General features: G+C 41.2%; 3 protein-coding genes across 4 annotated transcripts; 1 reads left to right on the forward strand and 2 right to left on the reverse strand.

Moving 5' to 3' along the window:
• Positions 1 to 552: 552 nt before the first annotated feature.
• On the reverse strand, positions 553 to 2262 carry LOC137590981 (carbohydrate sulfotransferase 12-like). The gene is made up of 4 exons (XM_068308838.1): positions 2149 to 2262; positions 1375 to 1518; positions 932 to 1230; positions 553 to 793 (listed from the first exon to the last, which is right to left on the reverse strand). The coding sequence occupies exons 1-4, from the start codon at positions 2260 to 2262 to the stop codon at positions 553 to 555; spliced, it is 798 nt and encodes a 265-aa protein (XP_068164939.1).
• A 17894-nt stretch (positions 2263 to 20156) lies between these two features.
• LOC137590884 (carbohydrate sulfotransferase 12-like) lies at positions 20157 to 25912 on the forward strand. Of its 2 annotated transcripts, XM_068308717.1 has the most exons (6): positions 20157 to 20208; positions 22610 to 22744; positions 23100 to 23272; positions 23753 to 23836; positions 24000 to 24301; positions 25345 to 25912. In XM_068308717.1, the coding sequence occupies exons 2-6, from the start codon at positions 22648 to 22650 to the stop codon at positions 25577 to 25579; spliced, it is 891 nt and encodes a 296-aa protein (XP_068164818.1). In that variant the 5' UTR covers positions 20157 to 20208; positions 22610 to 22647; the 3' UTR covers positions 25580 to 25912. The 2 variants fall into 2 exon arrangements, with proteins under 2 accessions (XP_068164818.1, XP_068164819.1); XM_068308718.1 differs by lacking the exon at positions 22610 to 22744 and having other exon boundaries at positions 20175 to 20208.
• A 4249-nt stretch (positions 25913 to 30161) lies between these two features.
• Positions 30162 to 86613, reverse strand: sema4f (sema domain, immunoglobulin domain (Ig), transmembrane domain (TM) and short cytoplasmic domain, (semaphorin) 4F). The gene is made up of 15 exons (XM_068307936.1): positions 86381 to 86613; positions 43403 to 43551; positions 41750 to 41809; positions 37470 to 37568; positions 37076 to 37187; positions 36557 to 36676; positions 36310 to 36464; positions 36046 to 36227; positions 35741 to 35879; positions 33860 to 34073; positions 33671 to 33780; positions 33379 to 33530; positions 32317 to 32372; positions 31981 to 32171; positions 30162 to 31760 (listed from the first exon to the last, which is right to left on the reverse strand). Exons 1-15 carry the CDS (start codon positions 86472 to 86474, stop codon positions 31062 to 31064), a joined length of 2532 nt encoding a protein of 843 aa, XP_068164037.1. The 5' UTR covers positions 86475 to 86613; the 3' UTR covers positions 30162 to 31061.
• Between the last annotated feature and the right edge of the window lie 57566 nt (positions 86614 to 144179).

Consider the following 144179-nt stretch of genomic DNA (forward strand, 5'->3'; position numbering starts at 1 on the left):
ATAAATTCTACAGTCAATTCATTACAGTGCGGGTCTCAACCGATCCGTTGTGGAAGTCAGAGGTTTGATTCGCATGTTTGATTTGGCAAAAGTTTTACGTCAGATGCCCTTCCTGACTCAACCCTCTGTATTTATCAGGGCTTGGGACCGGCACAATAAGATACTGGTTTGTGCCCTCTTGCTGATTTTCAGTTGAAGGACTGATAGGCTTAATATATCCATCACTTTCTGTCAGCCTAGTTGCAGTGCTGAGCAGAAACCCTGTTTAAATGGCAAAATGTTTTACAGTTAGGACCTACATATAAATAAACAGGAAACAAGAGACAATCAAAAATTATATTTAAAAAATAGGTTTCATTTTAATTTAATTTTCATTTGAACAAAAACATATGAAATAAATGCACACTAACTGACCACGAAGAGCAGACAGTTAAACAAGGTAAAAAGAAATAGTTGATAAGATAAAGTAATCTTTTATTCATCCCATAGTGGTTAAAGTTGTGAGGGAGTCAGGGTGATTTAATGGGGAGCAGTACATAGGGAGCAGTCACTTCAATCACCAAGTAATTCAATAGGCTTTGGGTAGCCAAAAAGCTTGAAGTCCATCTTATAGATCTCGTACAATTTTCTCCTCTCTTTTAGGGACACTGTTTTGAACCAATCAGGCACAAAATTACTGGTAGTCACATTTGGATAGGCAGAAGGGAACTTGATGTCATTCTCCAGGTTCAACATTTTCAAGAGTTGTTCACTATCCTCATGGAGAGTCTCTTGATGGCCAGTAAAATCATACCTGAGAAGTAAAATATATCAAAATCAGACTAAGGGATGTTTTATTTTGATTGACTTCCAAGTCTCTGTCCTGACTGTCATGGTTGAGAAGTGTCTTTCAGCAACATAGCATTTACAGCCATGACTTTATTGGACTTACTGTATGGTGCAGGGGTGGCATATTCTGTGCATCTGCCTCCAGTGGTAATCCAAGGATTTTGTCCCTGGGTCTATCACATATTTTATAAAGCTATGGAATGAAGGGTGCACACCAGATGCAATCATCTCTTCTTTTGTCCTTGGTGGATTAGGCATGTTGCCATACTTGCGCAGAATTAGCTTGCCATAGGTTTCATAGTACCACTTCTGGTATCGCTGCAACTTGTCTCGATAAGCAGAGATGAGACGGACAAATGGGTCCCGGACAAACAGGAACTTTCTGTATTCCTTCAGCTTTTTCTGTATAGAAAAAATTAATGTAAATCAACAATCATCACACAATCAAGACTGGCTGAGTCCTACAACTATGTTATTGTTGCTCAAAGAAACAAAAGTGAGCGTGCTTCTTCACTTGTAGCTTGAAGTGTCATTGATAGAGCTTACCTTAACCTCTGTTCTTGGGAAAGTTTTTAGGTGAGTAAGCAGGCTACCAAAATGGACCATATCAAAATCATACGACATGAGGTCTTGATATGGTTTACCATGTTTTAGGACAATCATAAATCGCTTCCAGTTTGTACATGCTACCTATAAATCAGAAGACCAAGAATGTAAGGGAGGTATATTCCAACATTTTAACACAATGTACAATGTAGGGTAAGTACAAAACTCAAGGTATACTTATGAATACTCAGAGTGAGTATAGAGAAGACTGTAGCCTAAATTGCTCACAGGTGCTATCTAGTGGTGGTTGGTGGACACAGCATCTACTACTTGTATAACAATCCCCTCTCTGTCACCACCACTATGCTCCCATTTTACAGAAGCACTACTAATGCAGCAAGGGGAGCGAAAGAAAGTAGATTAATTTAAAGAAAATAAAGATTTTTATGGTGAAAACTGGAACAATGAAAATTAGTGTATTAATAAATATAGCTATCATAATTTGTGAACTGTAGGTCAAAAGACGGTCCAAATGAAATGACTGAAGTGGTGATTGAAATCTCAGTTTGAGAAAAGTTACAAAGCTCTCTCTCAACAGATCTTCAGTGAGACACATTATTTACAAAAAGAGAAGACTTGGAACAATACTGAACCTTTCCAGAAGTGACCAACAATAAAAAACAAGTTCTATAGCAGTTTTGACAGGCATGTCCTGAATGACCTTTCAATACACTGTTGTGAAGGGCATGTGTTGTGTCAGTATATCTTTATCACCTTAGGAATGAAGCAATAAATGACCTGGTGCTCATCATCCACAAGGAAGTTTTGTAGGTCCTTGTCACTCAGATCATCTATAGTATGGTTCCACTCAGGAGAATGACCTTTCATTTTCTCACAAATTTCTCTTAGATGCAGGTTTCTTAGTTCCTGCTGTTGAGGTATGCTGTCTGTTATGACAAGAAGATGTATGTTAAACCTAGAATAATTTCTGATATTCTTTTTCAAAGAGTTACTCAAGAAGTGCCCATTAAAGTTACATAAAACAGAAAAGATGTCTATTTTTTAAGATAAAACTGTACATAAAGTCTAGTTTTTAAAAGCCTTATATATAAAATTCATGATTTTAACAAGTTTTGATTCCTTTCTGTGCCGAGTTTGTATGGAATAATGGATATATACAGTGTGTGTGTGTGTGTGTGTGTGTGTGTGTGTGTGTGTGTGTGTGTGTGTGTGTGTGTGTGTGTGTGTGTGTGTGTAGTAAGATAGTGGATATATATATATATATATATATATATATATATATATATATATATATATATATATGTGTGTGTGTGTGTGTGTGTATGTATGAATGATGAATGTGTGTGTTATGTAAATAAAGGAGAGAGATAGACAGAGAGCAAAGAGAGAGAGGGAGAGAGATACAGACAGACAGACAGACAGACAGACAGACAGACAGACAGACAGACAGACAGACAGACAGACAGACAGACAGACAGACAGACAGAGAGATCTAATTTACCTGTTTTTAGTTGCATTATGTCCAGTTCAAAAAAAAACATGATGAGAGGCATGAATCCCACCAATCCAAGGATTAGCATGAATCCTTTCCATGATGTCATAATAGCTGAATTTATAAAAAGTATCCTTTTATGTTCTTCAAAAAAATCACTTTATCAATATGTCAAATGAAATCTAGTTGAGAACAACGAGCACAAGCATTAATTTCAGATATAACAATACAATAGCTATAAAGTAACGTAAATATCACTCACATGAGTTGCAGCATTACTTATCATTTATTGCAATCTGATTCTGAAAAAAAAACACTAATCAGTAGCTGAGATTATGATGTAAAGAAATCCTCATGGTCCGTGGTCATCCATATCTTTACACTTATTGGATGAGCTTTGTAGCTTGTTGTTGAATTGGTGATTGTATATTGTAAATTGTAAGTTGTTAATATGTACATCATGTGTCAACATGTATATCATATGTTAATATGTACATTATATGTTACATATGTTAATATGTATGTATTTCTGGATGTGCTACGTACGTATGACCCCCACCCCCACCCATACCCCACCCCCACCACCCGCTGCTGCAATCACATAAATTTCCGCACTGTGGGACTAATAAAGTTTTATCTTATCATATCTTAAAACTACCAATGTAATATCAGTCATATCTAGTCAGTCCGAAAACAGACCTAGTAGAAATGGTGGCTAAAATCTTTATGAAAGTTTTCCTCTGCAGTAGAATGCAACAAAGTTAACTTATTCTTAAAATACAAGTGCATAACTTTTAAACTTGACAGACCACAATCATATCAACTTCTACCTTTGTAAAATGTGTGCAAAGGTTACAATGCAAATTAAATATTCTGTAGTTGATAATGACAATTCATTATTTCACTATTATTCCAATTTTCAATGTGGGGATCTGCTATTTGTGTTCTTAGTAACAGTCTGTATTTATCAAAACTTGAAAACACAGGTATATTTCTGAAATCACGCTGAAAGAGTTACACGGTTGCACATGAATACAAGCAAGTGTCGGTTGAAACTATTCAGTAATCTCATGATCTACTCAAGTTTCCACAATTAGTAGACAGTGGTCAATAAAAATCTGTTTTATTTTACTCCAGTTTTACTGACATTGACACTACCTGCCCATTGATTATAGGATTTATTCTAAGATTTTATTTATTAGTTTTAAAAGCCATGAGAGTTAATTAACTCAAGAAACAGCGAGCAGCCAATGATCCTCAAAAATAACTTGCATTTTGTGTTTTTAGGTTTATTTTGATTCTTAACAAGACTACAACATATCTTACTTCAGATGCTGTAAAGCACTGCGATGTTGGTATTGTAAAAATGAACTTTTAAAAATTTTTAACAAACACTGCCACTCCCTCTCTTTTTAAAGCTCAAACTGGCTCAACCAGCAGTCAGTTTCTCTCTCTCTGTCTCTCTCTTTCTCTCTCTCTCTCTCTCTCTCCCTCTGTCCCTCGCTCTCTGACTTCCATTTAAACAAATATAAACATCCAAAAGCATTTCCAAAAAAAAAAATCAATATTTTCCACATTATCAATTAATATCACAGTTAAATAATAAGATTTCTATATTGAAAATTATTTATAGTTAGATTTACATGATAAAGCATTACAAAAGTGTAATTATCCACAGAATATCAGCTGTAAATGTTCATGTTTCATAAACAAAAGTGAAATTACATGTAACTCTACATATTTAATAAAGCCATCTAGTTATTTATTATTTTTAAAAAAAATAAATCCTACATCTGGTAAATATTCAAATATTGATTTACTAAGGTGTTTTTTATCTTTGGCAATCAGAGTTCCTCACCTGTTTTTCTCTGAGTCCCTCTGTTCTTCCCCAAGTTTCTATGGGCATATTCTTTTTTGAGAGAACAAACGTCATCGAGCTGTCGTCCTAATTCATACTGTCACTGACGTCACTGTAACCCTAAATCCATCCATCTATCCATCCATCCTTTTTCTTCAGCCACTTTTCCGCGGTGGGCGGGATGCTCCCCGCTTGCGTGTCGCGACAAACAAGACAAACAACCACTCACGCACGCACCACACCTGCGGTCCATCTGCGACGGTCAGTTCACTGGTGGAGGGGCGTGCGCGCTCCGTGGAGTGAGCGGTTGGGTGGCTGATCACGGGGCCTGCTTGGAGCGACAGCAGTACTCACTGCTACTCACCATGTATATGTTAGACATATACATATTTAGCCTCAGGAGGATTGAAATGTTTGACTGCATTCTCAGAATAGAATAGAATAGAATAGAATAGAATAGAATAGAATAGAATAGAATAGAAAGGAATAGAAAGGAATAGAATAGATAGAACCCCCACCTATATATTGGAATAAGTTCACTTGAAAGTCTCAGACGCCCCACCAATCACGGCGCCCAACCAATCAAGGAATCACGTGAACAATATGGTGTAAGGCATCTGCTATGTTAGGAGAAGAAATAACTATACATGGACTTCCCAGTTACATAATTTTAGAGTGTCATAACTGTTCCAACAATTTTCATGTTTTTGAGCAGTCCAAACAGCAGGAATGAGACCGAAAAATGGCAACGAATTCTGAGTGAAACTAGCTGGCTAGCCCAAACAGTCTGTCCAGCTATGGTTTCTATATGGAATGGGACAATCGATCAAGTATCCAAAATGCTCCTCTGGCATCTGACAAAAATGTTCTTTAAGTAACTACATACCAGTGACGTGCGGTCAGGGGAGACAGGGGAGGCACGGCCTCTCCTGCCGTCACGAAAGAAAAAAATGAAAAGTGGAATAAATTAATTAAATAGTTATATTCATCCTGTGATGTGTATTATAAAGTTATTTTCCGTTTAATGTCACCAATTTTAGGTTATCTTTACTCAAAATCGCTGAATTTTCACATTTACTGCTGAAATACTGAGCAGACACCTGTGGTGAGGCACCAGCCAGCCGAGCCTCACCATGGGTTGCGCAATGGCTTGGCTAGCTGTGCTGCCATGCTATACAGTGAGACAGTAAGCTGACAGTTGAGCACCGTCGGTGATGGTAGCCACTCCATACGCTCCACAGCATAGTCTTTTATTTTGCATGTTTTTTGTAAGTTTTTACTTTTTTTTCTACTTTTACTACTTTAAACATACTATATCACATGGATATGACAGCCTTACAACCGAGAACCATCCCTCTCACTCATTTTAGAGAGGAGTTACTGGCTCCTAGAAACACGAAACATGGACAGAGACATGACATACTGGCTGAACTGAAGAGACGTTACCATGGCTGCAAGGCTGGGGCAAAGCTAAAGGCTAGGCAGGCAGACAACTGAAGGCGATTCAAACCATCGCTTCCCTCCATGATCATGGGCAACGTCAACACACTGCCGAACAAGATGGACGAGCTGGCCGCTCTAGAGAGTCAGCGTATCTACCGTGAGTGCAGCATGTTCATGCTAACGGAGACATGGCTGATCAACGCTATACCGGATGCTAACGTAGAACTGTGAGGTTTCACTGTGGTTAGAGTGGACAGAGACACAAAGGCATGTGGGAAAAGCAAAGGTGGGGGACTCATCATCTACACCAACAACCGCTGGTGTAATCCCGGTCATGTTTCAGTGAAGGCAGTTGTATGTTGCCCTAATCTGGAGCTGCTAGCCGTTATCATACAGCCATACTATTGACCCCGGGAGCTCAGACACGTGATCTCCCTCTGTGTTTGCAACCAAACATCCTGAAGCCTTCATGGTTATTTCTGGAGACTTTAATCATGTCACCCTGGACAATGGCCTGGCTGCTTTCCACCAGGTTGTCAACTGCCACACAAGGAAGAACAGAAAGATCAACCTACTGTAGACCAATGTTAAAGAGGTATACAAAGTCACCGCCCTGCCTCCAAGAGGCAAGTCAGACCACAACCTGGTGTACATCCAGACCCAGTACACCCCCCTGGTCCAAAGACAGGCAGTCTCTACACGCACCATCAGGAGTTGGACTTCTGAAACAGAGGAGGCTCTCAGAGACTGCTACAGCACCACGGACAGGGACGTACTGCTGGGTGGACATGGCGAGGACATTGATGGAAAGACCTACTGTTTCAGGGACTATGTCACCAAGACAGTTTGGTGCTATCCAAATAACAAGCCGTGGATAACATAGAACGTCAAGGATGTCCTCAACAGGAAAAAGAAGGCTTTCAGGACGAAGGATGAGGAGGAGATGAGAGAAGCACAGAGAGAGGTCAGATGCTGCATAAAGGAGGCCAAAGACTCTTAGGCTCCGTCCACACGATGCCGGAACTTTTTTAAAACGCAACTTTTTTGGTGCGTTTACGCCTTCCGTCCACACATCAACAGATATCCGGAACGAAAACACAACTTTTCGAAAACGCTGGCCTAGGTGGATTTTTTTTAAAACACTGGGTCTGCGTTGTTGTGTGGACGGTGTATCCGCAACTTTTTAAAAATGCTGATGTCTTGCCTGCGACGAAAACCTCTGTGACGTCATATTTATGGGCCCGTGTGTTGTGACAACAAAACACTATTGGATAAAATTTGACTCAATACTGCCATCACATGGTTTGGCATGCTTATAGTTGTCTTTGAAAATACACTGGTGCGTTTACATGTGGATGGAGATTTTTTTTGAAAACGCTGTCGTGTGGACGCGAATCGTTTTCGATGCATTTTTAAAAAGTTGCGTTTTCAAAAAAATCCGTCATCGTGTGGACGGGGCCTTACAGGAGGAAGGTGGAGCATGAACTGAGCACCAACAGCATGAGGGACATCTGGGAAGGTGTGAGAAACATCACTGGGCAAAAAGCCAGGACCAGAACAGAGTTGGGAGGGGTGCAGAGAGCCAACGACCTGAACGACTTCTTCAATAGGTTCAACCAGGCCCCCCTGCAGCACCCCCTATCACCCTCCACCCTCACGACCTCAGCAGCAACTCACCAGCCTCACCCCTGTCCCATAGCGTCCTTCCCATCTCCACAGCAGCAAAGTGGCCACTCTCTATGGCCCCTCTCTATGTGCTGGTGCTTTCTGTGTGCTCTGTCTGTGTTTTGTGTACTCACCGTGCTGTGTGCGAGAAATTAATTTCCCTGATGGAACCTCCTTAAGGGATAAGTAAAGTTATACTCCACTCTAATGCTATCTCTCTATATGTCGCTATTAAAATGTTCAAACACGTTTGCACTATGGAGTAAATTCCCATAATTTAGCTAATTGTCATGATCACTCCATTCCTGCAGTCTGCTCCACAGTTTCCACTATCCCACCTCCCAGCCTGACCACACCTCCCGCTGATCACCCACACCTACAGCCCATCAGCAATCAGTCCGGTATTTAAACCCACGTCTCACACTCAGTCTCTGCCAGATTGTAACCCCAGAGAGAGCGGATATATGGGGCGGATGTGGGACCAATGGATGCTTCAAAACCCACAATCAAGGCTAACAAAGAAACAGCTGTTAGCCCAGTGTTCCAACATTCGTAACCGAAAACTGCTGTCACAACTAGAGATCGATGAAATACTACAACAATGCTACGGCAAGGGGGAGCCAGGCGAGAAGTCAGCCAGCTAGCCGAGCTACAGAAGGGGAACATGGTGAATAAAGGGGCACCCAGGAAATACAGCAAGCTCTCCATACCTGAAGCACTCGAAACTGCCAAACAGAGACTAACGGCTCTGGCTACCCGACTGAAGCGATACACCAAGGAGATTGAGGCCAGGAGAATAAACAAGACCTTCTCCACTCAACCAGCAAAGGTGTACTCTCAGTGGCAGGGAAATAGCATCCGGCCAGACCCACCAAGAGCTGAGGTGGAGAAATACTGGAAGGGCATATGGGAAAGAAAAGCATCACACAACACCGATGCCCAGTGGCTAGTGGACCTGAGGATTGACCACAGCTGCCTCCCAGAACAAGAACCAGTAACCATCTCAATGGCAGACATCCAAGAAAGAGTGTCAAAGATGAAGAGTTGGTCAGCACCGGGCCCGGATATGATCCATACATACTGGCTAAAGAAGCTGACAGCACTCCACGAGCGTCTAGCAGCACAGATGAACCAGCTGCTAAGGGATGGGACGCACCCAGAATGGTTGACTGAAGGCAGGACAGTCCTGATCATGAAAGACCCACAGAAGGGATCCACCCCATCCAACTACCGGCCAATAACCTGTCTCAGTACAACATGGAAGCTCCTGTCAGGCATCATGGCAGCTAAGATGAGTAGGCACATGGATCAATATATGAGCGGGACACAGAAAAGAGTTGGTAGTAACACCAGGGGAGCCAAGCACCAGCTACTGGTGGAAAGAGCAGTACACAGAGACTGTAAGAATAGGCAGACCAACTTGTGCACCGCCTGGATTGACTACCAGAAAGCCTATGACTCAATGCCACACACGTGGATACTGGAATGTCTGGAACTGTACAAGATCAACAGGACACTAAGAGCCTTCATCAAGAACTCAATGGGGAAGTGGAAGACAACCCTGGAGACTAACTCGAAGCCAATTGCCCAAGTTAACATCAAGTGCGGCATATACCATGGGGATGCACTATCACCACTGCTGTTCTGCATAGGCCTGAACCCCCTCAGTCACATCATCACAAAGAGTGGCTACGGATACCAATTCCAAAGCGGGACAACAATCAGCCATCTCCTCTACATGGATGACATCAAGCTGTATGCCAGGAAAGAGCGAGAAATTGACTCACTGATCCACACCACCAGGATCTACAGCGACGACATAGGGATGTCATTCGGATTAGACAAATGTGGCCGGATGGTATCAAGAAGAGGCAAGATGATCAGAACTGAAGGGGTCAACCTACCAGGGGGCAGGATAGGAGACATCAAGGACAGCTACAAATACCTTGGAATCCCACAGGCTAATGGCAACCATGAGGAGGCCGCAAGGAAGTCATCCAAAGCTAAATACCTCCAGAGAGTAAGGCAAGTCCTGAGAAGTCAGCTGAATGGCAAGAACAAGATCTGAGCCATCAACATGTATGCACTGCCTGTCATCAGATACCCCGCTGGGATCATAAGCTGGCCAAAGGAGGAGACAGAAGCCACAGACATCAAGACGAGAAAGCTCCTCACCATGCATGGAGGGTTTCACCCCAAGTCCAGCACCCTGAGGCTGTACACTAAGCGGAAAGAGGGAGGCCGAGGACTAGTGAGCATCAGGGCCACTGTTCAGAATGAGACATCAAAAATCCAAGAGTACATCAGGAAGATGGCCCCAACAGATGAACTGCTCAGTGAATGCCTTAGACAGCAGAAGCCTGAGGAGGAAGAGGAGGAGGAGGAGACGACATGGAGGGACAAGCCCCTACACGGCATGTACCACCGTCAGATAGAGGAAGTGGCTGATATCAAGAAGACCTACCAATGGCTGAATAAAGCTGGACTGACAGACAGCACAGAGGCACTGATCATGGCAGCACAAGAACAGGCCCTAAGTACAAGAGCAATAGAGGCCAATATCTACCCAGTAGATCTGACCCAAGGTGCAGGCTATGTAAAGAAGCCCCAGAGTCAGTCCACCATGTGGTAGCAGGGTGTAAGATGCTCGCCAGCTCAGCATACATGGAAAGGCACTACCAAGTAGCTGTGATAGTGTACAGGAACATCTGTACCCGGTATGGACTAGAAGTACCCAAATCCCAATGGGACATACCACCGAAGGTGGTTGAGAACGGCAAGGCTAAGATCCTGTGGGACTTCAGCTTCCAGACCGACAAACAGCTACTGGCTAACAAACCGGACATAGTGGTGATGGACAAAGAGCAGAAGAGAGCAGTGGTGATAGATGTGGCGATTCCAGCTGATGCCAACATCAGGAAGAAGGAACACAAAAAGATTGAGAAATATCAAGGGTTGAAAGAACAGCTGGAACAGATGTGGAAGGTTAAGGTTAATGTGGTCCCCGTGGTAGTAGGAGCACTTGGGGCAGTGACCCCCAAACTGGAAGAGTGGCTCCAGCAGATTCCTGGAACAACACCTGAAGTCTCAGTTCAGAAGAGCGCAGTCCTAGGAACAGCTAAGATACTGCGCAGAACCCTCAGACTCGCAGGCCTCTGGTAGAGGACCCGAGCTTGAGGATGACACACAGATACCACCCTGAAAGGGTGAGAGGGACCTTTATTTTTAAAAAAAAAAAAAAAATATATATATATATATATATATATATATATATATATATATATATATATTTGTAGTTTAAGCACAATTGCTTAAACCACAAACGTGCTCTGTTGACCGCTAAAGCTGCCTATTTCTCCAGATTAATAAGTAAAAATAAACACAATCCTCGATTTCTGTTTAATACCGTAGCCAGATTGACCCAGAAACAGCCAACGGCAAGCAGCTTGTTATTTGCGGCTAATGGGGTGCTTCGGGAGTATGGGGTACCGGACCCCTTGATAAGGGCTGTTCGGTCCCTGTACGACCAATGTCAGAGTTTGGTCCGCATTGCCGGCAGTAAGTCGGATTCATTTCCAGTGAGGGTTGGACTCCGCCAAGGCTGCCCTTTGTCACCAATTCTGTTCATAACTTTTATGGACAGAATTTGTAGGCGCAGCCAAGGCGTTGAGGGTGTCCGGTTTGGTGGCCTCAGTATCGCGTCTCTGCTTTTTGCAGACGACGTGGTGCTGTTGGCTTCATCAAGCCGTGATCTCCAACTCTCACTGGAACGGTTCGCAGCCGAGTGTGAAGCGGTTGGGATGAGAATCAGCACCTCCAAATCTGAGACCATGGTCCTCAGTCGGAAAAGGGTGGAGTGCCCTCTCCAGGTTGGGGATGAGATCCTGCCCCAAGTGGAGGAGTTCAAGTATCTTGGGGTCTCGTTCACGAGTGAGGGTACAATGGAACGGGAGATCGACAGGTGGATCGGTGCAGCGTCTGCAGTGATGCGGACTCTGTATTGGTCCGTCGTGGTGAAGAAGGAGCTGACCGGTCGATCTACGTTCCTGCCCTCACCTATGGTCACGAGCCATGGGTCGTGACCGAAAGAACGAGATCCCGGATAGAAGCGGCCGAAATGAGTTTCCTCCGCAGGGTGTCCGGGCTCTCCCTTAGAGATAGGGTGAGAAGTTTGGTCATCCGGGAGGGACTCAGAGTCGAGCCGCTGCTCCTCCGCATCGAGAGGAGCCAGATGAGGTGGCTCGGGCATCTGGTTAGGATGCCTCCTGGACGCCTCCCTGGTGAGGTGTTCCAGGCACGTCCTACCGGGAGGAGGCCCCGGGGACGACCCAGGACACGCTGGAGAGACTATGTCTCCCGGCTGGCCTGGGAACGCCTTGGGATTCTCCCGGAGGAGCTGGACAAAGTGGCTAGTGAGAGGGAAGTCTGGGTTTCCCTGCTTAAGCTGCTGCCCCCGCAACCCGACCCCGGATAAGCGGAAGAGAATGGATGGATGGATGGATGGATGGATTTTCAAGATTTTTTTATGCTGTAAAATTGATAACATTAGACATAAAATTACTTCTTCAGCTTCACCTGGATCAAAATATGATGTGGTTCCTTTTCTGGGTGTTAAAACCCAACTTCTCTCTTTAACACACTTTGAGACTGTCTCTCTGGAAGAATTATCGAAGTTGGTCTCAATCTCTAAACATACTACATGCCTCTTAGACACTCTCCCTGCTAAACTAGTTAAAGAATTATGGCCATTGCTGGGCCCTACTATGTTTAATGTAGTTAATCTTTCTCTTGCAACTGGTGTTGTTCCCATTAGCTTTAAAGCGGCTGTAGTTAAACCTCTGCTTAAAAAGCCACATCTTGACCAAGAGTCTTTAAATAATTATAGACCAGTTTCTAACCTTCCATTCTTATCTAAAGTACTAGAAAGGGTAGTATCTCAACAGCTCTTAGATTATTTATCATTAAGCGGTCTTTTCAAACCATTCCAATCAGCTTTTCGGGCCCGCCATTCCACTGAAACAGCACTTACCAAAGTTGTGAATGATCTCCTATTAAATATGGACTCTAATTCCACTTCTGTTCTCCTACTTTTGGATCTTAGTGCAGCGTTTGATACTATAGATCACTGTATACTCCTTGACCGACTGGAAAGACAGTTTGGTGTCTGTGAGTTAACTCTTGCTGGTTAAAATCTTATCTATCTGTTAGGACACAATGTGTCTCCCACAATAATAAAACTTCTGCCTTCTCCGACATCAAATATGGCGTACCTCAGGGGTCTGTCCTTGGTCCTCTGTTATTCTCCCAGTATGTTGCACCTCTTGGTCAAATTATACGCAGCTTTGGAATAAGTTTCCATTGTTATGCTGATGACACACAACTTTACATGCCCATAAAAGCAGATGATCGATCTGAATTCATTAAACTAGAGGCCTGTCTTTCTGCCGTGAATAGTTGGATGTCCAGTAATTTCTTGCTCCTAAACCCAGACAAAACGGAGATGTTAATCATTGGCCCTGCGTGACATAGAAACCAATTTCAACAACTTACAATATCTGTAGATAACTGTCTTATAACCCATAGGTCAACAGTCAAGAACCTTGGAGTAATGTTAGATTCAACTCTTGCCTTTGACAAGCATATTAAAGAGGTGACAAAGATCGCCTTCTTTCATCTACGTAATATTTCCAAAATTAGGTCCTCTCTACCCATGGCTGATGCAGAAATTTTGATTCATGCCTTTGTGTCCTCTAGACTTGATTACTGTAATGTTCTGTTATCAGGGTTGCCTCGGTCTAGTACTAGGGGCCTTCAAATGGTTCAGAACACAGCAGCAAGAATTTTAACTAATACTAGGAAATTTGACCATATCACCCCAGTATTAGCAGCATTACATTGGCTCCCAGTTCATGTTAGATCCGATTTTAAGGTACTCTTATTGACATACAAAAGCATTAATAGGCTTGCTCCAACCTATCTGTCTGATCTTGTTAAACCTTACACGCCAATTAGGGCTCTCCGCTCTCAGAATACAGGTCTCTTGTGTGTTCCTAGAGTTAAAAAGAAGTCAGCTGGCCAGAGGTCCTTCTCCTATCGTGCCCATTTCTTGTGGAATAACCTCCCTATAGGTATTAGACAGTCTGAATCCGTAGATGTCTTTGAATCTAGACTCAAAACATATCTGTTCGACCTAACATATAAGTAATATCGGGGGTGGCAGTCTCAATGTTTAGGTTTAGCCTAGTCCTGCCGACGAGCCATAGGATTGCTTCGTTAGGCCCCTGCCTCCCATTAATCCTCTGCTATTCTGGTCCCTCTAGCACCACTCTCGCCCCTGCTCTCTCTGTCTCTCTCCCTCCTTCTCCTGTTCTCTCTCACAGGCCCTTGTGTGGTGGATCATCGGCAATCGGCTACCTCTGTCTGCTTCCGTGGCTGGCGATAGCACAAGCTGCACAGTGGTCCTGTTTCACCATCCACTAGGGCAGTGCTGGTTCTGCCTCATTTGGTTCTGCTGTGATTTTTGGGTTTTGACAGAGTAATCTTAAACTATAACTTTTTTGAGATCAATGACTTAGGCACTGTTTGGTCTGTCCTCAGAGTGGTGGACCCTAGGCAATCGGTGACCTCTGTGTGCTTCATCGGTTGGTGGTGACTCGCTCTACTGGATGGATCAGCGTGCCTTTGTCATACATTTATTATTGTTATTGTTATTATTATTGTGTTGTTAATCTGTACGTGCGATATCTATTTCTTCGTCTGTCCACTCCTGGAAGAGGGGTCCCTCCTCTGTAGTCTTCCTGAGGTTTCTCCCATCCATTTTTTCCCCTGTTAAAAGGGTTTTGGGGGGAGTTGTTCCTTATCCAATGTGAGGGTCGTACTGCTCGCAGTGCACAAAGGTCAGAGGGATATCGTCCATGTGCAGATTGTAAAGCCCTTTGAGACATTGTTTGTGAATCTGGGCTATATAAAAATAAATAAACTTGAAACTTGAAATTTGAATAGCAGTCCAGCCAAACTGACACTTGGCCGGGTTCACAATAAGTCCATGTTCACTTAACCGAGCAAACAGCAAACAAAGATGTGACAGGTGCTCGTCAACCAAAGCACTGGCCACCAGGATGTCATCCAGGTAAACGAGAATAAAGGACTGACTCTCTCCACACTATAACTCGCTCCAGAATATATCTAACACTATCTAAATTCCTAACTGTCTCCACACTATCTAACCACAACTCTCCACCATACAACCACATTCTGAATGGAGTGCGATGGCTTTATATCGGTGTTGGAGCACGTGTCGCGAGCCGAATCAGTCACGTGGTATCGGCCGAGTAGCTGGGTATTCCTGTGATGGAAGCATCGATACGGAACAACACGCCCGAAGCCTCGCTGCCGGGGATGCTTCGGACATCATCATTTACAGCTCCTCCCATCGATGAAGCAAGCCTCGATACGCGTTTCGAGGGTACGCCCCTCTCCTGCTCGGCACATGCTTCAGAGCTTCGATCCCCAACGTCACATCACTAATAATACCATTACATTTGTTTTCATATGTTTGGTATGAAGTCTGATATAATTGTTTTATCATGGTTCCCACTACTGGAATAGAATAGAGTAGAATAGAATAGAATAGAATAGAATAGAATAGAATAGAATAGAATAGAATAGAATAGAATAGAAGGGAAAATGTCTTACAAATGAAGCTGCGCACCGCGGTTGTGACTCATTCTGTTTCTATCTTTGTCTTTTTTTAGTTTTTTTTACTATTGTTAGACTGTCTTAGGTGAAAATTGGGAAATATAATTGTTCACGTAGTGGAACGTATGCACGCGTGCGTGATTGGTGTTCTACTATATGAACTGTGGCTGCATTTACACTAGCATGAGAGACGTATCCACCCTGTTCCCGTACACAGCAGAGAATCGGTTTCAAGGAGTCCAGAGGCACCAGCGAGAAAACTCATCAAATGTTCTCACAAACCTGAGGTAAATTGACAACAAATGAACAAGATCTAGGCTTTACACAAGATACTGTTAAGACTTTAGGGAAACAGTAGAAGAATTCAACTTGATTGATAGGGTAAATTATTTTTCCATTCTATTTTTAGTTATTTTTTATTGTTAATCACACGTGTGTGTGTGTGTGTGTGTGTGTGTGTGTGTGTGTGTGTGTGTGTGTGTGTGTGTGTGTGTGTGTGTGTGTGTGTGTGTGTGTGTGTGTGTGTGTGTGTGTGTGTGTGTGTGTGTGTGTGTGTGTGAGGCCTTCTCCACTCCCCTTTCCAGCTCACACTGAAAATTTCAATCTAATGGGCCTTGAACCAGCCACCCACCGTTCCCAACTGGACTTCGAAATTGAGGGTTTCACCCTGGTGGGTTAATGTTTTATAAATGTGGGAGAAGCAAATAGAGCAGGCATCAACAAATGGCGGACCGCGGTCCGGATGGTTCTGTCTGTGTCCATTCCGTGATAAATTCACGAGAGTAGATTTCTTTGGAGCATTTTTTCTGACGGTCCCGGCTACAGACGGTGGGCGCTGCTCCTCCAGTTAATACGGTAGCAGCGCCTCTCAGTTCAGCCAATCAGATCGTTTCTTTACCCTGCGCTGTCAGCGCACCTGGAAGTGAGACAGCTCGCTGCGGCTATCGCTCTGAGTTTACCGCTACAGCGGAGCTTAGAGGAAGGGAGACAGTGAAGACAGCACAGCTCCAAACGAAGGGAGGTTAATGAGGAAAATCGCTGGTTAGTAATGAGTGGACGGAGAAATGTATTTCTATTCTTCTGTCAGGCAGTTCAAAACCATTTTACCTCATATGGTCTGAACACGTAGCATTGATTAAAAATTGTAAAGTGAAGCGCCACTACGAGACAAAATCAAGAGCTTTTGAGTAAAATTATCCCCTGAAGTCCGAGCTGAGGGAAAAATTATGGAGAAAAATGCAAACGAATGTTCACTAAAGGCATTGTGGATTTTGGGGCAACATAAAAATCTTTTAGTGATAGGACAGTTGTGAAGGAGTGCTTGACATTTGAGGGAAAACAGAAAAATGAGATGTGTGAAGAAATCAAACAGATCCTGATGTCAACAGGCATCAGAAAATCAGAAATATCAACAGCTTGATGCATTATTCAGAGAGCACCATGCATATCTTTAGCCACTGATGAGTCTACAGATGTTACTGGTAATGTCCAGTTTTCTGTATGTCAGGTTCCTTCACAAAGACAAGGAGCTCTTTGCTGGGTGTAACACCACTAACACACACAAGGGGAGGGGACAAGTATGCAGCAATAAAAGAGATGCTGACAAAGAGGGACATAGATTTGAAGCGGCTGTCATCACAGACCACCACCGTCTTTTTCCACCACCTTGTCACCTTCCACCACCTTCCCTTGGTGGGAAAATAGAGGGGGGCTGTGCCTAACAGTGGGAGCTTTCCTCTGTGCACACCTTGTGCACAAGTAACCTTGTGCACAAGTAAATTACTGGCAGCCACATGCCCTTTTCTCTCGTGAGGAAAGTTCTGTTTGCATTTTTTACCTGAAAGAGACAGTTTTTATTTATGCTTTCTGAAGATGTTAATGTTTTTTTACTTGAAGTTTAGGCCTTCAGGTCTTTGGGCCAGGACGTCTTTAACTTATGAGAAAAAGGATTATTCAGTTCTTTATGCGCTTTATTTTTAATTCTGAGGTTTGTGTATTCTTCAATCTAGCACAAAGGCTTGAAATTTATTAGCCTGGGTCTACTTTTATTTATGGTGAAGTAAAAGAGCTAGTGCACACTCAGTTAAACATATCCTGCATTGAAAATTGATAAATGGTAATGGCCTCAGACCTTTTACTAAGAGGAAATTTTTATAACTGGACCCCGTGACTTTTAATTGAATACCCCTGATATAAAGTATTAGCCAACTCAGATCATAATGGGGTTCATGTCGTACCAAAAAAATTAAGGTGCAGTAAACTAGACAAATAAAATAATCAGTTTGGCCATCTGACAGCACAGAAAACCAAAAGCATGTTTGGATTGCCCTGTGTGGGAGGAATTTCATCATGGTACTATTGATGAACAGTAACAACAGACTTCAGACTTCTATGTACAGTCAGCAATACCAACTAAGGAAATATAAATTTAACCAAATAAAGAGATGCATCTGAGTAAGAAGGCCTTCAAGAACAGTGGCACAATAGAATTAAAGCATATAGAAAAAGATATAAAAGAGAGACTAGAGGAGGCAAAGAGGGCACATGAGCTAAAATTAGAAAAGACTCAATTACAGTTCCAGTTTCCGTACAAGAAAATTGTTGCTCAGAGGATGCAGTTGTATCATTAGCAGGGGCAATCCATCTTCCCGAGCCTCAGCAGGTAGCAATGCTGGGAGAGGATCATGCACCTTGAGATCAGCCAAGCCTAAAACAAGTCTGACATGCCAGGTCATAGTCACCACAAGAGAATGAGGAGCGTGGGATGGTATGGCCCACACCCTAATTATACAACACTGACATGCCACAAAATGTTATTTTATCTAATCCTTTGGAATAAATGAAGTATCCGTCCGTCCGTCCGTCCGTCTGTCTGTCTCTGTCTGTTTGTCTGTCTGTCTGTCTCTGTGTCTGTCTATAGTATTTATGCGGAAAAACTGACATTCTGTAAATAGTTGCAGGAAAGTAGAAAACCTCTGGTTACAGTAACATCGTAATTTTAGATCATTATTCATTTTCAAAAACTGGCTAAAGGATCAAGATATTCTGAAATACATTTGGAGCATAAACATCTGTGAAGTATGAGATTTAAATGTTTCTTTTAAAAGCCAGATTATGAAATCTTGTCAAATAAAATGAATGCTGAAAAGATTTTGTCCTGCAAACAGAAAATTACAGTCAATTCAAATAGATAATAGAGTAATAATCCTGACCCAAAAGAATTAAGTAGACAATACATCACCAAAACAATACACACATTTTAGATGTGTATTAAATGCAATGGACAGAAACATTTTCAGTTTCACTGTATGTGGCAATGCCCACCAGGGCTTTGAACCAGTTCATAGAATGAAATTTTGCCAGGAGTGAAAACAAAACCAAAAACTTAATATTTTTTAATGTTCTGGAACAGAATCAGTTCACTCACCAGTTCGCTCTCTGGTGAGCTCTGACACATACAAACTTTGTTGCATCATACAAATTGTCTTCCTCTGATTCTCCATCCTGTGTTCCGTAACTGGATCAGTGCTGTTGTCCTCTTTACTGTAGTGACATATCCACAGTATGTAAACTACCTGCCTTAATTATAAATTTAAAAGTGGTAAAGCTACCTACCTATTTATATTTACAAGGAACGTTATTAACCGGTTCGGGAACTATATATTTTTGTTCTAACCGGGTCTTGGAATGTCAATTCACGGGTGGCACGTAAAACGTAAATGTTATAATACTGTTTCTATTCGCAACAAACCAATTGGCAAAAAATTCTGGTTCAAAGGCCTGGTGCCTACTTTAATAAAGTCATTCTGGAAAAAACATATGATGTAAATCTAGCCAGATAAACAATGCTAAAGTAATCACAAATACATATTTTGAATATTTATTATTTATTAACGACTTCGTTAAGGCAACCATTTGAGATCTCTGCTCAAACTTTGCATTTTCGAAGCTAAACAATATACTGCAGCGGCTCCACATGCTGGAGACACATCCTGGCAACAGAAAAAAACTATTCCTGTGCTCAGAGATTCAAGTTGGTGAGTGGGGAATACTGTGGAAAAACATGTGCATGACCAGTCTAGAAAGTTCTCATTGCCTGCATCTATCCATAATCACATGACAAACACTTCCAGCACCATCCCAGGGAACCCAAGCAAGATAGCAACAAAAAGCAAAATGTACATCGACTGCTGTACATCAACTTAATCAAGTTGCACTCGAGCGGAGCTGTTTCATTTTCGTCCGGCTTACAGCCCTCCTATATTTTTACAAGGAAGCTCATTGAGAAAGTCATTGCTGGAAGCCTGGAGGAGAGAGGAAAATGTTTAATTTCTTCCAATATTGGTCTTGCTCAAAACATTGTATTATTAAACTAATTTTCTATGTCCTGCATTTTGACAATCACAATATATAGCAGTCTCTTCTCCTCCCTTTTCTGCTTTATTATGTTATTCTCTTTTTAAATTTTCTATCAAAGCCTCAATTAAATGTTGTATTAAAAAAAATGAAAATAATTTTCATTGTGGGAGAAAAAAAAACGTCACTCACAGATGAAGTGGGTTGGATCAGACCTGTCATTCTGAGCAGTATTCCGTTGTCAGATGGCATTCCAGTCCTTACTATAACAACTTCTGACTGGTGGACGACGGTGAGCGAGGTGAGTAGCAATGATATCCAACTTTTAAAAACCTATGGGAAGACAGTGCAGGACTGTACTTCCTCACTTGCAGTAATACAACTATCGCATTTATTATCAGTATTCATAAAAACAATTAGTGTTACATCAAATTTGTAAGAATTTTTAGTGGTTATTTTTTAAATGGTCGAACATTTGTTCATTTGTGCAATAATATTGTCCAAAACTATATTGGTATTAAATTACCTGCACTGAAAATGAAGCGTGAAAAACCATTCGGAGTTAGTTGTGTGTAAGACACGCAGGGTTTGATGAGGTGACTAACTGTTCATCACATGGTTTAGATGGTATCTCTGCCAGGTGAACTTCAAAAATCCGACCAACCCTGTCAAACTCGTTTTACTGAAAGTCTCTATACAAAATCCTGCACAAGCAGTTGTTTTAGCACAACTAAGCAACAAAAGAGGTTCTAGGTGAAGGGTCAACAAAGCGCTGTTAAAAAGATGCATGATGGCCAGTTCTCTAACTCATGAATGTACCCAGCATAGAAGGACACCAGGTCTGGCTTTGGAGCCAGACCTGGGGAAAGGGCCCACCAGGAAGAACCTTCAACCATGGGGCCTGGGTGGGCTCATACCAAAATACAGACATGGGTATATCCTCCTGTGGGCCTACAACCCACAGGAAGAGAAGCAGGGATGTGGCATCAATGTAGCCATCTTCGGAAGGGCAAAAGGACCCTTTGTTTACACCATTTATGGGACAGATGGGGGGCTTCCTGACCTCAACTGGGGTAGTCAGATGGTGGAAGGAAACAGAGCTGGAGGTGTTGGCGGTGGAACCACTCATCACTGGAGCAAAGGTTGCCGCAACTGATAAACAGCTCCATAGTGGCATGGCTTCAGGGGTGGATGAGATCTGCCTCGAGCATCTCAAGACTCTGGATATTGTAGGGCAATTATGGCTGCCATGTCTCTGTAACATTGCATGGATGACAGGTACAGTGGGGCAGTTTCACATTTTAAGACAGGTGACCAGAGAGTGTTTTCCATCTAGAGGAGGTTATACTGCTCAGCCTCCCCTCAAAAGCATACCTCAGGGTACTAGAGGGGAAAGACTGGCCATTAATTGAAGATCAAATCCCTTGGGGAACAATACAGTTTTTGCACTTTTCATGGAACACAAGACAAGCTCTACGACCATTTCCCCAAAGCATCTTGTGGAGAGTGCTTCGGAAGTAAATGGTCGATGGCTCATTACAACAGGCAGTCCAGTCTGTGCTCCAGTTGTGGTTGGAAACAAGTTGCCTCTTGAGTTGCCTCTAGTCACAAAAGCTTTCACAGTGGCGAAGAGTGTCAGGCTCAGTGGACTCAGGCTTCCATCTCTGCTTTTTGCATATGATGTGGTCCTACTGGCCTTGAAGAACAGTGACCTCTAGCTCACATTGGAGTGGTTTGCAGCCGAGTGTGAAGCAGCCATAATGAGACCATGGTTCTTAGCCATGGTCTCATGGCTGTGGATGGTGAAATGCCCAGTCCGATTACAAGGAGAGTACCTCCCTCAAGTGCAGGAGTTCAAGTATCTCGGGGTCTTGGTCACAAGTGAAGTAAAAAGGAAACAGTAAAATGGGCGGTTCAGAGTAGCATCCACAGTGATGCGGTCGCTCTACAAGTCCTTGGTGGTGAGGAGGAGTCTCAATGTGAAGCTCTCCAATTACCACCTTGTCTACATTCCAACTCTCAACAGTGGTCATGAGCTCTGGGCAATGAACGAAAGGATAACATTGTGAGTATCAGCAGCTGAAATCAGTTTTCTCTGTAGGGTAGCTGGGCTCAGCCTTAGAGAAAAGGTGAGAAGCTTAGACATCTGGGAGAGGCTCAAGGTAGACCCATCGCTCCTCCGTATCAAGCAGAGGCAGCTGAAATGGTTCAGGTATCTGATCAAGATGCTCCCTGGACGCCTTCCAAAGGAGGTGTTTGGTGCATGTTCATCTGGGAGGAGACCTTGAGGCAAAACCAGTTCTCCCTGGAGAGATTATCCATCTCAGTTGGCCTGGGAGTGCATTGGCATCCCCCAAAGGAGTTAGTGGAAATGGTTGTGGACTAGAGTGTCTGGGCTTCCCTGCTTGAACTGATGTTCCTGCCTTTCAGATCCAGATAAGCGGTTAAAAACTAAACAAAACAAAAAGGTATCCACCTGTACCTGGAATGGCACCAATATTTAATGGGGGGGGGGTTCAACTTGCATTCCATCCAAGTTTTTTAGAAATCAGTTCTGTATTTAGAGAATACCTGCTAAGAATCAATGATAGACACAGGTGAAAACCTAACCAGTTCATCCAGACCTGCAGGTTTAGGTGTCTTCAGATAAGACATTTATAAATTATTTGATGAATTTATAAATGTCACATTTACATTCCTAGGACAAAATCCAGCCTGGAATCCAGTCCAGAACATCACTATGAAAGCATGTGCGAGGTTCCAATTGCTATTTGGATTTCTGGGATTAATATTTCTCGTGAAGTTGTTCTATAACCAACACATGTCAGAAAAGGAAGGTATGCGTATTTTTCGTGTGTGTGTGTGTGTGTGTGTGTGTGTGTGTGTGTGTGTGTGTGTGTGTGTGTGTGTGTGTGTGTGTGTGTGTGTGTGTGTGTGTGTGTGTGTGTGTGTGCGTGTGTGTGTGTATTTTCTGCTCCTGGTATAAATCTTAAAATCATGCTCTGTATGCATTTTTGCTCTACTGCAGGTATAAACTTGAGACTTCACTTCTGTGTACTTCCAGATTTAATGTTAACGTTCATGTTACGACTGGGGCTTTGAAAGAGCAAAAGTCTGACCTTGCGTTTTTGGTAGACAAACCTATCTAAATTATTTTGAGTCAAAACACACCTCTTATTTTTATCACATCAGTGAAGTTCAATCGTCTGAGGAACCTGAGGCAGCTGCTGCTAAGAGAAATGTGCAACAGTGACAAAGAGGCTTTTTCTGAGGGGAAGGGCAGTGTGGAAGACATGACAAGCAACGATCTGGGCCGCTTCACTGTGGATGATGAACACCGCTTCATCTACTGCCACATTCCCATGGTGATAAAGTATACAGAGAATTGTACACACACTGCTGACACACAGGACCATCATTCACACCAGTAGTTCCCATGTTATGCCAGGTCCAATGTTATGCAAAGTACTCTTTCTTTTTAACTGTCCGTGGCCTCCAGATACCCCAGGCATAAGAAAAACACCCTTTTGGTTATCACAAACTACTTCCTGTGGACCAACAGTCAGGTTTGAGGCCAGCTATAACAACTATGATCATTTTGCACCCCATCCACTAAATGTTCAAAGCTCAAGACCAACCTACATCTACAAGTCTAAATTCTTTATCTGCACGGTACTTCCCCCACAAAGGTGTGGGAAATGCATGCTAACACCTTAAGGGAAACTAGTCACACGGCTCATCATTATACTTTTCAACAACAGCATCTTAGAGTTGTTATTATGAGCATGTTAGCATCTGTCAAACTAGAGAAACACCCACAAATGAGCTTGTGTTCTGTTCTACAGGTGGTGAATACTGACTGGATTAGCTTGCTCCACAAGAACAGCAACCTGAGATTGCTAAACAGCTTACCGAGAGTACAAATGCTGGTCAGTTCTTACAATGTTAACAGAATTGTTCTTAGGCTATGAATAGAAAGTGCACCTTTGTTTCTGGATAGAACTAACAGACTTATTTAATATTACTTGTAAACAATTCTATCTGAACATATTTTGTGTAACAAATGGTTGAAATTTTGTTTGTTGACTGCAGGAAAAGCTGAAGCAATACACCAAGATCCTGTTTGTTGGGGACCCATTTGTCCGTCTCATCTCAGTTTATCAAGAGAAGTTCCAGAAGCATGATGCCTACTATTATCAAAACTACGGCCAGCACATTTTGCGTCTGTATGACAACCAGTCTAGTCCACCACAGACAGTGGAAGAAGCATCAGCAGCTGGGGTACTCCCCTCGTTTTACAACTTCATACAATACCTGATAGATCCACAAACAAAGAAGCCATTTGATACCCAGTGGAGGCAGATGTACCAACTGTGCCACCCCTGCCTCATACAGTAAGAGAAGGAATGACATTATTAAGACACATATGAAGCTGAAGTAACAACTAATATTATGTTATAACTGAAAGACTTGTTTTTCTTTTGTGACATAATATCAGTTAGTATAGCCAACAATCATAATTTGTCTCAAGATGTGTGCATAAAATGTTCAGAATATAACGCTCTCCATTCTTAGACCCTCAATTCATCAGGAAAAACAACCCAAACAAAATGAAAGAATGGGAAAAAAGAAACTGCCAGAGGAACAATCCCTCCCTACTGACTCCAAATGATAAATATATGTAGACTGTATAACAAATGAATCAAAAAATATGCAGCATTTTGTTGTAGCCACACCAGTATGGAGACCTTGTCTGTCATCCAGGTGAAGGTAAATCAAGAAGAGAAAGACACAATCACCTGGATTTGCGTTAGGTTAGTTGAAGAACTGAGGAAGCCTCTTCGACGAGAGGAGAAATGTCCTCAAACAACCTTAAGAAAATTCCTGGTGATTGTTTTTTTTTGTTTGTTTTTTTTTCTTGGATTGTTGTATGATACCGCGGTGCACTGGCATCGTGCCCATAGTGTCCCCCACCTCATGCCCTATGTCAGCTGGGATAGGCTCCAGCTCCCCGTGACCCGCGACGGTGGATACAGCGGCGGTAAATGAAAATGAATGAATGAATGAATGTTGTATGATATGTATGACTTAGGTGCCAGTTATGACCACTTTAATTGTACTGGAATTGGACTGCTGTACAGATTTGAGTTGGGAAAGTGCAGACCCCACAAACAAAACATAGAGGAGAGAACAGCTTTTACACAAATAGGAGAAATGAATATGCATGGGAGAGAGTATCCGAGAGCAAAACTAATATAACAGAGGTAGAAATATCCCATTTTTTAGTCTCTAGAATGAGAGGAACACCAAAACAAAAGGCTAACAACAAGGCTTCAAAACACACTTGACTATAGAATAGTATTTTCTAATGAATGTTGTTTCAAATAGGCACTTTTATTTCACCTGTACATTAAAATGTGTTGGTTTTACTTTTCAGGTATGATTTTATTGGTCATCTGGAAACTATTCAAGAGGATATGGATCATCTGCTGAGGCTGTTAAAGCTGTACAACAACATTGAGTTCCCTGCCGATGGTGACATGACGTCTGAGTATGTGTCAGACTGGTTTAAACTGGTGCCTACAGAAGAGAAGAGGAAGCTCTACAACCTTTACAAGAAAGACTTTAAACTCTTTGGCTTTCTAAAGCCTCTCGACTTGATTAATTATTGAGCTAAGTCAGGATTTGCACAACTCCAGTCCTCCCAATCCAGTGGTGGTGAATCCGCTATAACTACATACCTCTAGATTTATTTTCATAACAAAGAAATTATTCTAAGCATGGTGACTATATAAAACACTATGTTCTAATAAAGCCCATAGACAAAGTCAAGTAAATCCGCTGATAATTTTTTTATGTGGCACTTTATCTTTTAGTATTTGTTTGCCATTGTGTTTTTTCATACAAGTTGATGATGCACAAACTTGTATTTAAAAACCGACAAGTCCGACATCTAAGATTCTACCTCTCCAAATTCTACATTTCCTGTAGAATTTCCTGTTGAGTTAATATATGGCTTTGGAGTTGGATAACATTTGTTTTCCATCAGTATTGCAAATAGAAAAAGCCATGCAAAAAAATTCCATGACTCGAGTCAAAATATATGGTCAAATATTTCTCCAATACAAGATTATATATTAAAAAATTACTTGAGTAAAATCACTGGGGTTCTTGCTTTTAGAATTGTTAAAATGTTCTATAGTGCATTTCTCTTTGAATGTTGATGTATTGAGAGCAACAGCCTGATGTTGCTCAAGCTGCTTTGTTTATGTGAAAACGTCAAAATATACATTTTTGAATGGGCCTTCATTCACATACATTGATCATTGTCATAAACTATAGCAGTGTAATCCAATATGCTAATCTGAAGGAGATAATATTAATGAAAGCCAAGTGTATTGCACCATTGGATAAAAGATTATGGACAAATTCAGGCAAATCCTGAAATCTAATACGGTACTTTCCATGGGTTCAGGCAAATCCTGAAATCTCATACGGTACTTTCCATGGGTTTGGTCTATGTTGATGTCTTCCTGGTTTGTTTTGTAGATTTATTGTCTGGGGTCTGTTGTCATCCCTGTTTACTGTTTCCTGTTTTTATTTTGAAAATCATTTTTTCTGTGTTATGTCTTTATTATTTCTATAGTGATCTGTTTACCTGTTCTCACTTTAAGTCCTTTCAGTTGTGGTTTATTCCCTCTTCTTCTATGCTCATGTGTTCTATTTACAGTAAATACACTTCTGTCTAAACCCTCATGGTCAGTTCCTAAAACTGAAATCCTCGTAGTGCTCTTTGGAGGTTCGCTATACATTTCAGGCTCCGCTCATTTATGCCACTCCAAGTGCTCTGTTTTTTATTATTTATTTACAGTACTTACTTATTTATTGAGAAGCAAAGGCAGTGGAAACTTTTCCATCTTGCTCCATGAACAACAGTTGAGGTCTCATGTGGGGTTACTCTTCAAATTCCTCTTTGCAACTGTAAATGAAAGTCTGTAGTTTTGTTCACATTGACACACTTTAAATGCTCATGCAAATCAGAGTTCCTGGTGTGTAATGCCTGACATGAGTTTGATAAATCATCCAAAAGAAATAGCTCACCAGTCTCCTCCAGTAAATATCCATGATTTGGCTGCATGTGGTTGAACCATTCAGAATACGTAATTACCACCAGATTTATCCCCTTGCTGTTGTACACCCCCTGAAGGTCTCTTCTTTTCCTTTCGGCTTTTCCTTTCAGGGGTCGCCACAGCGAATCAATTGCCTCCATCTGACCCTGTCTTCTGCATCCTCTTCTCTCACACCAACTACCTTCATGTCCTCTTTCACTACGTCCATAAACCTCTTCTTTGGTCTTCCTCTAGGCCTCCTGCCTGGCAGTTCAAAACTCAGCATTCTTCTACCAATATAGTCACTATCTGTAGAATATGGACAGGGTTCAATTAGGGATGCGGACACTAAGGATAGATTCCAGCCAGAGAATCCTTTTATCAGCTTTATTCTGAGCAACAGGTAAATATGTGTGTGTGTGTGTGTGTGTGTGTGTGTGTGTGTGTGTGTGTGTGTGTGTGTGTGTGTGTGTGTGTGTGTGTGTGTGTGTGTGTGTGTGTGTGTGTGTGTGTGTGTGTGTGTGTGTGTGTGTGTGTGTGTGTGTGTGGTCTAAACGGAAACAGAAAGAGAAAAAGAGATAATACAATGAGTATAACAGTCATATAAAACTAACAGTAACACCTGTAATAAAGATGTAAAACAATGCAGTACTCTGGACATGTCCAAACCATCTCAGTCTGGCTTCTCTGACTTTATTTCCAAAACCTCTAACATGTGCTGTCCCTCTGATGTACTCATTCCTGATCCTATCCTTCCTGGTCACTCCCAGAGAGAACCTCAGCATCTTCATCTCTGCTACCTCCAGCTCTGTCTCCTGTCTTTTCTTCAGTGACACTGTCTCTAGGCCAAACAACATCGCTGGTCTCACCACAGTTTTGTACACCTTTCCTTTCATTTTAGCTGAAACTCTTCTATCACACATCACACCTGACACTTTCCTCCAACCGTTCCATCCTGCCTGTACACACTTCTTCACCTCTTTTCCACACTCTCCATTGCTCTGGACTGCTGACCCCAAGTACTTAAAATCCTCCACCTTCTTGATCTCTTCTCTCCTATACTCTTGGCACTCCTCTTCTCTCTCTTCCTACGAACACGCTTTCCTCCTCTCCTTCTTCGATCAACAATAGTCCAATTTCCACCGGCACCCTGTAGGTCAACAGTGTTGTTAACCCGGGCCTCGACCGATCCGGTATGGAAGTCATAGGTTTGATTCGCATGTTTGATTTGGCAAAAGTTCTACGGCGGATGCCCTTCCTGACGCAACCCTCTGCATTTATCAGGGCTTGGGACCGGCACAATAAGACACTGGCTTGTGTCTTCTTATGGCTACATTACGCCACTTGAAGGTCCATAATTGGAAATTGAAAAGCGCTTCTGTATGACACAGCTTTCTATCCAAAGGCTTCGCTAATTTTCCTGATAATAGAGCCTCAAGTGATGTCTGTTTTACTTGATATGGTAATTGCTCTCATCAGGGCCACATTTCAAGACACTACAATAAACAATAATATAAAATATGCCATGGCATGTCACATTTTTTATTAAGTGTCTTTACATGCTCTCCAACTGGTGTTCTATTTAAGGTCCAGGCATTTCCGATCCCTCCCTCCGCCTGTCAGTGCTGCTGCTGCTCCACATACACTTGCAGCTGCACTTTCATCGCAGCAACCAACACAGCATCCGCCTGTAGGATTCTGTAAGAGGGCTGAAGTGTTTTTTCTCATCACTCCTCAATATAACTTTTGACTGCAGTGCAAAGAACAACCAAAAGACGGACGTCAGTTGTCAATGCATGAGATAACACTTTCGCTGAAAAGAAACTTTGACATGATATACAATAATACAACATGCCGTTTCCTCTACATTGATAGAAATAGATCTATTATGAACGAGCAGTGATGTATGTGGAGATCTGTATATTTATACTGCAGTTTCCTTGTCATTCTTGTGCACAGTGAACTCTGTATTACAGACCCTGGGAGGTGGAATGACATCCTCTGCTGCAGATCTGTAGAATCTGATCTGCAGTGCTGCTGAATTCAACTGCTGCAGTGAAAGCCGTGGTCTTAACATGTATGCATCATTTATCCAGAAATATTTTTATTTCAAAATGTACATCATAGAATTTTCAACATTTTTTTTTTCATCAAAAGATACAGTATATGAGTAAATAATAACAAAATCTGACTTATTGTTACACCATTGTAAAACATTGTTCTTCATTATTATTGAATTTGTTTTCTCTATGTATGGATTATTTGCGTTGTTGTCAGCATATAGTTCAAGGTTTATAGCAATAATACCTTTAGAAATATGCAATAATAGGGCGACACGGTGGCGCAGTGGGTAGCGCTGTCACCGCACAACACGGCAGTTCCGGGTTCGAGTCCCGTTCTGTGCGGAGTTTGCATGTTCTCCCCACGTCTGCGTGGGTTCTCTGGCTTCCTCCAACCTACAAAGGCCAGTGCTTCAGGTTAATTGGCTGGTCCCAAATTGCCTGTAGGAGTGTGTTTGTGCGTGCGTGACTGTCTGTCTTTGTGTGTGGCTCCGCGATGCACTGGCCTCACGCCCTATGCCTGATAGGCTCCAGATCCACATGACTCCGTTTGGCAGACACAGCAGAAGAAAAAGGATGGATATGCAATTATGAAACTTGTGTGTTTGAGAAACATAAGTCGGTGAGAGGATTGAGTGTGTAATATCAGTGTCTTTGTGTCTATATTTTTTTATGATACCTAAAGCATGAAACTTGAACTTTACATGAACAGTACATGCTATGACTATTGAGTTCTCTAACAAAAACATCCTGAATGTCCTGAGTGTCACATGCAACCCAAAACCATTACTTATGTTTCCTGGTTATGTCATGATTGATTCATTTTAGTGTGAGAGACTGAGAAACCAATAGAACCTAATGGCTTCAGATTTCCATAGATACTGGTCAGGTTTTCTAACTGATAATGCAAAGATATCACACTTCAAGAGGTATCCCAGTATTTTGTATCTTTTTGTGTCATGAATCTTTGTGTCCAGTTTAACAGTTGATGTTTGGGGATTTTCTTCTTTTCCCTGGAGCCTGCTGAGAAACAGCAAGTAGGAGAGTTCATAGAGTTCAGGCGGTACAGAAAGACTGAAGCCAGGTTAACGCAATTTTTTTAAGCTTTATTACAAAACATGAACAAATAACACACATGTATGTTGAAATCCACATTCAAAAAACAAGGTGATTGTGGCATCCTGCCAGGTCCATTCTCTCTGACTGATATACATCTTGCAGCCTTTGGAAAACCACTTGCCTTCAGTCATATTGCCTGAATGGTGACAGATCAGCTGTCAGTTACTTCCATCTTCGGTCCATGTTGAGCTTTATGCGGACACAAATCTGATAGGTGACATTTGACCCTACTATCCTCTCAGGCTCGGGCAGGGACAGCCCAGTCACAGCCACAGCAGCCAATCAGAAAATCCTAGAGCATCCATGGTGTTATAGGCCTTGTCTGTGGCAGAACCAGTCTATCTGGACGATCTATGGCTCAGGAGTCCTTTGCTGCCTTTGGACCCATTAAAGTGTGGGATACAAGTGGTGTCAAAGAGATGAACAGAAATCGAGAAGCAGAGAACCCCTGGACACGAAAAGTGCACTTGACATTTGCAGTGCCATCAGGAGAAGAGAATAGAACATAAATTATATAGACAATATGGCTTTTCTATGTCTACACATGTAGACATTTCATCTTTGAATCTCTGCAACACTCAAGTTGCGAGATCACACTCATACCGCAAATATTTACATTTCATATTTATGTCCGATACAGTTTTGTCATCCTGAGTGACTCGACTCTGGGACATGTGTCATCTCACGGTCCTTTCTCTTACATGCTTAGGCATAAGCTTAAATATTACTCACATCTTTGCAGTCTCTCTTCATGCCAAAGCTACAACTCAGAGGCATTTGGCCCTCCCCATTTAACATTTATCCCACTGGCATTCAGGGTTTTTTTTCTTTTGGAGGATGAAAAATGTTACAGTCAATACACCTTTTCATATTGAACTTTCTTCACACTTAGCCAGTGGTGCTGGTGCTTTAAACATAGGAAAGCTTGACATCTCCTCCTCTAGTCCTTTCATTACTTCCCCTATGCCATCCCCCAGGCCATCATCCATTTCATTCTTCTCCACGCCTTTAGAACTCCTTCTCTCTTCCGTCCTTCCATCAAGCATGTCTGCAGCTAAAATTTCAGAGCTGAACTTCAGACCACTGCTACTTGTGTTACGGTTGACATACAGGGAATTCCCATGACCATTGCTGGGATTGCTGTGGACTGTGTTGCCACCATAGGTATTGCCACCACCATTACCCTGGTTTCCAAGAAGTGCTCCAGACATATTTGAAGTTGCCGTCCCATTGCGTTTTTCTGTCAGTCTGAATCCCTCCGACAAAAGGCTGGCACTGCTAGGTGACTGTGGTGTAGCTGAGGAGCCCAACAACTCTCTCCCCTTCTCAGACGACAGTGAATTATCTGGAAGGTGGTGCCCCTGGTGGCCAATGCTGCGCCGACGGCTCAAGAAATAGAGGAGTAATACACCAAACACTATACCGGCGCAGAAGAAAAGGATGTAGATGGCCAGGACGTGGCGACCACTTGCTGTTGATGATCCTCCAACAGTTGGGCCCTGTAGTGTCAGCTGATAGGCTGCTCTGCGGCAGGGGGTGGGGTCCCTGATACCCGGACCAGCCTCCTGGTGTACAATGAATTGACAAAGAAATGTGACTTTGGTCTGTCTCAGATGATCTTGGTCTTCTCTTAATTTGATTTGAAAGAAATTGTGTACATGTATTTCACAAGTGAGCTAAAAATATTTTTAGAAATACAGTAATTAAATATTTTTAAAAATTGGAATACTGTAAAACAAAAATTATCTGAGCTTCGATGAGTTTGGATATGTTCAGCTTGCATACCTGGCAAGTGCAGATGTATAATCCCAGGCTGTCTTCCATTACAGTGACTTCCAGGTCAGAGTGATGTTGTCTGGTGAGTCTGTGGGGAGGATACTCCCAGCTGCAGGGCCTGGGAGAGAGCTGGACACACGGCAAAAGGAGGCGCAGGCCAACAGGGACTTGAAGCTCCCTGGTTGTAGGGGTACAGCGTCCTATAAGAGACAAAAATAATTACGGAGATGCAAAAAAGATTAAATATGAAGATAAAACAAAAAACAAAAATAATTATTTGTTTATGGTTATTATACATGAAATAAAATGGAATTGTCAAAATTTTTTAAAGAATAAAACATGAACCTTCTGCTATGTCACACATCCGCAAGGCTTCATCAATCATATCACCCGGGGGAGGCCTGGGAAAACAGATAAAATGCATTCTCCTAAATCAGTTTCAGAGCAAGTATAGATCTTTCATTGGTGGTGTTTCATCTGATAAATTCCCTGTTAACTGTACTCAATTGAAGTAAGGTTGTATTTATCATCAGTTTTATTTTGCTGTTGATTACACTACATTATTATAGCATTGGGGGCAGCAGTGGCTCAGCGGTAGAGCAGACATCTTGAGACGAGTCATTGTCCAGACATCGGCATTTCGACTCCCGCTACCGCCAGACAATCTCGGAGTGTGAGCTGATGGTAGGAGGTGTCAGCTCACCTCCCGGCCACTGCCGAGGCGCTCTTGAACAAGGCGCCGTCCCCCCTACAAACTGCTCATTTTGGGCGCACCCCAAAGACACGACCCGTCACTTTGCCTCCCATGTACTGCTGTACTAATTGCATGCCTAAAGGCCCCTAGTGTGTTGTGTCTGTTTCAGAGGCCTGTACATAACATTATGCTGCAATTAACACACACACACACACACACACACACACACACACACACACACACACACACACACACACACACACACACACACTATATACAGTATATGCATGCATGTACATGAATGACTGAAAAGATCATTTCCCCACTGAGGGATCTATAAAGTAAATTTAATCTTTAATTATTGCTAATTTGTGATATTTTGTCTTTGCCATTTCTATTATTGATTGGATTACACGCTTTTATTTGGTTAGTAACTGCAAAAAGCACATGTTGTGGTAAAAGACAAGTTAAATATCACCGTGTTACATGTTTTTTTCTTTTATCGACTGCAATACTACATTGTTGTTGTAGATGATAAAGATTTACAAAGGGGTAAGAAGAATCCTGGTCATTTTCAAAGCTGTGAGTCAAAGTGATGTGGACTAACAAACTAAAATGAAAATAAAAAAGCACTTAAAAATAAGTAAACCTTCCTTGCTTTAAGTTTTTTTTTTACATCTTCCAGTCCATTGTGCTAATCCTGCAGTACTCACTTGGCCGTTGTTGCCCTGCAGGCTCCTTCCATTGAGCTCCACATGCAGCCCAAGCCTCTGGCTCTGGCACACACCTCACAGCTGGGATACAGAGAGCAGCCTTCAGCCTGGACACGAGCCAGAGACATAGGGCTGCCCACCAGAGCCATGCCCTGGAAACACAGGGAAACATTACAATATACAGCATTAGGAGATAATTTGGAAAGTTCAAATCAATTCAGTAATAATTTATATTGAATGTATCTGAATAATGCTGTAATAATGCTGTAATAATGCTGTAATAATGCTGTACCTGGTACAGCAATATGTTGTTTACAGGCTCCTGTGAGGAGAACAGAGGAATCTCCTGAAGTAAGGTGGCATTCTGGCCCACTACTGCCACCCGGTGGAGCTCCCCACGGGCTGCAATACACATACATACTTGTTAACAAAAAAATTATTATTCATTTCTGAGAAGGTTTTATTCATCTTCTCCTCTTACTTGTCCCAAGGTGCAGCACCGCCCCTTTTTGCTCATCTCCATTGTCTGTGAGTGTCACTGCCAGCTTAGTGTATGTGATTCCCTTCCGGACCAGCAAGGGTGCTGCGGTTACACTAGTCTCCATCAGGGGGTGATCTCTTACAAATGTCAGCACCTTGTCAGGTAGTTTCAGGGAAGAGTCAAATCCTTCAGCCTTTAAAGCAGCATTCAAACACTAAAATATGGATGACAGAGCAAAATATATAAATAGAATATAAATAAATATTTTTTTTTATTTATTCAGTTTCTTTCTTTCTTTCTGACATGATATTACAGCAGACTTCACCTTCATCACTTTTGCAAAATCAACAACATCCGAAAAAGAAAAAAAAAAAAGGTTGACGGCTGGAAGCCTTTTGACTTATAAAATTCCCGCCCCCAGAATCAACATCTCTCTCATTACATCACGATATCAACCAAATTCTTAAATGTCACATTTCACAGTGATATTTTTCACATGCATAGCACATGTATTTTGACAAGCCATAACAATCTGAGATATTAACCATTATTTACGTCAGAACTATAACCTTGCATAGTCAAGTTTTTAAAAGCTTTTTTAAAGGCAGATAGAGTTCCTAAACTCCTAACTTTGTTGTCCAGTTTTTTCCAGTTTCACACCAGTAAAAGATGTGAAATGTTTTTAATGGCATTGCATGAGTTCATAGTAGAAATAGATAGACCTATCTAGGCAGTACAGTATTTTCCAGACTATAAGGCGCACCTAAAAGCCTAAAATTTTCTCATAAACCCGTAGTGTGCCTTATAATCCGGTGCGCCTTATATATGGATTAATATTCATATTAATATTGGTTGAAAACATGATCGCTGAAAAAAAGCCGACAGTCTGGCCGCCGCACTCCGCCACCAGAGGAACCCCCTCACAAGGCACTCAGGCCTACGCCCCCTAACAACGGTAGTCAAGGGGCATCACCGAAGTCCCGGCTCTGACTGAGCTGCTCTCAGACGGTAGAGCAGACTGTAGGAGCACCGGTGATTACGTAGCTAAACATAAGGAACTATTAACAACTCTATTAATGAAGTTTGACTGACTGACTGATCTCAGTATTTCCCAACTATGTGGCATCGGAAATAACCCACTTTAAACTTAATTGGTCTTAAAATGTCATTGTGCTGTCATCTGGAATCTAGTGACGGTCCATTCTATTAGTTTGTGGAAACACACGGGGAAACTGGCATAAAGGTGAATGAAAGACCCTCAAAGCTGAACTTACAGCCTTTTCTGAAATTTCAAGAGCAGAGTCACTGCTAGACAAAGGTGTCTGCAGTGCTGCTGTTGCATTGATTTACAAATGTAGTTGATAGCTCTGGGGGGGCGGAGGGGCGCATTCAGGCTTGTGTATTCTGTCTGCAGCGACGTGCTGTGAGATTCACGGCGGTGAGACACCGACGTTAAAGTCAGTTCTAGGAGTAAAACAGCGTCACATTTGCCAGTAAATTAGCAGCCTGACATTAAAATCTAGTTAAAAAATTGTTTAGGACACACAGCAGCAAATGGCTGCACCTCACCTCCAACTGGACTACCGATCGATCAAAACAATATTCAATTAATAAATGAAGACGAACATCGGAGCTTAAATATCTGAATGCAATCATGACTGCCTGAGCAGTGCGGCTCCATCTAGTGGACGGATTGCGCAACTACAGTCGCTGCAGTTTATCAAATAAATTTTATTTCTTTTTTATTGTGTGTGCATTATAATCCGGTGTGCCTTATATATGCAATAAACTATAAAACAAACAAATTATTAAGGGTGCGCCTTAGAGTCCAGTGCGCCTTATAGTGCGGAAAATACTGTAGTTAAAAAATGTATAAGTTACTTGGCCAGGTCTTGGTACGGGAACAGGTTCAGGGTTAATCCAGTTCTCGCAGGTCTTCTTCAGTTCTTTAAAAGGACCATCCATCACATTGCTGATGTCAAACAGACTGAAAACACACACCGCTGATAACTCTGGTTCCCTGAGAAAAGGAAAAAGAATGGTTAGCAAGAAGCTAAAATGTTTCTAATTTTGCAGGGAAAATTCTGCATTAAATGATTCATCAGCCAGAATATTTTGTCATTTTTGTCATTCTGTTCTCATTACTTTTTAATGGCTATTAGAGGAAAAGTTCAATATACCCTTACCACTGGGAAGAGAACAATCCATAGAAGCGTGTGCTGCTGGGGTCGCCTGGTGTGTGTTCTGTGGTGTAAACATCCGTTAGGATGTTATAGCGCTGACCACTTGGTCTGTCCTCACACACCAGCTCTGCCTTGAGAAACGTGGTCCAGCGTCGCTGCAGAGTCTTCATTCCTCCGACATCAGACTAAAAACATGGAGAGAAAAAAAATCAATGGTAAAATGATATGATATGTCAATCATTCATTCAGAGCAAGGAGCTGGATTACCTTGCAGACACGCGCCACTCTCGGCACTTTGACTTTGGTGTAGAGATCATACTCTTTGGCCACCTCAGTGAAAAAGAAGTAGATCTTGTCATCATCTCCCGTTGGGTTGTTTTCTGCAGATTGCTGTATGAAAGCTGAGCTAACAAACTCTGGGTCTATGACAGACAAACAGACACACAAATATATCTCTCTTTATTGTGGGAATGTATGATCAATATCATTTAAAGTTCATGTTTGAGTGTCTCACCACTTAGCCAATTGATGGATTGTTCAGTTCGGATGCGCTCCTGTTCAGCGCCTGTTGCCCGGGAGATGTCAAACAGTGTCCCCAGGAAGTTACTGGTGGCTGCTGTGTACAGAATACCATCTACAGAAAGAAAAGAAGGTGCCTTACATTGATTAAATGTCATAGCAAAAGCAGCACAAGCCAATTAATCAGAGTTACTGAGGCCAAAAAGCTCCTTTCAACCAACCAAGCCTATCTGAACTCAAACTCACAACCTTGTAACTATGATTTAAAGTTACAAGATTTGTTGCATCCAAATATAAAAATCTTCTAAACACAGATTTTTTTATTGATCTGCACCAAATTGCTCACCTTATACAGTAGATGTCAATCCCTAAATATGAATCCTTCTTTCAGAATGTTTTTGGATGCTTTTTTTTAAACACCATATCTCACAATCAACCCACTAATCAAACAATTTCTGACAAGTAAAAACACAACCTCCTTGGCAGAAGTAAAACTTCGGCTTTAATGTCCCACCTGCCATAACAGCTGTGTAGTGCTGACTGGGCTCAAAGGGACATTTGCCCTTCCCTGTTTCCATCTTCACTCCTCCACCCTCGGTTTTCTCCAGAGTGAAGGACGACAGTTTCTGTAGGACAACAATAAAAAAAAAGTAAAACTTAGAACTGAATATAACTAAATATAAATAGTAGTATTTTATTATCTATTTTATTATCTATTTTGTTTTTTCTTAATAACAACATGTGTAAATGATACAATTACATGTGTTTGGGTGTGTATATAAACATCATAAGATCCTCAGGCTAAGTTCTGTCCTATGACATGTCACTCACATTATATTATAACACATTTTAAATCCACAAATATAAACAAAGACAAACAGGAAATTCTCACAAACATATGCACTAACCAAAAAGGCACACTGGGGGTCAAAGGCGTACGTGCCGCACACGTAGAGGCGTCCATTGTCCGCAAACTCCAGCAGACGGATGTAGTTATTACAGTCAACCTGAAGAGGGAGACAAACACTTTGGAATGAAGAGCAAAACTACATCCTGGCCTCACCAACAGCCTGACTCAACTTCAACTCCATCCAATAAGTCATACAATGAGGAAAGTAGTTTCACTTCCCTTAAGCACAAAAATGTATTATAGTTGTGTGTATATTGGAAAGGGAAAAATAATACTTTCAGACGTGTGTAATACTGTATATATTTCTGCAAGCGAGCCTAAAGTCATAGTGCTGTAAGTTAATTTAGTTATTGCAACCATTATTCAGAGTGTCCCACACTTTTATAAAGTAGGTATTTAGTTTTCTGACCATAAACTGGCGGTCCGACAAACCAACAAGCTGGTCCACTAACAGAGGTTGTTCACTCCGAGCTTTTGGACAACGGTTGTGGAGTGGATTCTGAGAGCAGCTTAAGTATCAGCGATGAGAGACCCCCACAGCAGCAAGAGACACTCGACTCATACTAACACAGGCATTCACACTGCAACTCAAGACCAGCCATCAGGCAGCTTTATTAGCCAGCTTGTGTGTGCGTCTTTGTGTGCCACCCTGGATGAGCTCCAGGACTCGGTTACCTTCATCCCAGAGACCAAAAACTTTCTGATGCCCAGAAAGCCTCATGTCACCCAACTCATTCCTCACTACCAGCCTCCAGACTGTTGCTGTTCAACGTGAGCCAGAGAGAAAGAACAAGAGCTCAGGCTGGCGATCATGTTGGGATTATCTGTCATTGGTCCAAATTAACCTCATTCAAACTAATGAGTTTCTTTCACAAGATGGCACCAGTTGAATCAGATGCCTCCATTCTTTGAATTCTCTATTTAATTCTATTCTGCGTGTGTTAGGGACATGAAAATATTATTGCGATTCTTATATTTGAGCCCTTTGTGATAGAGACTTTTCATTCCAGAGACACTTACAGATACAGTCAAGAACGACAGAAAGGAAAGATAAACCCACTACACCTTTGATTTACTTTAAGAGCTTGTAAATATCTATATTGCACAAAAAAAATACAGCATTCAGAGCTGGAAAAAGAATGAATTTTCTTTGTGACATATTTTTTGCTGAATAGCCTGCAAAACATCACATTAATGCTGATGTTAGTGTGGAATGGCTGGAGCAAGTGTTTTATTTAAAAATGAACAATGTGAACATTGTGTCAATGCTGTAGTGTCCTGAGGTGCCCAGTAAAACAATATAAATACGGACAAGGATTCATCATCAAAGCCGCTCCTTTGTTTGTTAAAGTTGTTAAACTTTCATTAAATCTATTTATATCACCATTAAATTGTCCATTTTTATTTAACCGCAACAAGAGTGGAAAAACAGATATTTGCCAATATGCCTGTCAGTTCAAACAACTCAGTGTTCCCTGGCAGCAAACTGCAAATCAACTTACTACAGATATTTAAAACTAGATTTCCCTTGGGGATCTGGTGGATCGTCAACTTTTCAGTTATTCAAAAAACCTTTGTCTTCTTTTTCTGCTCCATACAATGTGCAGCAAATACAAAATAATGTCAAGTTAAGACTAGACCTCTCGAGGTCAACTTCCTGCAGCTTCTGGTTGGGTTTACAGTCTCTAATTTCTCCATTTGTCTCTGTCTATTTAACTATACTCCTCATCCATCCTTGTTCATTCTGGTATTCTTGTTTATTCCCTCTCTCCTTCTTTTCATTCCTTCAGGCTCACATGTAATTATACATGTAATTATAAAATCAATGTTTTCTACAAAATACAGTATTTTCATTAAAGTCAAAAGCTCACCCCACTTATACAGAGTTAATTTTACCTCAAGAAAGTTGAGCATCCCTGGGATGCGCTCCAAGAAAAATTTGTGCATCCCAGCATGACATTTATGTATCCCAAAAGTAATAATAGAATATACAGTAGAAGTGTAAATGAGGATTGAGTTTTGTCAATACAGTGTGCCCTCGTTCCTCGCGGTTAATATGTTCCAGGAACCATACGCAATTAACAAATTCTGCTATATAGCGACAAACTATTTATCTCCATACTGATATTAAACCACCTTCTATCTGTATTTCACACACTCGTATTGACTGTTTAAAGCATTTTTGTGTCTCACGTAAGCCCGAGACTCACGGAACGAGCGCAATTCCGGATGCCGTCAGCCAATAGAATGCGCGTACGGTATCATGTGACTGCCTACCAAAAAACCGCGATGAGGTGAAGTCGCGAGTTAAACAGGATGATTGGTGTCACTGGAAAAAAATAAGGTCTATGTTGGGAGAAAAAAAGTCGTGATTTCGAGACGTCATCACAGGAGCACCACCGGCTTCATTTTTACGTCTGGATCGTAAATGCCTCATCATTGATGACGTGTTGTTATTGTACGTCAGGTGCTGGGAACAAAGCAAACACCTCACCTGAAAATTAAAAATGAGATGTGTGTGGTTTATTATTTTTTACTGTGTGAGCAACGAAGCCTGAAAATAAGTTTCTTAGCAATTTAAATCTAGTTTCTTTGACGGTACCTGTTCAAAATGTTCCCAGACTTGGGATCTCTTTCTGGTTGGATCCATTGTAAAGTAATTACGACGCAAACTGTCTGTCAGCAATCGGAACGCTAATGTGATCAATCCAAGGGATATTGACACGATTGGCAGCGCACTGGGCTGTTTCATCCATTCTAACACATCTGGGACCAGTCGTTGTCTCGGATCACCCATGCATCCGGACCACTAAACTGTTTCACCTGGTGAATGGAGCACCAGTGTGTCACTTGATGAATGGGACGCTTAGTGTTTCGGCACACTTGGTGAGCCAAACGTCATCAGTCAAATGTTTTTTTTCATTGTTTGAAGCATGCTCCGGAGCAGTGTTTCACATGGGAACGCCCACTGAGTCCGGGACATGTATCGGAGCGCCGGAACAAAGCGGACATCACTAGTCGTGTTGCTGTTTGGTATTTTCATAGGGCAGAATCACGCAGGTAAGTGTCATTGACGAGAAATTTGCATGAGATCAAAACATAATGGTGATTTCCGGGTTCGAAAGGAAGTGGAGTAATGGAAAAATTGCGAATACTTTTGTTGAATGGAAGTGCATTTAAAGCTTGCGTCCCAGGGATGCACGCTGTTTGACGATCGTGCGTCCCTGTCAAAAAATGTGCTTCAAAGAAGCAAGGACGCATCTGCTTATGCAGATGACAGCTGTCTTAAATAGGTCAAAAATCATTGCACTTTGTTTCTTGCTTTAACATACAGAGATAAATTATTTTCATTTATCTCTTGATTTGACCTCATTCTATTGTTCAGTTATTTTCAAACCTAATCACTTCAATAGCATAATCACTATTGTCATGCCCAAGTTGGTACCAGTGAAAAAAACGGTCAAGCTTAATGTATTAGTGAGACGTTACTCAAAAGATGCAGTTCCACCGAACGGTCAGGTAACTCAGCAGCAGCCTGGATTGTTGCGTTGCAGCTTGAAACATTGTGAGTGTGTGACATGCTCTATTTAATCAATTCCTATAGACAGTTACAGGACATTTGGGACTTTGCACACTCCCCATGGCCCTCTTTGTACCTCTCTCTCCACACACCCACACACACAACCCCCCCCCCCCACACACACACACACACACACACACACTTTCCAGATGAGGTCTTGGCATACTTCCCAGAACTTCCAATCCGATGCCCGACAGCATAGGGTTGTGACACAAACACAAATGCTGCAGAGCAAATATAGACCTCATCACATGTCTGAAGCCCCATCAACTTAAGAAAGTGGATTAAAAAAAGATAAAGAATTGACCTCTGCTACACCAGGGTTAAGAGTTTTAATCTTTTGACTTCAGTCTATTGGGTTTAGTTTGTAACATTATCAGATATTTCATTATTCATTGTAAACATTGAACTAAATGTTTCGCATTCCTTTTCAAAGGGGGGGAAAATTGTAACATAACCGATGCTCTGTCAGTGCATTTATAAATGATAACAAAAACTTTATAGAGTCACAGACTGTTCCTGCTGGAGAAAAAATTTAATTGTTGCATTCAGGATGTTTGGGTGAAGTGTTGGTGTAGCAGAATGAATAAAAACCACAACTTCTGTAAATACTACCCGAACCCCTGTACAACCCTTCTTATTTAACTGGTCACTCTTTCTCTCACACACACACACACTCTCTCGCACACAGTTCTCACCTCTGTCTTTCCTTTGGTGACACAAGACCTCCTCTTTTCCTCACGAACATCCCAAACAATCTGGAACACAAACATGTCCATTGTTTGAGTCTTTGTGCATCAGTAGCTGATAAACAGTCATTCTTTATCATAACACTAAGCATAAAAGATTCAAGATCCCCAAAACTAGTGCATTTCAAGAAATGTCAACTTTATTGTCCCACAGTGGGGAAATGTGTGCGATTGTGGCATACATACTTAAATAATACATACATATTAACATATGTAGCAAATGAAATATACATATTCACATATAATATATTAACATATATTATCAACAATTTATAATTTACATTAGCACTACAGACTACAAACTACAGATTACAGATTACATTGGTCATCAGCCGGCTTTCCAATGTGATGTTCTCTGAGTGGTCTGCTGGGAGGATTTCCAGTTATATAACCTGACGGCCGTGGGCAGGAAGGACCCGCGATAGCGTTCCTTCACGCATCTCGGATGAAGCAACCTATCGCTGAAGGAGCTCCCCAGTGATCGTAGCGTTTGCTGCAGGGGGTGGGAGTGGTTCTTCATCATTGATGACAGCTTGGCTGTCATCCTCCTCTCCACCACCACCTCCACTGAGTCCAGGGAGCATCCTAGGACAGAGCCGGCCTTCCTGATCAGCCTGTCCAGTCTTTTCCTGTCTGCCGCAGTGATGCTGCTCCCCCACCAGACCACCCCATGAAAAATAGCTGAGGCTACTACAGTGTCATAGAAGTTTAAGAAAGTTTATTGAAAAAGTTTCGCCTCTCATCCAGGAGGCTTCGTCAGATCGGAAGGCGGCTGGTCTTGTCCCAGCTTATTAACCCTGTATGGTGTGGTCAGTGCTATTCAAATTTCAACGACCGTAGTTGAAACTCATCTGGCTCCTCAACGATGGTTGATATGTGCCAGGGGGTGTCAAAGGGGGATCCTTGAAATGCGAGTTTCACTGAGCCTTTGTATACTAATGAGGCATGAGACACATCACCTGGGTTAATCTGCTGAGACATTCTTTTTGGGAGTTTTGAAAGGACCAGATTGTAAATGGCCGAAAGGGGATGTCGCAGACCACCCCACCCCCCCGTTCAGAGATGGCTTCTCCACTTTGACTTGGATGGCTTCTTTCACTCCTCTCTCAAACCATCTCTCTCCCCTGTCCAAGATCTGAACATTGGTGCCCTGAAAGCTCAACAACGGTCATTGTAGTGTGAATAGCACTGACCACACCACACAGGGTTAATAAGCTGGGACAAGGCCACCTTCAGAACTTACGAAGCCTCTTGGATGAGAGGCAAAATGTTTTCAAGAAACTTTCTTAAAGTCCAATGGATTGATTTAAACAGCTTTGGATAACCATGACCTGGATAACCGAGAACCTACACAGACATGCAATGAAAAGGCAATCTAAAGAAGATTCACAAATAAAATGTCATGAGTCACACCAATAACCCTCATTTGAGACACTCACAAAATGAATATAAAATTAACTTTTCATCATGGAAATGAAAAATACAACCAACAAAAGTTCCTAAATAGCCTATAAATAATTATTAAAATATGTAGAAGTTATTTATACTATAATTTGGCACATATAAAAACCACTCACTCAAAACACAAACACTCCCTCCTACCATTTGTGGTTTTTGGTTCAGTTTGTTGGTGTCCACAGCCAATATGGCGTCTCTGGCACCCAAATACAGCATGCCAGACGAGTGGTGCAGCAGGAAGGTGCTGAAGTTGGTCACTCCCATCAACTCATCCGGGCCGAGGATCTTTCCATCTGTCAACAAAGAAGATATGGAACTGTCAGTCGCCCGATGATGAATTTAAAGATGCAGTCAAACACCTCATGCCTGACGCAGAATACAAGGATAAATACATGCATCGCTTCTTTTAACCATGTCAATGTCAGAAGAAATGGTTGACAGCATGAGAGGTTTGAAGAGATGAGAGATCAGAATAGGAGTACAAAGATGAGAGAACCCTAAACTAAAGTCTAGCAGTTACATAAACATCTTTTTATACTATTTTTATCCTGTTAATTGAATGTTTCTGACATATAATTAAGTTAAGACCAAAACAAAACAAACTTATTTTATAAATAGTGTCAATGCATCATGATTTCAGTGCTGAACTGACATGGGTTTAATCTCACAACTGGATTAAGATAAAATAATCCCCACAGTGGGGAAATTTGCACGATTGTAGCAGCGGGGGGGGGGGGGGGTACATAAATAATTAAATAATACATACATAATACATACATACATACATATTAACATATGTAGCATATGAAATACACATATTCACATATGGTATACATATTAACATATATCATATCAACAATTTACAATTAAAATTTACATTACATTTACACTACATGTGATTAAATCACATGGATTAAATCGAAACTTTTGAATTAAATTCCAGATCTTGTTTCTCTCTCAAGTTGTCCTTAAGGGCCGCTACTGGACAAAGTGTGCAAGTGTGTGTATGTCGATGTCGTTGGAGCTAGGTCATCAACGTGTGTGTGTGTGTGTGTGTGTGTGTGTGTGTGTGTGTGTGTGTGTGTGTGTGTGTGTGTGTGTGTGTGTGTGTGTGTGTGCATATACATGTAAATGGTTTGAAATGGTGATTCGTTGAGACCGTCTCATTGTCAAAGGATTGGGTTCCAAGTCAAACAGCTGATCAAACAAACAAGAAAGGAGACAAACTCGTCAGGGATGGACGAAGCACAAAGACAAAGAATAAATCCTGTGATGTAACTTCAACCAGAACACGAGGATTAAAGACTACTTTACATATTAGTCAGTTAGCGTGAGTCACTGTTTGCACAATCACACAGTCAATGAAACATGACTAATGACAAAGTTCCATCGGGTCATAAGATAGATGCTGACTCACAACCTGTCGTAAAATGAAATGTTAATCATCATACAAACATATGTAAGTTGACCTGTTACTTACAACATTAGGTTCTTACAGTATTTTAGAAATTAAAACACATTTTGTTCTTTTAAATATTCAACACTGTCAATAGTGTTGTTGTTATTTATGTTGTATTAATTGTGTTTGAAGCTTATTTTACAGAAATTCTAATACTGAAGTATTAGACTAAACAAACTTAAGTTATTTCGCATCTTTTTATAATGACTGACCACAAATGCAGTTTACGACACACCCCAGCATTCACACAGTCACATTCAGAAGCTGGGATGCAAGGAATCAGAAGTATTAACCATTCATGCACTAATAGAACACATAAATTCCAAGGGCAATGACAGAACCACCAACTAACACTACAAACATTTTTTGACTTTTTAAAAAGGGCATATGTGCCCCTTGATTCCTTGCCGTTTTTAGGACAAAGGACTGTGAGAAAACTTCAGATGGACAATGCATGGATGAACTGCACTCTGCAGATTTGGAATATGGTTGGGAAGAAAATTGGGGCACCCTTGACAATATCAAGAGCAATGCAAATTGCCCAGGGTGTGGAATTTCTACCTAGCACCTTAGATGCAGGGTTCAGGGAATGGTTAAAAAAAGGACTTCTTACGGTAGATCAACTCTTTGATGGGGATACATTAAAATCATTTACACAATTACAAAAAAATTTTGATATAAGGTCAAATGATCTCCACAATTTTTTTCAAATCCGAAGTTATTTAGTGTCTCATAAAGAGTGGAATGTTCTCAGGCAACCTCCTACCCACATTGAATCGTTTTGGATAAAAATTATAAAAGATAAAGAATGCGTGAAAACTGTCTCACAACTTTATAGAGGTTTATTATTACAGATTTCTGGAAATACTCGCAATATAAAAGAAAAGTGGGAACTCGAAATGAATGTTACTGTCGGGGAAGGGAAGTGGGAACGTGTGTGTGAAAAGGGACATAAATTAACTAGTAGTCCGTTGTGGAAGGAATTTAGTTGGAAGTTAAAGATGAGCTATTTTAAAACTCCTTCCATACAAGGAAAATTTGATAAAAGTATAACAAATCTATGTTGGAGGAATTGCCAGAATATCGGAAATCATACACACATTTTTTGGGATTGCTCAAAACTAAAATCATATTGGGCGGATATTCGAGCAGAAATGTTGTCAATTCTGAATGTCGATTTGCCTTTGGACCCCCGGTGCTATATTCTGGGAATAGTTGCAGAGGGTAACACCAGCCATGAAAAGTTGTGCATGTTGAGAATTATTTTGCTAGTGACAACAAAAATGAAAAAACTCTGGCCTGGCTTAACCCCCTACCTCCTACCGTACAACAATGGAGAGATAGATTGATGTCTGTATACTTGATGGAAAAAACAACTGCTCAGCTTCATGTTAAATATGATGTTTTCCTTGCTAGATGGGGTCCAGTGATCTCATATTTCGGATTGTCAATATGAGTCAGCCTATGATTGTTCCCAACTGGTCAATGGTTAGATATATTTTCCCATTTTGTTCATGTAGGATATTCCCCTTTATGGGCTTGTACAATCAGCCATGAGATAATAATTTCTTGTATTTTGTTAAGCTTGCTGAGTTGTTTTTTTTGTTGTTGTTTTTAAATTTACTTTTATTATGTGTTGTTGATTTTTTTTTTGTTCTATTGTCACTGCTTTTTGATTAATAAATAGATAGTACAAAAAAAAAAAAGGACATATGACTGTTGTACAGCTGTTGGAGAAAACATTCAAGTTAGCCCGACCATCCTCTGTTTCTTCTCTGGTGAACGGGACTCAAAGAACCATGGAGGACATTCTGATAAATGGCGAACTGAGCCTACATGGTTTTCCACTTAGTTTCTGTCCCTGTTGTTCTTTGCAAAGGATAAAATAAGATCCCAACACACTGGCATCTGTCTGTATCTGGTCTAACTCTTCCTCCATCCAGTCATTCTGTCTCGACAGCACGAACGGAATTTCTCTTTCACTAAGAAGCCATCTGTTCCGTTGAAAGCCTTCAGGCAAACCAAATAACTTCTGCACTGTGATTTTCTAACAGAGGGTCTTTACTTCCTGAAAATTGGCCAATGTGAGGAGGAAGACGACAATCTGTCGAAGCAAATGGATACAATCAAAAGAACACAGATGCATTCATCTAGTTCTTAAAAGGTCCCATGTTGTGGTTTTTATAATTCATGTCATTCAGCTGTCAGATATCCAGCTACACTGTATTTGAAATGTCCTGCCCCAAAGTGATCAGTGGTCCTCAATATCTTCGATTGAATATTGATGAATCCTCTTCTGCTCTCAAAAGGTTTGTTTTAATGGGTTGTACCTCTCAGCTCCCTATCTCCACCCCTTCCCCCTCTGAGCCTTCCTTATCTCCCACCCCCCTCTGAGCTGAACAAATCAACACTGCCGTCGCCCACGCATTCACGTACACTTGTTTACTTGCGCCACTCGAATGCACCTGCATTACAGATAGATCGCCCCGCATAGTCTGGAAGTTTTTAAACTTTCAATAACTTTGCTGCTACATATTTTGCTCTAATTCTTCTCCTATTTAGCACTCTTGTTTTTCAGGATAAAACAGTTGGTTTTTCGGTGCTAAGCATGGACCTGCTTCCTAAGTCTTTGCTGAACACAGACTCGTGGCTCATTGTGTAAACATGATGAGACTGGCCGGAGAGATAATTACATCCCGCTTTAAAGCGGCGATGTATTGTGATTGTTAAAGCTGTGTTTTCCGAAAATCGTCATTGATAATTACAGATCGTGGATAACACGGGAGCTAAGCTAACGCAAACTAATGAAACATGGGATTTTACCAGTGAATCCAAGGTTTCCACATGGTAAGACCAAGTTATTCTCTTGTATTGTCGCACGCGTGTGCGTGCGTGCGTGCGTGCGTGTGTGGATACACACAGCTCTACGATCTCTTAGAAGAGCTAAAGCTGCTTTCATTCACCAAAAAAACAGACAATTGCTCTGAATTAGTGATTAATGTGCAACTGGTTATGTGTTCGCTGTAATGCTGAGGACAGCCTCGGGCAGACACACACACACGCAAACATACAAACACACACACACAAATACTTACAGACCTGACTGCTAACTAGTTAGCTAAATGCTAGCTGAATTCAACATCTTGTGAGGAACTTTCAGTGTGTAGCTCTGAGCCAGGTCATTACCACACACCGCTACGTAGCCTGATCACAAACCACACACGTGCACGCACACACACAAACACGCACACACACACGCAAGACTGAGTGGACCTAATTAGATGGTCAAATGCTAATTGAGTTCAACAGTTTGTGAGGAACTTTCAGCTTGTAGCTCTGAGCTGGGACATTACCGCACAATGCTATCGTAGCCTGAACAAACTCAACCCTCGGGGATTGCCACGCTCTCGGGCATGTCAACCAATCAATATCGTAAATCACTCTGTCTAGTCACAGAGCGGATTTGTGACCTCACAAATACCACTCTAGCAAAATCCGTTCATTTTGTGTCGGTCCAGGCCATGAATTCATAAAACTTGAAATATCTTTTGATGCAGGAAGATTCTAGGAGTTGGTTGTGTTAGGGGGACCTGAAAAAGTGTGATTTTCATAATAGGACATCCTTAAGAACATTTGTTTCTCTATGCTGACCTCGATGGAAGGTTTCTGTAGCTTGTCTCACTTTTACACCACAGCTAATAACAGAAATACTTTCCACCTCAATCTGCCAATCAACACTGACATCACCCTCCATCTCTCCTTCAGCCATTTCTTTTAATATACTGAGCTGTTGCTTCTCCTCATCTGCCATCCAATCATCCTCTCATTACCCCGAAGCCTCACATGGACAAAAACTGTCACTTCTTCTACTTCTTCACTTTATCCCCCGAATCTTTCTCTTTGGCACATACTCACACATGAACGAACACACAGACGAAGTGCAGACATGAGTAATAGTGACACAGGCCAAAGGAAAGGTCTGGAGAGCTGTCCTTGTGCACCAATCCTAGCTGGCTGTGAAGGACATGAAACACACATACATTACGTGCACACACACACAAACACTCATATGCATGAGCCGCAACCACCTGTCGTGAACCATGATGTAGAGATGATTCCTAGAGCGACACCATCTGCTCCGCCCACATGACACACACTCTAACCTATCACATCAACAAGCATGTTCTAAAATAGGCCTCTGAATGACTTAAGATGGAGCGTCTCCTCTTCATCTTTCATCTTCATGATGACACTTATTATGATCTGAAGAAGTTCGAATCCACAGACATGTGTTGCAAGAAAAAGACTGGAGGTTCCACAGGTCATGAATGGCCAGGTGTTTGGGTCGAGTTTATCTTGAACTCTTTGCATTGTGGTAATGACAAAGTCAAAGTTGTTTCCTCAGAAACATAAATATTCATATTATTCATTAGCTGCAGGGAGCTGAGTCTGTTTTCATTCTGGCATGAAGCATATCAGATGATCAATACAGAAACGTATTGCATTCACCTAACAAACATTTCCCCTATACAGAATTTCTGAACTAATGACATAATCACCTCTTTTCTGGTTATTCTAAAAAAATTCAGAATGTTCATTGATGTTAATTAAGAACATTCATTTTGAGACCCGTGTATGTTGACTGTAATGTACTGTATGTACACAATAACAAAATTCATAACGTCTCTATCGATCTGACTTTCCATCTACCTGGAAATGAATCGATATATTCAGTCATTCTATAAATCCAAAAACTCAAATCAAGAGCCAATATGTTATATAAAAACTTCTCGATGTTTTTCTGTGTGAACGAAAAAAACTTTCCATCCACTATAAACATAAATTTATGTGTAAATAAAAAATTCAAATAGAGAAGCCGTTCAAAAATTGCTATTTAAATTGTATGAAGTAACAGGAATGGTACAAAGCACAATTTAGTAGAAAATGAGGGGTTTCACATTAAAAAAATATTCTGTCAGGAAATCTTATACATCCTGATTAAACAACATTCAGGGTCTATTTTAAAAAGCTACTGGTGGTGAGTATAAATGAATAAGTAGTTCTAAAATACAAAATCCTCTCCCCTGCCTTGAATCATTCATTCATTATACATTAAACATGACATGGAGTAGCCAGGGGTGTGTGTGTGTGTGTGTGTGTGTGTGTGTGTGTGTGTGTGTGTGTGTGTGTGTGTGTGTGTGTGTGTGTGTGTGTGTGTGTGTGTGTGTGTGTGTGTGTGTGTGTGTGTCATGTCCATTAAGGGTTTCATAAACTGGCTGTTGCTTTGAGCGTCCTCTGTGGCTCCAGGGCATTGTGGGATTGGACCAACCAGGAAGTGATAAATTATACACCTCCCTCCCTCATCTGTCAATCAAAACTGATGGGATGGAGAGGAGAGATGAAGAGCAGCCAATACACACGGTCCTTCCCCCAACCGTCTCTCAACACAGCCTCATACATCGTCATTCCAGACGGTGAGGACACAGCTGCATGATCATCGGACGTTTCCAGCGCTCACATCCCCTCAGCTCTGCGCCATTCTCCAGCTGCTGCTTCCTCTAAATTGTTCAGCAGCAATTTAGACAGATGTACTCCACAGGTTAAAAGAATTCATCAGGCAGACTATGTAATTAGACAGTGAATCCATCTGTAAGCTCTCTGGTAAGAGACGAGTAACAACATCTAAAATGAGATGAACCATCTCAGTTTGTTTAAGTCGTAAACACTGTTTTAAAAATGACTCGTTCATTTTAGCAACCATCTGTAGCTTCAGACGGGTCTTCCATCTGCAGCTTCTCATTATAGACAGGTAAAGTGAGGAGCATGGATTATTTTGTACTTGGCCTGTGGGGACCAATCACACAGACTTTGGTCCAAGAAGTTTACGCTGGTAGTAACAGGTCTCAGGTAATGTAATGCCTTGCCACTTGTTGAATATGTGGCTGCATTTCCACAGATGAGTCAGGGTGCCCACGTTGTCGCCGGTCCACCAGCAAAGACACCAACAGTGATCATGTGACCATCAGAACTGGGCGATGTCTAAATCCTCATCCTCATTTACCTTACCTTTACCACATGGTACCAGGATGTACGGTGGGAAGCTAACGGTCTGAGGCAGCGTGATGGTTTGGGCAATAGTTTACTGACAGACCTTGGTTCTTTATATGCATATATCTGTAGAGCAAGCAATGAAGCGTGTGCTGATGTATGTGTGCTTTCGAGTCTTCTTTTTGTGTACCTAAAATATTTAATATACCCACTGGGCAGCAGATAAGAGCAGACTCATCCTGAGCAAAGAAAAGGCAGCAGCAACAAATGGTACAATATAAGCAAAAAATGTCATCATGTGCATTATTACAAAAAGAAAAAGTTCAGCATTATGTTTACACAATGACTATTGAGCCTCCTACAAACATAGACATGGAGGTTAATTGTAAATTAAGATGAACATAAATATGATTTACATTTGTAAAGTACATGATCCTAGAAGCTGACTAAGATTATTAGTGTGTGTGTGTGTGTGTGTGTGTGTGTGTGTGTGTGTGTGTGTGTGTGTGTGTGTGCGTGCGTGCGTGCGTGCGTGTGTGTGTGTGTGTGTGTGTGTCTGTGTGTCTGTGTGTGTCTTGTGTGTGTCTGTGTGTGTGATGTTTGGGTCAGCTTTACTTATTGTTCCTAAGTGGCTCATTGTCTTAGCGGTGATTGATGACAGATGTCAGCTATTCAAGCATATCCTGTCTCAAGATCTGATCATCAGTGTGTTCAAGTATGAGAGTGTTAGAGAGTTCAGTAGTGAGTCTGCTGGAGCGCGAGTTCAAAACACAAAAAATGAAGACAAATATCTTGGCCTGCGTCTGCTGTTTCCATCACCTATCTTCAAGTAGACTTCCTGTTCGTCCCTAACCTTGGTTTGACGAATCATCACAGATGATTTATGTTTTATGTGTGCATCTGTTTACAACTCATAGACCTGTTTAAAAGATTAAATCTTAGATTACGTAGCACTCGATAGTGAAGGCAAAACACCACTTCAGCTTATGCTTTAAAGTTCTGCTTTAAAGAACAGAACATTGTGTAGAATTCAGACAAAGAAAAGGGCAGGACTGTGGAAAATGTTGGAGATAAGAAACAAACCATCAGTTGGTAAATAAAAGAAGAGAGGCGGAAATAAATATGAAGAGGAGCGTGTTTGTTGGAAAAAGACCGGAAGAGGAGGAGACACAAGGTTGAAGATCCTCAGTTACCCTAATCATTGATGATGTGCTACTCTTCCTCCTGTTCTAATAATATCTAATAATTCAATGATCACAAACATGCTGCAAAACAAATCTCTGCATTTGAATCCACATTATCTAACATTCTCTCTCCCCTTTGTCCCAGTTTCCAACGTCCCACAGCCACTTCCATTTCCCCAATGCCCCTCCCACCTCCACCTCTCTCTCTCTCTCTACTCTGCCTCGACGTCTTTCTCTGGCTCTGGGTGATAAGCAGTAGCACTACTAATCAGGCTTGCCCTAAATTCGCCCATGCCCAGCAGGATTATCATGTGTGTGTGCGTGTGTCTGTGTGTGTTGGTTTAGAGGCTGTTGCCTGCACAATTCACACAGCTCTCACACCCTTCATGTTGTGAGCACATAACACACATGAAGCCCCCTGTCTGTGAGAGAGAGGGAGAGTTTCTGTATGAATGAGTCACAGAATCAACACAATCCCGCTATTTTTATTCTACTGTAAATCAGACTGTACTGCCTGATATATATATTTGTTTTATTTTATATACTGTTATAATCCCCCGAAGGGAAATTAAGAATGCACACTCTAGTATGTAGTCAATCACAATCATGCATGTTAGTGGAGGAGACACTAACATGCAGGCAGCTGTAATACACACAACCTCACACAAGGGGGCCTGTAAGCATGCAATGGGAGGTAGAGTGGGGGGCAGCCCCTTTCTGTAGCGCCCAAATGAGCAGCTTGTGAGGGGGACAACACCTTGCTCAAGGCAAGGGCGTCTCGGCAGTGCTCCGGAGGTGACCTGACAACTCCCACTGTCAGCTCACACGCCCAGTGTTTTTGGACGGGAGCGGGAATTGAACCACTGATCTTGGAACATTGGACAACCCGCTCTACCGCCCCCTGTACCACTGAGCCACTGCAGCCCCAAAATGTGCTATTGCACGTAGGTATAAAACCTATTGCATGTTGATATAATAAATCTATTGCATAATATTTAAATAAGTCAACATATTACCACATATAATCATTAATATTTCATGAATCAAGCCTTTTAAAGAGAAGGAAATGGGAGACTTTGGAGTAAAGCACATAAAATGTGTCCGTGTACATTCAATATATCACAATTTGATCTAAACACTGCTGAAATCATCTATAAAGTATCATAAATAATTTGAAACACTAAAATTAAAAAAATATTTTGTTAACACAAAGTGATAACTATATTTGGATTGAAAACGTTTGTAACTGCATAAAACATGAATGGAACACATTCAATCTTCCCCTACACGTGTTTGAGTCTTGGATTGTCAATTCAGACTCAACTTCTAGAGAGTTTGGGATACTATTTATATTGATGTTTGGAGGGGCCGTTGTTGGGAATAATCCCTTTAATATCAAATGTGTCAAATTTACATCAAACCATTCCATTAGCGCCCAATTTACTTTAGCATGTGCTCGGAAGCAAAAACACATCCATCTATTTTCTTGATGAGACAATCGTCTCATGTACAGCCACTTATCTTCCTTGTGGAGCAAAATCACAAATAATTCATTTTTTAAGAAACATATGTCATATGGCAAATGGTTAAACTCAACTTCTTCTCTGTATATAATAACCACTATTTTTAGTGGTTATTAAAGGCTGATTGCGGAACCTGTTCTTCCACTTATGCAAAATATAGCAGAGAGAGAAACAAGTCTCCGAAAGCATTACATATCTGCCAACGGCTGATTTAAATTACCTGCTGTTTAATGATGCGTAATGAATCTTTTTAGTAAACATGGCACCAACAACTGGAATTCATCTCATTTTAAAACAGAGCTGGAGCGTTTAATACCTATTAGCCTGAAGGAAATGTGTTCACTGCCACCTACAACTCTTTACATCAGTTGCCACAAATCTATTTCTGTATGTTTCCTTTGCTACGGTGATGACAGCATGTTGAGAGAAAAAAACATACTGAAGCTGGTTGATAGGAGCCTAAAGTCAACAGCCTCTACTGCGATGAAACTCGATGATGGAGCTCACCTTTTTCCTCTCCCAATGGATGCATGAATGAGACAATTTCTCTACAGGGAGAGATCATGTGTAATCCTAAAAGTGATTAAATTGTCTTGAAATAAGCTGCATTAAACTCAATTCTCTGGTGAATTCATAGCAGGACACAAGGTTCTGACCAAGACCAAGAATCTGCCATGAGCCACTTTACCTCGGATGATTTTCAAAGAGATTTGAAGGTTAGATCATTTTCGAACAACCCATATTATTTATTCTGAATTCCCAAGGTTTAGTGGATAAGTAATTCATGTCTGGAGCTACTAGAGGTATTGTATAAATGTTCCTATGACCAGATTATTGCACTCGCGAAAAGTAAACAATATCTAAAGTGATAGACATCCCTGCATCAGGGATCAGCACTGAGCCCCTTCTTGTTCACTATGGTGATCGACAGGCTGACAGACGATGTTACACAGGTATCTCCATGGACTATGATGTTTGCAGATGACATTCTGATCTGCAGTGAGAGCAGAGAACAGGTGGAGGAGAAGCTAGAGGTGGAGGTTTGTCCCGGAAAAAAAGAGGAATGAAGGTTAGCTGCAGTAAGACAGAGAACATTTGTGTGAATGGGAGGGACCCAAGTGGAAGAGTGAGGTTACAGGGAGAAGAGATCAAGAAGGTGGAGGATTTTAAGTACTTAGGGTCAACAGTCCAGAGCAATGGAGAGTATGGAAAAGAGGTGAAGAAGCGTGTACAGGCAGGATGGACCGGGTGGAGAAAAGTGTCAGGTGTAATGTGTGATAGAAGAGTTTCAGCTAAAATGAAAGGTGTACAAAACTGTGGTGAGACCAGTGATGTCGTTTGGTCTAGAGACAGTGCCACTGAGGAAAAGACAGGAGACAGAGCTGGAGGTAGCAGAGATGAAGATGCTGAGGTTCTCTCTGGGAGTGACCAGGAAGGATAGGATCAGGAATGAGTACATCAGAGGGATAGCACATGTTAGAGGTTTTGGAGATAAAGTCAGAGAGGCCAGACTGAGATGGTTCCGACATGTCCAGAGGAGAGATAGTGAATATATTGGTAGAACGATGCTGAGTTTTGAACTGCCAGGCAGGAGGCCTACAGAAAGACCAAAGAGGAGGTTTATGGATGTAGTGAAAGAGGACATGAAGGTAGTTGGTGTGAGAGAAGAGGATGCAGAAGACAGGGCTAGATGGAGGCAACTGATTCGCTGTGGCGACCCCTGAAGGGAAAAGCCGAAATGAAGATCAAAAGCGATAGACAGGTCAATTGATTGGGTGTGTTTCCCCTGGGTCTTCTTACTAATTTACACCAATTACCTCAGATTTTGGGGGATTATCTCCTTGATTGGTATCATATAGGGGCTTGTATATAGTTCCCCCCCCACAGCCTTAAGGCGTAGGGAAGCGACCCTCTCATCCACCGGGGTAAACTCCAATACAGCGGCGCTCAGCCGGGGGCTTGTGAGTATCCCCACACCCGCCCTGTGCCTCACGCCTGACGCAACTCCGGAGTAAAACAAGGTCCAACCCCTATCCAGGAGTTTGGATCCAGAACCGAGGCTATGCGTGGAGGTAAGCCCCACCAGATCCAACTGGTAGCGCTCCACCTCCAACACAAGTTCCGGCTCCTTCCCCGCCAGTGAGGTGACATTCCACGTTCCCAAAGCCAACTTCTGCCGCCTGGGTCTGGTCCATCGTGACCCCCTGTCATCACTGCCACCCATATGGCAGCGCACCCGACCCCATCGGTCTGCCATGCGGATGGTGGGTCCACAGGGGTGGGAAGAATCCACGTTGCCTTTTCGGGCTGAGCCCAGCCGGGCCCCGTGGCAGACCCGGCCACCAGGCGCTCGCTGACGGGCCCTCCCTCCAGGCCTGGCTCCAGACGTGGGCCCCGGGCTTCCTCCGGGCAGGGTCACATTTTTCCCTTTTCAGTTTTTCATGGGATCTTCTGAACCATTCTTTGTCTGGCCCTTCACCTGAGACCTGTTTGCCTTGGGTGACCCTACCAGGAGTACAAGACTCCTGACAACATAGCTCCCAGGATCCTTAGGGCACACAAACCTCTCCACCACGATAAGGTGATGGTTCCTTGGAGAGGCCTCCTCATACACAGGGTGATAATTATACAGGATAATTACACAGGGAACTCATCTTCAGTATCTGATGATGATGACATGATTTTAGATGATTTTGTGATAAATAAATGTTAGAATGTTATCTTGTCACATTGTCGCTTGCTGTATACTTATATAACAGCGCTGATATGGATTCACCGGGATGTTTATGATTTCGTCACTTCCACTGTCCAATGATATTTTTTTTCCCAAGTCCCCATTGATTATAAAAAAAATTGTGTTTAATTATGTACTTCAAATACACACCTGGTGTATTTTGACTTTCCTGTCCCTTTAAAGTCTCTCCATTGCCAGATAAAAACCGGGGTTCCCAAATTGGGGGTCGACGATCAGTGGTCACAATTCACCACCTTTGGGGTATGGAGACGATTTTATAAATCAACTAAAATTTCAAAAAATTTAAATAGTCTATTTTAAACATAATTTTTGTGTGGTATAACCATGAACGTACAGTGCTGTAAATTGGAAAGTGTTAAGTCTCTTCTTTATTACGAATTGGTACTTTATTAGAAGACCACCTGTCCAACAAGACCCATTTTTATGTGCCTTAATTGGTCTTCTTAGACAGGTTCAACTGTAAGTCATCAATACATATGATGGCTTAATTTTATCTGTAGTTGTTTGTGCCTTATGTCTTAATTACAATTCTTGAGTGATTGCACACACAACCCCAGAGAACCCACAAGCAGAAACCACAGTTCCAGCAACTGTCTGCATGCAGTGACACACACACACACACACACACACACACACACACACGCTTATTTCAAATATTGCTACAGTATATTTACAATCAAAGTATTGATTCTGAGAAGTGAAACCATCAATCATGTTGTGTTACGCTGAAAAGATTGCAGTGTATCAAAACACTATGATATTCATCTGATAATCTCAAATTATTTTTCAGATGAATGTTAAAGAAACAAATTACTTGCAAAAAATTATTTCTACAGAGTAATTTGATTTTGAATTTTTAGACAAAATACTTCAGAAAATCCAGCTAAATTACAAAAATGCAATCTTTTGTGCATCAAACATAAAAGGTAGATGGGTATTCTGAAACAATCCCTGTTCTCTTCATGGTAAGTCTCCCTGTAATGATTATTTTACTCAAGAAAACCTTAACTGGAGAAACGTTTTTCACAGGCACAAACAACCCCCTCAAAAACGTATGATAAAACCCAGATGTATGCAATAAGTGACAAAGCAGTGTTGTTTTAAAGACATGAATGAGGGGTTGTGCCTCACATCAAAGTCAAATACTGACTAAGAAGAGCATTGTGTGTCACTGCAGGATAAAGCATGACTAGCTTTAAATGTGGACACAAAGGTTTAATTATTAACAAAGGTAATTTCCTGTTTGTTGATTGAAGCACTGTTGCTTGTCCACCGAAACAGCTGTCCGCCACAAAAGCTTCCTCTGTGTTTGCACTTCCCATCACCCAGACTCCCACATTTTTATCTCATATCTGCCTCATATCTGAAGCAGATCAGCAAGATCTCATGAAATAATCCATAAACGAGTAAAACAGAAATTACATAGAGAAAAAAAGGTTAACATAGAGAGAAGGGAATGGAGAAGTGATTTAAGTATCAAATTTGTGGACCTGATAGAAACTCAGACCAAAGGAGACTGACTTGATCAATAATAGATGGAACACTTAGGAGAACACATTTCTGTCCTCTCTCCCCACTGTGCATCGTTCACCCTCCAACATTTATGTCTGTCCTCCTCATGAAGTCATCGTCCATGCCCAGGGGCATGACTCCGAGGTTAGAGGTCATTAATGGTGATTTGATTATGTCCCAGAAGTAAAGAAGGATTTGGTCATGGGTGTGTCATGAGCAGATGGGAAGAGTTGTTCAACATTAACATGGATGACTAATGGTGAATGCAAATAATGAATAAGTTTGTCACATACGAGTCTAGAAATGTATCACAGAGGAAGAGGAATTAAATAAAAAATTGTGGTGCCATTTAGATTTAAAAGGAAACTGGTGGCACACATAAGGCCTCCACATGTCTCATTCTGCACGAGCAGAAACCATAGAGGTTTACCTCCCATGTGGTAAAAAAAATATTCCATCCACACAAACAGCTGAACAGTCTACCAAAACGACCATAATAAAACACACACATTTCACAAAGTCACACTCTCAGACATCACAGTCTAACCTCTAATCACACTGGGATCACCAAGTTCCACCCCCACAGAGTAGATGTTTCCATCTTCTGTAGCACACACTTTTTCAGGATCCAGTTTTTAAGTTCTAACTTCCTACAATATTTTTAAATTCTAGCTACAGTGTAGTTCAGGAAAACTTTAGTTATGGAAAAATATTTGGTGATGGCCGGGGTAGGTGTGACAGCAAATAGGAAGAATACGCTGTCAAGTAAATATCAACGGCAAACTATTCCTACACTTGTATGTCGAAAAAAATCCCTTGATCAGCGCCTTTATCACACTGAATTTTTATTGTATATTTTTCGCCTTTGATGACCTGGACATCAAGTTTTGAGGAAAGTTTTTTTTTAAATTTAATCCAGCAAATAAAAAACAAACAAGGACAAACATTTGATGAAAGTTTAAAAGTAATTTCAGGGTCTGCACCACGAACCAGTATGGACTTAATACATCTAATACATATTGCTTCCAAGACCCCCTCTGTGTTCACGTTGTTTGGAGCTGGATCTATTCTCAATATCACAACAAAGTCGCCAGTGTGTTGAACTGAGTGGCCACTGACAGTCCAGACATCAAAGCTTCCAGCATTACACCACTGACCATTGACTGAGATAAGTGACTCTGTGTGTGTGTGTGTGTGTGTGTGTGTGTGTGTGTGTGTGTGTGTGTGTGTGTGTGTGTGTGTGTGTGTGTGTGTGTGTGTGTGTGTGTGTGTGTGTGTTGTGCGTGTGTGTTTGTGTGTGTGTGTTTGTATTTGTGTGTAGGGGATGCTTATAGTTGTCACTGCCATCATCTCAACAAATGCCCAAGTCAGTGTAGTGTAGATGAAAAGCAGATTGAAATAACTTTCAAATGTCTATTAGGAAGCTATAATAGGAGTGAATGTTTCCTAACTCTTGGACTTCCTCCAGGTACAATGGTCAGGGCTCTGTTGGATGTGAGTCCCATAATAGCTCATCCTGAATGGGAAGAGTTGCTCTCAGTGGCTGCTCCTTTCTGGTTCTCTCTCTTCTCACTTTCACAGAGTGTTAAGAATAATGGCGGCATTGTAACCAAGACAGAAGCAACTCTAGACTCTGTCAGTCTGGGCGTCTGTCAGTCTCAAATTACCAGATTAACTGCCTCTTCCTGGACTGTCCCAGCTGCAAAAGCATCAATGGAGCTACAATCATGGAAACACACATCCCCACCATGGGGCTGACAGTGTATTTCTACTGGAGGTTCTAGTCGATTAATTCTCACCAGACACTGACACAAACTAGACACCCTCTTTGGCCTGAAACTCCTCTTCCCATGCAGTTCCCATCAACACTTTGAAATAAGCGTGTGTGTGTGTGTGTGTGTGTGTGTGTGTGTGTGTGTGTGTGTGTGTGTGTGTGTGTGTGTGTGTGTGTGTGTGTGTGTGTGTGTGTGTGTGTGTGTGTGTGTGTGTGTGTCTGTGTGTCTGTGTGTGTGTGGGTAGAGGCAGGATATTGACCTTGCAGCTGCACAGAATCAACTTCCACCAAACAATAAAAATATGGACGCTCCAAAACCGAGGCATAGAGTGAGAGGGAGCTTTTGAGGCTTCCTGATAGTAATGTTCTCCTCGCTCTCTTTCCTCCTCTATTTTGGCTGCCAGCCCTTTTTCTTCCACACTTGGCTGCTTCATCAAGGTCAGCTCTATCATAGTATGTTTTGATGCACCTTAAAATGGCATTTGTTAACAGGGCAACACCTCTCTCAGTGTTTGTATGAGTGTCTGTTTTAGAAGCTTTTTCGGTTTATTTTTTTCAGTTTGTTTTTTTCTTTCCAGACATGTTATTACAGCAGACTTCACTTTCATCAGTCCAGTATAGCACCAAAACCAACAACAGAAAAAGAATGGAAGAAGGAAGATGAGGATGAAAATTGCTGGTGAATAAATAAAAGCACCTGAGAATGAGAGTGAACGACTAGCAGGACAAGGAGGAGACTGGCAGAAGTGGAGAGAGTCCACACGGTGCATCAAACATAAAAAACCTGCATCAGCACTTCCACAAGATAGAAGATCTGATAATTATATCAGATTATCTACTTTGGTGTTAGTGAACAACTGACAACAAAGAAATCCAGATGAACAGGTTTGTAATTAAAAAAAACAATAAAAAAGTTATTGCTCTAACACAATATTTTCTTATTATTAATTTGCACACACCAGTGTTTTCCATGTATATCTACAACCATCAGCATTTATGCACACCGGTCTTGTGGGCTTTAATGCAGACTTGACAATCTTACACAATGTACTGTATGTATGACTATCACAAATGTACGTTTAATTTCATGATAATATTCAGTTAGTTACTTTGACAAAGGCATCATAATTTCCCACAATGACTTAGTGCTAAATACCACTCATGTGATCCTATCCACCTGAAGCAAAATAAATATTAACCAAAGACATTTTGCAAGAGTTGTTTTTTGTTCCGTTTGTTTGCTTAATTCTTTACAATTTCTGAGAGGTCACCAGTAAGACGCACAGACAGAAAACACGCCAAACCGAGGCGTCATTTTAATGCCACTTTGCTCCTTGTGTTCCAAACATCCAGCCAGCAGTCAGGAGGACGTTAAGAGGCACAAACAACACTATCACATGAATTTGTGTGCAGAGTTTCCTGCAGACAATATTCTGAGCTCAAAGTAACAAATACTCAGCTCTGATATTATTTTGGCTAAAATGGGGAAAAATACGACTAAAATCCTCCCAGTGAAGTGAGATGAAGTGAGAGGTTTAATCACGTTCTTCATGTAGATGATGATGGAACCAATACAGACTTATTTGCTTGAGCAGAAATTCTCTCACTTCATGTAATAAGAAAGAGAGAGAGAGAAAATAAAAGATGGACTGAAAAAGCCTTGTCCTGAAACTGTGGCCATAATCTGGCCCATCTTTTCCAGGAGTGCAGAGGCAATCAGCGCATGTGTCGGAGGTGATATACAACAGTAAAGGTCAACTGGTTAAGTGCTATATTCTCGTGGAACGAGTCTACCGAGTGTCTGCAGAGCAGATAGATTTATCTGTCCTGTGGGTAACTCTCAGAATCAACAGATCCAGAGGGAAGAGCAGACGGAGCCTCATGCATCTAATTTATTAGGGCAAAACACACCAATATGGGACCAGAATATGTATTGGGATTTAATAATGTGTAATCATTAACCACCAATATGATTAGAAATTTTACAGGTGTTGAAATGCTAACTAGTTGATAGATTATACGGTTTAGATGCAATACATGTTGTTGAATTAAAGTAATCCGTCTTTTCAGGAACTAAATGGAAAGCGTGGGTTGTTTTGTTTTTTAATTCGACTCATCATCAGTGCTCTTTTGAACTTTAATTTGTAGTTTGTTGTATCTTCGTCACATGCTCTTAAACACTGGCTTTGCAATGCAATCCCTCCACTACAGCTACAACAACACTTGAAAGGTCATCCGTCAGGAAGAATTTTGGAGATTTAAGATCACGGGGAGGAGACGGGAAGAAAAGCAAAACCAACAGACTTTCATCTCTGCGGAAAACATTAATTTGAGAATGAGTTTGCATTTATGTGAATCCAAAGTCATGAATCTTTCATCCAAAGGCATTGTCTGCCATGGATCTGTTGATGAGTTGAATTACCAAGGAACCACACCTTTTATACACACACACGCACGCGCGCGCACTCGCACACACACACACACACACACACAAAGTCACACATGAATAAAACATTTGTTAAGAGATCAGGGTGTGTTTGTGATTATGTGTCACATATAATAGATCACTGCAAAGGCAAGTGGGATGAAGCCCTGAAATGTGTCTATAGCACAGAGCCAGCATTATTTATTCATTAGCTGCTACGCTCGAAGGCTTCATGTAACATGACACACTTCAGAGGTGATTTTTGTCTCTTCAGAAAAGAATACTTTTGTGGTTCAGGAATGTTTGATGTGAAACATGTAATAAATTAATGAATTACTTCATTAAACCCTTGAAAAAAATATGTCATCCTCTCACATTTGAGAATTTGCAGGAAGTTGTAGCATCCATTTAAAAGAAAAAATAAGTCTGGTAATTTTTCACTCATTTTGATCATCTAACTCATTGAAACTCATTTTCACCGAGGGTCACATCAGCATAATGGCTGTCCTCAAAGGGCCAGATGTAACTTACAAATGTAACTTAATGCAAATCAAAGTAATATTACATAACCCTGAATATATTACCTAATACAAACATTACAATTGCACAAAAATGTTTTTTTTCCTCTGTTTTAACATAAATACTTCTAATCTGTCACGTTATGACACTCACATAACTCCATCAATCAAGGATCAAACTATCCAAGAGAAAAAAGAAAAAACATCAAACACAAGTTAGGACATCAACTTTGTTCAAAACATTTTTTTCAGTGTTCAAATGGGCTTAATTACTGCATTGTGGGAAATGTAGTTTTGATCAAAGCACACTTTTGACCTATTTACTTTTAGACAGTGACATTTTATGCGCTCGCCACATTAAATGATGTGGCGGGTCACATTTGGCCCCCAGGCCTTGAGTTTGACACATGTGATCTAAAATGAACCAGACTTGTGCTTGTGACTGAAGTACAAGGATTCAATGTTGTGTTTGTGTCAGAAAATGTCTTCCACACAAGTTTGTCTGTGCTGTGTCAAAATAATCCCTGTGATTGTATATCGTGCTGTCACTAATCAACCGTCTTCTCGTGGACAGCTGATAAACAGCAGTATGCGATAGTATTAAGTATCTTTTCTAATGCATTGCGTTCTAAAGAAGGTAATCTGAGACAGGTGAGAATGCAATTCATTCTTATGCAACACACAAACACAGTTTAAACACAACAATGAGCTGGTGCACATGTACGCACACGGCAACAGCCGACACTAAATAAAATATATGCATCACTTCTACATGGTTGAAGCTCCTGTGCTGATTCACTGTCACACAGAGCAGAAATCTCCACCATATGGGTAAACACACACAGACACTTTCTGTCTGCATGCACCATTAAGTCCTACTGAAACATAAAAGGTGAAGCGCTGTGGTTTCCTGGGGGAAGTTAAAGGTTGAGGAAGAAGTCAAGGCAGATTATCTATATGAAAAATTTAAAGTGTTGGTTCAGCCAACATTCTCAGTCTGTGCTCCAGTTGGGGATGAGTAGCTGAAGGCCAATCAGTCGATATTTCATTTTTGTTTTACCAAAACAAAAAACAAGAGCAATAAAAATGGAATGTTGCCACACCAGATACTTGGACTGACAGAATAAAGGTAAACTCAGTGTGGATTGAGTTATATGGGATGTTTACGTAGTTAAAGCCATTGAATATAGGTCAGGATGTATGCTTCCCTCCATAAAAAAACAGCCTCTAACATGGGAGTAATGGGAGTACAGCCTTAGCTTCAAGGTGCAGAGTTTGGCTCTGCAAAGACGGGCATGGCGTCAGATGTACCCTGTTGAGTTTCCTGCTCCAAACACTTGTCACTCATCTTGATTACTTGTCAACTTGAAATTGCCTCCAGCCTGAAGGAGGAAAGAAGGATCCCTAAAGTCATTTCAGGTGGTGAAATGGAAAGGGACACTGCATCGACAGCAGAAACACTGATGTTGATGTGTTTGTTTACCTCATGCTTTCATTAGATGTTGTTACTTTACATTTCTTACCGCATCGCCTCTCCTACTGCAGCAACTCAAATAAAGTCACAGATGTCTCTGGGGGATTCTTGTCAAGTCACAAATCAAGAAAATAACTCAAAGGTGTCATAATTATTATTTTATTTAGACTACATTCTATTAAGAGTGGATAATAATCTAGGTTAAAGTTTGAAAGGTGTTGGCATTTTCAAGGGAAAAGGTACATAAAAGTTTAGCTGTACTTTGAGAAATGTAGTTTGTGCATCTAAAGCCGTAGCAAAGACTCAACATTAAGATGTCTCAGCCTCCACTGCTTTGACAGACCTTTTTTAATATGGCTCACTAGAGTCACTAGTGAGCCAGATTAAATGTTTTCAATGTTTTCAGCAATAAACTTTGTACATTATCCTTTGACCATCTCAAGTGTCCATTTTTTCACAAAGAAGAGTTCTTAATATAATTACATTTTGGGGACGATGCAATTGAGCCCAACTAAATTCAAATTAATTAACAAATTAACATTCTTAACTCAAATTAATATTTACAGCATTTATTGTAAGTTATTCAAGCAAAACTTGCAAACAGTCTCTGCTTCCATGTCATTGGTTTTGAGGATTTGCAATTTTTCTTTGTTGTAATGGTTGGGCTTTGAATATTTCTTATTTCTCAGCAGTCCACAGTTAAATGTGCAGTTCAGTAAACACTGAGTGTGAACTTCAGTTTTATGTGTTTCAAACACAAAAGTGCTCCTCAAACAAAAAGCACAGTAATTAAATGAATCAATAAATAAAAATTGCATCTCACTCACTCTTTTCCCTTGAAATTACTGAAGCTGGACAGAAATCAATAATCTCCACTCCCACATACAGGATGAAAGTGCTTCTTCATTTCGTGGCGGTGTGTTCTGCACATGCTCAGTACGCATCATTTACAGTCAGACTGTTTGTTAGACCTGGTAAACACCAAAGAAATGTCTATTGTCTAAAAGCCCTTTAGGAAAGCTTTGTCACTGCTGTGTCAGACACACATAGAGTATATGCTGTATATACATACATTCAACTAAGTAAATCCTGACCGCCTGCAGGAACAAGACAATGTAGGTTTGGCATTTAGAAAATATCACATCTTGAAAGGAAGTGATTGAGATACACATTGACTGCACTCCTACAGTACATATACACAATGCATTAGACTGCTTTCATCCTGAAGCAGGAATATTTTACCCCTGAAAAAAACACATTAGTAATTTAACTTCTTCACCCTCAAGTCAATGTGTTTGAGATTTTCTAAAATGCACGTTTTTGTTTTAAAAGAAATGTTGCAGATTATATGACTTTTGTTGACTGATTCATTCCAGATGAATGCCGAAGGAATTCTGAAAGGCATGGTTCTTTGGGAACGTGAAGCTGAATTCATGAAGGGATCATATACTCGCCGGGAAGGATGACCAGGAAATAAAATATATTGAAATATCAAAAATCTCTTATAAAATGATGAAAATGTACAATAATTGTTGAAAAGTTAACGTGTTACATTATTTTCCGGGCACTTTCGGCATTAAATTGTTAGAGATTTTGTTAATACTGTACTAACTTATGGAAACACAAGAAATTCCACAGAGACTGACTGAAAACTGATTTATTTAGGTTTTAGAAGCGTGACTTGCTTCAAAACTGCAGCTAATAATTAATTAATTGTCCATGTTTGATGTTTGAAAAGTTTTGCAAGTGCAAAAAAACCCAGACAGCCAGAATGCAGAACATAAACATTACTAAACAAAGACTAGTGGCAAAGATTTAGACAACAGAGGGGTGGACACTGATTAAGCATATACTATCAATGGCTAAATGTCATAAAATACACAATTTAAATAATTTGTAAACTGTATTTATGCCATACTTCCCATTTATTTGTCTACTTGTAGAACAATAATCAGCAGAGGTCCTAGTGTTGGAGACCATCGTGTCATCATGTTGCGATACGCTACACTCACAGTAAACACACAGTGGATGTTGCTTACTGCGCACAACAGCTGGGTTTATTTGTATGGGATTCGATTAACATTAATAGAATCCTGACATGTACAGATTGAGGCTGAGCATAAACAGCAACACACACACGACTACATACTTAAACAGCAGATGCATCTAGTCGTTAATCATGGCAGTGGGGTCTGAAAATCCATTTATCCATCTCATCACCTCTTCTCTCACACACACACATACACACACACACACACAAATTGCTGACACAGGGTAAACTTTTCCCTCTGTCTCGAGATGATATTCTCAATCCCTAGAGTCCAGTCCCTGACCGGACTTCAAGCGTCTCCTCCTTTTTTCTAAATATCTCAGGTCACAGACACACACAGAGGGATTGTATGTGCCTGCATGCATCCTCATGAGCTGAGGTCTACAGGTCATTTCCCACAATGCCTAGCACCTCCAGGCTCCACAGTCACATTATCATCACTTCAGGGTTGTAGAAGAAAATGAGGAGGCGGGACTTTCCTTCCTGACCTCCAATACAATAGAGTCACACACACACTGGTCAGGGTAACGCAGGAAAACATGGCTTAATGCAAAACCTTTGTGACTGTAAATGTGGAGATATCTTTAATGTTTTGTTTAAATCAACTTGTCAATCAGGACCTGTGGACGTGTCACATGAAGCATGAAGTGGAAGTGAATGTGAAATACCTAAGTTACAGGTTTGTAGATGTAGAAACTACGTAGAAAGGAGAACTAAGTGGAAAAAGGAACTAAAATCAAGCTTTAAAAAACCTAAGAAATTCACAATTTTACAAAATACATAACTGTAGCAAAGTGTGTGGAAACAACCTGTGGGAGTAGAAAAACCACTTTCCAAACTATGAAACGTTATTTTGCTTGTCTTCTGAAGAACATCGTCATTATGGTTGTGAGGTCACACACTCATACACGCAAAGTAAATGCATCAACATTTACCTTCTTTGTTCCTTTGCAACCAAAGATTGTAAGACAACACCAACCGCTGCAGTTCACAAGATTACAGTACATCAGGTCCTCTCAGAGTGTGTAAATGTCTAAAAACCCAGTCTATTTTGGTCTTTAAAGTGTAATTTCAGAACAAGATTTTCTTAAGATTCTTAAAAGCTTTATCCCTCTTTTAATAGTCAAATCTGCCATTAAAAATTCCTTAATATTATGAGAATGAGAATTCAAATGGACCAATTAGGGTGTGACATACACAATAGGAGGAGGCCCTTACATACGCATATGGTAAAGTTGCCTCGAGGCTGTTGTGAAGAATGCGTATCCCCAGGTAGTACCCACCCCCTCATTCTTACTTGGTAATCACACACTTACACAACCTACTGATTGTATGTGTGCATGCCAATCAGTGTATGTTGTGAACTAAACACGAGAAGGAGGGTGACAGAATCTGGTTGTGGTGATGCCGCCACGCTGAAGTGGAAGCCAGCAGATCTCATTAGCCAAAGTCTTTTCCTGGAATGCAGCGTTTCCAGTGGAAACATCCTCCGTGCGTTTCCTCCAGACTGTCTGCTGGATTACACACATTCCACAGTTGGATTTGACCTCCTTATTGGAGGTATCAGCCCCCTTAAACATGCATCTTCAGCAGCTGTGTGGGAATATTTGTTGAGTTGCCTCCTTTAGTTGTTCTATTCCTGTCACTTCTGTTTGTCATATCTTATCAGTTGAAACCAAAGCAGTTCCCCGTTACTTGAGTCTCCCTCTCTTAACACTGACTCCTCCACCGTGAAGACAGCAGCAATGTTATCTCTGTTTTCAGCCATTTTATGTTGCAGTGTATAATAATGATTCCATTCTGCCAAAGTGTCTAAATATTTCCAACATGATGATTTTTTTTGACATATCAAAAATGTTATCTTGAACAATGTTACATGTTTATTCGGATCAGTACTGAGTGTGGAAAACGTTCAGCTTAGGTGAATTGATCACAATAAAATTGTCCATGAGTGTGAGCATGTGTGTTTGTCTTTCAGATGGCCCCATGATGAGCTGGCGTTTTATCCGGGGTGTATCCCACCTTTTGCTAGGATAGAAGAACCAGACCCATGACCCACAATGTAGAAGAGTGGTTGGAGATGAGACAATTGCAATTGTTTGAAATAAATTTGGTCAGCATACTGTATATAAACGTTAATAAATTTCAGAAAAAGAGTTTATCTATTGACCGGATTCTATCAATATGGTATCGAGAATTAATCTGTTTCCTATTTTGATTGGCCGAATGTCTTTATATGCCCGTGATGTGCAGGAACGCAAGTCAGCACAGTCCAGCATCACAACACAGAAGATTTACTTTTAGCTTCCTTTTTGGAACAACTATACAACCCATAATTTGCTGAGCGCTACAGAAGCCCCCTTTCAGACTGCAGGTACATCAGATTTCCTTCCATATCTGCTTTTTAGGGATGACTGTTCACACTGTTTTTAGCAAGTGTCCAAATGCGATCTGGCTCTGTTCAGACTGGGCCACATTAACGCCGGGGCGGAGTCATTCAGTGTGCGTAATGTGTGAGGTCATATAATTGCGAGGACAGCAACAACAATGATGACGAAGTTTTGTTACCTTAACATATTGGCGTTATCACTGTCTGGTAGAGGTGGACAACACACACACACACAAACACACACACACACACACACACACACGAGACATCGTCAATTTCTTTTTCTGTGTCTTACCGCTCCGTAACATGCAACGCTCTTCCTTCTGGTGCTTTGCACTTGCGTTGCGAATATGACGTCACAGTCCTCCATATCCGATGGGAGTATTGGGAGCTGTTCAGACTGCAGAAGCCTCTGTCCCTATCCAACACGAAACTATCTCCTGAATGTGGTTTCAATCCGTACTGCAAAAATCCAATTGGGACTGTTCAGACTACACACGAGATATGCAACATCAATCTGGATGGGCTAAAAATCTGATACAGGCGTCTAGTTTGAACAAGGCCAGAGATGTGGTGCCATTACATAATCAGCGCAAAAGATCAGACTGTCATGCGTCAGGACACAGCGTGACGGGGAGAGGACGAAAAATCCAAAAATAAAACTTTAAAATCTCTCTTTCTTTTTTTAAATGATGTTTTCTGATTGTCTGTAGCTCACATGTCCACTACACTGTTGTCATGTTTACATGGAGACAACACAGGCATCAGCTGCAGGTCCAACTAATGTTGACCTTCTGAGCAGACAACAGATTCCTGTTCTGGAGCTACAAAAAAATGCATTTTTTACTTTCTTTCTGTCACTTAGTTCACCACATAGTCCTCTAAGGAAAAGAAAATCACCGTTTCACTCTCCTTTGCCTTCTGTACGGGTGACTTTGCCCTCACCCACCTCTCTGTCAGCGCCGGCTCCATCCACTGAGTGAGCCAGCAGGGGTGGTGGCTCTCATCTAATGAGACACTGTCACAGACATTAGACCCCGCTGATGATTAATCCCCCCCGGAACAGGTCAAACCAACTGTCTGCTTGATTAAATCCAAAGGGAGAGACAGAACAGGTCACACAGCAAGAGACCACAGGAGGGAGGGAGACAAAACTGTCCTGTTCTCAAGCTGCAATCAGTTTACTGCTCGTCTCCACTTCCTGTTCTTCTTTCTCAACATTCTCTCATCATTTCATCTGTCATTAGTTTCTTCCTGGGACAAGAAAAAGCTCCTCTCTTTTACTGTTTCTACCTCAATCTTTCTTTTATTCTCTCAGTTTTTTTTAAATTCCTGTTACATCTTCACCATAAATCAACCCTAAATTCCAAAGAAGCAGCAAATAGCTAAATCAACAATTTAATGATTAAATCACCTCAACAAGACTTCTATTTCCTAAAAAAAACACATTAAATTATTTAAAAAACAAAACAAGAATATTTAGTCAGGCTCAAACTCAGATCACTTCAATGAAGGCCAACCTTTGTTATCTTGTTCCTAGTTTGCCAACTAGAATAAATGTTTGTGTGACCGCTGTTTCTGGTTAACTGGAAAAATTAAAATAAAGCGGTGTGAAATTAAGTACAAAACACATTTAGACACATTTATTTTTCTATGCTGTTTACAAGACTAATCTGTGAAAAGATACAATCATCTAATAATATCCGGCATGCTGGTGAATCATTAAGGCTCTGATGGAGAGTTAAAAAAAACAAAAAAAAGAGCAGGTTTGTTAGAAAGAATAAGACGGAAACAATTTAAATCTTCTGAACCTTTGCCTTCATGAATCACAAAAAGACTTCAAATCCCTTACTTTGCTGCAGAATCCTCACGGCATCCCTGCTCCCCACAAAAACAATAAGCTGTCAGGCCTGATTTGTTTTTGTGTATTTGTGTTGGATGCACTTACATAACACACAAACATGTACATAATGATAAAATACATGCGCAAATTCAAGCAGCCAAAGAAAACATGAAATACCACAAGAACCGCCCCACCCCGTCTGGATCTACTTGCGTAACAACAGAAGCACAGACGCGTACCTGTGCGTGGGAACACCTGAGGGGAGGAGCTTAGAGACACACTAAACAAAAATGAAAGGGGACGGCCCTCATTTACAACTGAAAAACGAGCTCGAGTGAATGTGGTCAGTTTGCACCGACCAAAGCAAGATTAATGACCCTCAGCTCATTCCTGGCAAGCACTAACATCTCTCTGTGTGACCTAACAAGGACGTCTTTGTCCTTACTTTTATCTGTACCAAGCTTGTTAATCAGCCTCGTGCTTTATATGTGTTTTACTTATATACATATACATATTATATAATGTATGGTAGCATTTAAATTGTGTCTCCTTTACAAACTTACACACAAATGTAGCCTACCAGTCCACATTAAAAGAAGATGTTTCTGTCACAATGCTTTACAGTTTCCTCTCCAGTCTACAGAGTTGTTTTCACAGTATTAACGGTGGGTGTTGTTTGACACCTTTATCGTGTGCCGATAGCTGCAAGGCCAACGTATCAGCAGTGGCTGCTTCATAATAGTAAGGTTAGCCTGCCGATAAGCCATCAGATAACAAACACGCACACACACATTAGTATTAAACATCACACCTCAGACACAAACACACATCATAAAAGGTTCTAATGTGCTTCACTGTCTGGGTTTTTATGGTGCATTCTTTCCTAAGGACTCTTAATGCAGCACATCAAGGGCTGCCGCAGACCAGCAATGCATTCACAATTATTAAGCTAGATTTTTTGCTGTGGTTTCATTTTATTTTTGAATTAATAGATAATAAACCTTAAACTTGAGGATTTAGCCCAAAAAAAATTAGTTTTGTCAAGAAGAACTGGAGTAAGAAAGGCAAATAACTGGGAATCTACAGATAAACAACAAACTTCTGGCATTTCAACAAAATGTCACTGACCAATATTGCTGCCCTTCTTTTCATTACAGTCATAACGGTCTCACATTCATGGAGTTTGTTTGTTTTCCTGATATGTTAATGATCGACCTTCTATGCAGAGTATGTCAAATCAAATCTAATCTAAATGAATAATACATTTTTGGCCCACTTTGTCTCAGGTAAAGAAGCCGTCTCATAAGTATGCACACATTGATACAGGATGTAGATCACTTTAGGCCACTGCCTCCCTCATTACCAAAATATGTATCACCTAAAATCGGTGGTGACAATCTACACTGGCACACACATGAACACACACATCCAAGCACACAAAATTCAGACTTGTCTGCAGTAATGCACGAAAATACAAACGGTAAAAAGGTTAGGAGTGAATAATTGACGAAGCCATTAGCTCTCTCTCTCTCTGTGTCGGTCTGCCTATCTCTCCCTTTCTCTGTATCTATCTCTCTCACAATTTCTGTCTTCTTGCTTATTTCGGTTGCTATTTCCGTATGTCTTTCTGTCTCTGCAACTCTGCCCATCTTTGTCTCTTTCCCTGTGTGTGTGTGTGTGTGTGTGCGTGCGTGCGTGTGTGCGTGCATGCGTGTGTGTGTGTGCGTGTGCGTCCTTCATTCCTTGTATGTCCACACCAAACAACTTACGACCCACGTTGCTTTCTACATGTAGTTTGCAAACTCTTACAGTTGAAACTAAAATATAAATACTGTAATTTTATGCCACCTGCAAGGCTGAGCTTTTAAATCTGGATTTTCTGCACTCCAAGCACAAACTAAGAATATGTCTAAAACTGCAGCGAACCAGAAACAGAGCACTGTGGAGCCACCTAGTCCTACCTAACGACGGAAAACCTAGCACTTCTCTGTATCACTGAACCAGACATGTGCCAATGAGTATACTGTACGGTGTGGGAATGTTACAAGCAGTTTTTTTATGGTTTGTTTGTTTTTTTGTTGTTGTTGATTTGTCAGCTACAAATTCTTAACTTTGATTGTATTTGAAAACAATAACAACATGCAAATTAATAATATGAACTATTTGGAGCTGAACAAAGTGATTTGTGTTTAAACTGAGATTAGGGGCATGTTATAAAACTAGATGGTGCAGCTCGGTGGTGACAAGAATACATTTGATTTAAACCTTAATCATTTTAAAGGCAAAATTCTGCATAATTACCTACCTAACTTCTTGTCTGTAATGTACTTGCCGATAAACAGTGTCAAAAATTACATTTATGGAGATTTACAGAGCAGCTTTACATCTATATGAGTAACAGTGTAAAATTCTTTACACCCCACATTTCGTCTTCAGTTCTCAACAGCACCAGTGACAGAATGTAGGCCCATGGGTTCTTCCGCGAGTACGTTGGTGTTAAAAAGAGGTGGGGGCTGGATCCAGCTGACATTGCATTGTGCTTGATTCATCAGACAGCTATATGCTCAAATACACACAGGGGAACGAGCGATGTGACTGAAAAAAAAAAAGCCTTGCATGCAGGGAAATGCAAATGCAGATTTCTTTCATAGGGTTCTGTTCCTTGAACACAGGAAGATTTATTTTGTAAATTTGATTATTACCTCCTAGGCACACACCCTTTCTGCCACCCAACTACACTGTAATATACATGGAACACAAATGGTTCAAAATTCTTTTAATTATGAAATTGAAATTATTCTCCTCATCTGTCTGGATTCCAATTCAAGATGTTTGTCCAGACTATACTGATCCTCAGAGGGGGAATTCTTCTCTTCATCTGACTCATCCCTGGGGAGCAGTGGGCTCTTACGACACCCGGGGCGTAAGCTGACATTAAAAGTTTTGCTCAAGGACACATTGGGATGTAGACTGTGCCTTGAACCACCAACCTTCCGATACGTGGACAACACTTAAGGAATCTGAGGCACAGATGGCCAGATGGATTATTGTCTGCTACAAGCTTGATTGTTAATTGCCAAGATTTATTAACAAACATAATGTTGTTTGTGTTTGATAGTGAGAAACTGAAAAAAAAAAAAGGTTAGAGGAAGGATGCCAAATTCCTGACACTGCCCCTTAATCCATATTCACTCCAAGATTTAAAGAATTCTTTCCCATCATCTGCCCAACCATTATACGAAATTTCACAAAAATATGTCAAGTAATTTTCCTGAAATCCTGCTAACAACAGTCTAATTCTTTGCCAACATGCAACTATTTACTTTTTGAGTACATTAAATGACTCCTTTGAAATACTAAATCACTAAACGTAAAAATATACTCTATAACACACAATCACTAACGCTTCATTGAGTTTATATTTTTATATCAACAGCACAACTTTTGGGTTGGCATGTAAGTTCTTCTCTCCTTTATATCTCACTGTGTAGCTCATTAGTGGGTAAGTACAAAGATAAGAACACAACAGCTGCCTGGGCCCCATGAATAAACCATTAATACCGATAATCATTCATCAACACTGAAAACTTCAGGTCCAATTGGCCTTGCATTTTTCAGTTTTCTCAAACCATCATAACTGAGTCTACCACGCTAAGAGCTTTGCCTAGCATTTGCACAATTTTTACTTGTGTAAATAGGTCGTTGTTGTAAGACCAGCTTCTTATTCGCACACATCAAAACCGATTTCCTACGCTTATAAACAACGCAAATCCTGCCGATACAAATCAATGTGTGCAGGTGCTTTTGAAAAAATAGGACACAAATGGATCATACAGGTATTCACAAGAAAACAACTTAAGTGAACCAATGAGGGCTCTGCTAAGTGCATGACATCATCAAAGTAAACACACAACCCTAAAACGAGCGCATTATGATTGTGATGTTAACTGCCAGACAACAACCTTGTTTATTCATTCCTTAGCACACAATCACAATCACACACACACACACACACACACACACACACACACACACACACACACACACACACACACACACACACACACACACACACACACACACACACACACAGACTGTTTGACCTATCCCATATGTTTGGGTGGGATAAGTCCTCTTCACCTCCTGGTGTCTTCAATGCGTTAAGTCCTTTCTTTCTGTTCTCTACAGGCACGTAAGCCTTTCTTCACACAATAACACCTCCCCCTCTACACACAAACAATCTCATTAACAGACTGCTGTCTATTCAAAACCTTTCGGTTGGTGTTGGCCTTCCTGAACCACATTCAGATGGATATCATGACCTGTCCTCCTCTACCTTCGATTTGTTTGGTAGGACAATGGAGTTTCTCACGTGTTCTCTAACGGATGGGCTACTTGAGAACCACAATCGTCATCCCAGGCCAATCAAAAGCAGAGTAGGAAGGTCACGTGTCGCCATAGTAGGATTCATAAATTTACATGGCCAAAGTGTACTTCCTGTATGCAATGTAGACATAAAGAGGTTATACTTTCCTTTAAAGTAAACCTTAAGTAGGGCAAAGCATAACAATGTCACGTATGATATTCTCTTTAGCATTTTAGCATCATCCTAACTCAATGTTTAATTATTATAACCTATACTATTAAACTAATCAGCAATCTGGTTAAAGTCTGTCATCTGTTTTACCCATTGTGTATACATGCACATAGATTTCTATACATGCATTCTCTGGCTCTGTATCAACATGCACACATAAACATGTATTGGGCAGAAAATTTAATCTGGAGTGCAGAGTTTTTTTATTTTTCCCCATGCCTGACGGGGAGGCTGTTACATTAAAGCACTTAAGCTGATGAGGTTGCTTGTAAGATGCGTGAACCCATGATGTCATGAGGCCACCTAAGCGGACAGTGGCATGACATCACATCGGAAACATATGTCCTGTAAAATGCTCCACAGTACTGTCTGCATTTGATTTAGTTCAAGTCAGAGAACCCGACCCATTTTAATTATTTTTCTCATGAGAGATTGTTCATCAGCTCTGCAGTCTCCTCCATTCAAAGGTTGAGTTAATGTGTTCCCACAGTGATATCACCTGCACCATCTCTGTGCGCCTTTTAAAGGTGACATTCTTTTTTATATCAGTGTGATCATGCTTTCAGGATGGTTTTTTTCCTACATTACTGATGTTACACACAAAAAAACATTTTAGGCAGCTTGTCTTCCATTGTAATCTTTAGCTAACAGATGAAAGTACAGTGCCTGTCTAGCTCTAAAGACCCTCTTTCTGTGTTTCTGTATTCCCTATGGACACACACACACACACACACACACACACACACACACACACACACACACACACACACACACACACACACACACACACACACACACACACAGGCTCAGCAGACGCCTCAATTATGATAATGTGGATCAGCAATAATGTACCCTTACAGCACGACTGGCTTCCAACAAAGTGTGTGTGTGTGTGTGTGTGTGTGTGTGTGTGTGTGTGTGTGTGTGTGTGTGTGTGTGTGTGTGTGTGTGTGTGTGTGTGTGTGTGTCCAAGAGAGCAGGAGAGGAGGGGCAGCTACCGTATCCCCTTTAAAACAGGTTCCTTCCTCCAGGAAAACCAAACACAGACGTTCTTCCACACAACCAAGTTAAACACAAATACGTGCACGGATTTTTCTAGCTGTTTTCTAGCCCATTTCACATAAATACCATAAAGGCAAGACCAGCAATATTTGTGTGCTATTTCCTTACATCATCAACCACAACCAAATAGTAAAACAAAGAGGTGACTGCCCTGCTTGCTATCTTTCAGGTCACTCATCAAAAAATCTCCATTTGCATTGACTCTTTCCCCGAAAGGAGAAAAAGTTCACGACACTGAAATGTCTTTTTCTTCGATGTCAATGTGAGTATTGACCATTTTCACCGTATTAGAAGAGGAACTCCAGATTACAGAATCTTAACTATGTAAAACATTTGGAAAATATATTTCATAGCCACAGAACATGCAGCAGCATCCTGCTAAGATCAAAAATAAATCTTTCAGAAAGAAGTGCTTTGCAATTTTGACACCTATCAATGTGGTCCACTTACAGACAGCAGGAGGACCATCTTTCAGTCAGTTCTCATGAACTCCTCCTCCCATCTCACATTCTGCTCTTTCATCCTAGCCATACTCTCCTCTCCCCTCCTTCCACCTCTTCTCCCAGGCTCCCTCCCACCCTGTAATTACTACCACAGCCTCCAATTAAAAGAAACCACAATGAGGAGAGAAGAAAGGTGGTAAGATATTCAGAGAGGGGACGGCAGAGAGAGACAGGAGGGGTCTGTGCATCAAGACATACTCTACAGATCCAGCACTTGATAACGTACATTTCAAAAAATGTTTTGTGCATTTATTTTCTATAACTTATTATAATTTGCATGGTTGGGAGCCAATCCTAGCTGACATTGAGCAAGAGCAAGGGCTACACCCTGGAGAGTTCAGCAGTTCACCAACACATAGAGACACAAATACCCACTTATGCTCACAATTTCACTTGCATACAACAAAGTGTGTCCAGTTCAACTTTCTACGATTTTGGTATGTTAGCGGTCCCTTAGTACCTCCTGTTAAGCATGGGAAAGGCTCCTGGCCCTCCACGTTGCTGTACAGGATGGCCCGCTACACAAAATGGATTGATGCATGGTCTGTGAGGACACTAGAGCCAGAGGGAATCAATGCAAAGACTGCGAGAACATGCAAAGTTCACAAAGGAAAGCCTCAGGTCAGGATTTGAATCCAAAACCTTCTTGGTGTGAGGCAACAGTACACACATCACACCAGTACGCTGCCAAATACAGCAGGAAAAAGACCAGGAAGTAAAAGTGTGTGTGTGTGTGTGTGTGTGTGTGTGTGTGTGGTGTCCATGCACATCTGTATGCGTGGGAAGTATGTGTAAATGTCTGCACACATGAGCGTTTGTATTTGTGCAAGCAGGAGGGCTGCTGACAGTTTTTTCCTTTGTGCTTTGCCCCAGCCTACTTCCTGCTATTAAGTTTCCCAGCGTTACACCGACAAAAACTTACTCACACCACATAAAAAAACGGTCAATATAACAGAACAGGGCGTAGCCTCAGACAACCTTATCACTTTAACATTTTTATTAATACAGAAAACCTGCATTTCAGCCTCTGGAGACTACGATGGTGTTCTTTAACCCGTGGTTCAGAGGGGAGTCACTATGTGTGTTATCTTCATCATAGCCAGTGAGGTATCTTGCTCTGCCTGACAGCTTCTAGTTTGCCTTTCTGTTCTACCTCTCGGCAAACCGGTTGGACCAACATGTGCCGTGTTTACAGTAGGCCAGTAGAACCAGATGGTTCAGGTTTGATGACAGGTGAACGTTCAGGTGCCTGACTGTATAATTATCCAGGTCTCCCATATATTTACTCTCCCCTAATGTAGCTAATTAGACAGTTATAAGCATAAGGAGAGTGGAAAAAAATAATTTCTAACAATTATTTAAGTAATATATAAACAAAGCTGGCGCAGTGGGTAGTGCTGTCGCCGCACAACAAGGCGGGTCCAGGTTCGGTTCCCCTCTGTGCGGACTTTGCACGTTCTCCCCGTGTCTGAGTGGGTTCTCTCCCTGTTCTCCTGCTTCCTCCCACCTCCAAAAACATGCACTTGGCCGTTCAAAATTGCCCGTGGGAGTGAGTGTGTGTGTGTGTTTCTATATCTCTGTGTAGCTCCGCGGTGCACCGGCGTTGCGTTCGGAGGTTGCAGCGCATCACGCCCTATGCCAGCTCCCGTGACCCGCACCAAGTGGATGAAGCAGGTAGGAAAATGAATGAATAAACAAAGCTAACTTTTGCTTTCCATGCATTATGGAACATTAAACTGACTATCTTTGTGCAGTATGATCACTTAATTTGGGGTCACTTAATTAAAAAGTGTTAGATTCATGAATAAGAACATTTAACCACACAGATGAAATACATAACAAATCTAGAATTTGAATTTTGGAAAAAATTGCCCTTTTGCAGTCAAAGAGGCCAAATTTTAATCACATCATTGTTTTTTTTCTCAAACAAGAATTCACAAACCCTCTAGTTTTCCGGATCTCAGAATTCAGGGAAATTAGCCATTCTGTCCATCTGGTCCTGTTCAAAACTACTGCATGCACCTGTGTGTGTGTCAGCACTAAGGTTGACAATGACATAAAACACATGATCAGGCCTGATCTTCTTTGATAAACCAAAGGCAAAAACTTAATTTACACAATTTATTTTCTCTTTGTATTTGTAATATTGGTTAGTAAACACACTCTGTTGTTTTTTAGCAGGAGGTCAGAGTGTGGAGCTTGTGGAATTCAAGGTAAGCCGAGGGGGAATCTGTTTGTTCTCGTATTCCAATTCAATCGGTCCTTCTACTGCAGCCCCAGTGACCAATCACATCTCTTCATGTGTCCACATGATAGCAGCACAACATATCTAGTTATTGGAGCATTAGACTTTATTATTTACAGTATCTACCTTTGACTGACTGTACTTATAATTTAATATATAAATAAATACCTGTGATTTGAAGGTTATATTTTAAGAAAGTACATTTTCAAGACCTCTCGTCAGTACAGTGACTTTTTCCAGTTTAGAACTGTCAGTTAGGGAGAAAAAAAAAATCCAAACAGACACCCATGTGGAATAAGCCGACTGCTCACCACTGCAAGTGCAGAGCTGGAGTGGCTTGTTTGACCACAAAATGAAGCCTTTAAGCAACCTCTCCTGACACAATGACACAACAAGATATGTGTTGATGTAGCAGTATTGTACTGAGGCTGCCGAGAATAAATGACCGTCTCTCACACATCTCACCACAATGTGGAGAGATGTGTGCTTTTGTCTGGGAACAATGAGCCAAAGGAAGTATAATATTCAACTCACGAGATGAGAGGGAAAACTTGATCTCTGTGTGTGCGTGTTTGTTTACATTTGTTTTTCTGTGTGTATGTGGGTGTGTTTGTGTGTGTGTGTATGTGTTTCCCCGACTTCACTTGTGTCACATTGATGCTGACACAGGTCCTGTGTAAGGAGGAATACACACATTAAAAAGAACTAGATTTGGAAGTGCCTGTAACTAGAAGTCACATCATATCCTGAATTTCTTCTTTTGCATATTACAAATATCATCTTTTATTAAACAAGATGATATAAAGCTCCACAGATAGACTGAGCATGCCTTCACATTCCAGACTTTCCTTTGATGGACCTGAACACACAAGCCCCTGTTACTCATCCAGCTGAAGGCAGGACTGTAACGTCTTTATTCTATATAAATGACATGAAGGTCATTGTTGTCCCACCACTGTAAAGGCAGTTGAGGTGGTAGGGGTGGTAGAATGCGGCATCTAAACACGTGACATAGTGACAAGATAGAGAAACGACATTTTCACAACATAATAATTATGAAGCACTTGACTGAATATTTTAAAGAGCAGCGAATAGTAGTTAGCAGCTAACTAATGAAGATGAACAAAGAAAACCCTCAGAAAGCTTTTCAAAGCATAGGTAAACCACCCATCTGGGTAAACCCACCCCACTGTGTAAACCCACCCCACTGGGTCCTCAGGCTGCTTGGTTATAAACCATGTCTCCTTTCGTTGCAGATCATTGCCATGCTTTTAAAACACACACGTGAGCAGCGTTACACCACTGTAGTGTTCAGTGGACGCGTTGAGAATGGATCTAATGTGGCCCGATGGTGTGATCATCCCAGCACAAGGACACAAAGTCAGATTGTCGGTCCATCGATCGGTGACTTTTGTTGGTTCCACACGTCCAATCAGTGTGATTAGAGAGCCATCATCTCCTCCTGACTGTTAAGTGGAACCGTCACTGAGCTCAGTTTGAACAAGGTGACCTTGGAGACCTCTGACCTTGTCTTAAAGGCACAACGTCCATCCCCTCCTCTCTGTCTGGATTTGTCCTAGACAAGATAGATTTTGCTCTCCTCCTCCAGAACTCAAGCATCATGACATAGACCTGAGTGTTGTGTTCTGTACTTGTCACATCTGCTGTGAATTTACCCAGGAGGGGATTCCCTCATCTGCTATCCTCCCAGGGGTCTCCCCAGTTTTGTTCCTTGTATTGGGTTTTTAATGGAGTTTTTCCCCAATGCGGTTCGAGGGTCTCAGGCATGGGGGCCAAATGTGGTCCGTCAATAATTTTACGTGGCCCGCAAGAGCATAAAAGGTCAGAGTGTCTACAGATAAATAGGTCAAAAGTGTGCTTTGAACTACAACTATGTTTCCCACAATGCAGTAATTAAGCTAATTTTAATTTTGACGAAACAGGTTGTGAACCTGTCATGTACTAACTTGTGTTTGATGTTATTTTTGAGTTCTGTGGGTTTAATAACCTGACAAATTTAAAGGATTTATGTTATAACAGAGATACATATTTTTTCTGTGTAACTGTGATGTTTGGAACTTGAATAAGTAATAAAGTTATTAAGAGTTTATAAGACAGTTTATAAGAGTTATTTAACATTAAGGAGTAGTTACATTTAGTTATATTACATTGAGTTACATTTAGGTACATTTATAAGTTACATCTTGCACTTTGAGGACAGCCATTATGCTGATGTGGCCCTCAGTGAAAATTAATTTGACACCCCTGGTCTAAGGGTAGAGGGTGTTACTCTTTACCGATTGTAAGGCCTTAAGAGGCAAAAATGGCATTTGTGAATTTGGGCTATCCATATAAACTTGAGTTGACTGATTAATTTATTACACTCATTAATGAATTGTGCTAGCTCCAGTCTCATTACCCACTATTCACAAAGTCACCTTCACTATTTCTTCTTTTCTTTTCCGTTTACTATCCATCATTCTTTAGTCATTTCTGCTCTGCATCAAATCCCACAACGTTTCATAAGCAGTGACAGGTCAGTATCTTGTCTCTGTCCCTTCAACTTCTCCTTGACTTCACCTTCAGTTGATTAACAATAGAATCGATACTGACTGAAATGATGTACAATGGTCTGACATCAGTCAGAAATATTGAGTAGAATAGCCTCTCAGACAGGAAACTGTTGTCAAACTCATTCCAGGTTTCATCACGCAAAGTTTTGAATTCCATAAAGCCTCTGGGATTGTCCATGTGAAATTAGAATACTAAGAAAGTTTCATTTTAACTTGAAATTAAATAGAGCCCAGAGAAGAAAAGTGAAACTCTTCAGCTTAAATGTACCTTATGTGCTTTGAACCTGAACGCAGTTCTCTCTGCATTACAATTGGTTCCAACCTGCTTCTCTCAGATGGGATTTTTACGCAACAGGGGGTTGAGGAGGGATGAGATTAGACCAAGAAGCATGAATGAATTCCAATGAGTTTATGATATATGATTGAACTATGAACCTTAATCTTGTCTTCTGAGGCCTTCTGTAGGTAATGCACAATGAGAGACTGAACCACAAGCATGCACACCAATGCACTCGCTGCAAAACCCTTAAACAAGTTGGTCATATCACTGCAGAGCATGCTTCATAAGAATTTTTACGAATAAGGGACTGCAGTGGAAAAGTAAAGGATGCAGAGATATTTTCATACACAATAATTTGCCTACATGTTGCGGAACTGCAAGAGGTAAAACTGCTTATAACGGTTAAAGTGAGTGGAAATACAGATATTGCAAGAAGAGATGCAGACTTCTGATTAAGCCTTCAAGAATCCCAATCATGGAATTCTCCAGGGACTGTGACAATGGGAATCTGCTTACGTCGACTATTTGTGTGAATGTGTGACCTCTGGCATCTGACTCGAGTTGACCTTTATTCTGACAAGTTCCAGTCACAGGAGTGCCTGTGTGGGCTAAGCATTCACAAACAATGTAATGGAGCACATGGACAAGTATGTACGTAGATCCTGCTGATGCCATTGTCAGAGTCAGACGAACCGTGGGCTTCATAGACAGACCATTATTAGGAAAGACGTTTGAGAAGCTCATGAACTTTGCTGGTACAGCTGAAAATGCACTCCTCTCATCCTTCTTTCATTCAGTCATTCATTGTGCTCCCTCCTCTTCAAGATTTTATTAAGATTCTTGCATTAGAAGGCGCTAAGGATGCACAACTTCAGGTGAGTGCCCTAGGAGAGGCTGTGTCACGTGAAAAATGAAAATTACTTTAAGACTTGCTGCTGTGATTCTGTGTATCTGCACCTAGGGCCACAGAAAAAGAATAAAAGAAACAAATCTAGAGAAAGAGAAATAAAAAAGGAATATGCTCACAACGGAAAAAAACACTTCTTCTGATCAGGCCAAAGAGAGACATAAATAGATGTGCAACAGCTTTCCGTCATGCACTTAAGCTAAGATTAGTAAAGAGCTATCGGACAATGAAGCACTGAGAGCATTTCCAGCTCTTTTCATTCCCATGGATGGTACCACTCAACTCCACCAGGCCCCATCAGCCACAAGAATAGGAGCACTGAGGGCGAGGAAAGACTCGAGAAGACAAACAGGGCATGGAATGCAGGGGCAAAACAGGAGAACGACTTCTGTCTTTAGAAAACCACCTCATATCCCTGGTGGGAGACAATAACGCAACTTCATCCCAAACGTATAATCTAATGTAGCCCATGTATGTTCTCACGGGCACAGCCAGTTAACGCTCTTCCTGGCCTAAAGGAAAAGATGTTTCTGTGACACGTACTGATTTGACTGAAGATTGTCTTTAATCATATCTCTTGCTGACAGGATAGAAGCCACACATCATTAAATGGAGCGTCTTTAATGCCAAAAGGCTACACCATACATCACATTTGTGTTGATGTGGACCAACCCACCACCAGGAAAAGAATGAGAGCATTGATCTATCATTACAAATTGAACAATGTGGTTCTTGTTCAGGCAGTAATCCGCTTAAAACCCTGATACTAAAACAAGGTGTTTTAGGTTTCTGAGCTAAACAATATCCTAATCAACACTTGGTTTCGAGATCTCTTCTTTCATGAGTTTTTACCTCTAAGAATTTTTACCTTTAAGACTGTCCATACCTGGTGACGATGACTGGCGTGAGAAGAAATGATGAATATCAAATATAAAAGCCCGTTTCCAAGACAGTAATTTTTTCTAAACACCAAACCAGTTGGGGTGCAACCAACAAAATTCAACTGTGCGTATAACTCTTATCGGCTTGACTGCCAACATCATTGGCAGCGATGACACTTTTCACAGTCATCATTAACCATCAGAGGAGGTTGCTTCGTTCTTACCCTGCTAATGTCACAGAGTGGTGAAACTACTGTTTTACCCGGTAAGCAAAACTTCACAGAAAGCCAAAAAAGAACACAGAGCCCCACCCACCACCACCCAACAGTATTATGGGAAATCAAGATGCTAACTGTATTTTCCATACTGCTTTGATTAGTCTTTGTTATAAGGAACTCCCATCCATCCTCACACAACCCCCCCCCAACCCCCCCCACACACACACACACACACACACACACACACACACACACACACACACACCACACAGAGAGAGAGAGAGAGAGAGAGAGAGAGAGAGAGAGAGAGAGAGACAGAGAGAGAGACAGAGAGAGACAGAGACAGAGAGAGCCCACCGCAAGCCAAATGTTGGCAGTAAAGCTGAAAACTCACTGAAAGCTACTGGAGAGAGAAATGTTTGAATAGAATGTCTGTTAAGCTCCTGTTGACTACAAACAAAGATAAAGTACAGTTTTGGTGAGAAGAGAGGGAAACCGATCTCCCAGCCAAGCAGGTGGTACAAAAGCTGGACTCTGGGTGGCCTCACAACACTTATATACCTGCATAGTTTCCAGGTAACCAGCCTGATTAAATTGGTCTGTGCTGCTCTTAAGCTCAATGTAAATCATTCATTTATAGGGATATTTAAGTAATTATTACAAGTTATAGCATATTTTAAACTCCAAATTAAGCGATTTCTTGACTAAAACGCAACAATAAAAATGTCTTCCTTGTGAATTTGAGGAGCCAAATGATAAATTGTCAGTAAAAGCTCAATTATGACAAACTGAATGTATGAATTTGTGATTTATTTAAATAGAAATCCCACACGCCTCATTATGCTGGAAATAATTTCAGCAGAGTGGTTTTATGACTTCACACAAAACACTTAACCAGATAGTTGGAACAATCTCACATAAACCTAATATGCTACCCAAGCAGTGAATATATTATATATTACATGCAGATGTATCAAACAACCATGAGGCAATAAGAAACAACATAGTTATGATGCAAAACAGACTGACTAACTTTAAATAATAAAAAGATACAGAAACAATACAGGGTTAGTGAGACAAAAATCATAGCAGAAGTTATATTGAATGGAAAAATTGAAAGGTAAAGGTACCAGAGCCCCTGTTAACGCTAACAAGGCAGGAAGTACCCTTTTAACCTGCTTTCCTGAAATGATACCAAACCGGAACTGAAAGAAGAGTTCAGCCGCCTCAGCATCCTCCATGCAGATTGTCACTCAATTACAGCACTTACAAACTAACCAAACTACTTTTACATTTGTAAGGAAGAAATTTTGGTGCCTCTTAAATCAAGTCATGCATGCCCTCATCGGCACAACAGGCGCACAAAAGACAATAGTGCAGCACAAAATTCAAGCTATGGGTGTTTGGATGCACCCTTCTCTGTTTCTTTGCATTGCGTTGGGATTAAGTCCAACTGCATTTAATGTGATTCTAGCGGGTCCACAACTGCATAACACACCAAGACTGGTTAATAGATACTACACTCTGGAACAACAATAAGTAATTGGAAGAAATTTGGTGCATGGCAGTTTCCAGACTGGACAAGTAAAAAGGTAATAACTGCTGAAGACACTGCAGAGGCGCAAAGCCCACAGAAACAGTCAGGTGACTGAAGTGCTAACTATGGGAATGGTTAAACAACCTTCAAATCCTTTCCTCATCTCTGGATCTGGGTGTAAACACCATCAGATGGTAGTGGTTGTGGTGGTGGTGGCTGGGGGGAGGGCCCAGAGCACATGAATAGATAATAGATATTGAAATCCAATGAAAGAAGAAAACCATTTGGGTACAAATATAATGGAAATGAGAAATGGAGGGTTAGTCCCCTTGACCAAGGAGATGATACTCAAACTATGTACAAATGGCAAAATGCAGACAAACTCAGAGTAATCCACTCTTTAACTAGTCATGGATTAGATCTGTATGACTGCAGCCCGACACGCTTCTTATTTCATTATGACGGATGTCAGTGTTCATTTTATGCTTTTCGTTTCCTGCCTGTGCAGCTGACCCTAACGGTCCAAGTCAATCGCACAAAGGAGGAGCTTGTTAGAGAGCTGGGCGTTTAATCACTCTTGTTGCCATCTCAATACATCTGACTTTCTTTCACCATTCAGTATTTCCCCACTCAACATTTTTGGTTATGGTTGTGAATGTGAGACGAACAATCGACTTTCAAGATATTTTGGCCACGTCCTGAAGATTCACAAATTGAACTCATTCTAGCCTCTTCATCCACTCTGCTGAAGTGTCCCTGAGCAAGAGATGCTGACTCACTGCCATATCACTGAGGCACTGATCCTGACCTCTGCCTCCTTTGGATGAGAGGAAATTATAAAAAACAAATTCCCAACATGCATCAAACACTTCACATATTCAAGCGACAGGTGCGTTTGACTGAAATGCTCCTTTCAGACTGTCTCGATTAACCAAATTTCAGTCTAGAACAAGTTGGAGACCTGCAAGCGTCGCCAGGATCATCATTTATCACGGCGCAATATGGCAAAGGCAGCCCATTGGCACCGCGCCCCGAGTAAAGCGCACTCTAACAAACGTTGACAGGGCTCGCAAATAAAGGTTTAACTTTGGTCAAATGGATGACACGCCCAGTGACATCCTCATCAAACAACATTTTGAAAACACCGTGTGTGCTCCGTTCATTGTCACAGGAAGCAACAATGCAAACTAGGGTGAAGTTGCAGATGCTGCTCCAGATTTACGCAGATGGCTTGGATGGCTGTCATCGTTATTCTCATCATCAGCCAGAATGTGTGGTGTGCGTGAGTGTCTGTCCAACAAAACCTTACTGCAGCTTCACCTCTAACATTTCCCTCGTGGGGTTTTTTGTTGAGGTTTCACTCACCTTCCATCCCGCCCAGAGTCGCTGCCCAGGAGGCTCTGAAGAACAGACACAGCACCAGCTGCAGGATCAACATTGCACAGCCAGGTCTAATCATGATCCGGCTCCTGCACCGATCCCAGAAGGAGGGCGAAGGTCCGTCGAATCTGATCTTAATACAAGTCGAGGTTTCAGCTGAGATGCATCCCGTCCCGTGCGTCACGGGTCTGAGTTCAAAAAACACGCAAGGCTCGATCCAAGTGGATGATAAAAAAAAATTGTGGATACTTCTATATAAATAATATAAACGCTTTTGTCAATATTCTATTATGATAATCTGTTAAAATCCACTCCTCCTGTATGTATCCTGCCTAAAGCGCACACAAGTGCCTGTATCCGCTCAGCGCAAGCAGAGGGTTCCGATACTAATAAAAAAAAAGGGACACGCTGAGAGCTGGAAAATAAAATATTGTGGTAAACAGTGTGACAAACTGTGTCAAAGTAATCCAAAGCGCCGTCCTCTCGTATCGGAATAACGCGCGTTGTGGAGGGTCTAGGTGCCGCTCTGTCCAGTGTCGCCGAACCTGTCCTGCTGCTGCAATAAACCTCCGCTCGCTCAGTTAAAATTAAACTGTTTGAGACATTAAATACATGGAAGCACATTTACAACAAAAATCAAAGCGCGTTCTCAGTTGCATGAGCTGGAGCGCCTGCACGGACACACGGGCGACGCTTCCCGGGAATGATTTGAGGATCTGCTGCTGAAGCTCCAGAGCTGGTGAAGGGACTACCGCCAGCCGACCGTCTCACGCCCCGCCTTCCGGAAACAGCAGCGCTAGAGAATACACAGGTAGAAGGATGATGTCACAACAGGTGCGACTTTTTTTTTTTTCACACTTTTCAGACGAGTAATCAGACAGGAACGGAACAAACAGATTCAACGGATTTTGCGCTTAATTTAAACTTCGATTAAATGGGACGCTTTAATGGAAACTGGATATACTATATTATTATTATTCACAAGAAGAATATTGCATTATGTCAAATGGATGAAATATCTGGTACTAATGCCTTCTTCTAATTATTTGTTGAAAATGTCTTAAAATGTGCTTAAATCATTAGGAAATGACAGGAAAAGCAGTCTATTTTACAAATCACAAATATAGATGATTGATTTTGATGCCTGTCAACATACTCACCAATGGCATGTGTGTTTGTCTAGTAATGATGTCTGCTGTTTTTAACTCGCCCAGTGTGCTTTCCTTTATCCCCATCAATTATCTGACATCACAGTTACGGAGTAGAGAGTCTAAAGCGGGTGTCCGCAACCCGCGGCCCCGGAGCCACATGCGGCTCTTTAGCGCCTCCCTTGCGGCTCCCTGGAGATTAATCACAAAATACAAAAAGAATTCTAAAAATAAAAAATAGACAGATATTCTACTCATAGCTAAAAAATCTTTGTAAACAAAACATATTGTTGTAAATTCCCTATGTTTTGTTACCTTATCGAGGTTATTGTGACGTTTAAAAATTTTTAGTCAGGCACCTTTTATGACAGCTCAGATGTGTCGTGGGGTCCTACACGACATTTTCATGTATGCGTTAATGCGAGTTAGCGATAGAGCGAGTTACCGATATGATTTACGGAGGCTGTTTTCCCGTGTGAAAACGTATGAAAAAGTTGTTCACAAAGTTAAGTTTTGTAATACTGCAAGTTATTAATTGAATAACAGAAATCTGAACTGTTCCTTGTGTGGTGCTTGCTCTCTGACCAGAGTTACCGCTGTGGCTAAGGTGGTTCCAACAAACATAGTCCCCCTGACTATATCGCCAATAGATGGTGATTAAACAAAGGATTCATTCATTACAATAACGTAAACAAAACAGATAATACAGAAAATTGAAGACATGCTTCTCTCCGCAGACAGTGAAGGAAAGGACACATAACCTCACCAATTACAAAAATCAAGGACATCAATTCAACTCCAGCATTATCAATTAAACGTGATGAGTCGTGTGATGTGATGGATATTGAACAGACAGCGCTATTGTGCAGGTAGGTAAACTCCAATGAGCCGCAAGAAAAAAATGATCGAATTAATAGCTTTAGAACACATCATCTAAACATGCTCAATAAAAGTCTCCAGGAGCGGAAACACTGTTTTGTCATTGGAGTTCAAGCTGACTGTATTCATCAGTGATGTACAGAGAGGTTCTCTCACCTCCCCTTCCTGAAAGAGTCCAGAGGCGTTCATCACCATCACATACTGAACAGTGATTATTTAAGAGCAATCATTGATATGTAAGCTGCATTTGGGAGCAGATTTAAGGAGTTCATCAATGTAACAAAACATAACACATTAATGTAGTAATGGATGTTGAACTTAAAGCACCAAATATGGTACAACAGAGTAGTCACATGGTGCATCATTCTTTCCAGGATGCACTGCATGGAAAATAAACATTTAATCATGAATCTCATTATGCATTTGTAGCCTAGTTAGTCAATTTGACAGTGGGCTAATATAGCTAATATAGAAACTTACAACCTGTGTTGCCTTCATATAAGGTGCCGCTTTTTTTGTGGCTCTTGATAGGTTTGATTTTAGTTTTTTTGGTCCAATCTGGCTCTTTGAACTTTTAAGGCTGCCAACCCCTGGTCCAAAGTAAAGATGATTAAACAGTGCATGTGATGTCAGTGGTCTGCAGGCCTTAACAACAGCCCTAATCCTCAGAGAGGTTTTCTACCATGTGCTGTTAATTTGTCCCAACCATTTGTCTTCAGAGATATTGAGTGTAATTTAAATTAACTCTGACAAACAACCACTGAAACAACAATTTTCAGTCTCCTTAGTTCAAAATTAGTTCAGGCCTGTGTTGTGATTTCAATATAAATTATGGAGCTGCCAAGAAGTGCAGGATACTTCTTTCATCTCCAAGGAGGCGAGCAGTGTTGTTGGCAATACTGACCATCTGATTTCACAGGGCGGGGGTGCAGACATGTACCCTGACTCCTGAACAAAAGGGAGGGGTCACAGTGGAGCCTGGATTAAAGGATTTGTTAGATGGGGAGGGGAAAGACGGAGAAGAATTGGGGGTCAGAGGTAAGGGAGTGTTAGTAAAGAAAAGCCAAATGGTGGAAAGAAGTGTGCTGCTCTGACTCAAGTCGCGCCTGATTAGGCTCACACTGTGCATGTCTCTTCTTCATGTGGCAATGACTTTTGAATGACTAAACATCACTCAGAATAACAATGAACGTCTTCATCAGTGATGCCTGTAGCAACCAATGCACATGAGGGTGCATAACGAACCTCTTGTACCTTCATCCATGACATTTAGGAGACCAGTATATTTAACATTGTCTGTGGGAACATCCAGATCCATGTCTGGTCTGTTACTGTGTGAACTGCAGGGGGTTGGGGGATGAAGCAACCACAGGTAGTATGAAGTTTTAATCAGAAAATATTACAGCTATGAAACATCTTTGAGCTGAATGCCACCACTGCCCCCTGTGGAAAGGTGGTGCAAGTGATAAAAAGTTAGAATTACAAAACAAGATGACAAACAGATTAATTAAAGCATTCCAACCCTTCCACCCACACCGGTTCAAATTGAAGTACTATCTTTGCATAAATTGTTCATAAAGATTGGCATAAATTAATCTGAAGCACCAACCAGAGATGAGCATGGTTTTAAAGGGATTGCCACGGCTGCTAATCTGTCCCCGCACATTAATATTCACACCCTGTTCTAGGGAAGCTGCAACCCATGACCTAGCACTCCTTTGGTTAGTGATTCGTTAAAATAACTTTAAGATGTTCATGCTTGCATGCATGTACATGTATTTCCAATCTTTATTTGCAACTTTTTGTTTGTTTGAATGAGTGCATTTGTGACTAATGCCTGGGGACGACTGGTTGAGCTGCAGGGATTGTTATGGGTGAAGATGACAGAAAAGAAAATCAGACAAAGGATAGAGATAGAGACAGACAGACCAGCCACCACCCCCGGCAAACGTAATTGTGTGGCTCAGTGTTCAGCTTCAAGCCAGACACACACACGCACACACACACACACACACACACACACACACACACACACACACACACACACACACACACACACACACACACACACACACACACACACACACACACACACACACACACACGGGACATTGACCTTGTCCTTGGTTGCCGAAAAAGATACCAGAGCAATTACTTTTATGAGAAGGATAGAAATATTTTTTTTCTGTCCTGGAATTGTGCACTGCTGTTTATCTAATGCATGACGTCATGGTTTTTATTCTGTTTTCCCATTTAATCAGTAATTGTCAGTCCAAGTGTGCGTTGGGGTAAGAAGGGGGTCACAAAAAGCAGGGGATTTCTGCCCTGGGGAGCAGATGGGCCACATGCACTCGCAGACAAAGAAACAGTAATTTAGTTAACAGCATTAATTTTCTTAATTAAATCCTTGAAGGTTGAGTGAAGCAACAGGACATCTGTTTAGCTTTTGAAGAAACTCCACCTCTCATCCAAGAGGTTTCTTCAGTTTTAACAGACTAGTGGTGAGTGAAGATAGTTAAACTCCTCTGAGGACCTAACACATGGATAGTCATTAGGTTATCAATCAATAGTCAAAAGCACTAGTCCTTGAAGACTCAAGTGCTTCAAACTTTCTGGGGAGGTATGCTAAGACTGGGTGGGGGGTGACCCCCTAGAATTGTTACAGAAACCATAAGTTCTAGGGCCCAGACCTTCTGGCTTCTGTAACTGTTTCTCCTGTCTCCTCTTTCATCCATAAACCTCTTCCAGTCCCAGTGAGCATTTCATCCAGAATGTCTGAATAAAACAAATTACAAGTTGAGGATTTGGTCAGTCTCTAGTGTTCACTACTTGGTGGATATGTTACAGATTGTTGGTCACCTACTTATTTACCTCAATACCAATCTCTTCTGAGGCAGAATTTTAACATACTGCCCAAAATATTTTCCACTAATCCTCCAACAATGGATTCTGCTGTTTTCTTGAGTGTGGACATGGAAGGGAGTCATGCAGTTGGTCTGAATTGATGTACTGTGACCAGGTAAGCCTGGAGATTTGAATAAATCTCAATTAAAAAATATAAACTGACAGAGAAGTGGACCAGCAGCCCAAAATCCTAATATAATGAGAAGTTGATCCCATACCTAGTGTTTACAAAACAAGCAAGTTGCTTTATTCGAATGTAATCAGAGGAGAAACAAAGGACCATTTTGAAAACAGACTGAACATAAAACATTCATTAGAATGTTAACATTCATCTGTATTCAATATAATTTGATTCCATGAGCATATTTCTCAAATAACGTGAAAACTTACTAAGTTTGAATGTATTCTAGACGTTCGCTGATATTGTCTGCTATGCATTGGTTGGTTATGTACAGATGTTTCAGTAGAAAATGGTTACTGGTGCAGGCAGACTGCTCCGTTGGTTGAATCTGATGTACAATTTACAACATACCTCTTGGGCATTAAATAGATGTTTGGATGTAAAGCAAGTCAGTTATATACCACCATAGGCAAGAAAACTTGTGGTAGTATCATGGAGTGTGTAATAACACTGGCTCAGATGGCGTGTCATTATTTAAGTTGTGAACTGCATAATAAGTTGGGGCTGAAATGTTTTAGAGAGGGGACAATTTGGGGGCAGTAGGGCATAACTGTGATAACTGCAGTATCACATATACAGTACAACAGCAAGTGGGATGTATGTAAGAGGTATATGTTTGAACAAATAAAGTGAATGATGTTCAAACTGTTAGATTTTGCTAATAGCACAGCATACATGAACTAGGAAAAATGTCCAATTCCCTTTCTGTACAGCGAGCCCTAGAGGTTAACCAGATTAAGCTCTGTGTATTTGACATGATTATGTGTATTGTGACTGATTTTAGAGGTAGGTATTAACCACCAATCTACTCAAAACCCAGGAATGGTACTGCTCTATTCTATACTGTTTCTCCAGTGGCTGCACAAATAAAAAATATTTTCGATCAATTCTGATTAGGTGGGCAATGTGTTAGTAAGTGTCAGCTGAGTCCACCCCTGTATTACTTAAAATCATTTCTCCCAAACATGTATATGTTCTACATATTTACAAAAACCAGAACCAAAACCAAAAACGCAGTTCTTCATTTTCAGAAGGGAACGTTGTAAAGCCGTGAAGTGAAAGCTTCACAAGTATGAGGTCCTGGGTTGGAGCTCCAGATCTTATGACGACACAAAGCCTTTCACCATGCCTGCATTACACTTTCAAACAATAAATAAAACATAACACAAAATATAAATTGTAAGGTTTCTGATATCATATTCTTCAGTTGTCCACTGCTTTATCTTAAACTTCAACAGGATATTTGCCAAGAGCTTTCACAATTGCGAGGCTCATACACTAATATCCTTTGACTGATTCTTTGTTATTAAAAATGATGATAGCTGCAGATCAGACATTCCAGATAGGTTTTCACACAAAAATCTGTAATTTAAGGTAAGGGAAATTCTTTCTAAGATTACAACCTTTCATCATACAGGTGAAAAAAGATTTTTTATCTGCTTAGAAAGGTGAAATCTTGCTCACTTTTAAAGTAGAGTGCATTAAAGAATGCATAATGAAGTGCTCAATAATAGAACTCTGTACGCTCTACATTTACAAGGTCCTGTAGTTTGATCCCCAGCATGTCCCTCTCTTATCTATAGGTCATCTATTTTACCTTCAGGGCTTGATTGCCTTTAAATATTACATAATACACAATGTAAAGCCTTCCAGTGATCATTTGAAGCCTTACACTCCAAAGCTCTTCACTTCCCACCACACATCATTCCCTGAGAGAGAAGAATACTTTGAGGGGAAAGAAGAAGGGGGGAGGGGGCATAGCTTGTAATATTAAAGAACATTTCAGTCAAAATTTAATGGATTCTATTGTGGCCCAAGACAACTCATCCCATCCCATTCATGGAAATGTCATAGTTAATTTGTGTGTGTGTGTGTGTGTGTGTGTGTGTGTGTGTGTGTGCGTGCGTGCGTGTGTGCGTGCGTGTGTGCGTGTGTCTGTCGGTGTGCGTGTGTGGGTGTGTGTGGGTGTGTATGTGTGTGGATAGATAGATACAACATATACATACAGCATATACTGTACATATATGCAGTTTAAGAAAGACAAAACAAATCGATTCCACTGTCTCCCTACTTTCATTTAACATATAACTGACCCTCAAAGTAAGAATGAAAAACACTTTACTGATCCCAATAGAGTCCAGTAAAGAGATGATGTAGCTGAGTGGTATTGTGTTTTGCATGTATGGGGTCCTGGATTCAATCCCCAACACTTTGACATGCTATCTACAGGAGGTCTGTATCAATTAAAGTTAAGATATTATTGGAGTATTGCTGTTACCTTGTTCCTTTTGCCACATTTTGGTAGATTGATTCCACAGCAGATGCTGTCATCAATTATTGAGTCTACAGAGACGACTGCCCTCAGTCACATTAAGAAGATTATGCCGACATAAACTCCCTTACGATCCACACTCAGATATATAAATATTCAAGACCAAGATACACCCCCCCACATATCTATCTATCTATCTATCTATCTATCTATCTATCTATCTATCTATCTATCTATCTATCTATCTATCTATCTATCTATCTATCTATCTATCTATCTATCTATCTATCTATCTATCTATCTATCTATCTATCTATCTATCTATCATCTACTCATCTTTCTGATGTTTTAATCATGGTTTTTGGTCATTAATGTCCTCCTTGTTTGTATTTGTGAGTTAATTTATGTGAGTCACTCAAATATGACCTAAATACGTTGAGCTCTCTAAATACATTCATGAGAGAGTTCTACTCAAATTTTCACCCAACCCAATGCAAATGTCCCCTTAATCCTGTTAACCCGCTCCTACTGCGTGGAGAAGCAGAGAGAGAGAGAGAGAGTCAGAAAGTGCCCGGGGCAACTATGACATTGTATCCCTCCACCCCGCTGAGATCTAATTGAAGAAACAAGTGCTTGGTACAAAGTGATGCTCTGCGGCTCCCTGTGACATTAATACATGACTAGTGTAGAGAAAAGCAACACAGAAATCTGAAATGCGTGATTGTGAAGGTATGGGTGCTGTATAGTTTCTTGTAAATGGGTGATCAAATCTACCGGTGCCTTTTTTTTAAAAAAACTACCAGTTGATTGATGTCATGAATGTTTTTTTGGCTCCAAATAAGAAATTTTATTCAAAAAATTGCTTTTTAGCATAATTTCTCTATTTTCAAGCCCATATTACATTCATCAGACATTTAAAGTTCATATTAGCTTTTTAAAATTATTTTGCATTATAGAATAGAATAGAATAGAATAGAATAGAATAGAATAGAATAGAATAGAATCTCCCAACCTATGTATTTGAATAAGCTCACTTGAAAACCTCACACTGTCACGTTTTAACTCCACCCACTACCTGTCAATCAAGCACCCAAGGAATCACGTGAATATGGCGTAAGGCATCGGGCTCAAGGCATTTTGTTGTGGTTACGCCTTTTGTCCACATGACAACACAGATATCCGGGATGGAAACGCTGTCCAAAATGATTTTTTTGAAAATGCCGGGTCTGCATTGCTGTGTGGATGCTGTAACCGAAACTTTTTCTATGAATGAAAACTGCTGTGACGTTAGTGTGTGTGACACGTGTCTACATGTACACACGGAATGGACGGAATTAAAACCAGCTATTTTCTGAAGTAGAACAGCTCCACGTCAAAGATGTATTGATAAACATGCTTGACTGTTGGGTATTTGTTCATTTCTTTCTTTCTTTATGAGTCATAAAGTGGATACATTTATTCATTCATGCATTCATTTATTCATTCATTCATTCACGTTCCTCGCCAATGCCAGTTCTGGGTCAGACCATGATTTGCCAAAACAAAGTTGTTATGTCACCACATTGATTTTTGACTACGGTGGGTGCGCTTGGTTTATAATACCAATACATTTCTTTTCATATGTTTGGTATGAAGTCTGATATTATTTTTTTATCATGAAATTTCGACAAGTTCCCGCTGGTAGAATAGAATAGAATACAATAGAAAATAATGGAATAGAATATGAAGACAATTGCAATCATCTTGTCTCCAGCAGCTTGTCATCCATGCAGGTCATGGGTCTACAGGAGCCAATCCCAGCTGGCGATGGGCGAAAGGCAGGGTATACCCTAGATGAGATGCCAGCTCATCAAGAAGCCACACAAAAGAAACAACCACGAACACACACACCAACACCTACAGACAGTTTGGTGTGACCAGCTCACCTAAGCTGCATGTTGTACATGTTAGGAGGAACCCGGAGAACCTAGAGAGAACCCACACAGACACGAAGAGAACATACAAACTCCACACAGAGAGGACTGGAACCCAGAACCTTCTTGCAAGGCAACAGTGTACCCACTGCTCCACTGTGCCGCCCACATATTTCACAGTAAGAATTTAATGGAGGATTTAACGATTTAAGTAGCTCCACTTTGCTGGAGTTCATGCTAAATTTGCAGAATTTACAGTTCCCAGTGCCGTGAGATAAACTGCTGTGTAGAGCTGATAGCAGACAGATTTAAAAATCTCACAGTACACACTACCTTTTATCAGTGTAGTGCAATGTGGACCTGAGCATGTGTGGAATCTCATTTCATTGGCAAAAGTTGCTTTGCTGAAATGTTGTTCTAGGAAATTCATTATGAAAGCATTTATTATTGGAATAAAGGCTAATAACTGTACAGTCAGGAGTCACGGTGGCGCAGTGGTTAGCGCTGCTGCCTCACATCACGGCGGACCCGGGTTCGAGTCCCGCTCTGTGCGGAGTTCGCATGCTCTCCCCGTGTCTGCGTGGGTTCTCTCCGGGTTCTCCGGCTTCCTCCCACCTCCAAAAAGCATGCGCTTCAGGTTGATTGGCCGGTCCCAAATTGACCATAGGAGTGAGTGTGTGTGTGAATGCTTGTTTGTTTCTGTGTGGCTCCGCGGTACACTGGCGTCGTGCCCGGAGTGTCCCCCGCCTCACGCCCTGAGACTGCCAGGATAGGCACTGGCTACCCCGCGACCTGCGTTAGCGGATTAAGCGGGTTGGAAAATGAATGATGAACTGTACAGTCAGTGCTATAAAACTGGAACGTTCACTGAGTCAGAGACCGAAGCCCTTTACTTCTAATGTGACCTGCATTCAGGTTCTTGGCTGAAATTGGAACACTTAACTGTGAGGGTATAAACACTGATTTTGCAAAAGGCTTACTTTGTGTTTCGTGCTCATTAGTAAATGTGATGATGCTAAAAAACTAAACTTGTGAGTGTATCTATTTAGCATTAGTATATTAGCACATTGTGAGAATGTTTGTATACTTAGCCATCCATCCATCCATCCATCCATCTTCAACTGCTTATCGGGGGTCGGGTCGTGGGGGCAACAGTCTCAGGAGGGATACTTATATTTCCCTCTCCCCAGACACCTCCTCTGCTCCTCCAGGGGGATCCCAAGGCGTTACCAGGCCAGCCAAGAGACATAGTCTCTCCAGCAAGTCCTACGTCTTCCCTGAGGTCTCCTCCCATGAGGACTTGCCCAGAACACCTCCATCGGGAAGGCATCCAGGAGGCATCCGGAAAAGATGCCCGAGCCACCGCAGCTGGCTCGGCTCAAGTTGGAGGAGCAGCGGCTCTACTCCAAGCTCCTCTCCAGTGACTGAGCTCCTCACCCTATCTCTAATGATATGCCCAGCCACTCTACAGAGGAAACTCATTTTAGTTTCCGGTGTGCGTACTTTGTGTACTGTACCGCAGGTATGCTGCATAACCGCATTTGTTTGGCTAAAGACCCCGACAATGGCGTCAGCGAAGAGACACGCTTACGACGCAACATGTAAACTCCAGGCTATCAGTTCCGGTTGTTCCGGTTCACGTAAAGAGACCAAGTGCCTTTTTTCACGCTTTGCCATCTCTCTTGATCTGTGACTCCATGCCACCGCTTCTTTAAAAAACCACGTCAAGTGGCTGAAATCGGACCTTGTCATCATCCTAGGAGCATGAAGGAAAAAACTCCAACTGCTGAACATCGGTGTAAACAGCCTTTAAAGTTAAGCTGCGTACGTCGTGGAGTGATGGATGAGAGATGGTGAACACACGTTTACCAGGACTGGGGGGCAGCGCCAAGCAAATTAAACCCCCACAATATGTGCGTGGATTGCGGATGCCTGGACTAACATGTCTGCTTCGACTTTTGTCCGATGTTTCGCATCATTACCGGACAGCCACCCAGAAATGAGAAGGTCAGTGATAGTGAAATTGGCGAGATATTCAATTCAGACCGAAGATGAGGACTTCGACGGATTTAGCACAGATTTATCAAAAAATAAAGAAATAAAAACACATTTAAAAATAATGTCGGTGTATTTTTTGAAATTTAAATACGTAGTACAACACAGTTCAACCACAGTCACCTTTTTGCTTCCGTTAGCTAGCATGCACCGAAAAATAAGGTGCGCCATGTGTCCGGTTGAAGTACAGAAATAAAACCAGTAATTTAGACTGTGCCTCTTTATACAATGCGCCGGATGGTGCGCAAAATAATTTAAGGACTTTTAAATTGGCAACTAAAGCAATTAGTTTATAAACTATAAACTATAATTATAGATATGTCCCTACCCTACAGTAAACGGTACCACAAGCACTACACCTCTGCTTTATGACAGTTATATCACTGTAGTTAAGGCTTATGCCTCCTACTTAGACACTACATGAAATAACACAAGAATAATTTCCGCCATTTCATTTATTGCTGAACAACAGATCGTCATAGTGCTTCTCCCATAGCTCTATATTGCTACAAAGCGCTGGCAGTCATACATACATCATACATTTTTAAGATTGACATACTGCAGTGTTTACCTGTTATGAATAAATTTTGACTGAGAGACTACCTTTTTCCTAACTGCTGCTGATGGCCGCTACTTCTGTCTAATCTCATTTCGCGTCCAGTGAATGACAGGAAGTGAAACATGAGGTCAAATATTTTTTTCAAGAACGAAAAAAAAATGGTATTTACCGGTTTACAATTATTTTCTGTTCTGATTCTGTTCCGGAACATTAAAAATATAAAGTTTTCGGTTTCGTTTTCGTTCCTGCCAAAATACCAAAAGTTTCTGGTTTTCGTTTTCGTTCCATGGACCAGTTCAAAGCTCTGGATGAAAATCTTTGGTCCCCAAACCAGACTCCCTCTGGATCCTGGCTACGCCTAGAAATTCTGTCTGTAAAGATCTTAATCTTTATGCATCTTTAGCATTCAGTTAAATTGTAAATGAAGACAAACTCAAAAAGAACATTGTTCTGTACAATAACATCAGCCCATCATCATCATTTTGCATTTTTGGAGCTGGAGCTTGACTTTTTTGATTGTCAGCTTGAGGGTATTGGTTGTGAAATACTGATAATTTGGGAGAAGATTCAACATTTCTCAAGAATGCCTCAAACACAATTTGCTTTAAGAGGATGAAATTATTTTAATTTTTATATTCGCTGTCTGCTTTAAACCAGCCATATACTGTAGTTCGAATAAAGACATTTTAATTCTAAGCATTGCACACTCATTCACAGCACAAATTAAATCACAGCCAGACCGTGTAAGATCACACTGGAATAATTACACAGCAGTTAGTGTTGAAAGGGGAAGAGATTATAATTATATGGAGGGAATGATTATTTCATTCACTTGAATAAGGCACTGATTGCACGGATTACACTATAGATCACAAATTAAATGATAAACTACTGTGGCTGTCTGCTTTTACAATAACCTTGTCTGACTGGAAGGAAGGAAGGAAGAAGGAAGGAAGGACTTTGTGAATTAACCAGTGGCAGGAGCATGAAGACTGGATGAAAGGACAAGAGGCCTGTCTAAAAGTTTAATAAGAAATTGTGAGTAGTCTGTTTATTCAGAATTAAATACAATATTTTGATTAGGTGTAACACAAACATTTGATGAAATCACATTTTATATGTGTTCATATGACATTTATACGTATTTTATACTCTACGATGTGGTTATCAGTGTTTATGATCATTAGATATTGTAGCTCTTTGATATGTACATCACTGTGAGGTCCTCGATTCAATTCCCGATTAGTTTAATAGATGCTTATAGTAACTGATCTTCATACAGTGACGACGGAACAACATCTCTGTACATACTTGGTGCAACACAGGAGAGCCAGTTCTACAGGTCAGCGCTGCTGCTGCATCTCAAGGACATGGGATCCTCCTCTGCCAGCCACATACAATGTAGTTAGGGCATCCATCCACAGACAGCTTCACCATCAGTCCCATGTTGAATCCACACCACACATCACATGGAACAACCTGGTAAAACACTCTTTGGTCCCTCAAAAGGATTGGGTGGGCCTAGAGCACATGTGACCTGGTGGCTATCAAGATGCATTAATGTCTGACCTCTGTGGATTACCTCTCAGTAATTACTGGGTTGGTGATTATTTAAGAGTCTTTAAGTGAAACTTAACATGAAACAGATTGATTTTAAAATGAACTGGTTTTCTTTCATCCAAGAGGCTTCGTTCATTCCACTGGCAGATATTTAATCTTCTGCATCATCAAAACCCTTTAAAGCCTGAACCATGAAATGTTTGTCAGAAAAATTATATTTTTGGAAAGTAAGGAACCTTGTAATAAATCTGTCAAAAAAACAAAAATGTATATATGAGCTTTATTTTGTAGAATTAAATGCAGACACATGCATCTGATTGTACACATCAGGGTTTTTTTGAAAATAAGGTCAAAGAAGGAGAGGAGCAAAGTGTGTTTGTAGAAAGAGAGAGAAGAGGAACACCAAGATTATAGGACTGACATAGGGACGTTGAATGTTGGAACTATGACAGAAAAGGTAGAGAGTTGGTTGACATGATGCATAGGAGGAATGTAGACATACTGTGTTGTCCAGGATACCAGGTGTAAAGGTAGCAAGGCTCTAAGTTTAGGAGCAAGGTTCAAATTGTTCTATCATGGTGTAGGTAGGAAAAGAAATGGAGAAGGCGTTATCTTGAAGAAGGAGTTTGTTAGGAATTTCCTGGAGGTAAAAAGAGTGTCAGATAGATTAATGAGTCTGAAGCTAGTAATAGAAAGTGTGATGTTCAATGTTGTTAGTGGGTATGCTCCATGGGTAGGTTTTGAGCTGGAGGAGAAGGAAAAATTCTGGTTGGAAAGAAGTGATGGGCAGGTTTGGTATCAAGGAGAGGAATGCAGAAGGACAGATGGTGGTTGACTTTGCAAAATGGATGAAACGGCTGTAGTGAATACTTTCTTCCAGAAGAGGTAGGAACATAAAGTGATCTATAAGAGTAGAGGTAGGAGCACACAGGTAGACTACGTCTTGTCTAGACGATGTAATCTGAAAATGATCAGTGACTTCAAAGTAGTGGTAGGTGAGAGTGTAGCCAAACAGCTTAGGATGGTGGTGTGTAGGATGACTCTGGTGGTGAGGAAGATGAAGAAGGCAAAGGCAGAGCAAGGGACGAAATGGTGGAAGCTGAAAAAGGAAGAGTGTTGCAGGACTTTTAGGAAGGAGTTAAGACAGGCTCTGGGTGGTCAGGAGGTGCTTCCAGATGACCGGACAACTACAGCTAATGTGATCAGGGAGACAGGTAGGCGAGCACTTGGTGTGTCATCTGGAAGGAAAGTAGATAAGGAGACTTAGTGGTGGAATGAGGAGGTACATGGGTGTATACAGAGAAAGAGGTTAGCTAAGAAGAAGTGGGAAACTGAGAGGACTGAGGAGAGTAGCAAAGGCCAAATAAGGGGCTTATGATGACTTGTATGCTAGGTTGGACAGTAAGGAGGGAGAGACTGATCTATACAGGTTGGCAAGACAGAGAGACAGAGAAGGGAAGGATATGCAGCAAGTTAGGGTGATTAAGGATAGGGATGGAAGTCTATTGACAGGTGCCAGTAGTGTGATGGAAAGATGGAAAGAGTACTTTGAAGAATTGATGAACGAGGAAAATGAAGAGAGAACAAAGACTAGATTTAGACTAGACAACGATTTGTCAGGATGAAGTGAGGAGGGCATTGAAGAGGATGAAAAGTGGAAAGGCATGATTCCTGATGATATACAGTATATACCTGTGGAGGTATGGAAGTGTCTAGGAGAGGTGGCAGAAGAGTTTTTGACTGGGTTGTTCAACAGGATCTTAGGTAGTGGGAAGATGCCTGAGGAATGGAGGAGAAGTGAGCTTGTGCCCATTTTTAAGAATAAGGGAGATGTGCAGAGTTGTGGCAACTAGAGGAGTAAAGCTGACGAGATGAGCCATACAATGAAGTTACGGGACAGAGTAGTATTTGTGAACAGTAGTATGGTTTCATGCCAAAAAAAAGAGTACTACAGATTCAGTATTTGCTTTGAGGATGTTGATAGAGAAGTACAGAGAAGACCAGAGGGACCAGTTGTGCGAGTGAGAGCTGCTCGAGGGGACCTCCACGTCGGTCTCCTGAGCTGAGAAAGTGGGGACTGGAAACCATTGGAGGCCATGAATGGGGACATACCAGTAGTGGAGCAAACCAGAGAGTTGTGGGCATACTCAACCCAGGGAAGATTGGTGGACCAAGAAACAGGGTTACGAGAGGCCACACAATGAAGAGCTGACTCCAGGTCCTGATTATCCCACTCTATCTGGCCGTTGACCTGTGGGTGGTAACCAGATGACAAGCTGGCAAACGCCTCCAATGCTTCACAGAAAACCTTCCACACCTGAGAGGAAAACTGTGCATCTCTGTTGGAAACAATGTCCTGAGGAGTGCCGTGTAATCTAAAAACATGCTGGACAAGCACTGTAGCAGTCTCCAAGGTAGAGGGTAATTTAGACAAAGGAATAAAAGGCACAGCCTTGGAAAAACAGTTAACGATCAGTCAATATGGTCATATTTCCTTCAGACGGATGCAGGCTCGTTACAAAATCCACCACTATGTGCAACCACGGTCAATGAGGAATAGGCAGGGGGTGAAGAAGGCTAGCAGGGGCCTTGTTGCAGGCACAGACAGGGCTCGCAGAGATACTAGGCCTTTCTGAAAAAATTAGCATATTGTGATAAAGGTCATTGTTTTCCATAATGTAATGATAAAAATGAAACTTTCATATTTTTTTGATTCATTGCACACCAACTGAAATATTTCAGGTATTTTATTATTTTAATACTGACGATTTTGGCAACACCTCGTGAAAACCCAAAATTCCTATCTCAAAAAGCATATCATGAAAAGGTACTCTAAAAGAGCCATTAACCTAATCATCTGAATCAATGAATTAACTCTGAACACCTGCAAAAGATTCCTGAGGCTTTTAAAAACTCCCAGCCTGGTTCATGACTCGAAACCGCAATCATGGGTAAGACTGCTGACCTGACTGCTGTCCAGAAGGCCATCATTGACACCCTCAAGCAAAAGGGTAAGACACAGAAAGAAATTTCTAAGTGAACAGGCTGTTTCCAGAGTACTGTATCGAGGCACCTCAGTAGGAAGTCTGTGGGAAGGAAAAAGTGTGGCAGAAACGCTGCACAATCAGAAGAGGTGACCAAACCTTGAAAAAGATTGTGGAGAAGGGCCGATTCCAGACCTTGGGGGACCTGCGGAAGCAGTGGACTGAGTCTGGAGTACAAACATCCACAGCCACCATGCACAGGCGTGTGCAGGAAATGGGCTACGGGTGCTGCATTCCCCAGGTGAAGCCACTTTTGAACCAGAAACCAGAAGCGCCTGACCTGGGCTACAGAGAAGTAGCACTGGACTGTTGTTCAGTTGTCCAAAGTACTTTCTTCGGATGAAGGCAAATTTTGCATGTCATTCGGAAATCAAGGTGCCAATCAAGGTATGTAAGAAGACTTGGGAGAAGGAAATGCCAAGATGCCTGAACTCCAGTGTCAAGTACCCACAGTCAGTGATTGTCTGGGGTGCCATGTCAGCTGCTGGTGTTGGTGTACTGTTTTATCAAGGGCAGGGTCAATGCAGCTAGCTATCAGGAGATTTTGGAGCACTTCATGCTTCCATCTGCTGAAAAGCTTTATGGAGATGAAGATTTAACTTTTCAGCATGACCTGGCAATGCTGACCATGATATTAATGTGCACAATTGGCCTGCCAACTCTCCTGACCTGAACCCCACAGAGAATCTGTGAGATATTGTGAAGAGGAGATTGAGAGACACCAGACCCAACACTGTGTATGAGCATAAGGCTGCTATCGAAGCATCCTGGGCCTCCATAACACCTTAAGCAGTGCCACAGGCTGATTGCCTCCATGCCAAGCCGCATTGAAGGGGTCATTTCTGCAAAAGGATTCCCGACCAAGTATTGAGCATAATGAACATAATTATTTGAAGGTTGACTTTTTTGTATCAAAAAAACCTTTTTTTTATTGGTCGGATAAAATATCCTAATTTTTTGAGATAGGGATTTTTAGTTTTTTACTTTTTTGCCAAAATCATCAATATTAAAACAAAAGGCTTGAACTACTTCAGTTGTGTGTAATGAATCTAAAAAACTGTATATGAAACTAATATTTATCAGTACATTACAGAAAATAATGAACTTTATCACAATATAATTTTTTGAGAAGGACTAGCATACTCCTTAGTGTCCGCACTCAGAGGGCCACCAGAAACGCTGTTGAAGGAGAGCCAGACTCCAATGAAAACCTGGATGGCAAGCTAACTTGGAATTATGTCCCCACTGGAGCACAGGAGTTTGAATAGGTGCACGAACAGCCGATCTGGTGGACAACCCTCAGGCGACAAATTACCTACTTTGGCCTCCTGAACGAGCCTCTCAATGTCCCACATGGCTGCTCCCAACAGACAGGAAGAGGGCAGGATAGTTTCCTCAGAAGAATCCTCCACTGAAGGTGCAAACTGACGAAACGGAGATTCAGGCTTGATATTCCGAGACCCAGGCTTCCACTCATCCCCCCCCCTGATTCGAACCAAGTGATAGGAATTACGAAGGTCTAACTTAGAAAAGATGGTTGCTTGGTAGAGTTGGCCAAAGGCTGAATCAATGGGTGGAAGGGGATATTTGTTCTTTATTGTAATGTCATTTAGGCCCCTATAATCAATACAGGCCCGGAGTGTCCCATACTTCCTTTCCACGAAGAAGAATCCCGCCCCCATCGGTGAATATGAGGGACGAATGAGTCCAGCAGCAAGTGAGTTCGCTATATAGGTCTCCATGGCCTCTTTCGAGTCTGGATGGATTATAGAGCTTACTCGAAGGGTAAGGCACACCAGGGAGCAAGTCTATTGCATAATCATAACGTCTGTGGGGGGGGGGGGGTGGCACGGTCCTTGCTAAAAACCTCCTGGAGGTCATGATACTCAGAGGGAACAGAGGTGAGATCTACTGGCGAGGGCGGAATTGTTGTGGATGTGACAGATACAGGAATGGAAGAATGCAAACAATGTGAGTGGCAGAACAGACTCCAGTTGATGATAGCAGAGGAAGATTAGTCTATGTGTGGGTTGTGGAGCTTTAAGCAGGAGAGACCTATCACTTGTGGGGCACTGAGGGAAGAAATACTATAGAGAAATTACCTCGTGATGGTTCCCAGAGAGCAACAAGGACAAAGGGGCTGTACAATGAGTCACGCGCGCTACAAGCCCCCCATCGCGAGCAAACACATCCCTGGGTTCACCAAGGGCCTCAGAGTGTAATTTCACACAAGTGATCAAATCACAGTCAATAAAACTTTCATCAGAACCACAATCCACTAAAAGTTGCAGAGGAAAAGAAAACTTATTCCCAGGACACAGTACCTTTCAATCAATCAACTTAATTTATATAGTGCTTAATCACATCTGAAGACATTTCAAAGCACGTAACAAATAGAAAGCCAACAATGCCTTCCAGGGCAAACATAAGCGACGGCAGCGGGGAAAAACTCCCTCACTGAGGAAGAACCACTGGGCAGGACCCAGGCTCTCAAAGGCGGTCATCCACCTTGACCTGTTGGTTGGGAAAAAGAAATACACTTGGGACAAAGATAGGTCAAGTAAAAGAGAGAGAGAGACAGAGAGAGACAGAGAGAGAGACAGAGAGAGAGAGACAGAGAGAGAGAGACAGAGAGAGAGACAGAGAGAGAGAGACAGAGAGAGACATGGACTATGATGTTGGGAGGATTATATTGCATTCCAGACACAAAGAAAGCCTCACAGTGACGTCTAATAACCCCCGATGTCATGTAACACAATCACTTCTCCTGCACCGAAGCGACAGTTTACCTCTCATAAAGTCAAGATTGAAAGTAATACTTCTTGACACCATCAGAAAATGTTATGTCATATGTTTTGTGCGAACAGGTAGTTGTTTATGGATAAATTTGACCTGACATGTGGTTGCTGGTGTTGTCCTTTGGGCAAAAAAACTAATCAATGCTGATCTGTCCAGATTGAGAGCTGGAGGGACAAGGTCATAGAAATCATTCCATTCTTTCATCTCCATCACACAGAAATCTGATCCTGAAATCTTTCTTAGATAAAAGGAGACATTAAGAAAAATTATACAGTGCGTATGATGCTACACATTAGGGAAGCCAGTATAATGCTAGAAAGCTTTGGTCACACTCCATAAGTACAATGCATATCTTCCCCTGCCTAACCATAACTTCATATGACTTTTTTCATCACTTTTTTTTTGGCATGGCAATATATCTTATAGCCATAATAAAAACAGCTATGGGTCCATCAAAATAATTACATTTACATTTTTAAAAAAAAGAAAAAAAAATTTGTTCTCACATAATTCTTAGGTACTACTTAACCAGACCTGACACTTGGTGACCTTTACTTCCTCACTTTTACTTTCTTTTAGATTCTGACAAAATACTAATTAATAAATAACTCGGATCCAATCTAATAAAGACATACCATGAAAATCTTTGTATTTAGATTGTCGGTACAGAAACATACTTGCTGTGTTAGTAGTGTTATCAATAGAGTTCAGTAGAGATAATAGTGTTTGCATTTGACATAATGCTTCCAAACCCCAGGTTTGAATAATGGAGTTGAACGGTTATAGTGGACAGTAATAGTGGTTGTGATTCAACACAAACTCATCAACAACAGAGATAGACAGCTTTTTTTCAGCATACCGGTCACACTGCAATTCAAGATGCCACCAAGTGATTGGTCCCTTTGCCTTGTTTTTACCTGTACAGGTCTCCTTTTCCCCTTTTTGTCCACCTTTAGTCCTCATTTCTTTCTCCGTTTCTTCCAAACATCAAGTCTATCTGATTCTTCTTTGAGCTCCCTGAAGACAGATAGACGGGGGGAAGCCGGCTTTGGGGGATGGGGTGATGGTGGTACGGATGGGGGGATGGAGGAGATGGTGTGAGGAACAGTGTTCCCAGGATGTCAACTCCCACACATGTGCATATTGACGTGAACTCAGACACACAAAAACCAATAACCACCTTACCCACTGGCATACTCACAGAAAACTGCTGCCATCCTTTCCACCCAAACCCCCTCTGAGGCCCGTCTGTGTGGTTTAATTGGTGTAATTATATTTGCATAAGTCTCATGTTTCAGCTAACACACACACACGCATACACACACTGCTGACAAGTTTTAATAGGCAGGATAATTGAATATGGTTCCCACTTGTGCCCTAAAGGATCTATCTGTGTACTCTGCAAAGGATCAGAGCTCCACACATTTATTTAGACAAATATGATTGTATTTGCACTTGTTCTGGTGTTAATTATACCGTAGAAAGGTAAATGTAGTCATCACTTTCTTACAGATGTTACCGCCTGAGTCCAAAAGAATTTAAAAAAAATATCCTGCAACATAAAAACTGAATTGGAAAAGAAAGGAAAACCCTCCCCGACTTTCATCCCAGCAGTTGCAGTACGTCATCAAAAAAAACCTGCCAATTAGAAAAAAGGGATAATAATGAGAGCAAGACTTGAAATGGAAATTAACTAGAGATTATCCCAAGTGAATTATTTCCCCGTATTGCTGGGATGCAGCTTAATATGTTAGGATACATGACTACCAACAACAGCAACATAATTACAAGCTACTGATGCAACCAAGACACTGATTATAATAGGTAAGTCATACAGTAGAGCATTGCATCTGTGGTTTTGTTGTTGTGACAACCACACACATACAGGACGACCATAGGTTGTAATTATAACCATCTTCTTGGCGACAATTTTTTTCTGAATCGGAATCTTCATGCAGTCACATCCAGGTTTAATTACCTTGAACAAGGTTCTCATACTGTTTTATTTGAATAATATATAGAGATTGTGCTTTCTTTAATTATTCACCATATCATGACCTTCTGGGTTTTTTTTTCTTACAACATTTATGCTTCTGCTGTGGGGGGTTGGTCGGAGCATCGTAATCAGGTCGGCTGCCACGAGTCCAGTCAGTTCTATTGGTGTTAAGCTGTTCACCTGCTAACCTCTATCAGTATCACTGCTTCTCACATATTACTGCTGGCTTACCTCTCAAACTGCAAACTGCTCATTGCTGATGTATTAACTACTTCACATATGTGTAATAAGGGGGAGGTGAAAGACAATCCAGAGAACTCCCATAATTATGTTGCGTGCAAAATAGCTTACAGACATTCCAAAAATTGTTGAATTTATATAATGTCATTCAAAATCTGCTCTTCTTCTTTAAAGTAAATACTTTTGATATTACCTTAATAATTGGAAGAAATCCAGTTTTGTACACCTTACAATGACACACTGTCACGGTCAGAGAAAATGTGGCAATTTTACATAATGTTGCGTTTTTTAGGCTTTTCTTTCTTTTTAAAGGATTTTCAACTAATCTCCATCCTCCATCTCTCCTCTCTCTCTTTATTGTAAACCCACCTCACCTACATTATCCAGCTTCTACTTCCCTTCCTGCTCCACCTCCTCATTTTTCATACACACGCACCAAACCCCTCACCTAAAAATGAATTTTGATTTTCCTCGCCTCACCATCTCTCTCTCCCTCTCACTCCCTCTCCCTCTCTCTCACATACACACATTCTGGATGAGGGTCTCTAGGTCTTTTGTTCATCCACCCGCTTATGTGGCCTCATCCTGTTGCCACAGTAACCGGGTGTACACAGACTGTTGCTCCAGGAGAGAAATCACAATGGAAAAGAAGATGGGATGCAGACAGATGAGAGAGAGGAGGATGAAAGCGGTGAGATAGAAAAGAGAGAAAGCAAAAAACTCAATATAGAAACATTGATTTGCTAAGAAAAGAGGGAAACTGATGATGCAAGGAAGACAGGACAAATGCATACAGAAATAACATCATGGGAAAGATAATTATAAGAACTGAAAATATATATATAATTCAAACCTCAAAACAATCACATACATGTACAGTAATTCTTCTTGTAGTGCTCAGAATTGAAATTTTTTTTCATTTCTAGGGCAAAAGAGAATTGATTTCCTTTCAGACAGCAGCAAAAATACAAATCATCTCACTTTCACATCAGTTGAACATGATATTTAAACTTACATCAGAATTTAGTGAAGCTCATGTTTATAGATGTTCCACAAATTATAATCCAAGCAGAGAAGAATGGAGACATGAAATTCGATTCCAGGCTATGATCTCATTTAGTCTTTTTCTCATATGGCCTGTTTTGCACTTGAGTAATTTATTTCCAATAATGGAAGCAGAAATACAAAGAGACAAGAACAGAAAGAAAAGTACAAAATAGAAAATTTGTAGGAAACCTAAAATGATAATGACCAAAGGTTAGAAGGAAAGAGGAGAAAAAAAGATGCTCATTGGAGAAGCATCTTCCTCCACCCAGTTGTCTGTGTTTGCTGTATTAGACATCCTGTAGGTATCCAAACCCTGCAGACAAGCAACCATCTGCCATCTTGGCTCCAGTCCAATGTTGCTCTGTGGAGCCAAGATGGTGCCGAGTAACATGCATTCAAAAGGAAATACATTCAAGACACATTTTATTACATATTCAAGCATGCAAATAGGCAAAAGGGTAAGCTACTTGTTATACTGACTAATGTAATGTGAAAAATGGGATGTTTTTTGTCAAATTTAAGTTAAAAGACCCTCAGTTGTACAGCATTTGAAGAAAAACAGGCTGCCAAAAAGAAGAATACAAAACAATAATGAAGGACCAACAATCAGTCAAATGTAGCCAGACACTGGGAGCAAGAATGGATGATGTTTGTGAAGTGGGTGGAATGGGAAGCTTTGCAGAACACCGTCAAGACATTCTAAAAAGCTTTGTTGGGTAAATATCCCAATATGTAAAATTACTTTCACAGGTATTATTCATTCACTGCTGAGGTTTTTCTGACAGGCAGAAAATTACACTCCTCATAACTTCATTGTAACGTTATCACAACTGCTTTACTAGAACCAACAATATTCATCAAATTGCTCCATCATCGCCTCAGATGTCAATAGATGGGAGGTATTTAACAGCCTAGTTGAACAAGTAAATGTGGTTTATTAACTTCAGCTCACATAGTTATCTTAAATGTAGCTGGAACACAGCCTGATATCAATGTGCTCCATTCATGTGGCCTTTTATCATTTCTTACTAAGCTTCAGTTGAATCAGTTGTTCTCATAGGGATCAGTGAGAGGGTTCAGAAGAATCCCTGGTTGTGAATAACTTATTTTCACTATCCTCATAGAATGTTTCAGTAAGGATTTTTTTACACTGTAGAAAAACATCTACAAGTAAGTTTTATCAGAATGGGGATTGCTGGAATCCCCACCTATATCCTCACCTATATATTTGAATGAGCTCACTTGAAAACCTCACGCTGTCACGCTTCTGGCGTCTACCTGGAAGTTCGGGCTGCTAGCTGAGTTAGCTCCGGTCTTCACATTTGTCCATGTCTCTCACGGAGCCATTTTGGCTTTGTCAAACATAGCAGTTTACATTCTTTGATTGTGAAGGACCTCATGTTGTCGAGTAGGGAACACAGCGGTTTGTTTTCTTGTGACAGATAAGAAAAAAAGAAAACAAACGAAGTATAATATTATTGTTTTGTCATGTAATTTCCACGGGTTCCCGCTTGTATTTGAACAAGCTCACTTGAAAAGTCTCATGCTGTCAAGCTGTCACCAACTCCACCCACTACCTGTCAGTCAAGCGCCCAACCAATCACAGCACCCAACCAATCACTGCACATCTGCCAGAAGGAATCACATGAACAATATGGCGTAAGGCACCTGCTATGTCAAGAGAAGAAATAACTATACATGGACTTCCCAGTTAACATCATTTTAGAGTGTCATAACTGTTCCAACAATTTTCATGTTTTTGAGCAGAGACTTACCAGCAGGAACAAGACAGAAAACAGCAACAAATTCTGAGTGAAACTAGCTGGTTAGCACAAACAGTCTGTCCAGCCATGGTTTTCGTTTGGAATGGGACAGTCTATGTATTATCAAAAAATACTCCTCGGGCATCTGACAAAAACTGTCTTTAAGTAACTACATATAGTTCTGTTCATGTACTCAGCTAAAAGAATTATCACTTCTCTAAAATTTCTTTTCCACTTGCTCTTTAGATCCTTTCCCAATCTTACGATTACTTGGCTTTCTTTCTCCAGTTAGCCTGCTAACTTGTATCTATGGCTTTGCAATGCCCGCCCATGCAATCCATGATTTGCCAACACAACGTCACCACATATACACAACCAATACATTTGTTTTCATGTTTGGTATGAAGTCTGATATTATTGTTTTATCGTGGAATTTCTTTGGGTTCCCGCTAGTGTATTATAGTCAAAGTCATGTTTCAAAGTTATAGTCTTTCGTTTGAATTTAAGAGTCCCTAACCCTAACCCTTAACCCTAACCCTAAAACCTAACCCTAACCCCTAACCCTAACCCCTCCTAAAGCCTCAAAACCCCTTAACCCTAACTCCTAACCCTAACCCCTCACCCTAACTCTAACCCTAACCGCTAACCCCAACCCCTAACCCCAACCCATAACCCCAACCCATAACCCCTAACACCTACCCTTAACCCTAACCCTAACCCTAAACCCTAACTCTAACCCCTTAACCCCTGCCCTAATCCTAACCCCAACCCCAAACCGTAACCCTAACCCCTAACCCTTAATCCTAACCCTAACCCTACCCAAACACTAACCCTAACCCCTAACTCTAATCCTAACCCCCTAACCCTAACCCTAAGGTGACCCCACTCCCGGACCCCATGCGCCAGTGCACTTCGTAGTTCCTTTGAAGGAGCCACATTTTTTACTTCACCAAACCCTAACCCCTAACCCTAACTCTAACCCTATTCGACAAGACCAGTTTGCTTCCTCACCATACCTTTTGCGGCATTATTAAGTCCTAATTATTGTGGTTTCATATTTGCACACGCCGCACTGACTTAATGGAAGCTACAAGAATTGTTTTTGGGACTTATGACATACAAACTATTCACAAAAACTGAGACAAAACTAAAATTGATTCCTTTCATCGCAAAGTTTTTGGACATGTCTGAATTTATCCATCGGAAGTGTCATAAACATTTCAGACATATATTTCAGGACTGCAACATTCTTATCAACTCAAAGGTCATCTCTGTCTATAAACAGAACAGACATTTGGGAGACTACTTAGTGATGGCTAAATTGTTGTTAAGGGTAGTTCAAGTCTGGACCCCAAGGAGCAGAGACTGACACAAACGTAAAAATAAACAGTTTTATTGCTCATGCAAAAACACAAGTGAGCAATGAAACCGAAACAACAGAGCAAAAATTAACAAAAATCCACAACACTGAAAAGAGCAGGTAGCAACGAGAAGACTAGGAACACTAGCATCACGAACACAGGACAAAATAATCTGGCACCCTCTTAGGGAAAGCCAGGCCTTTTAAAATGAGGCTGATGAGCAGAGTGGGAACTGGTGTGGCTCGTCAGCTGCTTGGAGCCAGCCACACCCTCTGCCACAGCTTGACCTGTCAAGAGAAAATGAGTTTCCACAATAACAGACCTGCCAAGCACACAAACAGAACAGAACCATGACAGTACCCCCCCCTCAACGGACGCCTCCTGGCAGCCTTCCAGGCTTGTCCGGGTACCGATCATAAAAGTCTCTCAGGAGATCGTTGTCCAAAATAAGGGAGCGAGAGATCCATGAACGCTCCTCCGGACCATACCCCTCCCAATCCACCAAGTACTGAAAACCCCTACCCCATCTCTGTACATCCAAAAATTGACGGACGGTGAAAGCAGGGTGCTCATCGATGATCTGGGGGGGTGGAGGGGGCTCGGCCGAAGGGCATAGAGGGCTAGAGGAAACTGGCTTCAGAAGCGAAACATGAAAGGCTGGGTGGACATTCAGAGAGGGAGGTAGTTTCAATCTAACAACACTGGGGTTAATGATGCGTTCAATTACATAAGGGCCAATGTACTTGGGTGCCAGTTTCCTCAATTCCACCTGAAGTGGAAGATCCCGAGAGGACAGCCAAACCTCCTGGCCGGGCTGATAATCAGGGGCTGGTGTGCGACGACGGTCTGCTAACCTCCGATTCCGAGCGGCAGTACAGGTGAGAGCTGCTCGGGATTCACGCCAGACCCGCCAAGCACGCTGGAGGTGCTCCTGTACAGAGGGGACTGCCACGTTGTTCTCCTGAGCTGGGAAGAGTGGGGTCTGGAAACCATTAGAGGCCATTGAACGGGGACATACCAGTGGAGGAGCAAACCAGAGAGTTGTGGGCATACTTGACCCAGGGAAGATGGGTGGACCAGGAAACAGGATTCTGAGATGCCACACAATGAAGAGCTACCTCCAGGTCCTGATTAGCTCGTTCTGTCTGGCCGTTGGTCTGTGGGTGGTAACCAGATGACAGGCTGGCCGACGCCCCTAATGCCTCGCAGAAAGCCTTCCACAGCCGGGAGGAGAACTGTGGACCTCTGTCGGACACAATGTCCTGGGGAATGCCATGTAACCTAAAAACATGCTGAACAAGCAGAGCAGCAGTCTCCAAAGCAGAGGGTAATTTTGACAATGGAATAAAATGCACAGCCTTGGAAAAACGGTCAACAATAGTCAATACGGTCGTATTTCCTTCAGACGGAGGCAGGCCAGTGACGAAATCCACCGCTATGTGTGACCACAGTCGATGAGGAATAGGCAGGGGGCGAAGAAGGCCAGCAGGGGCATGGTGAGAAGTCTTGTTGTGGGCACAGACAGGGCAAGCGGAGACATACCCCTTAGCATCCGCACTCATAGAAGGCCACCAGAAACGCTGTTGAAGGACAGCCAGAGTCCGATGAAAGCCTGGATGGCAGGCCAACTTGGAATCATGCCCCCACTGGGGCACCGGAGTTCGAACAGGTGGGGGCACAAACAGCCGATCTGGTGGACAGCCCTCAGGCAACAGGTTACCAACTTGGGCCTCCTGAACGAGCCTCTCAATGTCCCACATGGCTGCTCCCACCACACAGGAAGAGGGCAGGATAGTGTCCTCAGATGAATCTTCCACTGATGGTGCAAACTGACGCGAAAGAGCATGAGGCTTGTTCTTTCGAGACCCAGGCCGGTAGGTGAGATCTACTGGTGAAGGTGCAGTAGGTGTGGGCGTTACGGAAACAGGAACGGCAGAATGCAAACAATGTAAGTGGCAGAACAAACTCCAGTTGGTGATTGCAGAGGAAGCCCAGTCCATATGTGGGTTGTGGAGCTTTAACCAGGGGAGACCTAACACTAATGTGGAACTGGGGGCAGAAATAATATAAAGGGTAATTAATTCACGATGGTTTCCAGAAGCAACAAGGACAAAGGGGCTGTACGATGAGTAACTCGAGCTAGAAGCCCACCATCGAGAGCAAACACATCTTTGGGTTCACTAAGGGGCTCAGTGGGTAAATTGGCACTAGTGACAAACTCATTATCAATAAAACTCTCATCAGAACCACAATCTACTAAAACCTGTAAAGGGAAAGAAAAGTGTTGCCAGGATACAGTACCTTTAAAGACAATGCGGTTAGAGGAGGGTGACTCAGTAGAAGTACGGCTCACCAGTGCCCCCCCTGACACCGATGAGCCTGCTCCTTTTGGTAGGACAGGGCACTGCGCTCTCCTGTGACCCACCTGGCCACAGTAGATGCCGAGCCTCAGTTCAAAGCGACGTTGACGCTCTTCAGGCGTAAGTCTCATCCTCCCCACCTGCATGGGTTCCTCACCACTGGACGTAGATGAAACCAGTGGTGAAGAAAATCCGGAGGGAGGTGGCTGGGGATGTGGATTACTGCTGTCAAGATGGCCGGGGCCGGAAGAGGGGAATAGGAACACTTTCCCTGGCTGTCCTTTCCCTGCTTCTCTCATGAAGATGGTTATCTAGACGAATTGTTAAGGATATTAACTCATCTAGAGAAGCCGTCACATCCCTAGCAGCTAATTCGTCCTTTACCTCCTCACTTAACCCATGAAGAAAAACCCCCTGTAAAGCGCTCTCATTCCATCTGCTCTCTGCTGCGAGAATACGGAAGTCTACGGAATAAATGGAAACAGGGTCTGAGCCCTGACGCAGGGAAAGGAGCAGTCTACTGGCCTCCTTTCCTTGCAGAGGATGATCAAAAACTTTCCGAATCTCAGCGGTGAACAATGTATAATTTCTGCAAACAGGTGAATTATTGCTGGTCATTGCTACAGCCCAAGCAGCAGCTTTATCGGACAATAAACTCATAATAAATGCTACTCTCGACTTGTCTGAATCATAAGTTGATGGCTGCTGATCAAAAACAAGTGAGCACTGGTGGAGGAACTCCCTGCACGACCCTAGCACTCCTGCATGCAGGATGCAGCAAAAGGCGATGGTAGAGGCGGCAAAGGCCAAACAAGTGGCTTATGATGACTTGTATGCTAGGTTCGACAGTAAGGAGGGAGAGACTGATCTATACAGGTTGGCAAGACAGAGAGACAGCGATTGGACGGACGTGCAGCAGGTTAGGGTGATTAGGATAGGGATGGAAGTGTATTGACAGGTGCCAGTTGTGTGATGGGAAGATGGAAAGACTACTTTGAAGAGTTAATGAACGTGGAAAATGAGATTAAAAAAATGACTAGAAGAAATTGCTGTTGCGGACCAGGAAGTAGAAAAGAGTAGTCAGGATGAAGTGAGGAGGGCATTGAAGAGGATAAAGAGTGGAAAGGTAGTCGGTCCTGATGATATACCTGTGGAGGTATGGAAGTCTCTAGGAGAGGTGGCAGTAGAGTTTCTGACTGGGTTGTTGAACAGGATCTTAGATAGTGAGAAGATGTCTGAGGAATGGAGGAGAAGTGTGCTGGTGCCCATTTTTAAGAACAAGGGAGATGTGCAGAGTTGTGGCAACTACAGAGGAATAAAGCAGATGAGCCATAAATAAAGTTATGGGAATCAGAGTCAGAAAATAGTTTATTGCCAGGTACAGTAAAGTTTACCACACGAGGAACTTGATGCGGTGTCGGTGCATTAAAAGGTGGAAGAGAAGCAATAAGGAATAAGGAATCTAAGCTAGACTAAGGGCAAAAGTGAGCACCTGTGAGCAGCAGTATGCTTTCATGCCAAGGTTAGACAGGAATCTCCATGGACTATGATGTTTGCAGGTGACATTGTGATCTGCAGTGAGAGCAGGGAACAGGTGGTGGAGAAGCTAGAAAGGTGGAAAGGGGAGAAATGAAAGTGAGCCGCAGTAACACAGAGTAAGTCTGTGAATGAGAGGGACTCAAGTCGAAGAGTGAGGTTACAGGAAGAAGAGATCGAGAAAGTGGAGGATTTTAAGTACTTAGGCTCAACAGTCCAGAGCAATGGAGTTTGGAAAAGAGGTGAAGAAGCGTGTACAGGCAGGATGGAACAGGTGGAGAAAAGTGTCAGGAGTGATGTGTGATAGAACAGTTTCAGCTAAAATGAAAGGAAAGGTGTACAAAACAGTGGTGAGACCAGCGATGTTGTTTGGTCTAGAGACAGTGTCACTGAGGAAAAGACAGGAGACAGAGCTGGAGGTAGCAGAGATGAAGATGCTGAGATTCTCTTTGGGAGCGACCAGGTTGGATAGGATCAGGAATGAGTACATCAGAGGGACAGCACATGTTAGAGGTTTTGGAGATAAAGTCAGAGAGGCCAGACTGAGATGGTTTAAACATGTCCAGAGGAGAGATAGCGAATATATTTGTAGAAGGATGCTGAGTTTTGAACTCCCAGGCAGGCGGTCTAGAGGAAGACCAAAGAGGAGGTTTATGGATGTAGTGAAAGAGGACATGAAGGTAGTTGGTGTGAGAGAGGAGGATGCAGAAGACAGGGTTAGATGGAGGCAACTGATTTGCTGTGGCAACCCCTGAAGGGAAAAGCCGAAATAAAAGAAGATTTACGATAATTTAAACGTTCATGAACCCTCCCCATACTGTTATTAAACCACCTTCTATCTGTATTACTTTTTCCCACACTCGTACGGACTTTTTAAAGCACTTTTGTGTCTCTTGGAAGGACGTTGGGCTCCGACACTCACGGATCGTAGGGCACTTCCAAATGCCATCAGTCAATAGAATGCGCGTACCGTATCACGTGACTACCTATAAAGATCAGCGATGAGGTGAAGTCGCGAGCAGTGATGTGCGAATGTGCGAGAGCGCACTGTAGTCAAAAACAGGAAGCTGCCATCTTCAGTTAGGATATAATCAGAAATAAATGAATAAATAAAAACTAAACAAGCTAGTGAGTTGGAGACTTTTTGCAATAAAATTAATTTATTCGTGTAAGTGGTTAACAACAACTGGATGCTGATACGTCTCTTAAGCACCTTGGTGTCTTTATTCATCAGAAATTCAATTCCATGTTCCCTGTCGTGTTTGTTCAGACTTCTTGACTCCGTGGTGATTTTCAGACCCATCCTAGTCACTGTTGTTGCATTTTCTTTTTCTAGATTATTTATCTGCTCATTCTTTTTGCTACCAGTTTGTTGTTAAACCTTTGTGACTTTTGTCCTTTGGATTTTTTACTTGATGCCTGAACTCCTCCCAGTCATGTTTGTTATGTGGCTTCAGTCACAACAGAGGAGCATGGACCCAACAATAGAAAACACAGGAGAACAAAGGTTTGTGTTTGACTAAGTCTAACTCAAGTCACTAGCGAACATTAGCCAACATTACTATGTTTCTACATCACCAAAGACTGATATTGAAATCTTTTGTGGAATTATTTCAGAATCCTGCATTGAGATAGAAAACATAAAAATATAGTAATCCCTTGCGCATACGCGCTTCATCTCATTGCAAGTTTTTAATAGGTAGTCATGTGATACCGTACATACATTCTATTGGCTGACAGTATCTAGAAGTGCGCTATGTTCCGAGACTCACGGAATGCAGTGCACTTCTGTGTATTAAAGAAACACTTTAAAAAAACGCTTTAAACAGTCTATAAAGTGTGGAAAAATGTAATACAGATATAAGGTGGTTTAATATCAGTATGGGGAGAGTTCATAAATGTTTAAATTATCATAAATTAAAAAATTAATGGTTTGTCGCTATATCGCGGAATTTCGCTTTTTGTGGGTGGCCCTAGAATGCATTAACCGCAAGTAACGAGGGATTACTGTACATTTTTAGTGGATGTGTAGTACTTTCTTCACTTTTTTAATAACATCAGTATGACACCAGGGTTTGAGAATCCACAAATATTAACACTCGCGACTCCACCTCATCGCAGATTTTTGGTAGGCAGTTTATGTGATACCATACACGTATTCTATTGGCTGATGGCATCCGGAAGTGCGCTCCGTTCCAGCAGTGTTAGACTTCCATGAGACACAAAAGTGCGTTAAACAGTCTATAAGAGTGTGGGAAAAGGTAATACAGATAGATGGTGGTTTAATATGAGTATGGGTAGGGTTCATAAACATTTAAATAGGTCACAATCTCAATCACAGATTCCTTAATCACATGTGGTTCCTGCAACTTATTAACCACAAAGAACAAGGGCTCACTGTATATATTTATTTATATTAAGTGAAAATTTAAAACTTAAAAGTTTTGATGGAAAATATAAATCGGAGTAGGCCAGTTGCGTAAAACGTTTCTATTTCCCAAATGTAAAGGAACAGAGGAAAACATTCACTCATTCGGTAAAACTCAAAAAAGCAAATCTATTAAAAACCTTAAGTCTGTCTTCTTTCTGAGCTGAAATATGATCCATTTCATCTCAGTAAGACGTTATTGATTCTGTGTGTTGGAGCCTGCTGATATCACTGATGATATCATCAGCATTTATCACCCTCTTTACCAGGTCAAAGGGATTAGGTGTCCAGAATCTATATAATTACAGATTACATCTGATTACACTACACACACGTGTGCCCTTAATCCTGAATTTATTCTCTTGACAGGTGGTGAAAGCATATTTTAATTGTTTGTCTGACACAGATTAATGGGTGTGAATATTGCACTAATGCCACAGTCCATGTAATGTCAGAAAATATCTCTCTTGTGTTAAATACCACATCAAGTTTATCTGTGTGTGTGTGTGTTTGTGTGCGCGCGTGCGCGTGTGTGTGTGTGTGTGTGTGTGTGTGTGTGTGTGTGTGTGTGTGTGTGTGTGTGTGTGTAGGGATATCAGTGTGAGTAGCGTGAATACATACATTGTGATATACATACTTCATTGCACATTATATTAATGTCTTATATTTCCATGTCTCAGATGGTGTGGATTAATACTCAGGAGGAAGTATCACTAAAAGAGGATTGTCACATAAAAAAAATGCAATTAATAATGAACTGTGTGTGTGTGTGTGTGTGTGTGTGTGTGTGCGTGCGTGCGTGCGTGCGTGCGTGCGTGCGTGCGTGCGTGCGTGTGTGTGTGTGTTTAATCCGTAGGATTAGTATTTGTGGATTGAGACCGAGATTAAATTCAACACCAATCGGGGGCTCATCATGCAGAAAGAAATGAATGTGTGTGTGTGTGTGTGTGTGTGTGTGTGTGTGTGTGTGTGTGTGTGTGTGTGTGTGTGTGTGTGTGTGTGTGTGTGTGTGTGTGTGTGTGTGTGTGTGTGTCTGTGTGTCTGTGTGTGTGTGTGTTTGTTTGTGAAATATTTTGATGTAATAAAAATTATTTTATTTAATTCAATAAAAACACTAGCGGGAACCCTTGGAAATTTCCCGATAGAACAATATTATCAGACTTCATACCAAAAATACGAAAACAAATTGTGAGATTAGGAAAGGAACTAACGTTAAAAGAAGAGGCAACTGTCAAAAAAGTAAGTGGAAAAGAGATTTTAGATAAGTGATAGTTCTGTTAGCTGATTACGTGAACAGAGCTGTATGTACTGTAGTTACTTAAAGACCGTTTTTGTCAGATGCCCGAGGAGTATTTTGGATGCTACATCGATTGTCCCATTCCAAAGGGAAACTATAGCTGGACTGACTGTTGGTGCTAGCCAGCTAGTTTCACTCAGAATTTGTTTCCTTTTTCCTTGTTGTTCCTGCTGTTCGGACATTCTGCTCAAAAACATGAAAACTGCTGGAACAGTTATGACACTAAAAATAAGTTAACTGGGAAGTCAATGTATAGGCAGTAATGGACAGATGAAGCCCCATGAAGCATTGAAGCTTTTCATCCCAATCGGTTCACTGTGCTTCGAAGCTTGACGAGGCTTCATTTGCTCTAATACGACATCTACTGGATGCTAACATATCAGTTGGCATGAAGTTTGAAGTGTGTGGCATTTTGCAGACAGACTGTGAATAAAACTGCCAGCAAAATAAGGAAGTATGCAAAACATGTACAGTGCATATTTTAGTGATGGCAGTACACTGTGTGTGTGTGTGTTTGTGTGTGTGTGTGTGTGTGTGTGTGTGTGTGTGTGTGTGTGTGCGCGTGTGCATGCGTGCGTGCGTGTGTATAAAAATAAAAAATCAAATAAATAAATCTATTAATAATTCCCGTAGGGAAATTACTTTTGTTTAACTCCATATACTTTCACACGTACACAGTATACACACAGACACACACACAGACACACACACAGACACACACACACACACACACACACACACACACACACACACACACACACACACACAAACACACACACACACACACACACACACAAACACACACACACACACACACACACACACACACACACACACACACACACACACACACACTGGCAGTATGGAAAATGATCATTTGGACATGACGAAAAGAAAATACAGTGAACATGCACAGTGAGGGGAGGGTGGCTGGGGTTGGGGTATGGACAATGATTGTGCTTCTGTAACGTTGAGGTATAGCTAGTAATTATGCTTGGGTCATACCATTGTTTTTTATTCAAAAACATTTTTGTCCACTGTGACAGGTCTTAGGTGAATTCTTTTTTTTCTTTTTTAAATATTTCCCCTGCTTTAGAAAAACACCCACCTTATATCACTGTCAAAACTCACGGCACAAACCAAACCACTACCTAAATCAGGCCATGTCCACACATAGACGCATAAATGTATCACTCAACATGTTTTTAAGCATAAAAACTCCGAAAACGGAACCAGGACATGTGGAAATTCACTCCATTCCTCCTGTAGGACGACTTCCATCACAGAGTTCTTCCACCAGCACGCAGTGCCACCCAGTCCAACCCAGAACTGGCGTTGGCGAGGAACATGAATGAATGAATGATGAATGAATGAATGAATATATAAACTTTATAACTCATAAAGAAAAAAACAGACGAACAAATATGCAACTGTCAAGCATGTTCATCAACGCGTCTTCGACGTGGAGCTGTTATATATCAGAAAATAGCCAGTTTTAACTCCATCCATTCCGTGTGTACATTTAGACACAGGTCACACACACTAACTTCACAGCGGTTTTCGTCGCAGGGAGACAACCCTCGAATAGGAAAAGGTTCGGTTACAGTTTCCACACGACGATGCATACCCAGCTTTTCCAAAAAACATCACTTTGGCCAGTGTTTTTTGTCCCAGATATCTGCGTTGTCATACGGACGAAAGGTGTAACCGCAACAAAAAGCCTTGCTGCCTGATGCCTTAAGCCATGTTGTTCATGTGATTCTTTCTGGCAGATGCGCCGTGATTGAATTGGGCACCGTGATTGGTTGGGCTCCACAACAGGTAGTGGGTGGAGTTAAAAAGCGTGAGGTTTTCAAGTGAGCTTATTCAAATATATAGGTGGGGAGATGTTTTTAGTACAGTGCGCCCTCGCGAATTTGCGCATCAACGATTTCGACTCCACCTCATCATGGATTTTTAATAGGTCGTTACATGATACCGTACGCGCATTCTATTGGCTGATGGCATCCGGAAGTGCGCTCTGTTCCGTCAGTCTCGGACTTTGCGAGACACAAAAGTGTTTTCAACAGTCTATCGGAGTGTGGGAAAAGGTAATACAGATAGAAGGTAGTTTAATATCAGTATGGGGAGGGTTCCTAAACGTTTAAATTACCGTAAATATTAGGATAAATAAATCGCAATCTTGATTACGGATTCCTCAATCGCTTGTGGTTCCTGGAACACATTAACTGCAAAAAACGAGGCCACACTGTATCTTTCTTTTTATCTATATCTGTATCTTTCTCTGTATCTTTCACTGTAGCTTTCTTTTTAATACCTGGGGGAATCTGATGATGGCATTTCTTTAAATTAAAACAAATTAATTCTGGCTCTTTCCTCCATAGACAAATAAAAACATGCAGGTACCTCTCATTGTTCGTTTTTGACCTTTCAATACACTGTTAAGTGTTTTTTGTACATCTGTGATGAAACAGAAAATATGAAATTTCCCTTAGCCTCCTGTTCACAATTGCACAATCAATGCCTTTTGACATTTAGGAGGGGAGTTCTGGGGGAGAATATGTGCATACATGCGTTTCTACCTGCATTTTATTAGGCAGGGGGGAATAATTTTTTAAAAACCAGTAGTTAGTTGTTATGGTTTTTGGGTGGAAAACGAGTAAAAATGAAACACAGCCACAAATTAAACACATTTTGTATTCTGTGCCATAGATCTCTGAAAAATGCCATTTCTGGAGTCAAAGAATAACTTTGATTTGATGTCTACAAAAAAATGACTGTTTAGAAGAATATCTACATTTTCCTCTATTGAATTATCTTTTAGATGTTTCTGCTTTAAAGAATGGACTGTTGTTAATGTACAATAAACACTTGCTGTTACTTCTTCAGAGTTCCAGCAAACATGTATTGTCCATATAAATAATATAAGTAAAAATAGGAGAATAGACTGTGGAGTTGAAAAGCTGTTTGGTTGCACAGAATACAAACTGTCTGCACAGCGCAAAATCAATACATCCAACCTATTCCAGCTAATGGAGGCCAATGTAGCTGAAAGTATTGACAGTATGCGTACAACAACATTGAATCAATATCTGCCACTTAAAAGAGGGAGATTTCCAAATGATGACATTTAATGCAAACCATCCATGCTGCTAAAATTATGCTGTCAAATATAGAAGGGGGGCTAATTATTGTTAACGAATGTTTACCGTGTGTCTCAGGAAGTTTAAATGCCTTCTGAATACTGTCAGCTATAAAGCACTACAAAGGCAGCACTGTCAATAAGGGGGTGGGACGGCCAGTAGTCACACACTTGTGTGCAGGAGTGGAAAAATTGATGAACTGAAGCAATTTTGTATTTTGTGTGAATCTGACAAAAGAAGTGATGTGTACCCTGTTGCCTCATCCCAACCGTCAAGCTTGACACCAACTCTCACTTCCCCCCATGGCTCTCCCTCTCTTTTTGGGTTTATGTCTCAGCTGCACAATCTTCTCTGCCCTGCGGGCTTTGTTCCCTATTTGCTGCTACTCCTCTCTACTGGACCAAAATTGTCAGGCACATGGCTGGCGATCATGGCTGTCACGATTGAAAGTCTCGTGGAAGTCTGCACTTCCTTCCATGATTACTTCCAGTATTCACATCATCCTCAAGCTGGCATAATTTTCTCTCTCTGTTGGCTGGAGGCCACCTATCCTACGGATGTGTGCATTGTGTTGGTCACGGATTTCCAGGGCAAAGCAGATAAGAGTGAGGCTAATAGATTTTCCAGGATAGCATTGATTTGCACACATATGCACAATGTGACTAATGTGTCATTTTGATTCTACATCACAAATCAGTCTGCTCTTTCTTGCAAATGGTTCTTTCCTAAAAGGTTGTCCTCAGAGCCTTGTCGGCATCTCTTAAAGGTTAAAAAACGCTCAGGGGTTGGGTTGACCAATTAGAAGGAAGTCAAAGCTCAGGTCAGAATCCATCTGAACTAGTTTTTATTTCTAGTAAAATTGCAATGCATCACATGCTGTTCTATAGTATCTTGCTCTTGGAAAGACTTTTTCTACTGTTGACAAAAAATTTTTAAACCTTATTCCCAGCTCTCAGTACTGTTGGCATTGCTAGTGCTGCTGTACTTCAACAACAGTTAAATAATATTAAAATATTTTGTTCTTAATAATGTGGTAATGGTTTTCTCCCACTAAACTAAAACAGTGAAATGTAGTACAACCCAATGGATCCAAGAGTACACAAGCATTTATACACACACAAATCTACCCAAATGTACTGTAAGTTGGATGGAAGAGATGAGAAGAGATGAGATGAGATGAAGGCTTCAATTTTCTACGTCATACTTTCATGTTTTGAACATTGGACCAAGATTGGTTTCCAAACTGCTGTGTTGTCATAGATCATGCTTGTGGAGATGACATCACACAGATGTCAGATGTGTGACATCACACAGATGTGACATTTTTAGCAATTAATGTGAAAACTTTTTGAATTTTCTTGAAGTTATAAAATATATGCTCAAATTTCCACCGATCAAACCAGCCGGAAGCTAGACAGAGCAGTTCAACATAAGTGCTGATTTATTTCTTTGCTTAATGCAATTTGGATGGATTGGAGATTTTTCCCCAGTAGGAAGGATGAAAGGATGACGTCTGAGTGAAAGATAAATGGTATTAAATTGATTAATTATCCAAACAGATTCAACTTCATGCCGCTAATAGCTTGCTTTTAGTAACCAGACTATTTATCAAATTAAATTGTTTACCTGAGAAGATTGGCCTATTAGTCCAAACTACACTGTTTTGACTTAGGTTGCAATATTTCAAGATTTAGTTCATTGTTAATTTTGTTAAAAATATACAACTATTGGGTTCAGTGCAATACCAGCGACAGTGCTGCATTAGGGCGTTGAAGAAGTATGTCGTGTCAAATTTCATCTGGCCAGATAGAAGCAGAATCACCAAACCAACGTGACACCTCAAAACCAGTCATGTGACAGTTAGCCTTAAAGCTAAGCTGTCAGAACAATAAGATCAAAACGGCATTAAGATCATGTTCAAAAACAGCTCTCATACTGTATTATCCCTTGTTAAAATCCCCTTTGTCAATTCACCCCCTAAAAAAATCAGTTTAAGAGATGAGAAGAGGGACTTTTAATTTCAGTTCACTATTAAAGCTTGCATTCATTCAAATTCTTATCAAGGACAACACAAAAGTATTAAGTAGATAGATAGATAGATAGATAGATAGATAGATAGATAGATAGATAGATAGATAGATAGATAGATAGATAGATAGATAGATAGATAGATAGATAGATAGATAGATAGATAGATCGATCGATCGATCGATCGATCGATCGATCGATCGATCGATCGATCGATCGATCGATCGATCGATCGATCGATCGATAGATAGATAGATAGATAGATAGATAGATAGATAGATAGATAGATAGATAGATAGATAGATAGATAGATAGATAGATAGATAGATAGATAGATAGATAGATAGATAGATAGATACTTTATTAATCCCGGAGGAAATTGCATATATCCACTGCTCCTGGCATTACATAACAAATAATACTGGATAAACACCAGGAGAAAAGGAAACACTGACATCACAGGACATACCACAAGACATACACTATACTAACAGACAGACACATGCAGCACTAACAGGACTTATATACTAAACTATAACTAAAATATAAACAGTATAAAATAAAATCTAAACAGTACAAAATTGAATTAAAATATAAAACAGTATCAAAATAAATAAATAAATAAATGTATATATATATATGTATAACAGTATAAAATTAAATTTAAATTAAATTAAATTGAATTAAATTAAATCCATTTTCAACCCAGTGCTGACCTCGCCACCTCCCCCCCGCTCCTCCTGAGAGAGTCATTGTACCCCCTGATGGCACGGGGCACGAAGGAGGACCTCAGCCTCTCTGTGGAGGCGCTATGTGACAGCAGTCTGCCGCTGAAGGTGCTTCTCTGCTGGGAGAAGGTGGTGTGTAGGGGGTGCCTGGTGTTGTTCATGATGGCCTTAATTTTAGACATGGTCCTGCTCTCCAGAAGCGTATCCACAGAGTCCAGGCTCAGCCCGACCACTGAGCCCGCTCTGCGGATGAGTCTGTTCAGACGGTCCATATCTCTTTTCCTGGCCCCCCCACCCCAACACACAATGGCGTATGACAGCACACTGGAGACTACAGACTGATGTATAATGAACATTATAAAATTAGAGGTCAGATTAATAGCATCAGCACTGTTGTCCACTATTTACTACAATAAATGACTTGATATTGTTGAAGAATTCTGTCTATTAATCAGACAAAACTTGATCATATTCATGGCAGTCATTCTTTATCCAAACCCTGGCTTTTTGATCCATTTGACCGTACTACTGTAACTGTTGTTTGCTTGTTTAACTGTAGCACATTAATCCATTTTATATTTATGACTATTCTATCAATGGGGTTAATTTAACTCAGTCAGTACCTTGACTTCTGTCAATACTTTATTCTTAATTTAATTCATTTTCAGTGTTTCCCTGCAATATTATCACCTGTCATTTCAGATCCTTCTCCACCTGCACTTAATCAAGTTAATTCTCTTCCTCAGCCACCTGCAATCCATCTCCCAAACAGTGACCACCCTATACTGTATCTACCCTGCTCAGCCCTCAGTTTCCTGCCATATTTTTAGTGTTCATCCTACTTTCTGGAGTTCCTGTTTCCGCCATGGCTTTGAATATGCCTGTAACGTCAAATTTGCCAGAGAGGATGTGAAGGACGGCACTTCACATAGAAAATACATTAGTATGAATGTTGAAGTATACAGGAAACCAATACACACAGACCAGTACCTTTTTTTTGAATCCCACCGTCCACTGGAGTACAAAATAAGAATCATCAGGACCCTATAACACAGGACTTACAAGCCACCCACCAGTACCCAAGACCAGGCAAAAGAACACAAACACCTGAAAACTTGTGAATATCAGGATTGGACCTTTGTGAGGGCTCACACAAGATCCAGAAAGGAGAACATCCCAGTGAGGACAGACGAGAAGGAGAGCAAGTTATACAACAGAGTGATCCCGTATGTGTTTTGGAGTGTCTGAAAAACTGAGGAGGATATTCAGCAAACATCAGATTCTTATGTTCTTCAAACTGAACAATACCTTCAGACAAAGACCACCCAATAGATCCCAGACCGCAAAGCCAGAAAAGCAACCTTGTGTATGCAGTTAAAAGCAGTGGGGAATGTTCATATCTTTACACATGGGAAAAAACCATCTACTCAACAAGCACATGACTCAGCACATAAGAACCAAATCCTCAAGATAAGATTCAAGGATTCAGCGGTCTTCCTTCTCAAGGAAGAGGGACACTCACTTCAGGATACCAATGTTCAGATTTTGGACAGGGAGGACAGAATGTATTATTCACTGTCACCTTATTCACTAATATTTCTGGGATATCGATGATTATAAAATCAAATTTGAAAACTTTGTCAATTATATCTATTAAAAAGTATCATTACTCACCTGTATCTAACATTACAACAGCATATTTGATAATATTTAATAAGAACATACAGTCTTGCTGTCGTGATTTGCTGATGATACATACCTGGATTAAAATGACCACCTAGAAGAAAAACCCTCTTTTGACGTCAAACACAATAAAAATCATCTATCCGAAAGAAATAAGTTAAACAAACTCAGCTTTAGTTAAGTCAGTTTTATTTCTTAGACTCAGGGCCATCTTTTGAATCTTTTTTTTAAATTAAGAATAGAGTAATTCTCCCTTGTTCAATAGCAGCTCATTTACCACCAGTTTGTCCACACAGTAAATGCTCATGGTCACTTTAGGGGATTACCATTACAACCATGTTATCACTACATTGTGTGTGTGATTGTGTGTATGTGTGTGTGTGTGTGTGTGTGTGTGTGTGTGTGTGTGTGTGTGCGTGCGTGCGTGCGTGCGTGCGTGCATGTGTGTGTGTGTGTGTGTGAGAGAGAGAGAGAGAGAGACAGAGAGACAGAGAGACAGAGAGACACAGAGAGAGAGTCTGACCTTAAAACATAAAACATGAGTTTAATCCCTCAGCAGGACTCCCAACTGTCCCACAATCCCTAAGCAAATTGGACAACTGTTGGTCGAAGAAGGAGAGGTGGACAGTCTGTTCTTAGGAAGAAAGAGAAAGGAACACCAAGATTACAGGTCTTTCTCCAAAAATTAGTATATTGTGATAAAGTTCATTATTTTCTGTGATGTACTAATAAACATTAGACTTTCATATATATATTTCATTACACACAACTGAAGTAGTTCAAGCCTTTTATTGTTTCAATATTGGTGATTTCGGCAACATAGTAAAGAGAAACCAAAAATCCCTATCTCAAAAAATTAGCATATTTCATCTGTCCAATAAAAAAAAGTGTTTTTAATACCAAAAAAAATCAACCTTCAAATATGTTCAGTTATGCACTCAATACTTGGTCGGGAATCCTTTTGCAGACATATGTGCTTCAATGCGGCTTGGCATGGAGGCAATCAGCCTGTGTCACTGCTGTGGGTGTTATGGAGGCCGAGGATGCTTCCATATTGGCCTTAAGCTCATCCACAGTGTTGGGTCTGGTGTCTGTCAACTTCCTCTTCACAATATTCCACAGATTCCCTATGGGGTTCAGGTCAGGAGAGTTGGCAGGCGAATTGAGCACATTAATACTTCTTCTTTTCCTTTCGGCTTTTCCCTTCAGGGGTCGCCACAGCAAATCAGTTGCCTCCATCTAGCCCTGTCCTTTGAATCCTCTTCTCTCATACCAACTACCTTCATGTCTTCCCTCATTACATCCATAAACCTCCTCTTTGGTCTTCCTGTAGGCCTCCTGCCTGGCAGTTCAAAACTCAGCATCCTTCTACCAATATATTCACTATCTCTCCTCTGGGCATGTCCAAACCATCTCAGTCTCGCCTCTCTGACTTTATCTCCAAAACCTCTAACATGTGCTGTCCCTCTGATGCACTCATTCTTGATCCTATCCATCCTGGTCACTCCCAGAGAGAACATCAGCATCTTCATCTCTGCTACCTCCAGCTCTGTCTCCTGTCTTTTCCTCAGTGACACTGTCTCTAGACCAAACAACATCGCTGGTCTCACCACAGTTTTGTACACCTTTCCTTTCATTTTAGCTGAAACTCTTTTCTCCACCCGTTCCATCCTGCCTGCACATGCTTCTTCACCTCTTTTCCACACTCTCCATTGCTCTGGACTGTTGACCCTAAGTACTTAAAATCCTCCACCTTCTTGATCTCTTCTCCCTCTAACCTCACTCTTCCACTTGGGTCCCTCTCATTCACACACATGTACTCTGTCTTCTGCAGCTAACATTCATTCCTCTCCATTCCAGGACAAACTTCCAACCTCTCTAGCTTCTCCTCCACCTGTTCCCTGCTCTCACTACAGATCACAATGTCATCTGCAAATATCATAGTCCATGGAGATTCGTGTCTAACCTCATCTGTCAGCCTGTCCATCACCATAGCGAACAAGAAGGGGCTCAGAACTGATCCCTATGCAGTCCCACCTCCACCCTGTCACACCTACAGCACACCTCACCACTGTCTTACAGTCCTCATGCATGTCCTGCACTGCTCTAACATACTTCTCTGCCACTCCAGACTTCCTCATACAATACCACAGTTCCTCTCTGGGCACCCTGTCATAAGCTTTCTCCAGATCTACAAAAACACAATGCAGCTCCCTCTGGCCTTCTCTGTACTTCTCTATCAACATCCTCAAAGCAAATACTGCATCTGTAGTACTCTTTTTTGGCATGAAACCATACTGCTGCTCACAAATGTTCACTTCTGCCCTTAGTCTAGCTTCCACTACTCTCTCCCATAACTTCATTGCATGGCTCATCAGCTTATTCCTCTGTAGTTGCCACAACTCTGCACATCTCCCTTGTCCTTAAAAATGGGCACCAGCACACTTCTCCTCCATTCCTCAGGCATCTTCTCACTATCTAAGATCCTGTTGAACAACCCAGTCAGAAACTCTACTGCCACCTCTCCTAGACACTTTCATACCTCTACAGGTATATCATCAGCACCGACTGCCTTTCCACTCTTCATCCTCTTCAGTGCCCTCCTCACTTCATCCTGACTAATCGTTGCTACTTCTTGGTCCGAAACAGTCACCTCTTCTAGTCTTTCGTCTCTCTCATTTTCCACGTTCATCAACTCTTCAAAGTACTCTTTCCATCTTCCCATCACACTTCTGGCACCTGTCAATAGACTTCCATCCCTATCCTTAATCACCCTAACCTGCTGCACATCCTTCCCATCTCTGTCTCTCTGTCTTGCCAACTGGTATAGATCAGTCTCTCCCTCCTTACTGTCCAACCTAGCATACAAGTCATCATAAGCTTCTTGTTTGGCCTTTGCTACCGTACCTTCACCTTATGCTGCATCACCCTGTACTCCTGTCTACTCTCCTCAGTCCTCTCAGTGTCCCACTTCCTCTTAGCTAACCTCTATCTCTGTATACACTCCTGTACCTCCTCATTCCAAGACCAGTCTCCTTATCTACTTTCCTCCAGATGACACACCAAGTACTCTCTTACCTGTATCCCTGATCACATTAGCTGTAGTTGTCCAATTCATCTGGAAGCACCTCCTTGCCACCCAGAGCCTGTCTCAACTCCTTCCTAAAAGTCATGCAACATTCTTCCTTTTTTAGCTTCCACCATTTCGTCTTCTGCTCTGCCTTTGCCCTCGTCATCTTCCTCACCACCAAAGTCATCCTACACACCACCATCCTATGCTGTTTGGCTGCACTCTCGCCTACCACTACTTTGCAGTCACTGATCTCCTTCAGGTTACACCGTCTACACAAGATGTAGTCTACCTTTGTGCTCCTACCACCACTCTTATAGGTCACTCTATGTTCCTGCTTCTTCTGGAAGAAAGTATTCACTACAGCCATTTCCATCCTTTTTGCAAAGTCAACTACCATCTGTCCTTCTGCGTTCCTCTCCTGGATACCAAACCTGCCCATCACCTCCTCATCACCTTTGATTCCTGCACCAACATGTCCATTGAAGTCTGCTCCAATGACAACTCTCTCACTTCTAGGCATGCTCTGCATCACTTCATAAAAGTCCGACCAGAATTTGTCCTTCTCCTCCAGCTCACATCCTACCTGTGGAGCATACCCACTAACAACATTGAACATCACACCTTCTATTTCTAGCTTCAGACTCATCACTCTATCCGACATTCTTTTTACCTCCAGGACATTCCTAACAAACTCCTCCTTCAGGATAACTCCTACTCCATTTCTCCTCCCATCTACACCATGATAGAACAACTTGAACCCTGCTCCTAAACTTTGAGCCTTTCTACCTTTCCACCTGGTCTCCTGCACACACAGTATGTCTACCTTCCTCCTCCGCATCATGTCAACCAACTCTCTACCTTTTCCTGTCATAGTTCCAACATTCAACGTCCCTACTCTTAGTCCTACACTGTTGGCGCTCCTCTTCTCTTCGAGCGAACGCACTTTCCTCCTCTCTTTCTTCGACCAACAGTAATCCAATTTCAGCCGGCGCCCTGTGGGTCAACAGCGCCGATGGCGGTCGTTGTTAACACAGGTCCTTGACCGATCTGGTATGGAAGTCATAGGTTTGATTCGCATCTTTGATTTGGCAAAAATTTTACGCCGGATGCTCTTCCTGATGCAACCCTCTGTATTTATCCGGGCTTGGGACCGGCACAATAAGACACTGGCTTTTGTCCTCTTGCGGCTACATTAATTGAGCACATTAATACAATGGTCAGTAAACCATTTACCAATGGTTTTGGCACTGTGAGCAGGTGCCAGGTCGTGCTGAAAAATTAAATCTTCATCTCCATAAAGCTTTTCAGCAGATGGAAGCATGAAGTGCTCCAAAATCTCCTGATAGCTAGCTGCATTGACCCTGCCCTTGATAAAACACACTGGACCAACACCAGCAGCTGAAATGGCCCCCAGACCATCACTGACTGTGGGTACTTGACACCCGAGTTCAGGCATCTTGGCATTTCCTTCTCCCCAGTCTTCCTCCAGACTCTGGCACCTTGATTTCCGAATGACATGCAAAATTTGCTTTCATCCGAAAAAAGTGCTTTGGACCACTGAGCAACAGTCCAGTGCTACTTCTCTGTAGCCCAGCTCAGGCTCTTCTGACGCTGTTTCTGGTTAAAAAATGGCTTGACCTGGGGAATGCGGCACCTGTAGCCCATTTCCTGCACACGCCTGTGCACGGTGGCCTTGGATGTTTTTACTCCAGACTCAGTCCACTGCTTCCACAGGTCCCCCAAGGTCTGGAATTGGCCCTTCTCCACATTCTTTCTCAGGGTCCGGTCACCTCTTCTGGTTGTGCAGCATTTTCTGCCACACTTTTTCCTTCCACAGACTTCCCACTGAGGTGCCTTGACACAGTACTATGGGAACAGCCTGTTCACTCAGAAATTTCTTCCTGTGTCTTACCCTCTCGCTTGAGGGTGTCAATGATGGCCATTTGGACAGCAGTCAGGTCGGCAGTCTTACCCATGATTGCAGTTTTGAGTAATGAACCAGGCTGGGAGTTTTTATAAGCCTCGGGAATCTTTTGCAGGTGTTTAGAGTTAGAGTTTGTTGATCCAGATGATTAGGTTCATAGCTCGTTTAGAGTACCTTTTTATGATATGCTAATTCTTTTAGACAGGAATTTTGGGTTTTCATGAGCTATATGCCAAAATCATCAGTATTAAAACAATAAAAGACCTGAAATATTGCAGTTGGTGTGCAATGAATCGAAAATATATGAATTTTTTATCATTACATTATGGAAAATGATGACCTTTATCACAATATGCTAATTTATGAGAAGGACCTGTATAGGACTAAGAGTAAGGACGTTGAATGTTGGAACTATGACAGGAAAATGTATAGAGTTGGTTGACATGATGCAGAGGAGGATGGTCGACATACTGTGTGTCCAGGAGACCAGGTAGCAAGGTTAGAGGTTTAAGAGCAGGGTTCAAGTTGTTCTATCATGGTGTAGATAGGAAGAGAAATGGAGTAGGAGTTATTTTGATAGTGGAGTTTGTTATGAATGTACTGGAGGTAAAAAGAGTGTCATCTAGAGTGATGAGTGGAGGTAGGAGCACACAGGTAGACTACGTCTTGTCTAGACGATGTAATCTGAAAATGATCAGTGACTGCAAAGTAGTGGTAGACGACAGTGTAGCCAAAAAACGTAGGATGGTGGTGTGTAGGATGACTCTGGTGGTGAGGAAGATGAAGAGGGCATAGGCAGAGCAGAGGACAAAATGGTGGACGCTGAAAAAGGAAGGGTGTTGCGTGACTTAGGAAGGAGTTAAGACAGGCTCTAGGTGGTAGGAGGTGCTTCCAGATGACTGGACAACTACAGCTAATGTGATCAGGGATACAGGTAAGAGAGTAGGTTAGGATGATTAGGATAGGGATGGAAGTGTATTGACAGGTGCCAGTAGTGTGATAGTAAGATGGAAAGAGTACTTTGAAGAGTTGATGAACAAGGAAAATGAGAGAAAAAATGACTAGAAGAAATTGCTGTTGTGGACCAGGAAGTAGCAACGATTAGTCGGGATGAAGTGAAGAGGGCATTGAAGGGGATGAAGAGTGGAAAAGCACTCTGTCCTGATGATATATCTTTGCAGGTATGGAAGTGTCTAGGAGAAGTGGCAGTAGAGTTTCTGATTGGGTTGTTCAACAGGATCTTAGATAGTGAGAAGATGCCTGAGGCAGAAAAGTGCTGGTATCCATTTTTAAGAACAAGGGAATTGTGCAGAGTTGTGGCAACTACAGAGAAATAAAGCTGTTGAGCCGTAGAATGAATTATTGAAAAGAGTAGTAGTATAGGAAAGAGTAGTTGAAGCTAGACTAAGGGCAGAAGTGAGCATCTGTGAGCAGCAGTATGGTTTCTTGCCAAAAAAGAGTACTAAAGATGCAGTATTTGCTTTTAGGATGTTGATAAAGAAGTACAGAGAAGGCCAGAGGGAGCTGCATTGTGTTTTTGTAGATCTGGAGAAAGCTTATGACAGGGTGCCCAGAGAGGAACTGTGGTATAAGGAAGTCTGGAGTGGCATGAGGAAGTCTGGAGTGGCAGAGAAGTATGTTAGCATGGTGCAGGACATGTATGAGGACTGTAAGACAGCGGTTAGGTGTACTGTAGGTGTGACAGAGGTTCAGAGTTCAAGGTGGAGGTGGGATTGCATCAGTGATCAGCCCTGAGCCCCTTCTTGTTCGCTGTGGTGATGGACAGGCTGACAGACGAGGTTACGGAGGAATCTCTGTGGACTATGTTTAGAGATGACATTGTGATCTGCAGTGAGAGTAGGGAACAGGTGGACGAAAAGCTAGTACACAGGTGGGGGGTTTAGTAGAGACAATTATGGAATTTAAATTTGAGAGTTCCATTTGCTGAAAACATTCCAGGATATTTCTAGAATTAGTCGATTCCTCTGCCATCTGATTAGTGTTTGGCAGTGCATAATGGATCTCATCTCTAAGATTTTTCAATTTTGCTTTGAAAAAACCTAAGCAAGTCATCACATTCCAGATTTAAAGGAATGGCTCAATATGGTTAAGTTTCTTAGTCAGCCTGGCTACAGTGCTGAAAAGAAACCGAGGGTTGTTTTTATTTTCCTCTATTAAGGTAGAGTAGTAAGTCTTTCTACTTCTACCTAGAGCCTTCTTATATGATGTAAAGCTGTCTTTCCAGGTTGAATAGGCCACATCAGTTTTTGTGAATCGCCAAATTCTCTCCAGTCTGCGGGAGCGTTGTTTAAGCTTGCGGACTGACAAGTTAAACCATGGGGCTGACCTTCCCTGTTTTTTAATTATTATTTTTTAATGGGCCTATGTCATCAAGAGTTGTTTTTAGGATGTCTGTCAAATTGAGTTACTACTGCATCAGTGATTGATCAGAGGGAATGCACATATTAGAGGTTTTGGAGATAAAGTCAGAGAGGCCAGACTGAGATGGTTTGGACATATCCAGAGGAGAGATAGTGAATATATTGGTAGAAGGATGCTGATTTTTGAACTGCCAGGCAGGAGGCCTAGAGGAAGACCAAAGAGGAGGTTTATGGATGTAGTGAAGGATGACATGAATGTAGTTGGTGTGAGAGAAGAGGATGCAGAAGACAAGGTTACATGGAGGCAACTGATTCGCTGTGACAACCCCTGAAGGGAAAAGACAAAAGGAAAAGAAGAAAAAAGATTGAAAAGACTTGTCACTACACCAGAGGTCTGTAGTGGGAGCATTACACCAATTTTGGACACATCAAGTATTACAAGGAGCAGTTGAAAAACCATTCAACATCATCAGTGTCATCATCATCAATGGATTAATGAACAAAAAACATGGATTTATGCTTGGAGGGATAACATTAAGTTTGAGACTTTAAAGAACATGTTAATATCTTTTGACAATATAATATGATGTGTAACTGTTAAAGTGTCTGTAACAAACTGATTAATTCTTGGATAAACACTGTCCGCTGAAAGAGGTGAATATGATCATGACATTCTTGTGAAGAACACTGGCAAGGTCAGCTTCTTGTTTTGACTATCTAATATGTTAACAAACCTTGTTGTTCCTAGGAAGAATGTAAACATGGTTATGCTCTAGAATGTATCTGGACAAAGGCTAATATCTGGAAATGAATACGAATATGAACATCTGTCAAAATTCAGTGGATGAACTGGTTGAAGACATTTAATGTCTGAGTTTGTTGACAACACATTGCAATGAGAGAGATTTTTGTTAATTCTGGGGGACGGGAATTTCACAATCCTATTGGCTCCTACCCGTCAGCCCTTTTTTTTTTTTTTAGATGTCATTGTTGTAAATTTGATGAAGTTGTGAAGTCTGTTATATAAACATGTACGAAAATAAAAATAAAATAAAACTAAAAAACACCCTCTAATATGCAGACACACAGCTGGCTGGTCATGAGACACAATCCCCACAACGTGGGAACAAACCTATTTGAAAGCAGTCAGGAGTGGTGGGTCCAGTGGGGGAGTATTCCTCCACGCCCATCACCCACCTCATTCATCTGCATGTGTTCGACTGTGCATCATTTCTGCTTGTGTACTTCTAAAAGAGGAGCTCAGAAGACAACAGCTAACGAAGATAGCACTTCAGCTTCAATAAATCTCTCTCTACCTCACACAGAATGAGGAGCGGTGGGAGTGAAGAGTGGAAAATCCAGAGTGGGAAGAATGAAAGGGAAGTGTATATGTTTTCTCCCGGTGGGTGAGGAACATCTGAGGAAGAGAAAGCAAAAGATGAAGGGAACATTTTAACAAAAAAGACATGCTGCTGTTGGCGTGTAGCAAGCATATAAATCAAAGCTGCAGAGGGCAGAATGAAGACTCTATGAAAGGACAGAGATCAGAAGATGCTTCCTTTGACCTGTGTTCACTGTGATGCTTTCCATGCTCTCTGTTAGTTGTCAGCCCTTTTATTTTTTTATTTACTTCTTCAAGACTATTTTTCTGAGAAAAAGTACATCTGTAATTTATGTTTATCTGACAGGGACCTTAAGTAGATCTGTGAAATATGGCCATTATCTCTCTTGCTCTGTTTACTGTATATCCCAGATCATATATAGGTAAAAATGTTGTTTTAGAGCCACAGAAAAAATCATAACTAGTCCCAGAGCAGTGACTGCTGACATTCTATTACATAGCAAATACAAATATTATCTCGTGAGCAAAATAACAGTGGAAGTGTTATAAAATATTTTCATGATTGAAAACTTATGCCTTCATCTATAGGCAGCTTGTGACATTAAAGCCATTTATACGGTACACAAGTAAAAGTATTTTTAATTAGAAAAATTTGCAAACACTTTGTATTAAGAAAATGTCAACTATAACCACAATTTTTGCCAACCATGAAACTGCTTTTTAAAAATTTATCTTTATAAACAAAGGAGTTACCTTCAGCTCTGTGACACCTTTGAGCCTTTTTCAGCCCACAGTTTTGCTACCATCGACACACTTTCTTCAGCCCTGTTTCCAGGTTAAGCCGGTGGTGATATACTAATCGACAACCAAAATTTAAAAACTAGCAAGGGAGTGAAGTGGAAAAATGACAGATGTTTCTCACAGGAGTTAGTGGAGACCAAAACACACCTGTCATCTTCAAGAATGACAGAATGTACAGTCTTGTCACCATGTTAAGAATCAAACATTTACTACTTCAAATTGGGGAAAAAAGTATTGCTATTTATGTATTTTGTTTGCGTCTAAACTTAAGCAAACATTAATCAGAAAGAGGTCAGAAAAGAGTTCTATGAATATTTTGTGTGTAACTGTTTCCATTTTTGTAACACTCACATAAATAGATTTGGCCAGTAAAAATAAACAATATAATTTCTTTACTTTGGAGACATTTTCAGTTCTCTGGGTCTTTTAAATGATTTCATATTTGTTTTCTAGGTATTTGCAGAATAGGTCATCTTTCCAGCTAGAAAGATGAATTAGCTTGAAGAAGTGAACCCTGATCAAACCCTCCAGTCATGACAGCACATGTTCAGTCTGAATGGAAGAACCTTAGTCACCCTGTACTTCCCTCCACTTTTTTCTGATCTTTGTCTTTAGGAGAAGAAACTCCTCAGGAAGTGTAAAAAATTATTTTGTGAACAGATGACATTGATCCCTCAGAATAATCTCTTATTTTTCTCCTGTTCCCACTTTCTCTCCTCTCAACCTTTTTGCTCCCCATTTTTCTTTCTAACACTCTTTCATGTACAGATCAGAGAAGCCCCATCACTTATCACGAGAGTGGAGAGATGCTGTCCTATGTAAGCTGACATAGGACATAACTGATTTAACAGAGCATGAACACAAAGACCTCTTTATCTTTCTCTCACTGACTTTCACTTTCCTTATAGGATATTCTCCTCTCGTCCTGATTTCTAACCCTTTCTCTATACACAAGCAATGGAACTCACTCGGGCCTTCCTCAGTCCTTGTTTCTCCACAAAAGGATTAGTGGTGTGACTCCCTGCTTCCTTTAAAGAGGACACACAACCAATCCACTTAGGATAGACTCCACTGAATACTTAAATGGCAGAAGAGGAGGTGATGAGAAAAGAACATGTGCGTAGGAGGGGAATAGGACAAAAGAAGAAAATGATATCATGGGTAAGTTAAGGGGAATGTATGACAAAAATCTCTGATGTTTGTAAGTTTTGAACTTGCACACATTTTAAAACACAAAATGTCAGAGTGCTTATAAAAGACAGGGCAGACAGATGGAGCAAAGACAGTAAGAAGAGTAAAGAAAGAGAACAAAAGCATAAATAGAATTGGTGACAGGCTTCCAGCCAGAGGTGAAGCACACACAGTGGACCTGTTGCCACGGTGACTAGAGGCAAGAGAGGACCAGCCCTCCCCTACTGTGTTTCACACAGTGATGTCATAGTTTGCCGCCATCGCCTTGTAGGCCTTTGGTCAATGGGACAAAGGCACTGGAGGGCGCAGTCTGTCCCTGGCTGTTTTTTCATTCATTTTTCTCTCTCTTTTCTTTTCATCGGGTGCTCTCTTGACCACTCTCTCATTTTCTGACCTTCTTTCCTTTTGACTTGTTCTACTGTGCCTGCGGGTGGCTGCAGAAGTTGAGGGTTTAGGCCTTTCACTGCTGATGAAGAATGAAGTTGATTAGAGTGGCTCAGAGGATATTTCACGGCAGGAGAGGCCACAGCGACTGAAATCTAGCAAAGAGAAGGCCATACCTTTGTTTGTTTCACTTCACTTTTCATCAGAAAATTTTTCATTTTGTAAGGCAGCTTTAATTTACGTTTTTTGCTGTGATAGCAGCTCCTTTATGTCTTCATATTCATTGCGTAGGCAGAAAATAAAGGAGAAATATTAGATGAATTGAAAAAGTCACCCAAGTAATTAGAGAGGCCAGGCTGAGATGGTTTGGACATGTCCAGAGGAGAGATAGTGAATATATTGGTAGAAGGATGCTGAGTTTTGAACTGCCAGGCAGGAGGCCTAGAGGAAGACCAAAGAGGAGGTTTATGGATGTAGTGGAAGAGGACATGAAGGTAGTTGGTGTGAGAGAAGAGGATGCAGATGATGGAGGCAACTGATTTGCTGTGGCAAGCCCTGAACGTAGTGACCCCTGAACGGAAAAGCCAAGACAAAAGAAGACAATTAAAGTGTTTTGTTTCAGAGAGTTTACACCTCAATTCTCTGTTATCCTGATTTATTATGATGTGTTTTTATACATAGTTTAACCTTGTTTTATTCTGTCTTTGTCCTTTGTATTTCTGTCTGTCCTTGCTAGACTAATCTCATTTTATTGTGATAAGTCTATCCTCTGTGTCATTATCTTGTCCTTCCTTCCAGCCTTTGTCAAAACCGCATCCACAATAGTGGAAACTGTAACTGTAAGTATTCATTACAGTAGATAAAAATTTTCACTGGGTGCGCACCAGGTTGGTGAATGGAGTTAACAGGGTGAGACTGATTGTTAATTACCGCATTCAATATTGGGGCATGTGGACAGGGAATAAGATAACACGAGACGCCGTCAACACAGAGTGCAGTCAAAGGCCTGCACCACACCAGGTCTCCTTTTTGCCCACATACATTCTTGAGCACAAGCTACACAACATAAACTCCAATTTTGCTACAGAGTAGTTAGATGTTAAATCTTGACCTAAAAAGAGAGACAACTTCCGATTAACTTTCAGGTAGGTGAATGTTTTGAATTTGCCGTCATATTTTGACAGTGAGTTGCTGCGCTTCCCGACAGCCCTGTAGTAACACTTACCTTGTTGCTACGTAGAGAAAGGAAAAAGGTAAGGCCACAGTAACCAACCCACCCAATATAACCTTCTTCCTGCTTGGATGTTGACTTCATTCTCATTGCTTGCTTCACCCATACCATCTGCAGACGTAACAATTGCTGTGAGTAATCTCAAAACGGACAGCGTGTTTGGTATAAATACACATCCCAAAAAGATTTGGTCGAAAGAAAAAGTTCTTTCATTGTTGTATGCAACATTGGAAAATCTTAAATTGATTTATTGCTAGAGAGTACTAGCTAATCATGACTAATGAGTGTTAAATTTAGTAAACCCAAGATAATATATATTAGTCTCAACGGCTGCATCATCTCACTGATTTTATGCCTTGTCTCGATTTTGTTAACTATTACTGTACAGTATTCTATTGCATTGAATCTGGGAAGGGTGTGTTGCTTAACCATTTCATAGCATATACAGAAACAATTCAATGGTTTGTATTTAGGGATTTTTACATTTAAAGTAAGTAAAAACAGCATAAAGTGAAGAAAAACTGCATTTTTAAAGGTTTGCAGTTGGAGGGAAAACGAGAAATTATCAAACATGCATGAAGGGAATTATCTATATGAACTGACACTTGTCTGGAAACAGCTGGAAACAACATGATAATGACATTTAATTCACAACACTACCTTCAGGGGGCAAAGTCTGATTTCCTGAAAAATGGGAGTGTGTTAAAAACCCACAAACTATTGCAAAATGACAGCATTTGACTGATTACAGCAGTAAATTTCATTTTCAAGTAGGCCTTGTTCTCTGTTCCCTGACTATCAGGTTATGGCAGGTGAGATGCTGTATAAAAGGTCATGGTGCCTCAGCCTTTTCTTCCTGAGTCATGTCAAATAAGCAGATGTGCTTCACTTACCAGGCAACCACTGCGATGCTGCAAACAGGATGCAGCCCAGCCTGTAATGAGAAGCGGACGTTCAATGGATAGACCAGGAAAAACTTCATTTGTTATAGTTCATAAAGTAGAAAAGAAAACAGATAAAATACAATCATAATCTGCCTCACATGTGTCATATGATCTGTGTTTTTCTTCTCCACTCACAAGTGGAAAGCAAATTGCAGCAGTGATGATGTAATTTAATTTAGTTAAAAGGAACACAGGGTTCGTTTGAAGGTGAATAATCAGAGGCTGCAGACACAAAAACATCACATGGGAAGGATACTGAGAGTCTGCTGAGCCCCTGTCAGAACCACGAGCAATAGCATGACTTACAAGGAAAGAGGGGAAAGGGCAAAGTTATAACACAAAGATGGAAAAGAGACAATATGAGTTGTGCTTATTTGTGTATAGGAAAAATGTAACAGTATAAAAAAATGCATTTATAAATGAAACAACAGTGATTCTACACTTGACACGTAATTAGAATAGAGACATTTCAAGATATATTTGAGTATGTGAAATTTACAGTGATCAACAAACGCGTCTCATGGTGAGAGATCCGCACAGGTGTCAGATCCTCTTTCAGCATCTGGTGAAGGGAAATGCTGTATAGGTTTTTTTTGTTTTACAATCCCGTAGTGTTAGAGGTCAGAGTGATATTAGACTACATTCGGCAAAAACATATTCAAAAACACATATTTTAGCACTTCACATGCGGTATTGCAGATCCTTATGTTCTTAGTAAAATGTCCTCTGGCTAGGAAGTAGATCAAGAACATTTCTTTATATTTAGACTAGCGGGAACCTGTTGAAATTCCATGAATAAATAATAATATCAGACTTCATACAAAAATATATGAAAACAAATGTATTAGTATTATGAAGCGTACCCATCAGAGTTCTCCCACCAGCAGGCAGGGCATCCCGGTCTGACCCAGAACTGGCGTTGGCATTTTTTGGAGAGGAAAATGAATGAATGAATGAATAAATAAATATACTGTATATATAAACTTTATGACCCATAAAGAAAGAAACAGACAATTATCCAACTGTCAAGCATGTTTATCAACTCGTCTTCGATGTGGAGCTGTCATACATCAGAAAATAGCTAGTTTTAACTCTGTCCATTCTGTGTGTACATGTAGACACGGGTCACACACACTAATGTCACAGTGGTTTTTGTCGCAGGGAGATGCCACCTGGATAGAAAAAGTTTAGATTACAGCGTCCACACAACAATGCAGACCCGGCGTTTTCAAAAAACTTCACTTTGGCCGGTGTTTTTGTCGCGGATATCTTCTTTGTTATGTGGACGAAAGGCATAACCGCAACAAAAAGTCTCTTTGGCCGATGCCTTACGCCATATCGTCATGTGATTCCTTTTGGCAGATGCGCCGGGATTGGTTGGGCAGTAGAGGGTGGAGTTAAAACGTGACACCGTGAGGTTTTCAATTGAGCTTATTCAAATATATAGGTGGGGAGATGGAGAGAAATAAAGAAATCGAATGAAACACAAATAAATATGATATATTATTAAAAATATACGATTAGGTAAAATAATAAACATTACAGCAAAGTCATAACGAGTGCAACTAGAATGCTCTGTTTCCTTCCAAAAGGAAACTAGATTGTTAAAAAAGCCAATCCGCATCAGCACCAAAAGGACGAGAGCATTCAGCTCTATTTTCAGATAACTAAGCACCTAGCCTAGTTTTTCTTTGTGGGTAGAGCTGTTTTTATCCCAAAGCAATTAGGCTAAAGCAGTAGCCTGTCAGTGAGTGAAATCCTGCATTGAGAAATTAATCACCAGGCAGTTTTTGTACCATTTTGTCACCATTCAACCTATCTTTTCTTTTACATCCCATCTACTTCCCTTTTCCTCTTGATGAAACGACAGTGTGATGAACTGCTGAAATCTGCATGCTGGTTTGTCTCTCTATCTCTGTCTCACACACACACACACACACACACACACACACACACACACACACACACACACACACACGCACACGCACACGCACACACACAAATTAAAATACATCTTTTATGTTTCATGTGGGGGTGCTGAATGGTGCTTTTTGGAGAGTCCAATTTCCATGACAACAGGTCTAAGGATTAGGGTGAAAAACTGCCATTCCAGAGCAATTGTCAGAGCACCTTGATTCCGGAGAGCACTTAAGAATGAAAGGAAGGAGGACAGGGTTGGAAATGGAGGAATTGTGGTCTGTTTGAAGGATCAAGGTAAACCCAGCGGAATGAATAATGATTTTGAAAAATATCTTTTGAATTTCCACTCCAAGTCACTGTGGAAAAGACATAAACACCAGAAATGGCAGTAAGATGTAAATTGATGAGAGAGAAAGTAGAAAATAAATGAATGTTAAGAGACGACAAGAGGTCGAAGTGCAGAGGAGAAACAGAGAGAAAGAGAAGAAATTATAAAAGCATCTGAGACGGCTCAACAGTCCTTCCACCAATTACAGCACTCTCACAGAAGGTGTTAAAAAAATTACATTAAAAAGAGTTTCCACTGAAGTGACTGTAATAAAAAAGTGAAACAAAATTATAAAGGCTGTTAATTATTCTACAGATGAGAAGAAGTACAATTTCTATTTTCTATTAATTCAGTCAACTGATAAAAGAATTGAACAATACCTTTTGACTTTCAGCTTTAATGCCACTTTTTGAATTTGAATTATTTTGTGATTAACTTTCATTTATGTCGATGTCCTCCATGCCTGTTAAAACGAAACAAAACATTATTAGAGTAAATATACTCTGTATATTTAATGGTATTTTCAAAAGTTATATAACATAGAATTTTAAATTTACCAGTTTGGGATACATAAAGTATATCTATCTACCTATCTATCTATCTAGTAATTGTATTTACGAAAATCTGAGAAGTGTTATTAAGGTGATTAAGGAGAAACTCTATTAAGCAGATTACTGAAAAAACATTAAACTCAGCACGTTCATCATTCTGCACAATGAAGCATAAACATTCCAGTAAGGCAAACATAATGAACACACACCTTTGAGTGGGGTCTTTCTAGGAATAAATACAAAACTACAGTAAGTAGTTTAATAAGATCATCTAGGTTTCGGAAATTTAATGATGAAATAAGCGTTGTACTTAATTGCGGTGCAGTGATCTCACTTATAGCTGTTTCCTAAGTTGAATTTAGACTGGTAGGTGGAAGATGAAAAACATGACGTAACCATATAGAATCCTCAGCTACAGGAGGAATTATAGGGATTGTACATAAACCTGGAAAGAACTTCACATAATCTTTGCATGACAGATGAATTTCATCCCACAAATTTCATATTGACTATACAAACACTGCCAGAAAGCGAAATCATCTTCTTGGCACATATGTTTCTGTAGAGGAGCTTGTGTTTCCTCTCATCTGCAGTTCATGGCAATAGTTTGAATAGTTTAAAACCCCAACACAAGTGTTTATGAATCTTTTTGTTGTGTCAGGTTTGCTTATCCTGGTGTTTATACTTTTTCCACAGCCTGGAAGTTGAGTTTTTCTTCCACACAAATCTTCAACATGTTTACAAGTGTAATAGATAAGGATATAATAAAATACATCTGTTGCTTTTTGGT

Source organism: Antennarius striatus, chromosome 23 (genome assembly GCF_040054535.1).
Source record: "Antennarius striatus isolate MH-2024 chromosome 23, ASM4005453v1, whole genome shotgun sequence".
In the NCBI taxonomy this organism is placed as follows: domain Eukaryota; kingdom Metazoa; phylum Chordata; class Actinopteri; order Lophiiformes; family Antennariidae; genus Antennarius; species Antennarius striatus.

What these genes read in the sequence shown, in the direction of transcription:
- LOC137590981 (XM_068308838.1), bottom strand. Translation starts at nt 2,262, where the DNA reads ATGAAAGGTCATTCTCCTGAGTGGAACCATACTATAGATGATCTGAGT. An exon ending in TTTATTGCTTCATTCCTAAG is followed by an intron (nt 1,519 to 2,148) that starts GTGATAAAGATA and finishes TCTGATTTATAG; the next exon opens with GTAGCATGTACAAACTGGAA. An exon ending in TCCCAAGAACAGAGGTTAAG is followed by an intron (nt 1,231 to 1,374) that starts GTAAGCTCTATC and finishes TTTTCTATACAG; the next exon opens with AAAAAGCTGAAGGAATACAG.
- LOC137590884 (XM_068308717.1), top strand. Translation starts at nt 22,648, where the DNA reads ATGAAAGCATGTGCGAGGTTCCAATTGCTATTTGGATTTCTGGGATTA. An exon ending in TCTACTGCCACATTCCCATG is followed by an intron (nt 23,273 to 23,752) that starts GTGATAAAGTAT and finishes TCTGTTCTACAG; the next exon opens with GTGGTGAATACTGACTGGAT. An exon ending in TACCGAGAGTACAAATGCTG is followed by an intron (nt 23,837 to 23,999) that starts GTCAGTTCTTAC and finishes TGTTGACTGCAG; the next exon opens with GAAAAGCTGAAGCAATACAC.
- sema4f (XM_068307936.1), bottom strand. Translation starts at nt 86,474, where the DNA reads ATGATTAGACCTGGCTGTGCAATGTTGATCCTGCAGCTGGTGCTGTGT. An exon ending in GACTCTGGGCGGGATGGAAG is followed by an intron (nt 43,552 to 86,380) that starts GTGAGTGAAACC and finishes CTTTGTTGACAG; the next exon opens with ATGGAAAGATCCTCGGCCCG. An exon ending in ACAACATATTGCTGTACCAG is followed by an intron (nt 33,531 to 33,670) that starts GTACAGCATTAT and finishes CTGTGTTTCCAG; the next exon opens with GGCATGGCTCTGGTGGGCAG.